The 102,134-nt window shown below is 43.3% G+C and overlaps 3 protein-coding genes and 1 long non-coding RNA gene across 14 annotated transcripts; 2 read left to right on the forward strand and 2 right to left on the reverse strand.

Moving 5' to 3' along the window:
• Positions 1-9,895: 9,895 nt before the first annotated feature.
• LOC110534893 (olfactory receptor 8G17-like) lies at positions 9,896-10,834 on the reverse strand. Its single transcript, XM_036989344.2, has one exon. It carries the CDS (start codon positions 10,832-10,834, stop codon positions 9,896-9,898), a length of 939 nt encoding a protein of 312 aa, XP_036845239.2.
• A 13,589-nt stretch (positions 10,835-24,423) lies between these two features.
• Positions 24,424-50,180, reverse strand: LOC110533693 (olfactory receptor-like protein COR4). 3 transcript variants are annotated; one of them, XM_090186415.1, is made up of 2 exons: positions 50,069-50,177; positions 24,424-25,430 (listed from the first exon to the last, which is right to left on the reverse strand). In XM_090186415.1, exons 1-2 carry the CDS (start codon positions 50,076-50,078, stop codon positions 24,469-24,471), a joined length of 972 nt encoding a protein of 323 aa, XP_090042541.1. In that variant the 5' UTR covers positions 50,079-50,177; the 3' UTR covers positions 24,424-24,468. The 3 variants fall into 3 exon arrangements, 2 of the variants coding, with proteins under 2 accessions (XP_090042541.1, XP_090042542.1); XM_090186416.1 differs by lacking the exon at positions 50,069-50,177 and adding an exon at positions 26,926-27,053; XR_016483666.1 differs by lacking the exon at positions 24,424-25,430 and adding an exon at positions 43,760-43,894 and having other exon boundaries at positions 50,069-50,180.
• Positions 50,069-73,270, forward strand: LOC110533694 (solute carrier organic anion transporter family member 2B1). 9 transcript variants are annotated; one of them, XM_036990099.2, is made up of 17 exons: positions 50,139-50,254; positions 51,769-51,857; positions 52,706-52,820; positions 53,773-53,861; positions 59,028-59,165; positions 59,408-59,570; positions 59,699-59,923; positions 60,422-60,520; positions 66,009-66,139; positions 66,734-66,830; positions 67,083-67,247; positions 68,473-68,662; positions 68,764-68,914; positions 69,379-69,536; positions 70,530-70,594; positions 71,008-71,128; positions 71,389-73,270. In XM_036990099.2, exons 4-17 carry the CDS (start codon positions 53,775-53,777, stop codon positions 71,573-71,575), a joined length of 1,977 nt encoding a protein of 658 aa, XP_036845994.2. In that variant the 5' UTR covers positions 50,139-50,254; positions 51,769-51,857; positions 52,706-52,820; positions 53,773-53,774; the 3' UTR covers positions 71,576-73,270. The 9 variants fall into 9 exon arrangements, with proteins under 9 accessions (XP_021473825.3, XP_021473824.3, XP_090042534.1 ...); XM_090186410.1 differs by having other exon boundaries at positions 50,160-50,254; positions 59,539-59,570; XM_021618150.3 differs by lacking the exon at positions 51,769-51,857 and having other exon boundaries at positions 50,069-50,254.
• A 392-nt stretch (positions 73,271-73,662) lies between these two features.
• LOC149980001 (uncharacterized) lies at positions 73,663-97,190 on the forward strand. The gene is made up of 3 exons (XR_016483667.1): positions 73,663-73,926; positions 80,827-81,014; positions 96,565-97,190. It is a non-coding gene; the product is annotated as an uncharacterized LOC149980001 (long non-coding RNA).
• Positions 97,191-102,134: the final 4,944 nt, after the last annotated feature.

The following is a 102,134-nucleotide window of genomic DNA, read 5'->3' on the forward strand; positions in this document are numbered from 1 at the left end:
TTTTGGTCTGTGTAAATAGAATAATATTTTCATATTAATTTCAGCATTTACTGTTTGCCTGTTATCTTCAATATGTTTCAGTACATTTAATTTTACAGGTATTATGGGCACCATTATTAACAGTTAATGCATTAATTTACATACATACCAGTCAAAAGTTTGGACAAAAGTTTGGCCTGATTCGCCAAGTCTCCTCTGAACAGTTAATGTTGTATGTTACTGGGACTGCAATCAGACGTGCAGTTAATTGCAGATTTCTGAGGCTGGTAACTCTAATGAACTTATCCTCTGCACCAGAGGTAATTCTGGGCCTTCTTTTCCTTTGGTGGTCCTCATGAGAGCCAGTTTCATCATAGTGCTTGGTAGTTTTTGCGACTGCACTTGAAGAAACTTTCAAAGTTCTTGACTGACCTTCATGTCTTAAAGTAATGATGGACTGTCATTTCTCTTAGCTTATTCTTGCCATATCTGTCACGACTTCCGCCGAAGTTGGCTCTCCTGCCTGTTCGGGCGGTGCTCGGCGGTCGTCGTCACCGTCCTACTAGCCACCATCGATCCCTTTTTCGTTTGTCTGTTGGTTTTGTCTTATTAGTTTCACCTGTGTGTATTTTAGTTTATTGACGTCCTTATATGTAGTAGGTTGTCCCGCCCTTGTTTCGTGCGGGATTGTTTTGGTTTCATGTGTTTTCGTGAATACGTATTGTGTTATTTGCTCCGATACATTTAATCCTGTGTTGGATTATTTCACCCTGTATTTTGGGTTGACCGTGTTTGGTTCCGGAGAATAAACATTCGACTCACTGCACCTGCTCTCTGCGCCTGATTCCACCCACCTTGTTAATACGTGACAATATCATTGACTTGGTCTTTCACCAAATAGAGCTATCACTGTATTCCACCCCTAACTTGTCACAACACAAATGATTGGCTCAAATGTATTAGGAAAGGAAAGAAATTCCACAATTAACTTTTACCAAGGCACACCTGTTAATTGAAATGCATTCCAGGTGACTACCTCATGATGCTGGTTGAGAGAATGCCAAGAGTGTGCAAAGCTGTCATCAAGGCAAAGGCTGGCTACTTTGAAGAATCTAAAATCTGAAATATATTTTGATTTCTTTAACACTTATTTGCTTGCTACATGATACCATATGTGTTATGTCATAGTTTGATGTATTCACTATTATTCTACAATGTAGAAAATAGTAAAAATAAAGAAAAACCCTTGAATGAATAGGTGTGTCCAAGCTTTTGACTGGTACTGTATATTTTAATTTTCATGCTTTGGCACACAAATGTATCTTCCATTATAAGTAACTGAAGCAGACATAATGTTAAGTCATTTTTTGATGATTTTAAAAGTCTATGCAAATCCTAATACTAATTCCTAATTGGGCAACTCAACCGTCTGGTTGAGGTGTTTGCAATGCTTTATAAATCACATTTTAAGTAGGCATTTCAGTATAAAAACAAATAGTTATAAAAAATATATATCCTTTTTATATTTGTTTCTTGGTGAGCCAGTTATTAAAGCGCAAATCCTTAGACGTTTTTTAAACCAGTTTTTTAGGGGATTGCAATTGCAAATTGAACCTTGTAGTTCTGTAATGTCAATCTGGGTTTAGTAAAAAGGTTCTGTCTGGTACAGAATGTTAAAATTATTTAAATAGAAAAGTAGACATTTAATGACTATTAAAAGAAAATACTCTTCATTCTTTCTAATCATATCATCAAATATATTCATTCATGTTCATCACACATTTTTAAAGCAATAGTTCACTAAAATGACAAGTACACTATATCCTTTTCTTCCCTGTATTGGACCTCCTATGTGGATTTATTTAATGAGCTGAATAGTAAAGACATGTAATTCAACTGTAACCAGGAATGTATGTTTTCATATGATGGTTAAACAAATCACTTCAAAAGGTAGGCTACCTGTGCACATTTGTACAATCCAAAATAATTCAAATCATGGCACCTACCATTTGATGAATGGAAAGAGACGTCAATTAAAACACCAAATAATGTAATGACATTTGTTTACTGGCATTAGGCACACTTTTAGCCTGAAATGTTTGATGCATGTCCATTGCTGTCCGCACGCGTCTCAACCCCAGCCAGTCATCTTTGCATTGGCAAGAATGTTGTGTTCATGTAGAACCACACCACTTATACCACCTGTTTTCAAGTGCTTTGCTACTTTTGCATGCTCTGACAGTCGTAAATGATAAATGATGGTGTAATAGCCTACAGTTTTCTATTCATCTTTGTTTTAATTATTGTGATAAGCTCATGTTTTACCGGTACGCTGTACGCTGATGCTGTTCCTGTCTCGTTCCATGTACGTTCTATATTAAATGTTTGACTCCCTGTTCCTGCTTCGTCTCTCCAGTGTCATTCCATGTGACATGTATTCCATACGAGAAAGTACTGGCTTGCATTCACCCCTGATCCCCTGAGAACAAGCAACAAAGCTTAGCTCTGGATGAGTAAACTGATATATTCTTCTGGTCTCTGATACCTAAAGTCAGTAAACTACTTCCTAATTTTGAATAACATAAAATAAAATGTTATTTGTCACATGCACAGATTACAGCGAAATGCTTACTTACAAGCCCTTAGCCAACAAGGCATTTTAAGAAAGTATTTACTGAATAAAATGAAGTAAACAATAAATAAATAAAAATGAAAAGAGAAGAAAATATAAAAATAACTAATAATTAAAGAGCAACAATAAAATAACAGTAACGAGGCTATATACAGGGGGTATCAGTACAGTGTCAGTGTGCGGGTGCACAGGTTAGTAGAGGTAATTGAAGTAATATGTAGATGTAGGTAGAGGGAAAGTGACTGTGCATAGACAATAAACAGACAGTAGCAGCAGCGTAAAAATGGGGGTGAGGGGTCAATGCAAATAGTCCGGGTAGCCATTTAGTTAGCTGTTCCGGAGTCTTATGGCGTGGGGGTTAAAGCTGTTAGGAAGCCTTTTGGACCTAGACTTGGCGGTCCGGAACCGCTTGCCGTACAGTAGCAGAGAGAACAGTCTATGACTAGGGTGGCTAGAGTCTTTGGCAATTTTTAGGGTTTTCCTCTGACACCGCCTGTTATAGAGGTCTTGGATGGCAGGAAGCTTGGCTCCTGTGATGTACTGGGACGTATGCAGTACCCTCTGTAGTGCCTTGCAGTTGGAGGCTGAGCAGTTGCCATACCAAGCAGTGATGCAACCAGTCAGGATGCTCTCGATGGTGCAGCTGTATAACTTTTTGAGGATCTGAGGACCCATGCCAAATCTTTTCAGTCTCCCGAAGGGGAATATGTTTTGTTGTGTTGTGCCCTCTTTACGACTGTCTTGGTGTGTTTGGACCATGACAGTTTGTTGGTGATGTGGACACCAAGGAACTTGAAGCTCTCAACCTGCTCCACTACAGCTCCGTCGATGAGAATGGGGGCGTACTCGACCCTCCTTTTCCTGTAGTCCACGATCATCTCCTTTTGTCTTGATCATGTTGAGGGAGAGGTTGTTATCCTGGCACCACACGGCCAGGTCTCTGACCTCCTCCCTATAGGCTGTCTCATCGTAGTCGAGGATCAGGCCTACCACTGTCTTGTCGTCGGTAAACTTAATGATGATGTTGGAGTTGTGCTTGCCCATGCAGTCATGAGTGAACAGGATGTACAGGAGGGGACTGAGCATGCACCCCTGAGGGGCCTCTGTGTTGAGGATCAACGTGGCAGATGTGTTGTTACCTACCCATACCACCTGGGGGCGGCCCATCAGGAAGTCCAGGATTCAGTTGCAGAGAGAGGTGTTCAGTCCCAGGGTCCTTAGCTTAGTGATGAGCTTGGAGGGCACTATGGTGTTGAACGCTGACCTGTAATCAATGAATAGCATTCTCACGTAGGTGTTCATTTTGTCCAGGTGGGAAAAGGCAGTGTGGAGTGCAATATAAATTACATCATCTATGGATCTGTTGGGGCGGAATGCAAATTGGAGTGGGTCTAGGGTTTCTAGGATAATGGTGTTGATGTATGCCATGACCAGCCTTTCAAAGCACTTCATGACTACAGACGTTAGTGCTACGGGTCGGTAGTCATTTAGGCAGGTTACCTTGGTGTTCTTGGGTCTGCTTGGAACATGTTGGTATTACAGACTCGGTCAGGGACAGGTTGAAAATGTCAGTGAAGACACTTGCCAGTTGGTCAGCGCATGCTCGGAGTACACATCCTGGTAACCTGAATGTTGACCTGTTTAAAAACTCACAGCGGCTACGGAGAGCATGATGACACAGTTGTCCGGAACAGCTGGTGCTCTCATGCATGCTTCAGTTTTGCTTGCCTCGAAGCGCGCAGAGAAGTCATTTAGTTTGTTTGGTAGGCTCGTGTCACCGGGCAGCTCACAGCTGTGCTTCCCTTTGTAGTCCATAATAGTTTGCAAGCCCTGCCATATCCGACGAGCATTGGAACCGGTATAATATGATTCCATCTTAGTCCTGTATTAACGCTTTTCCTGTTTGATGGTTTGTCGGAAGGCAAAGCGGGATTTCTTATAAGCGTCCGGGTTAGAGTCCTGCTCCTTGAAAGCGGCAACTCTACACTTTAGTTTAGTGTGGAAATTGCCTTTAATCCATGGCTTCTGGTTGGGGTATGTACGTGCGGTCACTGTGGGGACGACTTCATCGATGCACTTATTGATGAAGACCGTGACTGTACTCCTCAATGCCATCGGAAGAATCCCGGAACATACTCCAGTCTGTGCGAGCACAACAGTCCTGTAGCTTAGCATCTGCGTCATCTGACCACTTCCTTATTGAGTGATTCACTGGTACAATTTCTTGTTTGCTTATGGCCTTATACAGCTAGTTGTGTGCGGTCTTAGTGCAAGCATCGGTTTGTGGTAGTAAATAGACAGCTATGAAAAATATTGATGAAAACTCTCTTGGTAGATAGTGTGGTCTACAGCTTATCATGAGATACTCTATCTCAGGTGAGCAAAACCTTGAGTCTTCATTAATATTAGATTTTGTGCACAGTTATTAACAAATAGACACAGACCACCACCCCTTGTCTTACCGGAGGCAGCTGTTCTATGTCGATGTTGTCACGCCCTGGCCTTAGTTATCTTTGTTTTCTTTATTATTTTGGTTAGGCCAGGGTGTGACATGGGTGATTTATTGTGTTTCGTCTTGTCTAGGGGTTTATTAGATTAATGGGGTTGTGTTCAGTTTAGTTGTCTAGGAAAGTCTATGGTTGCCTAGAGTGGTTCTCAATCAGAGGCAGGTGTTTATCGTTGTCTCTGATTGTGAACCATATTTAGGCAGCCATATTCTTTGGGTATTTTGTGGGTGATTATTTCCGTGTCTGTGTTTGTTTCACCACACAGGACTGTTTCAGTTTTCACATTTATTGTTTTGTATATTTGTAGTGTTTCTCGGTATTCATCTTTATTAAAGATGTTTAACCCTAACCACACTGCGTTTTGTTCCGCCTGTCCTTCCCAGGAAGAAAGCCGTGACAGAATCACCCACCACAACAGGACCAAGCGGCATGGTGACAGGCAGCGGCAGCAGGAGCATCACAAGGAGGAATGGACATGGGATGATGTGTTGGACGGCAAGGGTTGCTACACATGGGAGGAGATCCTGGCGGGAAAGAATCGGCTCCCATGGGAACAGGTGGAGGCAGCTAGGAGAGCAGAGGCAGCCGGAGAGAGGAGGGAACACGGCTGGCAAGGAAGCCCGAGAGTCAGCCCCAAAAATGTATTGGGCAGAGGCACACAGGGAGTATGATGAAGCCAGGTAGGAGACCTGCGCCAACTTCCTGTGCTTACCGGAGGGCGAGAGAGACCGGGCAGGCACCGTGTTATGCTGTGGAGCGCACGGTGTCCCCAGTGCGGGTGCATAGCCCGGTGCGGTACATACCAGCTCCTCATATCGGCCGGGCTAGAGTGGGCATCAAGCTAGGTGTCATGAAGCCGGCTCTACGCATCTGGTCTCCAGTGCGTCTCCTTGGGCCGGCGTACATGGCACCAGCCTTACGCATGGTGTCCCCGGTTCGCCTGCACAGCCCAGTGCGGGCTATTCCACCTCGCCGCACTGGCAGGGCGACCGGGAGCATTCAACCGGGTAAGGTTGGGCAGGCTCAGTACTCAAGAGCTCCAGTGCGCCTGCACGGTCCGGTCTATCCAGTACCACCTCCATGCACCAGCCCTCCGGTGGCAGCTCCCCGCACTCACCCTGAGGTGCGTGTCCTCGGCCTAGTACCACCAGTGCCGGCACCACGCACCAGGCCTACAGTGCGCCTCGCCTGTCCAGCGCTGCCAGAGCCTTCCTCCTCTCCAGCGCAGCCGGAGTCTCCCACCTGTCCGGCGCTGCCTGAGCTGCCCGTCTGTCCAAAGCTGCTAGAGTCTCCCACCTGTCCAGAGCTGCTAGAGTCTCCCGCCTGTCCAGAGCTGCTAGATTCTCCCGCCTGTCATGAGCCGCCAGAGTCGCCAGTCAGCATGGAGCCGCCAGAGTCGCCAGTCAGCATGGAGCCGCCAGAGTCGCCAGTCAGCATGGAGCCGCCAGAGTCGCCAGTCAGCATGGAGCCGCCAGAGTCGCCAGTCAGCATGGAGCCGCCAGAGTCGCCAGTCAGCATGGAGCCGCCAGAGTCGCCAGTCAGCATGGAGCCGCCAGAGTCGCCAGTCAGCATGGAGCCGCCAGAGTCGCCAGTTAGCATGGAGCCGCCAGAGCCGCCAGTCAGCATGGAGCCGCCAGAGTCGCCAGTCAGCATGGAGCCGCCAGAGTCGCCAGTCAGCCAGGTTCTTCCAGAGTCGCCAGTCAGCCAGGATCTGCCAGAGTCGCCAGTCAGCCAGGATCTGCCAGAGCCGCCAGTCAGCCAGGATCTGCCAGAGCCGCCAGTCAGCCAGGATCTGCCAGAGCCGCCAGTCAGCCAGGATCTGCCAGAGCCGCCAGTCAGCCAGGATCTGCCAGAGCCGCCATTCAGTCAGGATTCGCCAGAGCCGTCAACCTGCCTGAGCTACCTCTTAGTCCTGGGGGGGGGGGGGGGGGGGGGGGGGTACTGTCACGCCCTGGCCTTAGTTATCTTTGTTTTCTTTATTATTTTGGTTAGGCCAGGGTGTGACATGGGTGATTTATTGTGTTTCGTCTTGTCTAGGGGTTTATTAGATTAATGGGGTTGTGTTCAGTTTAGTTGTCTAGGAAAGTCTATGGTTGCCTAGAGTGGTTCTCAATCAGAGGCAGGTGTTTATCGTTGTCTCTGATTGTGAACCATATTTAGGCAGCCATATTCTTTGGGTATTTTGTGGGTGATTATTTCCGTGTCTGTGTTTGTTTCACCACACAGGACTGTTTCAGTTTTCACATTTATTGTTTTGTATATTTGTAGTGTTTCTCGGTATTCATCTTTATTAAAGATGCTTAACCCTAACCACGCTGCATTTTGGTCCGCCTCTCCTTCCCAGGAAGAAAGCCGTGACAGATGTACGGAAAACCCAGCCAGCTGTATATTATCCATGTCGTTGTTCAGCTACGACTTGGTGAAACATAAGATATTACACTTTTTAATGTCCCGTTGGTATGATAGTCTTGATCGGAGCTCAGCCAGTTTATTATCCAATGATTGCACGTTGGCTAATAGGATTGATGGTAGAGGCGGGTTACCCACTCGCCGTCGGATTCTTACATGGCACCCTGACCTAAATCTCTGTCTCTTCTTCATGCGAATGGCGAGGATTTGGGCCTTGTCCGGTGTCTGAAGTAAATAATTTGCGTCCGACTCGTTAAAGAAAAAAACGAGGTGAGTAATAGCTGTTCTGATATCCAGAAGCCCTTTACGGTCATAAGAGACGGTGGCAGAACCATTATGTACAAAATAAGCTACAAATAACACGAAACAACTCCCACAATAGCACAATAGCACCCCCACAATAGCACAATAGCACAAGTAAAACAACAGTCACCTCCTCCAGCTCCGTTATAGGATGTAACATGTTGTAAGTTTGTAATTTTAGGAAAATAAACCTTCCATGGAGGTTTTCATATTGATATAATTGTTTTTATAGCAATGTCTCTCCAATGAGCCTTTAATTTAATATGTTCTAAGGCACCTGTATTTCTTTGTTTTTACCAGAAAAAGCTTAAGTTATGTTATTCTTCTGAAAAAGTGGTGAAAAAAATAGAAGTAACTGCAAATGAGGACCAGAACCAATGCGATGAATAATCAAGGACTTGGGACTATAAGGTTCTATCTGGAAAATGTATAGTTTTGAGATAATTAGCACTTTTCAAGTCCAAGATCTCTGAACTATTTTGTGATGTCTTCCTCTTTCATGACTCAATAAGTGCATCACCTTACATTAAAGTATTAGTACCTCAAAGTTCAAAGATGTTTGTGCAGATAGAAAAAAAAATCTGACATACAGTTTCTCACATGTGAAGGACCACCTAAAGAGCAATTCTACGTGAAAAACTCATTTTTTACCAAAAATGCCAGATAGAACCTTATAGTCCCATGGTCTCAATATTATAGATTCTGATTATTATTTACTTCTACCATCTTCCAAATCAAAAGTGGTAATTTCAGATTATGTAGATTAAGTTATAAATTCAATAATAATTCATAAACCTTATGGCACTTCATAAACCTTATGGCACTGACCACTGTCCACTCTGTCCACTCATGTTTTCTGGATTCAGTTGGGTCAAATACTTTCTCAATATTTTAATTGACAGTGTGGCACTAGGAAGGGCTGACCACTGTCCACTCCTCTCTTCAGCATAATCGTCGAGCCACTTGCCATAGCTTTACACAATGATCATGTGTGTGATGTGTCAACATTCATCGAGGAGCCAGCTAGCTATCCCATGCAAGATTCGGTCCGGAAATTACTACCAATGTGGCTTTCACATGTACACCCATATTTGACATGTGTTTATTTGAAAAGATTAGATGATGGGGGACTAAATGATTCACAGAACACCCCTGAATACTTCTGCATTGTTCAATAGTCAACGGCAGAGGGCAGCTCAACCTAAATACTGACAATGCTGGGATAGAATAAATAACTAATTCAGATTTTGGAAAAACCCTTTATTTGAATATAAAAAGATACATTATATGCTATAATTCATATATTACATTCAATTATTGCTATACTGACATCGAATATACATACACTGTATATATATTTCTGTAAAGATGTGGGGTTGAGGAGGGGGAGATTATGAGAGGATATATACTTTGTTGTGGACAATTAAAAAGTGCTGCTGCTTCTACATAGAATACATAATCATACTACATAGAATACATCATCATACACCCCCCTCCCCACACACACAAAAAATGTTATGCCATGGAAAGGTTGTCACTTGTTGGCAGTTCTACATTATTAAAGCCTGCTAGCCAGATATATGTCATGCCTATATGAGCTTCCCTGCTGTCTAGGTCAGTCTCAGGATTTGGGCTTTGAGCTGCACTTTCAGGAAGCCAAACCAAGTAAAAATGCTGTAGCGTAGGATCGACTCCAATGGTGGTTCTATAGAGGAGAAGCATTATGTTCTTGTTTACTCCATAAACCCTGAGTCGATAGAGGAAGTACAGGCACTGTTGGATGCGTCAGCACATGTCCTGCACATGGTGCACCAACACAGCCTGCTGTCAATATGAAACCCAAGACACCTGTATGAGCTCACCTACTTGGTGTCAAGGACACGAAGGGAACAGTTCCTCCTATTCACCCTTAGCCTCAGTAAACCACACTGGTGCTTGACAACCACCAAGGTTGAGGATGAAAATGACAAATTATGAGTAATAATGTAAATGTTTCTCTCCTCTTGGCATACAATTGAATGTATACATGTTTGTACATATGTGAACAATATAATGTGTGTTAAAGTCATGGTGAAACTTTCTTGCAATGGGAGATATTTACAGCTAGTTTGCGAATGTCTTTGGACTGCAGCCCATAGATAATGGGGTTCAGTGCAGGAGGAACCACATAAAACATAATTGATGCAAGTTTCCTGTGGTCTGACCACTCAGGGTAGCGATGAAGAAAGACAATGATGAAACCTGTCATCAGCATAATGAGGTATACAGCCAGGTGTGTGAAACAGGTGTGCAGAGCTTTGCTGTTTAGCGACTTGCTCTTACTCCTCACACACACCATGGTGATTCTAATGTATGTCAGAGCCACACTCCCCATGGAGGCGATGAAGAAGATAGTGGTGAAAAATAGTCCATAAATGTTATTTATAAGCACACTCTCACAGGAGAGCTTGAATAATGAGGCATTGTCACACCAAGGGTTGATGATTTCCGACCTGCAGCGTGACAAGCGGAGGGTGAGGCCCAGGAGGACAGCCACAAAGACAAGGGACACCACCCAGGCAAACACACACAGCTTCACCAGCATTTTGTTGTTCATGATGGTGGCGTATCGCAGAGGGTTGCAGATGGCCAAATACCTGTCAAAAGCCATGATCATCAGTATCGTATGAAAGTTTGAACCAAACCAGTGACCCAAAAATGCTTGGGTGAAACACTCATTGTAGGTAATATATCTCTCTGATCTAGGTGTTAAAATGTCGAACAGCACTCGAGGTATGATGGTGGTGATACTGAGAGCATCGTTGAAAGACATGTTGCAAAGGAGGATGTACATGGGGTGGTGCAGGCTCCTTTCCATGCAGATTAGCACTGTGAGGCCGATGTTGGCCACCATTGTGAAGATGTAGATGATAAGGAGGAGTATGAAGGCAGGGTAGGTGGACTGGTGGATGACTTTAACCCCCTCTAGCTTGAGAAGGTCCATGCTGAATGTGTGGTTCTCCATCTGTGGGGCGGAGAGCCGAGACTGAAATACCAACTGAAATGTGCTCCGTTACACTATTGTTTCACCTCAATGATTCCGTCCATGCATACCTTCACTGAAACAGGTAGTTCAGCATTTGGGGTTTTGTGCTTGTTTCTGAAGTAATGCTTGTTGGACCTGCAATTCTTAATGTTGATTCCAAGTCCTTCTCAATTGGAGCAGAAACAGTAGTGAACAGGCGTGTATTCCAGGCTATGGAGAGCCTAGAGAAAATACGACAATATGAATCAGTCAACCACACAGTCAACAACACACCAGATACAGCACCAATAAATCAAATATCCTTATTTGATCATACTGTAATACTATTTTAACATATCTTACCATTGACAAAGAAAGAGACAGTTGGACTGTCTGTGTGTCCTGTTCACCCGGTCTGACACACAACCCCACAACTGAGGCCAGTCAAATAACACCACCACCTTTTATTAGGTTAGGTGTTGAATCTCTAACATTGGGGCACATCCTGTGCACTCTGAGGCAAACCGTTTCCAAGCAACAAGCTCTCAGTTTGTCTCATCTCTCAGGTACTGTAACTCATCTGTTGTCTGTTTACAGTACCTCCCATTACAGTCAGTCCAATGTGGGTTTTATGGTGTTGACTGAATCTATAACCAACAGAAAGTCTATGACATTATTTAGGGCAGGTTGAAAGACAATCAATTTGTTGTTATCTTGCTAAGAAAAGGCCAGTTTGTTCCTTATATAATGACAAACCGGGGTGTAGGTTTAACTATTTGTAATGAACATATACAGTGGGGCAAAAAAGTATTTAGTCAGCTCCAATTGTGCAAGTTCTCCCACTTAAAAATATGAGAGAAGCCTGTGATCACTAAAGTGCTTCCTGAAATAGTTGGACAGCGTTCATTGTCAGTCAGGGTGTTCTGACTGAATTGTCCATTTCTGAAGGCATTTGACGCTTCAGCAGTATCCTCCTGATGATCTTCAGTCACTTGAGTGAATGGCTGAAGCCTTAGATCCACTCTGTTTTGTCTCAGTTGTGATCCATGCTCCGTTTGCATCTCATAGGATTGCGGTGCAACTTGTCTCTGCACACCCTTGCTGCCTCCAGGTTCCTGTAGTGATGTATCGGAGTCGTACACGATTTCCAGGTTTCAGTTCAGGTAAGTGTCTTGAACTTTTGTCGTGTCGCTGTTTTTGTTTGTCTTTCTGTTTTTCCTTCACGAGTTTGACTTTGTGAGCACCTCTGGGTGTTAGCAAGTCCTCATGGATGGTTAGGTTGGTTCTGATGCGACGTCCCATCAACATTTGTGCAGGTGAATGTCCGTTCTGCAGCGGTGCGCTGCGGTAGATCATCAGATTTCTTAGGAAATCCTCCTTTCCATCGTGTGCCTTTTTCATCAGACCTTTGACAATTTTGAGTGAACTCTCTGCTAAGCCATTGGACCTTGGGTAGTTGGGGCTGGAGGCGTCGGAATCGGAATTCGGAACTTGAGAACTGCGGCCATTGTCCGAGTACAGTTCAGACACAACCCCATGTCTTGCAAAGACTGATTTCAGGTAGGTGATTGCAGCTTTGCTGGAGGTAGTTGGCAGTGTTGCTACTTCAGGGTAGTTTGAGCAGTAGTCGGTAACAACAATGTGACTTTTGCCACTGCAGTCAAAAAGGTCAACTCCAACTTTGTAGTAGGGTCTGTTGGTTACTGGATGAGGCATTAGTGGCTGTGCTTGCTGCTTTGGCCTGTAGGTCAAACACAGTTCACATGAAGCAGTGGTCTGGCTGATTTCCTGGTTCATTCTTGGCCAGTACATTACTTCTCGTGCTCGTCGTTTGCATTTTTCCTCACCCAAGAGGCCCTCATGTATTTTCTGTAGCATTTCTGTGCATAGTGTCATGGGAATGACAATCTTGTTGCCTTTGAACACTATGTCATCCACAACGGTGAGCTCGGCTCTGCACATCCAGTAATCCTTGTATGGACAATTGTTTTTCTGTTGTTTCTTTCAACTCTGTCATTGTTTGGACAGCTGTGGTCTCTCTTTTGATCTGCTCCATTCTCTCAGAAGACACAGGAAGTGATGCTACGATCATGTCGATGTAGGTCTGAATTTCTGTGTTTTTCTGTGTGTCGAAGCTCTCCTTCTTGTCGACTGCTCGAGAAAGAGTGTCGGCGGCGAACATGAACTTTCCCGGGGTATAGATCATCTTCACATCATACTTTTGCAGTCTGATCAACATTCTCTGGATTCTCATTGGACAATCATTCAGTGGCTTAGACATGATTGACACCACAGGTTTGTGGTCGGTTTCTACTTCGAAGTTTCGTCCGTAGATGTATTGGTGAAAACTTTTGCAAATGTATGTGCTCGCCAGTAGTTCTTTCTCTATTTGTGCATACGTTGTCTCTGCGCCTGTCAAGGCTCTGGATGCATAAGCGACAGTGTGTCGTCATGCTGTTGCAGAAGAACTGCTCCCAGGCCAAACTGTGACACGTCTGCAGAAATCCTTGTGCTTTTCTCTGGATCATAGAACCTGAGCACTGGCCCTTCTGTGATTGTCTTCTTTAGGTTTTTGAAGCAGTTTTCCTGTTCATGTGACCATTCCCATTCCTTTTTCTGTTCCAGAAGACATCTGAGTGGAGCGGACTGTGCTGACAGTTGAGGTATGAACTTTGCATGGTAGATGATCATACCCATTAAGCGTCTCTCATCGTCCTTGTTCTTCGGGCGCTACATGTTGTTGATGGCTGATGTTTTCCTCGGGTCTGGTTTGACTCCGTCCTCTGAAAGTACGTCTCCTACGAAGGTAAGTGTTTTCACACCAAACTCGCATTTGTCCTTGTTTAGTTTTAGGTTTACTTTCCGTGTCAGGTCCAGCACTTGTCTCACTCTCACATCATGTTCTTCTTTTGTGGACCCCCAGACGATGATGTCATCCATCATTGTCTCCACTCCTGGAATGTGCTCGAAGATCATGTGGATTGTCTTATGGTAGACCTCTGGCGCTGAGAGAATCCCATATGGTAGACGAAGAAATATGTACCTGCCCTCAGGTGTGTTGAATGTGCATAGCCCTGAGCTTGCATCATCTAACTTCATTTGGCAGAATCATGATGAGGCATCAAGCTTACTGACCCACTTCACTCCAGCAAACTGCGACATTATCTCTGCTCTGGTTGGCAACTTGAAATGCTCTCTCTTGATTGCTTCGTTGAGATCTCTCGGGTCTAGACATTTCCTGAGACCGCTGTCCTTTTTCACCACGATAACCAGTGAACTTACCCAGTCTGTAGGTTCATCCATTATTGTGATGACGTCCATCTTTTCCATGGTTCCCAGTTCCTCTTTGAGCTTTTTCCTGCAATGCATGCACAACTGGAGTAATTTTGTCATCAGTACATATTTTGTGTTCTCCTGTTAAACATCCAAGACCCTCAAACACATCCTCATACTCAGCCAGTAGCGATTCTTGGTCATTTTCAGTCTGTGACGTCACTACATACACTCTTTTCAACAAATTGAGCTTTTCACATGCATTGATTCCTAGAATAGGCTGTAACCTCTTTTCCACAACCAACAGCTGTGCTCTGAACTGTTTTCCTTTGTGCTGTAAAGTTACTATGCAGCTCCCTTTGACTGGTACGTTCTCCCCAGTATAACCAGTAACCTTAATTTTCACCGGGTGTATTTTGCTCTTCGCTTTCAGTGTTTTGGAGTCATCCAGCGATAACAGGTTTACCTGTGCTCCAGTATCAAGCTTGAATAGTATTATAGTTTCATTCACCTTCAGTGTTTTGTAGTCATCCAGCGACAACAGGTTTACCTGTGCTCCAGTATCAAGCTTGAATGGTATTATAGTTTAATTCACAGTCAATGGCACAATCCATTCAGATTTTACTGCATTGCATATTTCCACAGAATCAACAAAGAATTCTTCAACATCCTCGACTGTGTGAACCTTTTTCTTTGTAGCCTCAGCTTTGCAGCATTTTGAGAAATTATTATTTTTCCCACAGTTGTTACATGATTTGCTATATGCCAGGCATGTTTTTGGCTTGTGTATAAATCCATATTTTCCACATGTAGTATTTTGATTTCTCTCTTTTGCTTGTTTTTGTTTTGTAAGGCGTTGTGTGTGGTGCTCCTCTCTTTTTATTGCATGCACTGATGTCTCATCCCTGCACAGCTCTTTAGTTTGTGCTCTGGTGGTTTCAGCTGCCCGACACATATTCACTGCTTTATCCAAAGTTAAATCTTGCTCACACAGCAATCTCTCCTTGAGTCCATTATCAAGTATGTCACAGACTATCCTGTCTTTCACTAGTGAGTCTTTCAGATTTTCAAATTCACACGTTTTGCTCAGTGTGTTCAGCTCAGCTCAAATACTGGTCAAAATGACTCCCTGATTCTGATCATGAGAGAAAAACTTGTATCTCTCAAACGTGACGTTCTGGCTTGGTACAAAGTACTCTTCAAATTTAGCCATTAGCACAGTGATAGATGAAAATTGTCTGTTAATTGAATGATTAGAATATTCCGCCCTGAAACATATAATTGTATGGAATTGATTAGAATGTATAAAATCATAATCAATAAATGTGTAGTCCTAGTCAGAATTAGGGTAAAACAATATGCCTTTATGGTATTCTAAACACAGACTGTCTGAGCTTGGTGCCGACCTGACTAGAGACTTGGGAGAGAACGGGAGTACGTCTCAAGGACAAAGTCACTATCTCTGTCGGCTGGGAAGTGAGACAGACAGTGTGTGCGTAGCAGGACATGTGTATGCGTATGTTTGTGTGTACGTGTGTGTGTGTATGTGTGTGCGTATGTTTGTGTGTATGTGTGGGCGTGAGAAGTCAGTATAAAATGAATTAATTTGTATTCTTGACTTCAGAACATTCCCGTGAATAAACATTTAACTTTGGTAGACTGGGCCTCTGTCTGTTTTCATTTCTATCAGTATCTTACAAATCCTGATATAACAGACTGAGGGTAACCTAATTGAATTGGTAAATGAACAGGAGTACAGATACAGGAGTACAGCCGGATCTCAAAATCTGCCTCTGTCGTCCCAAGGAACTGCTGAGAACCGTGCACGGACGGATCCAGGATCCGTAAGGTAAAGACCTGACACCTGAATTGAGGGTTTAATTCAGGCCAGTGGGTGAACTGGTGCACGACAGAGGTGGTGACGAGATCCAAACTACATTGCTTTTCCCAGTCTACGAGACGAGGTCAGTAAATCTTTATTCACGCATTTGGGGAATTGACGCTTGGGCTACATTCAGAAATATTTGATTGCTTTTGTGTAGTTTGGGTGTTGATTTTAAATTCCTTAGCAGGGCATTCTTACCCGGTGACCTGTCTTTAGAATTTTTTGTAGAGAAAAATGTTTTAAAGGTAACCAAGTATTCTATGCAAATGGAAGGTAGGAATTGGGTGTAGAGCCACCTAGGTAGCAGTAGTGGGTCTGTGACGACACCGGGTATCTGCAGTACCAAACTAAACTGAAGAATATTCGATTTTATTATATTAGAAGGTCCGTAAATGACGCGAGGTACTAGTGACACCAAGACTTTCTGTGGACACTACACTTCCTGTACAAACTAAAGAAGAGAGTTAGAAACCTAATATAGCGGAGTGAGATACGAGATATTAACGTCAAATGTATATACCCCCTCAAGCTGATACCACAACGGCCCTCAAGGAACTTCACTGGACTTTATGCAAACTGGAAAACATATATCCTAAGGCTGCATTTAACATATATCCTAAGGCTGCATTTATTGTAGCAGGGGATTTTAACAAAGCAGATTTGAGTAAAAGGCTTCCTAAATTCTATCAGCATATTGATTGTAGCACTCGCGCTGGAAAAACACTCGACCATTGCTACTCCATACAAGGCCCTCCCCCGCCCTCTTTTCGGCAAATCTGACCACGACTCCATTTTGCTCCTCCCTTCCTACAGGCAGAAACTTTAACAGGAAGTAACGATTATTCACCACTGGTCTGACCAATTGGAATCCATGCTTCAATGTTGTTTTGATCACTCGGACTGGGATATTTTCCGGGTAGCTTCGGAGAATAATATTGATGTATACACCGAGACGTTTACTGAGTTTATCAAGCAGTGCATAGGATATGTTCTACCTACTGTGACTATTAAAACCTATCTTAACCAGAAATTGATGGATAGATGGCAGCATTCGCGCTAAACTGAAAGCGTGAACCACCGCATTTAACCATGTCAAGGGGACTGGGAATATGGCAGAATACAAACAGAGTGGTCATTCCCTCCGCAAGGAAATCAAACAGGCGAAACGTCAGTAAAGAGACAAAGTGGAGTCGCAATTCAATGGCTCAGACATGAGACGTATGTGGCAGGGTCTACAAAAGGAAAACCAGCTACGTCGCTGGCACCGACGCCTTGCTCCCATACAGCTAAACGCGTTCTTTGCCTGCTTTGAGGATAACACAGTGCCACTGTGCTACAAAGGACTGTGGGCTCTCCTTCTCCGTGGCCGACGTGAGTAAGACATTTAAACGTGTTAACCCTCTCAAGGCTGCCGGCCCAGACGGCACCCCTAGCCGCATCCTCAGAGCATGCGCAGACCAGCTGTTTGGTGTGTTTACAGACATATTTAATCTCTCCCTATCCCAGTGTGCTGTCCCCACATGCTTCAAGATGGCCACCATTGTCCATGTTCCCAAGAATGCAAAGGTAACTGAACTAAATGACTATCGCCTTCTGTCATCATGAAGTGCTTTGAGAGACTAGTCAAGGATCAGATCACCTTCACCTTACCTGTCACCCTAGACCCACTCCAATTTTCTTACTGACCTAATAGGTCCACAGACAATGCAATCGCTGTCACACTGCACACTGCACTATCCGATCTGGACAAGAGGAATACCTGTGTAAGAATGCTGTTAATTTGACAACAGCTCAGCATTCAACACCATAGTACTCTCCAAGCTCATCATTAAGCTTGAGGCCTTGTGTCTGAACCCTGCCCTGTGCAATTAGGTCCTGGACTTCCTGATTGGCCGTCCCCAGGTGGTGAAGGTAGGAAACAACACCTCCACTTCGCTGATCCTCAACACTGAGGCCCCGCAAGGGTGCCTGCTCAGCCCCCTCCTGTAGACCGTGTTCACCCATGACTGCATGGACATGCATTCCTCCAACTAAATAGTTGAGTTTGCAGATGACACAACAGTAGTAGGCTTGATTACCAACAACGACGAGACAGCTTACGGGGAGGAGGTGATGGCCCTGGGAGTGTGGTGTCAGGAAAATAACCTCTCACTCAACGTCAACAAAACAAAAAAGATGATCGTGGACTTCAGGAAACACCCCCCGATCCACATCGACAGGACACCAGTGGAGAAGGTGGAAAGTTTTAAGTTCCTCGGCATACACATCACCAACAAACTTAAATGGTCCACCCACATAGAGGTTGAGTAAATTTTGCTTGTCACATAAAACCTTCACAAACTTTTACAGATGCACAATTGAGAGCATCCTGTCGGCTGTATAACCACCTTGTACGGCAACTGCACCGCCCACAACCGCAGGGCTCTCGCAGGGCTCTCCAGAGGGTAGCACAATGCATCACCGGGGGCAAACTTCCTGCTCTCCAGGACACCTACAGCACCCATGCAATAGGGAGACCAGAAAGATCATCAAGGACAACAACCACCCAAGCCACTGCCTGTTCACCTTGCCATCATTCCGACCTCGAGGTCAGTACAGGTGCATCAAAGCTGGGACCGAGAGACTGAAAAACAGCTTCTATCTCAAGGCCATCAGACTGTTAAATACTAGCATCATCACTAGCACAGAGAGGCACAGAGAGGCATACACACACTTGAAGTCATTGGCCACTTTAATAAATGGAACACTAGTCACTTTAAATAATGTCTCTTTAATAATATTTACATATCTTGCATTACTCATCTCAATCAGTATGTATATGCTGTATTCTATCTACTGTATCTCAGTCTATGGCGCTCTGACATTGCCCGTCCATATATTTATATATTCTTTTTTTTTTATTATTATTTTTTACCCCCTTTTCTCCCCAATTTCGTGGTATCCAATTGTTGTAGTTGCTACTATCTTGTCTCATTGCTACAACTCCCGTACGGGCTCGGGAGAGACGAAGGCTGAATGTCATGCGTCCTCCGATACACAACCCAACCAGCCGTACTGCTTCTTAACACAGCAGGCATCCAACCCGGAAGCCAGCCGCACCAATGTGTCGGAGGCTACACCGTGCACCTGGCAACCTTGGCTAGCGCGCACTGCGCCCGGCCCGCCACAGGAGTCGCTGGTGCGCGATGAGACAAGGAGATCCCTACCGACCAATCCCTCCCTAACCCGGACGACGCTAGGCCAATTGTGCGTCGCCCCACGGACCTCCCGGTCACGGCCGGTTACGACAGAGCCTGGGTGCGAACCCAGGGACTCTGATGGCACAGCTGGCGCTGCAGTACAGCGCCCTTAACCACTGCGCCACCCGGGAGGCCCTGGATATTTATATATTCTTAATACCATTCCCCTACTTAGATTTGTGTGTATTAGGTATTTGTTGTGACATTTTTAGGTATTACTTGTCAGATATTACTGCACTGTTGAAGCTAGAAACACAAGCATTTCGCTACACCTGCATTAACATCTGCGGCTGTCATGTGCCTTTAACTGAGGAGTGGCTTCCGTTTGGCCATGTTTCATTGATCCATTTGTTTTGTCTTGTTCCCTGCACACCTGGTTTACGTTCCACAATCACACTGCATGTATTTATTTCTCTGTTCCCCCTCATGTCTTTGTGTTTTTGTGTTTTTTTATTCATTTGCAAAAAATTCTAAAAACCTGTTTTCGCTTTGTCATTATGGGGTATTGTGTGTAGATTGATGAATAACATTTTGTATTAAATCCATTTTAGAATAAGGCTGTAACGTAACAAAATGTGGAAAAAGGGAGGGGTCTGAATACTTTCCAAATGCACTGTACCTCACCTCTTTACCTCACACATACAATTACCTGTAAGGTCCCTCAGTCAAGTAGTGGATTTCAAACACAGATTCAACCACAATGACCAGGGAGGTTTTCCAATGCCATGCAAAGAAGGGCACCTATTGCTAGATGACAAAAAAAATTAAAAGCAGACATTGAACATCACTTTGAGCATGGTGAAGTTATTAATTACACTTTGGTGTATTAATACACCCAGTCACTCCAAAGATATAGGTCTCCTTTATAACTCAGTTGCCGGAGAGGAAGGAAACCACTCAGGGATTTCAGCATGAGGCCAATGATGACTCAAAAACAGATATAGAGTACAATATCTGTGATAGGACAAAATTGAGGATGATCAACAATATTGTAGTTGCTCCACAATACTAACCTAATTGACAGAGTGAAAAGAATGAAGCCTGTACAGAATAGAAAAATTTAAAAATATGCATCCTGTTTTCAACAGGGCACTAAAGTAATACTGCAAAAAATGTGACAAAGCAATTAACTTTTTGTCCTAAATGCCAAGTGTTTTGTTTGGGGCAAATCCAATCAACACATTACTGAGTACCACTCTCCATATTTCCAAGCATAGTGGTGGCTGCATCATGTTATGGTTATATTTGTCATCGTTAAGGACTGAGGAGTTTTTCAGGATGAAAAAGAAATGGAATGGAGCTAAGCACAGGCAAATTCCTAGAGGAAAACCTGGTTCAGTCTTCTTTCCAACAGACACTGAGAGATGAATGCACCTTTCAGCAGGATCATAACCTAAAACACAAGGTCAAATCTACACTGGAGTTTCTTACCAAGAAGACAGTGAATGTTCCTGAGTGGCAGAGTTACCATTTTGACTTAAATCTACTTGAAAATCTATGGCAAGATTTGAAAAGGTTGTCTAGCAATAATCAACAACCAATTTGACAGAGCTTGAAGACTTTTGAAAAGAAGAATGTGCAAATATTGCACAATCCAGGTGTGGAAAGCTCTTAGAGACTTACCCGGATAGACTCACAGCTGTAATCAAATCAAATTATATTTGTCATGTGTGCCAAATACAACCTTACAGTGAAATGGTGATTTACAAGCCCTTAACCACCAATGCAGTTTTAAGAAAATACCCCCCAAAAAGTAAGAGATAAGAAGAACAAATAATTAAAGAGCAGCAGTAAATAACAATAGCAGGGCTATATACAGTGGGTAATGATACAGAGTCTATGTGCGGGGGCACCGGTGTCGTGGTAATCGAGGTAATCACTGCCTCTGGTGCTTCTGCAAAGTATTGGGTTTGAATGCTTATCTAAATGAGATATTTCTGTATTTCATTTTCAAATAATTTCCAGAAATTTCTAAAAACATGTTTTCACTTTGTCATTGTGTAGATTCAGGCTGTAACACAACCAAATGTGAAATAACTCAAGGGGTATGAATACTTTCTGAAGGCACTGTATAGAAGGCACTGTCTATGTTGGGGTCAAAGGTAAGCCGGATCGGACCTGAAGTCTGTGGATGTTGAAATCAAGGCCTGTCCAGACTTGACAAAATCTGAACCAAACATATACAGTATTCATACCCATTGACTTTTTCCACATTTTGTTGTGTTACAAATTGGTATTAAAATGTATTGAATTGTCTTTTTTTAATGAATGAAAATTAAACTGTAAGATATCTTCATTTGATTCCCATCTCCCATCTCCACAGAGGATTCAACCCCCTGAGTCATGTTAGAATCACCTTTGGTAGCGATTACAGCTGAGCCTTTTGGGGTAAATCTCCTAGAGCTTTGCACACTTTGATTGTATAATATTTGCAGATTATTCTTTTTTAAACTCCTCAAGCTCTGTCAAGTTGGTTGTTGATCACTGCTAGACAGCCATTTTCAAGCTGATTTAAATTAAGTAAAAACTCTAACTAATTAATTACAGCACCATGCTCAAAGGGATATTCAGTGTCTGCTTTTTTCAACCAATCTGCCAATAGGGGCCAGTCTTTGCAGAGCATTGGAAAACCTCCCTGGTCTTTGTGGTTGAATCTGTGTTTGAAATTCACTGCTCGACAGCGGGACCTTACAGATGATTATATGTGTGGGGTACAAAGATGAGGTTGTCATTAAAAAATCATGTTAAACAGTATTATTGCACACAGAGTGAGTCCCAATGTTTACTCCTGAACTTATTTAGGCTTGCAATAACAAAGGGATTGAATACTTATTGACTCAAGACATTTCACTTTTTCATTTGTAAAAAATATTGAAAAACATAACTCCGCTTTGACATTATGGGGTATTGTGTGTAGACCATTGACCCAAAAATCTTAATTTAATAAATTTTTAATTCAGGCTGTAACACAACAAAATTTGGAAAAAGTGATGTGAATACTTTCAGAAGGCATTGTACTAACCGCAGTTCTATGAACTAAGTAGCTCATACAGTGGATTGAAAATCTGTCTAGAATATCACTTATATGCCGATGCGCCTATGCTTTTCAACTGTCTTCCAATTATGATTCTACTCCGACTACTGATTGGATTTGTCAAAGTGTATATATCAATATACATGAGTGAGGTTGTGGACAGGCTGATTTGATAGATTAGTGTTAATGGCAAGGAGAAAACTTGGCCTCAGCAAATCCCACTGCTACTTTGACAGATTTAATTTGCTAACCCTTGTTAATAACCTCTACGAGATCGGTGTTCCTCCACCGGGATGGTTGAGCTAACGTGCGCTAATGTGATTAGCTTGATGGTGTAAGTAACAAGAACATTTCCCAGGACATAGACATGTCTTATATGGGCAGAAAGCTCAAATTCTTGTTAATCTAACTGCACTGTCCAATTTACAGTAGCTATTACCGTCACTGGTGTAGAGAGGAGTAGGCAGGAGGCAGTCGCAGGTTTAGAACTTCTGAATTTCTTAAGCACCAGAGATCAAAGAGGGACGTGACCCAAACGTTGTTGTGCTCAAAATGTATCTTCATGAACAAAAAGGCACAGGGCGAACACAAAGTGTAAAATATACAGTGCACAGGAAATAGTAGGAGAGATTCCTCTCAGGAATTCAAGTAACATTTAGAATGACCAACAAAGTAAAATGGCAGAGGGAGTATGTATACATATACAGTGATAGAGTGGGGGATGTAACCAGGTGTGTGTAATGATGATGAGAGTCCGGGGTTGATGAGTAAAGGGCGTTTGCCAGCAGTAGGTTCGGCAGCAGCTAGAAGGCCGACGACCCCGAACACCTGAGCTGGACAGGAGGGGAAGCCAAAGCGAAGGCTGGTGTGACAATTACAGTGAAAACATTCCATGCTTTTGTTTGAGGAGAGTGCACAACCACAAAAAAAAATTTGCACAGCAACTGGTTTGATACATTCACCTCTGAAGGTACTCACATTCAATAATCTTGCTCTGATTGGTCATTCTGAGTGTCCCAGAGATAAAATGTAGCATAGTTTTGTTTGATCAAATAAATGTTTATATCAAATGTAGGAACTGGGTTTTAAAGTTTGAACCCCTTGTTACACGGTGCGGAGCAGGTGATCCCAAATGCAGACTTAGACGAGGAGACAAGGATAGGTAACCAATGTATTTATTGAAAAGCGGGAGAGGAGATGGGGTGGAGAATCTCGGGCAGGTAGTAGGGAATCCAGACTGAGGCTGAGGGCAAGGAGATTAGGAATCGGGTAAACAGGTCTGGAGCGGAATCCAATGAAGCAGTAGAGAGACCCTAATCCCAGTAGCGGGGATCCAGGGCAGAAAAGCAGGACTGAGGAGATGAGGGACTGGAGACAGGTACCAGAGTCAGAGTAGACGGGACTGTACGTGAGTCTAGGGAAAACAGGCACAACAGGATAACAAAATCTATGCAGGAACAAACAGCTAGAAATGCTGAATGACTGAGTAGAGGCTACGATCTGGCAGCGTGGACGTGGCAGGGCTGAGTTTGTAGGGTTCTTGATTATGGAACAGGTTATAGCTGGTGGGAATCTGCTCTGCTTCCAGCACACCTGTCTCCACTCACACAATCACATAGAGAGACAGAGAGAGAGAGAGAGAGAGAGAGAGAGAGAGAAAGAGAGAGAGCGCACTGGGGGAGTGGTGGCAGGTTAGGGGGGTCCAGGATGAGAAGTAGAGGGCGTGGCAGGAGCAGATGTAACACCCCTGCTGTTTCTGGCGCTTCACTGGATCAGTCTGAAACTTTGCACATACACTGCTGACATCTAGTGGCCAAAATCTAAATTGCGTCTAAACATATTTTTTTTATTATGGCCTTTCTCTTGCATTTCAAAAATGATAACAAAAAAATGTATTAAACTAATTCATGTTTTTTTGTTTGTATTTTCTTTTACCAGATCTAATGTGATATATTCTCCTACATTAATTTCACATTTCCACAAACTTCAAAGTGTTTCCTTTCAAATGGTATCAGGAATATGCACATCCTTGCTTCAGGTCCTGAGCTACAGGCAGTTAGATTTGGGTATGTCATTTTAGGCAAAAATTGAAAAAAGGTGATCCTTATTAACATTGACCCTAGTTTACAAAGACAGCATTACTAGTGGGGCATTTCAATAGGGACAAACACTTTTTATTCACTTTTACACATTAAAAAGTATATTACAATCGAAGAGACTTAATCTTGGACTGGAACATATTCTTTAACACTTTGTAAATCTCTTTGGACTGAAGCCCATAGATAATCGGGTTAAGACAAGGAGCAACCAGAGGAAATATAATGGACGCCACTTTCCTGTGATTTGACCACTGTGGGTACCGATGAAGAAAGACAATGATGAAACCTGTCATCAGCATGATGACGTATACAGCCAGGTGTGTGAAACAAGTGTTCAGGGCTTTGCTGTTCAGCGACTTGCTCTTACTCCGCACACACACCATGGTGATCCTAATGTATGTCAGAGACACACTCAAAATGGAGGCGATAAAAAGGAGCGCAGTGAAAAAGAGTCCGTATATGTCATTTATAAACACACTCTCACAGGAGAGCTTGAATAACGAAGCGTTGTCACAGAAAGGATTGAAAACGTTTGACCTGCAGCGTGATAAGCGGACAGAGAGACCTATAAGGACCGCCACAAAGAGAAATGCCACACCCCAGGCAAACACACACAGTTTTACCAGCATTTTGTTGTTCATGATGGTGGCGTATCGCAAAGGGTTGCAGATGGCCATATACCTGTCAAAAGCCATGATCATTAGTATTGTATGTCCGGTCGTAGCAAACATGTGACCGCAGAACGCTTGTATGGCACACTCAACATAGGTAATATATCTTTCTGCACTTGCTTTGAAAATATCACTCAGCGCTCGAGGTATGAAGGTGGTGATGCTGAGAGCATCGTTGAAAGACATGTTGCAAAGGAGGATGTACATGGGCTGGTGCAGGCTCCTCTCCATGCAGATCACCACTGCGAGGCTGATGTTGGCCACCATTGTGAAGATGTAGATAACAAGGAGGATGATGAAGGCAGGGTAGGAGGACTGGTGGGTGACGTTTAACCCCTCTAGGAGGAGAACATGCGCATTGTATGTATGGTTCTCCATCTGAGGGGCGGAGAGACCTGAAAGAGAGAAGAGAATTAATAGAAAAACACATAAGATACAGTTCCAATCAATCCAAAAATGTATTATATTTCTAATCAAATCCCGACACTGCCACCAATTTCATGTGAAACTGGAATGACTTAGTCAAAGTTAAAGAAAATGTAAATGGCTAATGAAAAAGGTGTATACATAGACGCCACTCACTTAATTTAATAAACGGCCCCTGCTACATAAACATACAGGCTTTATTCTAACATCTCATACCATTGACAGAGAGAGAGAGTGAGAAGTTATTCAACTAGATTCCTCTGTGTCCAGTTCACCCTATCTGAAACACCAGCCAGAAAAAGCAACACCACCACCTTTTATTAGGTTAGGGGTGGTATCTCTAATGCTGGGGTATGTACCGTAGGTTCGGTCACAGTACTCTGTGGGGAAACCGCTGCCAAGCAACAGGCTCTAAATTTGTCTCATCTCTCAGGTTCAGTAACTCACCTACAGTCTATAAGCCTAACCCGCCAGGGTTCAACATTAACGTGCTGGCCTAGTGCCAGTATACATTATATTCGGAACTTATTCAGACCCTTTAGCTTTTTCCACATTTTGTTAGGTTACAGCCTTATTCTAAAATGTATTACATTGTTTTTTCCCTCATCAATCTGGACGCATTACCCCCTAATGACAAAGCAAAAACTGTTTTTTACAAATTTTTGCTAATTTATAAAAAATAACACAACTGAAATTTTACGTTTACAGTACTTTGTTGAAACACCTTTGGCAGCGATTACAGCCTCGAGTCTTCTTAGGTATGACGCTACAAGCTTCGCACGCCTGTATTTGGGGAGTTTCTCCCATTCTTCTCTGCAGATCCTCTCAAACTCTGTCAGGTTGGATGGGGAGAATTGCTGCACAGCTATTTTCTTAATTCTTTAATTTATTCTTTAATTCTATTTCATATATTTTCAGGTTTCTCCAGAGATGTTCGATCGGGTTCAAGTCCAGGCTCTGGCTGGGCCACTCAATGACATTCAGAGACTTGTCCCGAAGCCACTCCTGGGTTGTCTTGGCTGTCTGCTTAGTGTCGTTGTCCTGTTGGAAGGTGAACCTTCCCCCCAGTCTGAGGTCCTAAGCACTCTGGAGCAGGTGTTCATCAAGGATCTTTTTATACTTTGCTCCGTGCTTTTTGGCAAACTCCAAGCAGGCTGTCATATACCTTTTACTGAGGAGTGGCTTCCATTTGGCCACTCTACCATAAAGGCCTGAAAGGTGGAGTGCTGCGTTAACTATTCATGAAAATCGCAAATGAAATGAAATAAATATGCCATCTCTCAAGCTTAGCCTTTTGTAAACACTGTCATCTCAGATTTTCAAAATATGCTTCTCAACCATAGGAAAACAATCATTTGTGTAAAAGTGGCTAGCTAGCGTAGCATTTAGCGTTAGCATTAGCGTTAGCATCCAGCACGCAAGATTTCAACAAAAACATAAAAGCCTTCAAATAAAATAATTTACCTTTTAAGAACTTCGGATGTTTTCAATGAGGAGACTCTCAGTTAGATAGCAGATGCTCAGTTTTTCCAAAAAAGATTATTTGTGTATTAGAAATAGCTCCGTTTTGTACATCACATTTGGCTACCAAAAAAAAAAACGAAAATTCAGTCCTCAAAACGCAAACTTTTTTCCAAATTAACTCCATAATATCGACTGAAAACATGGCAAACGTTTAGAATCAATCCTCACAGTGTTTTTCACATATCTCTTCAATGATATATCGTTCGTGGAAGCATGGTTTCTCCCCTCAATCAAATGGAAAAGTACAAGCAGCTGGCGTTTGCGCACCGAATTCCACGCAGGACACCAGGCGGACACTTGGAAAATGTAGTCTCTTATGGTCAATCTTCCAATGATATGCCTACAAATACGTCACAATGCTACAAACACCTTGGGGAAACGACAGAAAGTGTAGGCTCATTCCTTGCGCAATCACAGCCATATAAGGAGACAATGGAAAACAGAGCTTCAGAGATTCTGCTCATTTCCTGCTTGACGCATCATCTTGGTTTCGCCTGTAGAATGAGTTCTGGGGCACTTACAGACAATATCTTGGCAGATTCTGAAACTTCAGAGTGTTTTCTTTCCAAAACGATCAATAATATGCATAGTCGAGCATCTTTTCGTGACAAAATATTGCGCTTAAAACGGGAACGTTTTTTATCCAAAAATGAAATAGCGCCCCTAGAGATCCAAGAGGTTAAGGAGAAGTGTGTCACGTTCTGACCTTAGTTCCTTTGTTTTGTCTTTGTTTTAGTATGGTCAGGGCATGAGTTGGGGTGGGCAGTCTATGTTCTTTTTTCTATGATTTGGGATTTCTGTGTTTGGCCTGGTATGGTTCTCAATCAGAGGCAGCTGTCAATCGTTGACCCTGATTGAGAACCATACTTAGGTAGCCTGTTTTCACCCTTGAGTTGTGGGTGATTGTTTCCTATTTTCTGTGTCTGTGTGTTCCACACGGAACTGTTCCGGTTTTTGTTATTTCACGTTGTTATTTTGTATTTTTCTGTGTTCTATTAAAAGTATCATGAACACTTACCACGTGTTCCTTACCACACCATTGGTCCTCCGATCCTTCCTACTACTCCTCGTCAGAGGAGGAAGAAGACTGCGACAGAATCACCCACCACAACCGGACCAAGCAGCGTGGTACCCAGGAGCAGGTTCAAGACTCCTGAACTTGGGAGGAGATCTTGGATGGCAAGGGACCCTGGGTACAGCCGGGAGAATATCGCCGCAGCATTATGAGGAGCTAATATGGCAGCGCGTCTGGGACAAGAGGCAGCCCCAAAAAAATGTATTGGGGGGGAGACACAGGGAGTGTGGCTAAGTCAGGTAGGAGACCTGAGCCATCTCCCCATGCTTACCGTGGAAAGAGGTGGACCGGGCAGGCACCGTGTTATGCCGTGAGACGCACAGGTCCCCGGTGCGCAGGCATAGCCCGGTGCGTTACATAGCAGCGCCTCGTATCGGCCGGGCTAGAGTGGGCATCGAGCCAGGTGCCTTGAAGCCGGCTCAGCGCATCTGGTCTCCAATGCGTCTCCTCGGGCCGGGGTACATAGCAGCAGCCCTACGCATGGTGTCCCCGGTTCGCCGGCACAGCATAGTGCGGTCTATTCCTCCTCGCCGCACTGGCCTGGCTACGGGGAGCATCCAGCCAGGTAGGGTTGTGCAAGCTCGGTGCTCGAGACCTCCAGTGCGCCTCCACGGTCCGGTCTATCCGATGCCTCCTACACACACCAGGCCTCTGGTGGCAGCCCCCCGCACCAGGCTTTCTCTCCTTCTCCTCCCTGCAGGTACTGTCCAGCGCTGCCAGAGTCTCCCATCTGTCCTGAGCTGCCAGAGTCTCCCGTCTGTCCTGAGCTGCCAGAGTCGCCCGTCTGTCCTGAGCTGCCAGAGTCTCTCATCTGTCCTGAGCTGCCAAAGTCTCCCGTCTGTCCTGAGCTGCCAGAGTCTCCCGTCTGTCCTGAGCTGCCAGAGTCGCCCATCTGTCCTGAGCTGCCAGAGTCGCCCGTCTGTCCTGAGCTGCCAGAGTCGCCCGTCTGTCCTGAGCTCCCAGAGTCGCCCGTCTGTCCTGAGCTGCCAGAGTCTCCCGTCTGTCCTGAGCTGCCAGAGTTGCCCGTCTGTCCTGAGCTGCCAGAGTCGCCCGTCTGTCCTGAGCAACCAGAGTCGCCCGTCTGTCAGGAGCTGCCAGAGTCGCCCGCCAGTCAGGAGTTTCCAGAGCCGCCCGCCAGTCAGGAGCTGCCAGAGCCGCCCGCCAGTCAGGAGCTGCCAGAGCCGCCGGTCAGTCAGGAGCTGCCAGAGCCGCCTGTCAGTCAGGAGCTGCCAGAGCCGTCCGTTACTCCGGTGCTGCCGAAATCGCCCTTCACTCTGGAGCTGCCGGAATCGCCCGTCACTCAGGCGCTGCCGGAATCGCCCTTCACTCCAGAGCTGCCGGAGTCTCCCGCCTGTCCGGTGCTGCCGGAATCTCCCATCCATTCGGGACCCGTTGCTAGGGTCCCCAGTCCGAGGTCGGCGGCGAGGGTCGCCGCTCTAAATAGGCCACGGAGGCGGGTTAACTTCTTATGGTATAGGGGGCAGCATTTTCACTTTTGGATAAATAGTGTGCCCAATTTCAACTTCCTGCTACTCATGCCAAGAATATAAGATATGCATATTATTAGTAGATTTGGATAGAAAACACTCAGAAATTTCTAAAACTGTTTGGATCATGTCTGTGAGTATAACATAACTTATGTAGCAGGCAAAACCCCGAGGACTAACCGTTCAGATTCTTTTTTTTTTTTAGGTCTCTGTCTGTTCACTGTGTTCTCATTGGGAAACGATATTTCTTAGGAACTTGTTTTCAGTTCCTACTGCTTCCACTGGATGTCACCAGTCTTTGGAATTTGGTTGAGGATATTCATTTGTGCAATGAAGAAGTATGGCCATCTAGGAACTGCGTAACACTGTTGAGAGTTGCGCAAGACTTGAAAAGTAGCTTGGTTTGTTGTATTCCTGTATTGAACACAGATAGACCCATCTTCAATTTGATCGATTATTAACGTTTAAAAATACCTAAAGTTGTATTACAAAAGTAGTTTGAAATGTTTTGGCAAAGTTTACAGGCAACTTTTGAAATATTTTGTAGTGACGTTGCGCAATTTGGAAGCTTTTTTTTTCTTGCCAGATAAATTGACATTTTGGATATATATGGACGGAATTAATCGAACAAAAGGACCAATTGTGATGTTTATGGGACATATTGGAGTGCCAACAAAAGAACCTCGTCAAAGGTAAGGCATGTTGTATATTTTATTTCTGCGTTTTGTGTAGCGCCTGCAAGGTTGAAATATGCTACCCTCTTTGTTTACTGTTGTGCTATCATCAGATAATAGCTTCTTATGATTTCGCCGAAAAGCCTTTTTAAAATCTGACATGTTGGCTGGATTCACAACGAGTGTAGCTTTAACTTAGTATCTTACATGTGTGCTTTAATGAAAGTTAGATTTTTATATAAATTTATTTGAATTTGCCGCGCTGCATTTTCCCTGGCTTTTGGCCAAGTGGGACGCAAGTGTACCCAATACCATACGAAGTTAAGAGGCGGACAAAGACTATGATAGAGTGGGGTCCACGTCCCGCGCCAGAGCCGCCACCGCGGACAGACGCCCACCCAGACCCTCCCCTATAGGTTCAGGTTTTGCGGCCGGAGTCCGCACCTTTGGGGCGGGGGGTACTGTCACGTTCTAACCTTAGTTCCTTTGTTTTGTCTTCGTTTTAGTATGGTCAGGGCGTGAGTTGGGGTCGGCAGTCTATGTTCTTTTTTCTATGATTTGGGATTTCTGTGTTTGGCCTGGTATGGTTCTCAGTCAGAGGCAGCTGTCAATCGTTGTCCCTGATTGAGAACCATACTTAGGTAGCCTGTTTTCACCCTTGAGTTGTGGGTGATTGTTTCCTATTTTCTGTGTCTGTGTGTTCCACACAGAACTGTTTTGGTTTTTGTTATTTCACGTTGTTATTTTATATTTTTCTGTGTTCTATTAAAAGTATCATGAACACTTACCACGCTGTGCATTGTTCCTCCGATCCTTCCTACTACTCCTCGTCAGAGAAGGAAGAAGACTGCTACAAAGTGTATCTATAATTCCGTGCATAGTAGATGTATCTTTAATCAATGTTTATTATAAGTATTTCTGTGAATTGATGTGGCTCTCTACAAAATCACTGGATGTTTTTGGAACTGCTGAACGTAACGCACCAATGTAAACTCAGATTTATGGATATAAATATGAACTTTACCGAACAAAATATACATATATTGTGTAACATGAAGTCCTATGAGTGTCATCTGATGAAGATCATCAAAGGTTAGTGATTCAGTTTATCTATATTTCTGCTTTTTGTGACTCCTCTCTTTGGTTGGAAAATGGCTGAATGCTTTCTGTGACTAGTTGCTGACCTAACATGTTGTGCTTTCGCGGAAAAGCGTTTTTGAAATCGAACACTGTGGTTGGATTAACGAGAAGTTTAAATGGTGTGAAATACTTCCATGTTTGAGGAATGTTAATTATGGGATTTCTGTTGTTTTGAATTTGGTGCCCTGCAGTTTCACTGGCTGTTGAGAGGTGGTATGCTCACGTCCCGAACGATCCCAGAGAGGTTAAATGTTTTGGTCACGCTGGCTGCAGTGAAGGAGAGCCTGCAGGTTTTGGTAGCAGACCGTGTCAGTGGCACTGTATTGTCCTCAAAGCGAGCAAAGAAGTAGTTTAGTTTGTCTGGGAGTAAGACATCGTGGTCCGCGACGGTGCTGGTTTTCTTTTTGTAGTCCATGATTGACTGTAGACTCTGCCACATACCTCTCGTGTCTGAGCCGTTGAATTGTGACTCTACTTTGTCTCTATACTGACGCTTAGCTTGTTTGATTGCCTTGTGGAGGGAATAGCTACACTGTTTGTATTCGTTTCCGGTCGCCTTGCCCTGATTAAAAGCAGTGGTACGCGCTTTCAGTTTTGTGTGAATGCTGCCATCAATCCATGGTTTCTGGTTGGGAAAGGTTTTAATAGTCGCTGTGGGTACAACATCACCGATGCACTTGCTAATAAACTCACTCACCGAATCAGCATATTCATCAATGTTATTGTCCAACGCTATGCGGAACATATCCCAGTCCACGTGATCGAAGCAATCTTGAAGTGTGGAATCCGATTGGTCGGACCAGCGTTGAACAGACCTGAGCATGGTCGTTTCCTGTTTTAGTTTCTGTCTACAGGCTGGGAGCAACAAAACGGAGTCGTGGTCAGATTTTCCAAAATGAGGGATGGGTAGGGCTTTTAATGCGACACGAAAGTTAGAGTAACACTGATCCAGGGGTTTGCCAGCCCGGGTCGCACATTCTTAAAGCTGATAAAAATTTAGCGGGCCTTGTTTTCAGATTAGCCTTATTAACCTCTTATGGCTGCAGGGGCAGTATTGAGTAGTAGCTTGGATGAAAGGATAATGGACATTATCGAACAAATCAAGCATTTATTGTGGAACTAGGATTCCTGGGAGTGCATTCTGATGAAGATCGTCAAAGGTAAGGGAATAGTTATAATGTTATTTCTGATTTCTGTTGACTCCAACATGGCGGATAATTTATTTTCTGAGCGCCATCTCAGATTATTGCATGGTATGCTTTTTCCGTAAAGTTTTTTTGAAATCTGACACAGTGGTTGCATTAAGGAGAGGTATATCTATATTTCCATGTCTAACAATGAATTTATCAACATTTATAATGAGTATTTCTGTAAAATGATGTGGCTCTCTGCAATATCACAGGATGTTTTTGGAACTAGTGAACGTAACACGCCAATGTATACTGAGATTTTTTTATATAAATATGAACTTTATCAAACAAAACATACATGTATTGTGTAACATGAAGTCATATGAGTGTCATCTGATGAAGATCATCAAAGGTTAGTGATTCATTTTATCTATATTTATGCTTTTTGTGACTCCTCTCTTTGGCTGGAAAAAAATGGCGCCACAGAAAAAGTATTCTGTGAGTTGGTGGTGACCTATCATAATCGTTTGTGGTGCTTTCGCTGTAAAGCCTATTTAAAATCGGACACCGTGTGGGATTAACAACAAGATTACCTTTAAAACGGTATAAGATACATGTATGTTTGAGGAATTTTAATTATGAGATTTCTGTTGTTAACGGGATTGCAGCCCTAAGTTAAAATCCCCAGCTACAATAAATGCAGCCTCAGGATATGTGGTTTCCAGTTTAGATAGAGTCCAATGAAGTTCTTTCAGGGCCGTCGATGTGACTGCTTGGGGGGGATATACACGACTGGGATTGTAATCGAAGAGAATTCTCTCTCTCATTTGATTGTAAGGAATTCTAGGTCAGGTGAACAAAAGGACTTGAGTTCCTGTATTTTGTTATGATCACACCACGTCTCGTTAATCATAAGGCATACACCCCCGCCCTTCTTCTTACCAAAGAGTTTTTTGTTTCTGTCTGCGAAATGCGTGAAGAAACCAGGTGGCTGTACCGACTCTGATAATGTATCCCGAGTGAACCATGTTTCCGGGAAACAAAGAACATTACAATCTCTGATGTCCCTCTGGAAGGCAACCCTTGCTCGGATTTTGTCTACCTTGTTGTCAAGAGACTGGACATTGGCGAGTAGTATACTCGGGAGCGGAGCGCGATGTGGTGTCTATGGAGCCTGACCAGAAGACCGCTCCGTCTGTCCCTTCTGCGGCGCCATTGTTTTGGGTCGCCAGCTGTGATCCGATCCATTGTCCTGGGAGGTGGACCAAACAGAGGATCCACTTCGGGAAAGTCGTATTTCTGGTCGTAATGTTGGTAAGTTTACGTTGCTCTTATATCCAATAGTTCCTCCCAGCTGTATGTAATAAAACTTACGATTTCCTGGGGTAACAATGTAAGAATGAATACATTTAAAAAAATACTGCATAGTTTCCTAGGAACGCGAAGCGAGGCACCCATCTCAGTCGGCGCCGGAAACTACAACGGATGGAATGTAATGGACATTTTTACGTTTGTGCTTTTGTAATAAAGCATTTCTGTGTTCTGTTTATGCTTTTATAATAACCCATTTCTGTGTTCATGCAAGTGACCGATTGAACACCTCACTATCAGTATCTGCAATTTGGCAGTATGCCCAGAACCTTGTTTTGAGAATGAAAGGGATATCTCAGTTTCAAGGTCTCAGCTTGGAGAGAAGAAGCCTTGTCAGGTATTGGTCTGCCACATGCATGAACCAGTATTGGTCAGTCACATGCATGAACCAAACATTAATGATTAATTAATTATGACTGATGAATACACTAAATCATGCAAATATTACTTTCTGTGTACGTATATAAGAACGGGACTGTCCCGTTGGAGCTCCTGATCGACATGTGTACTTGGTACATTGAGTTGGTTGGAACCCCTCCAGAGCTTTGACAATGAACAATGATTCATTTAAGATTGACTTTGTAAGAATTTCCACAGCAGATAATTTTCCTGTCAAAATGTAACAAGTACTTATGGGTGTCAGGGAACATTTTTGGAGTAAAAAGTACATTATTTTCTTTAGGAATATAGTGAAGTAAAAGTAAAAGATACCAAAGAAAACTACTTAAGTAGTACTTTAAAGTATTTTTACCTAAGTACTTTACACCACTGGTGCAGGGTGCATAGTCCGTTGATGAGAAGATCATTGTGGATCAGGTGGCCAGTTTGTGGGGGCCATGGTGAGGAGGAAGAGGTGGCAGGAGGTTTTGATCGTAATTGACCTAAACTGTTTGCCAGAGGCAAGTCTTTGGAAGAGGGGGTGTCCAGGATGGAAGAGGGAGGCGATGATCTTTCCCACACGCTTCCTTGCGCTGGAGCCGTGCAGGACCTCGATGGAGGGTAGGTGGCAGCCGATAACCCTCTCAGCAGACCGGACAATATGTTGCAGTTTTCCCATGGACCAGGCAGACGTATTCCTGAACCACACAGTGATCGAGGAGGTGAAGATGGACTTGATGATGGTAGTGTAGAATTAAATCAGTATTGTCAATGAGAATTTTAATTTCTTCAGCTGATGCAAGTACATCCACTGGTGTACCTTCTTGATGGCTGTGAAGTTATCCTCCCACTTGAGGTTGTGGGAGATGATGGTCCCCAGGAATTAAAATTAAAATGTCTCCCAATGCTTACAGCTGTGCCATTGATTTCAAGGGGGAGAGGTCATGAGGGACGCTTCCTGAAGTCAATCACCTTCACAGTTTTCAGAGTGTTCAGCTCCAGGTTATTTTGACTGCACCAGGCCACAGGAAACAAGATAATACATAATGGATAAAGCAGAAACAGATTGGTACCCAGGTATGGGGTAGTGTCATGATGTTGGCCTGGGGGGTAGGTTTATGACAGTCATAAATACCTCTTCCCCCCTGTTTCCTCTCTCTACCCTACTGATGTGACATTTGAAAACCCTTTAGTTAACATAGAGATTCTGGGAACATCAGAAGGTGGGGGGAAATGAACTATATTCTGGTAATCCGACCAATTGAACATATGCGGTGGTACTTAATGAATATGATGTCAGTTCGGTTATCATCTGAGACATTCTCATCAATGATAAGATGACATAAACTCTACAGTGGAAAGTCTGCACATTGTAGTTATTAGATTCACAGGGAACTGTTGTTCAATTTAAATGTTTGAATATAAAATTATTGTTGAAGAGATTAAATGTAATTTTAGCTTCCAAATGAGAGATTTGGGTTTTCATAAGGTTAGGGCTCAGCTCAATCAGTGGCCTGCCCCTGTGAAGGGACATGGGTTATAAAACTTTTCAAACACGCCCTCCTCTCCCTTCCTATATAAAGCCTTGACGACAATATAACCTCCTGTTCCAAGTACGTGAGGTCTGCAGCCTCTGCGTAAAAAGGACTAACATGTCAACTACAGAACTAAGCCAACCTCAGCGTGAGCTTTGGTTTCAAATGGTATGAACTTTGAACTCTTATTCACTACATAAGTGATACCTTCTAGCCGTTGAGTTAGCCACAGCAGCTGCAAACGCGGGCTAGGAAAGAACAGACAGAGTATCCCGTCTACCACACAACGACGTTAATACTACGTATCTAATTGACCACCAGAGACATTCTCCAAAGGACAAAGGACTCGGTTTGGCAACACGGCCTTACATCTATCACCAACCTACCGAAGTGCAGCTCAGAGTAAATATTTATTGCATTTTCCTTTTCCAAATGGGCGGTAATTTAGAATGCATAAGATACTATATTTACGATAGCACAGCTTCTCCCTTTGTCCCTCAGTCTTCCCGCTCTTTCACTCAAACCCAGCCCCTTATCTTTTGTGTAACCAGCTGACGTTTTCCTTTATGATGTCATTTGTAATCAAGGTATGATTAATTCTGTGTATATGTAATTCTGTGTGATTAGTTAGGTATTTAGTAAATAAATAATTAAACCCAATTTTGTATTGCTGATTCAACTTGTTAGCCAGGGTTCGTGAAGATAACCAAGAATTTACAACTTTCAGATGAGACTGAATTAAGGTGACGATTAATATTGACTGCTATTGATGTAAAATGTTACTAGGTCTTTAAGAGTTTATTCGGAAGATAACCACTCTATAAATATTATTTTGTGGTGCCCCGACTCTCTAGTTAATTACATTTACATGATTAGCTCAATCAGGTAATATTAGTTATGGAGAAAGGATTTTATAGAATAGCATGTCATATCACTTAATCCGGCTGTAACGGTCTTCTTCCTCCTCTGACGAGGAGTAGTAGGAAGGATCGGAGGATCAATGCGCAACGTGGAAGTGTCCATATTTTTACTAAAGAAATTGAACACTGAACAAAAACAACAAAGTGAACGAACAAAACCGAAACAGTTCTGTCTGGTGCAGAATACAAACACTCAGCAGAAAATAATCACATACAAATCAAGGGTGAAAACAGGGTACCTAAGTATGGTTCTCAATCAGGGACAACGATTGACAGCTGCCTCTGATTGAGAACCATACCAGGCCAAACACAGAAATACCAACTCATAGAAAAACAAACATAGACAACCCACCCAACTCACGCCCTGACCATACTAAAACAAAGACATAACAAAAGAACTAAGGTCAGAACGTGACACCGACATAGCCAAAGACACGACAGTAGGTAGTGGGGAGTGGAAGTTCACTGCATATCAATGACCACTATCTGAGCCATAATCATGACATCAAGGATATTTATGAGGACTTTTTTATGCAAAACATATATATTTCTTATGCACTGTGGCTGACGCAACAGATCAGAATGTTTAGCTTAAAATGTTGATAAACTATAAGGCTATTTCTTCACATTATAAGTGCAACAATTTGCACATGGTAGTAGGATATAAGTGCAAATGTTCCATTAGCAGAAAACACAATAATAAAAAGTGACCACAAATGCAATTACGCATGTAATGCTTTTATTATAAAGGTGCATTTTTATAGTGAAAGTTGTCTTACCCAAACTTGAAACTCACAGGCTGCTTATGTAGGCCACTAAGACTCTGCATCCCTTGTAAAGCAGGTTGTGTTTAATTTTTAAAAGTTATTTGGCCACTTTGAAAAAGGCTGTGATAGCATATAATTCACAAGTGATAGGCAAATATTGTCACACATCAGGCTATTCTTTATTTAATCTTGTGGAAGGTGGAAACAGCGGACCGAAACGCAGCATTGTGAGCATACATACTTCTTTATTATAAGATGTCACCAACAAAACAATAAACATCAAACCGAAACCGTGAAGCCAACGTAGTGCCTACAGGTGGACAACTACCCACAAGTACAGGTGGGAAAAGGGCTACCTAAGTATGGTTCTCAATCAGAGACAACGATAGACAGCTGCCTCTGATTGAGAACCACACCCGGCCAAACACACAGAAATACAAATCATAGAAAAAGGGACATGCCCACCCAGATCACACCCTGACCAAACCAAAATAGAGACATAAAACCTCTAAGGTCAGGGCGTGAAACTAAATTCTATATGTGTAAAATTTGTTTTGATTTAGAATGGACCAGTATCATGCACCTGTATCGAAACAGGGGCAGCTGGAAAAAATGTAATCTATGCACTTAAATAGCGATTGGAGGATCCTTTTCCAGTGGTTCATTTTCATGCCAGCCAGGTAGACTATACTCCTGTTGTAAAGATAAGCAATGCGCTTAACACTAGGAAAGTTGAGAAACAAATATAGTAGGCCTAACCTATAGATAGCTGAGGGGATAGGACGAGGAAAACACTATCCAGTCTCGCTTTTATTTCACATGTTCCAAGTCAGTCAGATGGGTCTCCTGTAGGAAAACAATCGGTACCTTTTCTCTTTTAAGCTGAGCCAATACTTTTGGTCTCATAATGTGATAATGTGAGTGTCCATAGGAATCCATTGAGCTGATGCTAAGATCCTAAGGAAATCGGAGGCTATAATCCAGTAACATGCAGGAGGCGGAAGATTATGATTATTCTCCTGACAGGGATTCCCAGGGTGTCTAAATATTGAGATTACATTGTTTTTGCCTGGCCTATCACAGAGAGCATTATCCATACTGGTCGTTAAAGACCCGCATTTATAATAAGCAAAGCTATTCCACTGCTTTGCACCACTTTGCCAGAAGGGTTTTCCAGACACCATAAAAGCAGACTTTGGCCTACAGTTGGCCATATAATTCACTGTGTACCTACGGACAGAGATCCATCAAGGAAATCAGACATATGTGTACTACTCCTAAGCAAATGGAGAGGGTAAGTGCTTGCAGGGAACCCTGGAGGAAGGAATATGGGCCTACCTGTCCTACCTACCACAAGACCTCAATTTACATGACCTCTTTTGTGGCTTAAATCCCAGAATAGTGAATATCTGGAATTATTTTAAAGTTTGCTCTACATAACTCTCAGAGTGACCTATGATACATAGAAGGATATAAGGATGGATTAACTCCAACTAAAGGGGGCAATAATTGTATAAAGGACAGTCGCGTCTTCCCCAACAAAGACATCTGCGAAGACAGGAAGAGATACACACCTCGACGGACAGATACACACCTCGATGGATCTGCAAGGCATTGGGCAAACTCAACTGAGATCACAGTAAAAGTGAAATAAAGTCAAAGGTGATAGATGATATCATGACGGACATTAAAGATCACATCTTATAGTTATTAGGTAACTAGTGGACAGTACACAGCTCTCTCTCTCAATCCCTGTCTCTAAAGCATGTGTGTTCTGAGTAGGCACCTCCTGTGCTGCACTTTTTACAGGGAACAATGAATGGAGCCAGGTCCTTGATGAGAACCTGCTTCAGAGTGCAAATGACCTTAGACTGGAGTGAAGAGTTACGTTCCAACAGGACATTGACTCCAAGCATATAGCCAAAGCAATGCTGGAATGGCTTCAGTACAATAATGTGTGTAAAACTCATTAAGTGGCCCAGCCAAAGCCCAGACTTGAAATCCATTGAAAATCTGTGTTAAAACTTGGAGATTGCTGTTCACCCCCGCTACCCATCTAAAAGAGCTTGAGAAAATCTGCAAGGAAGAATTAGAGAAAATCCCCAAATCCAGATGTGAGAAACTGATAGAGACATACCAAGACGATTCAGAGCTGCAATCTCCGCCAAAGGTGCTTCTACAAAGTATTGACTCAGGGGTGTGAATACACACGTAATGTAAATATTTCTGTATTTACTTTTCAATAAATATGCCAACATTTTGAAACACATGTTTTCACTTTGTGGTGGGATGGGGAGCATCGCTGAAAAGCTATTTTCAGGTGTCTCCAGAGATGTTAGATCGGGTTCAAGTCCGGCTATAGCTGGGCCACTCAAGGTCATTCAAAGATTTGTCCAGAAACCACTCCTGTGTTGTCTTGGCTGTGTGCTTAGGGTTGTTGTTCTGTTGGAAGGTAAACCTTCGCCCCAGAGTTCAATCTTGGTTTCATCAGACCAGATAATGTTGTTTCTCACGGTCTGATAGTCCTTTTGGCAAACTCATGTGCCTTTTACTAAAGAATGGCTCCCGTCTGGCCACTCTACCATAAAGGCTTGATTGGTGGAGTGCTTCTGGAAGGTTCTCCCATCTCCATAGAGGAACTGGAGCTCTGTCAGAGTGACCATTGGGTTCTTGGTCACCTCCCTGACCAAGGCCCTTCTCCCCCGATTGCTCAGTTTGGCCGGGTGGCCAGCTCTAGGAAGAGTCTTGATGGTTCCAAAATTCTTCCATTTAAGAATGATGGAAGCCACTGTATTCTTGGGGACCTTCAATGCTGAACCCAAAACATTGGTATCCTTCCCCAGATCTGTGCCTCTACACAATCCTGTCTCGGAGCTCTACAGACAATTCCTTTCGACCTCATGGCTTGGTTTTTGCTCTGACATGCACTGTCAACTGTGGTACCTTGTATAGACAGGTGTGTGTCTTTCCAAATCATGTCCAATGAATTTCAATAACCACAGGTGGACTCCAATCAAGTTGTAGAAAACATCTCAAGGATGATCAACGGAAACAGGATGCACCTGAGCTCAATTTCAAGTCTGAATACTTGTGTAAATAAGGTGATTTTGTTTTTTATTTTTAAAACATTTAAAACAAAGTCTGGTGCTCTCTAATGTGTGGATAGGCAACCGGACTGCACTCTGGTCAAGTGTCAATATCCCTGCAAATGAAAATGGTCAGATCTCCACGTAGAGCCAACCATCTGAGAAATAAGATTTGTTTAATATACTAACAAGTGGTTGCCATTGTGAATAATCCAATGATAATTGGTAGGACATATGAAAGGAAACATCGAAGAGCTTACCGGAATCTCTAAATGAAAATACTGGCAGATCAATAAAGTCAAGGGGTCTGAATACTTTCCGAATGCACTGTACTTATGTAAATAAGGTATTACATTTTTATTTAATTATACATTTGCCAAAATGTCAAAATGTCTAGAAACCTTTTTCGCTTTTGTAATGTCCGGGGTGTAGTGGAGGAAGGAGTCAGACGCAGGAGACAGAGAGTTCAGAGTAGGCACGTCTTTAATACACCGACCAGGTGAAAAAGCAGACGCCACTCAACACAAATACCCCAAACCACAGGGGAACTAAACTGTATCCAAAAGACAGCTCACCTACACGAAACAGCCGTGACATACATGCGTGCACGACAAGTACACATAGAACAATCCTGCACAAAGAGCAGGCGGGCCGGCTGGCTAATAAAGCCCAACTAATAACCAAATTAACAACAGGTGTAACCAATAAACAGACAAGGAGGGGGAGGGAAAAATCAGTGGCAGCTAGTAGGCCGGTGACGACGACCGCCGAGCGCCACCCGAACGGGAAGGGGAGCCACCTTCGGTAGGAGCCGTGACAGCTTTGTCATTATGGGCTATTGTGTGGAAATCGATGAGGAACATTTTTTATTTTATTCATTTTAGAATAAGGCTGTAACATAAAGGAATGTGGAAAAGGGAAGGTGTCTGAATACTTTCCAAATGCACTGTATGTTCAATGTCCACGGACGTCTGAGTGAGACAGGGCTCACTGGGACAGTGTTTGTTTACATTTACAGTGTTTACAGTGTTTAAACATTGGAGTAAAACAAGCTTATATTTTGGCTTCTGGTGGAGCTCATGGAGCTTGTATATTATTCATTTCTAAGTCCAAAAATGTATGTAGAAACTGCGGATCCCAGATTTAATAACTGAAACCCCATTATTGTGTCTCGATTTGCAAATACATATCAGAAATATCTGTGTGTGTACAGTATGTCAAATACATATCAGAAATGTCTGTGTGTGTACAGTATGTCAAATACATATCAGAAATGTCTGTGTGTGTACAGTATGCCAAATACATACCAGAAATGTCTGTGTGTGTACAGTATGTCAAATACATATCAGAAATGTCTGTGTTTTTACAGTATGTCAAATACATACCAGAAATGTCTGTGTTTGTACAGTATGTCAAATACATACCAGAAATGTCTGTGTTTGTACAGTATGTCAAATACATACCAGAAATGTGTGTGTGTGTACAGTATGTCAAATACATACCAGAAATGTCAGTGTTTGTACAGTATGTCAAATACATACCAGAAATGTCTGTGTGTGTGTACAGTATGTCAAATACATACCAGAAATGTCTGTGTGTGTACAGTACGTCAAATACATACCAGAAATGTCTGTGTGTGTGTACATTATGTCAAATACATACCAGAAATGTCTGTGTGTGTACAGTATGTCAAATACATACCAGAAATGTCAGTGTTTGTACAGTATGTCAAATACATACCAGAAATGTCTGTGTTTGTACAGTATGTCAAATACATACCAGAAATGTCTGTGTTTGTACAGTATGTCAAATACATACCAGAAATGTCTGTGTATGCAGCTCTGTGTGTTTCTTACTATGCTTGTTGTTTGAAGCAGGGTAGGGGTCATTTCAAATTAAGTTCACTCAATTCAGGAAGAGATTTTAATTTAAAAAAGGAAAAACTTAGATTCCCTTTTCAGTTTATTGATAAGTAGATTATGGAGTGATATTAGTGCCAACAGAAATTTGAATTTCAGTTTACTTGATTGGTTATATTGGAATTGACCCTAACCCTGTGTAGGCATATTGGTGTGTAAGAGTGACTCTGCTGTTTCATCACACATGTTTGTTTGTTTGTCATTGTTGCAACTTTTTTCTACAGTAGAGAGGCCATGTCTGACTAATGAATACCCCAATCACAGTCACAAAGCCACTAATCACGCCATGTAATACCAGGGGGTTAATGAGGCCTCTATAGGGACACAGCCTCAAGAAATTAATCTGAGTATGTAACATCTAACACTCTGAATCAGGTGATTCAATCTTTGGTTCTATGAGACCTAGAGTACTGTCCAGTCATATGGTCATCTGCAGCAAAACAATATACAAAAAGCTCTGACTCACTCAAAACAGTCCTGCCAGATTGGCTCTTCATTCTTCTATGAATGTCAACCAAATGCATCATAATCTCTCATGGCTTCCTGTTGAAAACATTTTACAATCCAGTCTTTGGGTTTTCTTTAGAAATGCTATATTTTTCAAGGAAACACAGTATTTTTCAGACCAATATGTGTATACGAGCAGAAAACATAACCATTAAACCAAACAGGCAAATTCTGGGCATTTGACATCCCTCAGGCCAAGGACAAATCTCCTCAAATCTACAGTTTTATACAGAGCAATCACTGAATGGAATTCTTTACCACCTCAAAAGTAAATCTACCTTCAAGAAAACAATAAGAGAACATCTAATGTGATCAATGGTATGACTGGACAGATTCTGTTCCCAGAGAGCATTCACTGAATGTTAAATCACCAGTCAGGTATTTTAATTGTTTGAAATGTTTTTTTTTAGTTCTGTGTTGGAACCCAGTAAAAATTCGAATTCATCCCCTCCATACAGTCAGTAGTGATGGCACTGTGCAGAGACTCACTCAATGTCCAGTCAATTAGACTAACAAACTAAAGTTTTACTTCACAAATTCGCTGCACTGTACCAATTTATGGACTATGGTTGATGTGGTCAATGTGAGTGTGTGTGTATGTGTGAAGGAGGTGGTGTGTGTGGTTTTGCAGGAAGTGAGCAGTCCCTTTGGCCTCAGAGGTGTTGCAGATGACCCAGAGATAATTGAATTAGAGGAGGTGAAGTGATGCACCCTGGGATGACCCTCCAGGGCTTGGTACAGGGAATAGATTGGCCCCTCTGGACGGACTGTTCAGTTTGGCCTGTCCCTCTCCCTCTCTCTCATTGTTCCCCTGCACATACCCCTTTCTCGCCCTCTGTCAGCCTGGATATCCACTGGACACTTCTGCGGGGTTATACAGCATACTAATGAGGACACAGACAATCGTGTCACACAGAAACCTACAGACAAAAAATTTAAACAGGAAATGCAAGTCAGTTTACATAATGCAACTTTATGTAGGCCTATTATTGTCGGAAATAGGAGTAGGATTCATTATGAAAACATATAATACTGACTGAGCAAAAATCTAAGTTTGAACTATTGTCTAAACTATGTCACCTTAGTAGATTATACAGAAAAACCTAATGCCCAAAAGCCAAACAGCAAGCAGTCTAGTGACTGTGAGGTAGAGGTGGAGATGTTTGGCCTCAAATACCAGGAGACATCATTATGGCCTCATCTCATTAGTGTGAACATAGCCATCGGATAAACACAAATTACCTGGTGAATCTCTGGCTCCCAAAGGACTAATTACAATCAGATACTGTTAATAGGTGTTTGCTGAATCCCACAGTGGAGCTCATTAATGACAGTGCAACAGTCTCCCCTCATTATGGATCCTCCAGTCGAGCCTAGGGCTATTAAAATGGGTGGTGTTGTGACTGGGTCAGGGGTGATGAAACCACATTAGGCATTAGGGAGCTGTTTCCGTGAGCCCATTGTGAATAACAAAGTGTTCGTGATACTTAGTTGTCATAGAAACTCAAACACATGAGAATAAGAATTTATTAAAGAATTTAACCATCTGAAAATAAGTCCATAAAGTAGCCAATTTTGCCACATCTGCTGGGAATCTGTAGGGGAGAGTGGGGAATGGTTGAGCCAAAGGGTTCGTTGAGCCACGACTTGTTTCTAGGAAATCATACACAAAATGAATCATGTGACCAAATACTTAGCAAGAGTAGTGAGTCCTGTGAAGGAAGAAACCACTTGGAAAAAGTGGCAAATTAAGTCCAAAAACAGTTAAATTAATGTATTGTGTTATAGGTTGCATGATGCTTGTATCTAAACCAAAGTAGATTGTGCTAAGATAGTTTTCCACATCAGTTGGGGTCTCTATAAGCTACAATATGAGGTCCTAAACCTAGCATGAAAGTGCATCCTTGTAGCTGTGTGGGCTAATATAGTCAAAATGTTTGCCTTGAGGTAAGTTGAGCCCATGGCCACCATACCCCATACAAATGATGATTACATTTAGTCAGTTTTATGCATAATATGCATAGTATTTGTGTACTATGTCATGCATAGGAACTCTAGATAGTGCATTTGAATTGTTACAGAGCAGACTATGTCCGTATTTACAAACGGAAAACAAGCAGGGGTCTAGCCCCCCTTGATGTTCTTGAGAGAGCAGCCAATTAAGTGATTCAAGGAAAGAACAGCAGCAAGGGATGAAAAATACACTGAATGACACTGAAGAGTTACTTTGACAAAAAACTAAATGAACATATGTGTGAAAGATAGACTGTGATAGAGTAGCAGAGGCACATAGGGTCTTATCTGATGACATGGAGTCTGAGCTTGCTAACCATATCAAGAATATCGTGGAGTCTCAAATGCAGAGAACTTGCCAACGAATTGGCACATCGAAACAACATCCCTGTCCCAGACAACTGGTCAAGAAATGGAAGGGTAAGTGATATTGTAGGCATGCATTTAAGATATACATTATACCACACCCTCAGTCCATGAATTAAACCCACTGTCACAGGACACTAACACCCACTTACCCCAAGGGGGCTCAACTTCCCTTGTCCCTATGCTCAACTGACCCCATACCCGGGATAAGTTGAGTCAAGAGATCACTTTTTTTAGACAAGCTATGTTTTCAAAACTGTTATGTTTACATGAATTCTGATTATTTCCAGAGATACACAACATCCTGAAATATATGTAGATATCTTTGTCAGAAAGAATACTATATTTCCCTTGACCTAGTGATGCTGAAAATGTCATACCCCACTATCTCTTACACAGGTATATGTACTGTGTGGTTATCTTATAACATTCTTGCTTTTTTCCCTCTTCTTCCACTGCTTCTCTCTCTCAATTGTCTATGCTGCTGTGGGCTGGAAACATCCACAAATGTGATGCTAATAGAATAAACAAGCTGATGAGTAGAGCTGGTTCCACTATAGGGTTAGATTGGAGGTCGTAGTGGTGAATAGGAAATGCAGTCAGTATCACATGCAATGTCTTTGTTTTGGTAGCAAATATGAAACTAGACATTTTTGTCAGCAGTGTGTGGCAGCCTCTTCTCTTTGCTAGGGAATCTGCAGACCATATTGGAATTAGAATGTCACCTTTTACCCAACACAATATTCTGCTGGATTTTGCAGAAGGAATTTTTGAAAGAAGTTATACTAAGGGGGCTCCAGTGGTGTATTTTTGGGGGGTATCTGTACTTTACTATTTATATTTTTGACAACTTTTACTCCACCACATTCCTAAAGAAAACATGAACTATTTACACCCAGTATTAACTTTTTTACATTTCCCCTGACACGCAAATGTAGTGGCTAAATGTTGAATGCTTAGCGGGACAGGAACATTTTCCAATTCAGGAGAACACTTGGTTGGAGGTGTGCCCCTGGCTATCTGTAAATTTGAAAAACAAGAAAATTGTACCATCTGGTTTTCTTAATATAAAGAATTTGAAAGTATTTCATAGCATTTATGTTTGATACTTCCGTATATTTAAAACCAAATATTTTATACTTTTAGTCGTGTATTATTTTACTGAGTGACTTTCACCTTTACTTGAGTTATACTGTATTAACGGTAGACTCAATGAAATGATGTTGCCACGATCAGCACTTGAGATATTGAGATAAGCGAGATGTATAACACTTCTCACACAATAAACTGCGTATGTGAACGGGTTCACTTCACACTCTGTACAGCTTGGTAGCCAGGGCACCAAAACAGCAGAGAAGTTGAGCCTTGCACTTCAGCACTTTAAATTGCAGAAATTGACCCATTATGCTGTTTACTTTCTGCATCTACATCATATTTATGAGTCTACCTAATGTATCTTTACTTTTACTCAAGTATGACAATATTGGGTACTTTTTCTATGACTGGAGGGATGGAAAGTAACTCAAGTGCTAAATAGATGACCATACAGTTTTGTTTGGGTATAATTAGAGCAGGAGGCATGTGATTCAGACCAAGAGTATCCTCTTCGTTTCTCAAAGCCTGGAATGTCATGTTTGAAGACTGCTGACAAAATAGTTTTGTCTTGCTGTTGGTTGTTTAGTACAGGTTCTCTCTGGGATTTTCTGTAGTGTGCTCCCCTTCAGAAAATATTTGTTGTCGGTCCTCAGATCCTCAAAAAGTTCTAGAGCTGCACCATCGAGAGCATTCTGACCGTTTGCATCACCGCCTTGTATGGAAACAGAGGGTAGTGCGTACGGCCCAGTACATCACTGGGGCCAAGCTTCCTGCCATCCAGGACCTCTATACCAGGCGGTGTCAGAGGAAGGCCCTAAAAATTGCCAAAGACTCTGGCCACCCTAGTCATAGATTGTTCTCTCTGCTACCACAAAGCACTGTGTCCCCACCTGCTGGAGATATGATGCCATTGTAGCCTAGAGTCCTGGGGATATTCAATGAAACCGCTAGAGGCCAATATCAGACCAGTGCTATTAATTACAAGGTCTATTATCTCTTATTAAGGGAACGCATATCACACCGAATTAACCATGTAATGGTTGTGCTCAGTCTTTACTGTAAGCCAGATAAACAATGTGCATAGCTGTCTAACAACCAGTACAGGATGCTATGTTTAGACACTCACATACCCACATCCCACACAAACAACACAGTACTCACTGTATTGCTTTGTAGACTTTATTGTGGTATTCACTGTAGTGTTTTTTCGGGACTACAGTATGTACTGTGGTATTGACTGTAGTATACTGTAGTATTTACACTTAACTATAGAATAAATACCATAGTAAAATTCAACTGTAGTATATACTATTAGATGGTACCCTCCAAGCTCATCATTAAGCTTGAGGCCCTGGGTCTCAACCCCGCCCTGTGCAACTGGGTCCTGGACTTTCTGATGGACCGCCCCCAGGTGGTCAAGGTAGGAAACAACATCTCCACTTCGTTGATCCTCAACACTGGGGCCCCACAAAGGTGCGTTTTCAGCCCCCTCCTGTACCCTGTTCACCCATGTGGCCATGCACGCCTTCTACTAAATCATCAAGTTTACAGACGACACAACAGTAGTGGGCTTGATTACCAACAATGACGAGACAGCCTACAGGGAGGAGGTGAAGGCACTTGGAGTGTGGTATTAGGAAAACAACCTCTTACTCAATGTCAACTAAACAAAAGAGATGATTGTGGACTTCAGGAAACAGCAGAGGTAGCAGTCCCCTATCCACGGACAAACTGAAATTGTCCACCCACACAGACAGTGTGGTGAAGAAGACGCAACAGCGCCTCTTCAACCTCAGGAGGCTGAAGAAATTTGGCTTGTCACCTAAAACCCTCACAAACTTTTACAAATGCACAATAGAGAGCATCCTGTCGGGCTGTATCACCACCTGGTATGGCTACTGCACTGGCCTCAACCGCAAGGCTCTCCAGAGGGTAGCGTGGTCTGCCCAACGCATCACCGGGGGCAAACTACCTGCCCTTCAGGACACTTACAGCACCCGATGTCACAGGAAGGCCAAAAAGATCATCAAGGACAACAACCACCCGAGCCACTACCTGTTCACCCCGCTACCATCCAGAAGGCGAGGTCAGTACAGGTGCATCAAAGCTGGGACCGAGAGACTGAAAAACAGCTTCTTATCTCAAGGACATCAGACTGTTAAACAGCCATCACTGACACAGAGGCTGCTGCCAACATACAGACTCAAATCATTGGCCACTTTAATAAATGGATCCCTAATCACTTTAAATAATGCCCCTTTAATAACATTTACATATCTTACATTACTCATATGTATATACTGTATGTTATATCATCTACTGCATCTTGCCTGTAACACTCAGTCATCACACATCCATTTGTACATATTGTTATTCCATTCCTTTATTTTATTTATTCATCCATTATTTTAGCAGGTAAGTTGACTGAGAACACATTCTCATTAACAGCAACAACCTGGGGAATAGTTACAGGGGAGAGGAGGGGGATGAATGAGCCAATTGTAAACTGGGGATTCTTAGGTAACCATGATGGTTTGAGGGGCAGATTGGGAATTTAGCCAGGACACCAGGGTTAACACCCCTACTCTTACAATAAGCGCCATGGGATCTTTAATGACCTCAGAGAGTCAGGACACCCATTTAACATCCCATCCAAAAGAAAGCACCCTACTCAGGGCAGTGTCCCCAATCACTGCCCTGGGGTATTGGGATAATATTTAGAACAGAGGAAAGAGGGCCTCCTACTGGTCCTCCAACACCACTTCCAGCATCATCTGGTGTCCCATCCAGGGACTGACCAGGACCAACCCTGGTTAGCTTCAGAAGCAAACCAGCAGTGGTATGCAGGGTGGTATCCTGCTGGTTTTTAGATTTGTGTATATTAGGTAGTTGTTGTGGAATTGTTAGATATTACTGCACTGTCAGAACTAGAAGCACAAGCATTTCGCTACACTCGCATTTACATCTGCTAACCATGTGCATGTGACCAATAAAATGTGATTTGATTTGATATAGTAATTAATGTAGTGTTTTTGCAGATTTTAGTGTACTGTAGTATTTACTGTAGTGTTTGTGCAAACGGTAGTATACTGTAGTATTTACTGTAGTGTTTTTGCTGACATTACTGTAGTATTTACTATAGTGTTTTGGTTTTATTATCTTTGACATAGAAGTGGAGGCTTTTTCCTTCAGGAAATCTACTGGGGTATACTAAAAGAGCAAATTTGCTTTAACCTGTAGGTAGGACTGAGGTCTGAAAGGATAGTTCAGAGCTTCTGCTCTTTTCTATAACCTTTAGGGAACACAATATACGACATATACTTGGCATGTAGGTTTCTCACTTATGGGTGGCATATATTGGGAAATGGAGAGGGGAATGGGCAGGGTACATGCAAATTAAATACTTTAGTTTTTACTATAGTTAAAAAAGTTGTGCTTTTGCGGACTGTAGTGTTTCTGCGAACATTACCGTAGTATTTACAACAGTGTTTTTTTGTGGATAATACTGTAGTATTTACTATAGTATTCTATAGTATATTACAACATTCAATAGTAAGTACTACACATGATCGAGGGATACTACAGTTTACTATAGAATTCCCACTCCCAGCCCCACTCACCTCTGGTCATGGAATTCCTTAACAGTGAGCACGCCTATTTCATCAAGTGAGAGCTACCTCCTGGGATTCCAAGCTCAGTAGTGTTCTGTGTGAATGAGGAGTGGAAACTGAACGCAACACTACACCATAGCTCTATGACAGGATTGGACACAGAGAACACCCCTACACCACAGCTCCATCTACAGAGTAAGTGAACAACTGTACTGTTCTGTACTACTGCTTTTAACTGTGATCCACTAACTCTAGTAGTGAGGAGACAGACACTGTTATCTCATTTAGTGTGCAGTGTGTAGAGCGTATGTGTGAAAGGAAAGGTTGCTGTTTGGAGCATGTGTTTGGTTGAACTGTCCTTCTGGCATTTAGGGCATGCGCCTAACAATTAACACCAGGGGCTTAGTAATACCTCATCTTAAAGGTATTGCTTTTGTGCGTATGTATTTGAGGAGTCTGAAATGAAGGTTGTTATTTCCATGACCCGTAATTCCAATCCCGCTGTTATGCTATGCTGCTATGCTGCTATCATGGTTCAGAATTTGTTTTTGATGACATTCCACATCTGATTGGTAGTTATCTCCCGCTCATCTTATCTCTGCTGACAGCAGATGCAACAACTCCTGTGTTGCACAAACATACACAACTCCCTACAAAACACTATATATGGCAGCATAAGTGCATTGGCCCTTTGTTACTGCTTTTACTGTCGGAACACAATGTCAGGGTTCCCCAACTGAGTCAAAAGTTTGGACACATCTATTCATTCAAGGGTTTTTCTTTATTTTACTATTTTCCCACATTGTAGAATAATAGTGAAGACATCAAAACTATGAAATAACACACATGTAGTAACCAAAAAAAGTGTTAAACAAATCTAAATATATTTTATATTTGAGATTCTTCAAAGTACCCACCCATTGCCTTGATGACAGCTTTGCACACTCTTGGCATTCTCTCAACCACTTTTTTGGTTACTAGATGATTCCATATGTGTTATTTCATCGTTTTGATGTCTTCACTATTATTCTACAATGTAGAAAATAGTAAAATAAAGAAAACCCCTTGATTGATTATGTGTGTACAAACTTCCGACTGGTACTGTATATGTTTTTTTTGTGTGTGTGAAATGTTCATTGGTGGACATTAAAAAAACACCAGGAAATCAGCTCCAAGTGATTTTAATTTACGAAATCTGTTCCCAAGTATTCCCACTCATAACACAATGTGATCGTATACAAATGTAAGCAAGGTTTGAAATGATCATGTTTTAGTCAAACATTATATATGTTTGGGCTTCTTGCAGCCAGTTTACAAATTATATGTAATTATTGACCCGTGGCTAAATCTAGTTGATGATACCATGCATCTGACTTGCCTAGTTAAATGAAAGTCACACATCTGGAAATGCTTCTCCATAGTGTTATTCAGTGGCCAGTGCTATGCAACCTCTGCTCTTTGTGGTCTGCAGGTCAGATCTTTCTTTTTTTGTACTGCCTTGTTTGGTCTGATCTTGTGTGTAATATGCACAGTAATTTACCCAACTGTTACAATTCAGAGGGAAGCATGGGCTTGGGAGTCTTGAGGGGAGGAGTCATTGACTTTCAAATTGACTATCTATCTACTACTGCATCTATCTATCTGTCTGTCTGTCCCCCTCCTCTCTCTTTTTATTTTTCTTTCTCTCTCACTCCCCCTCTCTTTCTCAGCATTGCGCAATTTGTGGGGGAGAATGGACAACCACACTACATCCCACATTCCAGGAATCTCCCCTGGACAGGAAAACTAAACTAGCAGAGTCAGTCCAAGGGGGATTTACCCCTTAATAGTATTCTGTACCATACACACACATACTGTATTTCAATATGATTCAATATGTTGGAGTGGGGATTTGCTTAGAGTCAAGGCTATCAAAATGGTGTGTTAATTTTATCTCACACATGTACAACCACACACACACAAACATACACATACACACATTGTAATATGAGTGAGTGAGAGTTACTTGGGAGTCAAGGTTATCTTAATATCTGTAATTCAGAGATATTTCTCTCCTACACAGACAACCACATGCAACTCATGCGCACATGATGTAGAAAACTGGTGCAAATTAAAATCCTGTATCTGTAGTCCTGGACGATCTCCAGCTGTTTCTGTTAAAGACCATGGAGCTGCAGACATATGCACTTTGACAGGGCATAAAACTCCCCATTTCAAGTCATATAACACGCCTGCCTGGGTATACAGGAAATCTGACCACGCAGAGGGAAACACAGCTCTTTTTCCCATTCTAATGTAAATGCAGATAATTTCTCTTCAATCTGAATACTAACACAAAGCATCGTGTCTCAATATGATTTAAATGAATAGCACATCTGCATTAAACAACAGCAGTAGATACATAACACCAGCAGAGATTAAAGTAAGCAGGAGTTCAAAGTATAGAGATACAAAGTGAGTATAAAGATTGAGGATACACAGTAACCAGAGTACAAGGAATATAGTCTGACTGGAATTCTTGTGTAATTTCTATAGTATTTTAACGAAGGCCACCGGAATTCGCACATTGTTTGTTGACTAGCGTAAACAGTGTAGTACGCTGATTTACCATGAAATAATCAAGTTGTATTTTATTTGGATGAACAGATTGTGCAGCTGGTCAGTGCTGGGGTGCACTAAATGGCTTCCCAAAAACTCTCTCTCAGCATGCCTCCCACATCCTCACATACAGCAACTCATTTGCATAACATTGTGTGATAAGGTGAGAGACTTTCAAAAATATTTTTTTCTAGTCCCTGGGTCGGATCAGTGAGTTGGGCAAGTGTGACAGACAGGTATCAACAACGGTGGATAAATTAAGATATCCTACTCAGGCCGTCAACCATTAGAAAGAATTGTCCGTTTCGGTCTGCTTAACGACCGTTCAACAGGTGCATGTTCATTAATTGTTTATGGTTCTGTGAACAAGCATGTGTTTAAACCCTTTACAATGAAGATCTGTGAAGTCATTTGGATTTTTATGAATGATCTTTGAAAGACGGGGTCCTGAAAAAGGGACGTTTCTTTTAATTGCTGAGTTTATTACATGTGAGGTTATAGTCCTGCCGTCCGTGTCCATATTTCTGTTACTATTCCATTTAACCCATACACTTAAATGAGGAATATTCGGATTATTCATGGATACAGGGATACTCATGAGCAGGATATTAAAAGTACATGTAAAGAGCTCATCCCGAATAAGACCTTATGTGGGATATGAGCTACAATCCAGACTGCTGTGCTCACGTTAACATGGTCAATGTCCAGTGGGGAAATGTCAGACCTTATTCATACAGTATGTTCATACTTTAGATGTAGTTATATGTAGGCACCGAATGCAACAGGTCCTTACAGTGAAATTCTTACTTACGAGCCCCTAAGCAATAATGCAGTTTAAAAACAAATATGACTGAGAACAAGAAATAAAAGTAACAAGTAATTAAAGAGCAGCAGTAAAATAACAATAGCGAGACTATATACAGGGGGGTACAGAGTCAATGTGCAGGTTTACAGTTTAGTTGAAGTAATATGTAGGTGGAGTTATTAAGGGGGTGACTCTTCCATAGGCACCAATGCATTAGCAGCTGGGTCTGGTCTGCTTAGTTTATTGGCAGTATATGAACCCGAAAAAAATAGTGTGATGTGATGTCTTGCTTCCTCTTCCGTCTCTGCAGATATGACAGCCAGCGACTTCCAGCTGAACTCTGATTCACAGAGGTCGACGCCTCCCTCAAGATGCAGGGGCCCCTTCAACAGCATCAAGGTAGGCTCAAAAGTTACATGTATCATTTTCACCTGCAACTAGCTCCAAATGTCAATTCAATACCAGAAGTAGCATCGGAATAGAAATCCATGAGAGTAACATACTTTTTAGAAAGCCACGTGATTCTGCTAATTAGCATTTTACCGTCTGGCTGTTGCTGTTGTGTACAACTTCCTAAATGATTGGTTCTCGTTTGCGAGGTTGACAATAGCAAAAACATTAACAAGACAAAACCTCTTCACATCCTTGCTGCAACTGATGGTATTTGGATTATGAAAAGGTAAAAAGCAGTACTAGGCAATTTTAGGTGTTTCTAAGCAGGGTCTTTCAAAAAAACACCAAGAAATCTAATATATGTCTTAAATATTACATACTGCTCCTGTCTATCACCTCATCTACCTGTCTCATCTCACATCATTACTCCCAACTCTCAGTGAGTGGCCATGTTAGAGAGCATCAAATCTGCAAAAATGTGTGGGTAAATTGTGACTGACTGACTGATTGATCTACAAACAATAATGAGTAGCTATTTAGGTTGCAAGCTGATTTGAGGATGGTCTGTAATGTCGAATAAGCCCAAGTAATGTATCGGTCTGAATTATGGGTTGTGTTGTCACAGAACTGAGACAATACTAGGAAGTGAGGTCAAATCTGTGTCTACAGATTGCGGTTCAGGAATCCAGACATGATGACCTCATGGGGTAAGAGGAGCATGCTAGCATGCTAACATTAAGGAAATGAACCTACCTTAATTGGCAGGATATGTTTTGGGACTGGAGAAGAAAAAAATATTCGGAGAGGAAAGGGAGTGAATCTTCCTTATTTTACGATCTGTAATTTAGTTTATTTCTTACTGTAGTGAAAACATTGATGTTTTGGCATCCTGTACTGTTATTTTCCTCTATAGTCCCAGGTGGGGTTGTGTTTCCTGGTGTTTTTAGCACATCCTTGTGTTGTTTCCAGATTTAGAAACACATAAACATGTCCTCGGAATGGGGTATGCATGGGAAAGCTTCTAGACACTTATGAAACCGATTATCTAGCCTGATAATATTGTTGCACTCGCTAAGTGTAGGGGTCGTAGGCCTAGTTAACTGGTCTGTAACCGGATTTAAGATGTGCATCTAAACTCAGCAAGAAAAGAAACATCCCTTTTTCAGGACCTTGTCTTTCAAAGATAATTAGTAAAAATCCAAATAACTTCACAGATCTTCATTGTAAAGGGTTTAAACACTGTTTCCCATGCTTGTTAAATGAATCATAAACAATTAATGAACATGCACCTGTGGAACATTTGTTAAAACACTAATAGCTTAGACGGTAGGCAATTACGGTCACAGTTATGAAAACTTAGGACACTAAAGAGGCCTTTCTACTGAAGCTGAAAAACACCAAAAGAAAGATGCCCAGGGTCCCTGCTCATCTGCGTGAACATGCCTTAGGCATGCTGCAAGGAGGCATGAGGACTGCAGATGTGGCCAGGGCAATACATTGCAATGTCCATACTGTGAGACGCCTAAGACAGCGCTACAGGGAGACAGGAAGGACAGCTGATCGACCTCGCAGTGGCAGACCTTGTGCACCAACACCTGCACAGAGTCGGTACATCCGAACATCACACCTTCGGGACAGGTACAGGATGGCACCTGGAACACACAATCCCTCCATCAGTGCTCCGACTGTCTGCAATAGACTGAGAGAGGCTGGACTGAGGGCTTGTAGGCCTGCTGTAAAACCGGTCCTCACCAGACATCACCGGCAACAACGTTGCCTATGGGCACAAACCCAGTGGGCACAAACCCACTGGACCAGACAGGACTGGCAAAAAGTGCTCTTCACTGACGAGTCACGGTTTTGTCTCATGAGGGGTGATGGTCGGATTCGCGTTAATCGTTGAAGGAATGAGCGTTACACTGAGGCCTGTACTCTGGAGCGGGATCGGTTTGGAGGTGGAGGGTCCATCATGGTCTGGGGCGGTGTGTCACAGCATCATCGGACTGAGCTTGTTGTCATTGGAGGCAATCTCAACGCTGTACGTTACAGGGAAGACATCCTCCTCCCTCATGTGGTACCCTTCCTGCGGGCTCATCCTGACATGACCCTCCAGCATGACAATGCCACCAGCCATACTGCTTGTTCTGTGTGTGATTTCCTGCAAGACAGGAATGTCAGTGTTCTGCCATGTCCAGCAAAGAACACGGATCTCAATTCCATTGAGCACGTCTGGGACCTGTTGGATCGGAGGGTGAGGGCTAGGGCCATTCGCCCCAGAAATGTCCGGGAACTTGCAGGTGCCTTGATGGAAGAGTGGGGTAACATATCACAGCAAGAACTGGCTAATCTGGTGCAGTCCATGAGGAGATGATGCAATTTAGTACTTAATGCAGCTGGTGGCCACACCAGATACTGACTGTTACTTTTGATTTTGAACCCCCCTTTGTTCAGGGACACATTATTCAATTTATGTTGGTCACATGTCTGTGGAACTTGTTCAGTTTATGTCTCAGTTGTTCAATCTTGTTATGTTCATACAAATATTTACGTATGTTAAGTTTGCTGAAAATAAACACAGTTGACAGTGAGAGGATGTTTCTTTTTGAGAAATCAGTTTATGTGCGTAGTTGTTGAATGTACATGTGCCCAGGGGGACAGCAACCTTACCTTGGTCCAGGGCCAGCTCTGCCTCTCTTGACCTCTTGGTTGGGCAGTCCAAACAGATTGTCGATTTGCGCAGATGTTGACAATAAATACAAAAAGAAAACAAACGGCATGCCCAAAGTAAAGAAACAAAACCAAACTAAAGGCCTCATGACCACCAAACCAACCAGCAGCCTCACGACTCCAAGCTGGTACTCTGACATTAACCTGTATTGGCAGCACATGTGCTTACAAATAGCCTAGTGGTTAGAGCACTGCGCCAGTAAACAAAAGGTTGCTGGATAGAATCCCCGACCCGACAAGGTAAAAATCTGTTATTCTGAGCAAGGCAGTTAACTCCCTGGGCGCTGAAGATTTGGATTTTGATTAAGGCAGACACCCGCACCTCTGATTCAGAAAAGTTCCGAAAGGTACAGAACAGCAGGCAGGCTCAGGGTAGGTAGAGTTCAGTAATCCAGGGTCAGGGTCAGGGCAGGCAGAATGGTCAAAGCCAGGAAACCAGGAACTAGAGCCAGCCAGGAGCATGGAAAAGACGTTGATAGGCTTGACTAAAGAAAACGAACTGGCAACAGGCTAACAGAGAACACAGGTATAAGTACACTGGGGATAATGAGGAAGATGGGCGACACCTGGAGGGGGGTGGAGACAAACACAAAGACAGGTGAATCAGATCAGGGTCTGACACCTACTCATTCAAGGGTTTTTATTTATTTGTACTATTTTCTACATTGTAGAATAATAGTGAAGACATCAAAACTATACAATAACACATGTGGAATCATGTAGTAACCAAAAAAGTGTTAAACAAATCAAAATATATTTTAGATTTTTTACAGTAGCCACCCTTTGCCTTGATGATAGCTTTGCACACTCTTTGTAAAAAATCTAAAATCTAAAATGTATTTTGATTTGTTTAACACTTTTTTGGTTACTACATGATCCCATGTGTTATTTCATAGTTGTGATGTCTTCACTATTATTCTACAATGTAGAAAATAGTAAAAAATAAAGAAAAACCCTTGAAAGAATAGCTGTGTCCAAACCTTTGACTGGTACTGTATGTAACAGATTTTGCTCTGGTTGTGAAAATCCTCATAAAGTTACTCATAGGCCTCCAGACCCTCTTGACTACTGCAGCAATATGTTTTGTTGCATTACATACTTTCTTTGCAAACTTCTTAGGGATAGGGGGCAGTATTTTCACGTCCGGATGAAAAGTGTGCCCAAAGTAAACTGCCTGCTACTCAGGCCCAGAAGCTAGGATATGCACATTATTAGTAGACTTGGATAGAAACCCCTCTGAAGTTTATAAAACTGTTTGAATAATGTCTGTGAGTATAACAGAACTGATTTGTCAGGCGAAACCCCGAGCACAATCCATCCAGGGAAGAAAATAAATTGAGGTCAATCTGTTTTCCATTATTTTTCTATGGTAAGCCCTTTTTAATAGGAATCTGGTTGCAGTTCCTATGGCTTCCACTAGATGGCAACAATCTCAGACATTGGTTGATGTTTTTCTTTTGAGAAATGAAGGAGTAGCCCTGTTCTTTCCATGTGTCACTCCAGGTGGACTCTAGTCGTTTGGTGCGCACAACGTGGAATGCGCTTCACTTTGTTTTCGTCCGGTATTGAACACAGTTTATCCCGTCTTAAATTTGATCGATTATTTACGTTTTACGATACCTAAGTTTGGATTAGGAACGTTGTTTGAAATGTTTGGACCAAGTTTACAGGTAACTTATTAGATAATTTATAGTCGTGTTGGGCGAGTTGGAACTGGTGTATTTTCTGAATCGAACGCGCCAAATAAATGGGCATTTTGGGGATATAAGAAGGAATTTATCAAACAAAAGGACCATTTGTGATGTTTCTGGGACATTTTGGAGAGCCAACAGAAGATGATCTTCAAAGATAAGGCATGAATTCTATCGTTATATCTGAGTTTTGTGTCGCACCTGGCTGGTTGAAATATGATTGTCATGTGTTTGTATGCGGGGTGCTGTCCTCAGATAATCGCATGGTCTGCTTTCGCTGTAAAGCCTTTTTGAAATCTGACACTGAGGCTCGGTTAACAAGAAGTTAAGCTTTATTTTGATGTATTATATATTAATGTTTTGTGAATTTCTATAATGAAAATTTCTGTTTTTGAATTTGGCGTGCTGCAATTTCACTGGATGTTGTCAAATCAATCCTGTTACCGGGATCTGAGCGGGAAGGGATCACTACAAAGTTTTAAAGGTGTCAAATGTGCAGCTAGACATAGTGACCCGTGTGGAACAAGAAGTTCTCCTGAATATTTAAATCAGACTTTTGAGCTCTCTGTAGTTAATTGATCAGATCATATTATTAATTAACTACTTAGAGTAAGCTGGGAACAATATGTTTTATACACTTCATGTATATACAGTCTGTCTGCATAATGATGAAACCATAAACAAAGGATCTACCATGGTTTTCAAACTCTCTCTCCCTTCCCTCTCTGTCCTCTCTCTCCTGTCTCTCCTCTAGTTATTTGTGCTGTGCCATGGCATGCTCCAGCTGGCCCAGCTGTTGGTGTCTGGATATCTGAAGAGCTCCATCTCCACCATAGAGAGACGCTATGGCTTCTCTAGCCAGAAGTCTGGCATCTTGGCATCCTTCAATGAGGTAAGCCTAAACCTAACCCTATCCCACCACTCTTTTGGGCTGATCAAGATAACAGGAAGATTGACTGATAATTTCCAGATCCATATAGGTTCAGATTATTATTTTTATTTATATATGAAAACAATTGTATACTTTAAATGTTTACATGTGAGAGTGGGCACGAGTGTGTTAATGGTTGTGTTTGTGTGAGTGTGTTGTGCTCATGATTCTCTGTGTGTGTGTGTGTTTATGTGTGTGTGTAGGTGGGGAACATAGTCCTGATAGTGTTTGTTAGTTTCTTTGGTAGCCGTGTCCACAGACCACGGTTCATTGGTGGAGGGGCACTGTTGGTCAGTCTGGCTGCTCTGATAATGGCCATGTCTCATTTCATCAGTGGCCCCTACCAGTACACAGACCACATCAGTGGTAAGTCACATACACACACACACACACACATTCAAACATACATACATATATTTCTTTGAATCTCAAAACAAAAATAGTAGTTATCACCTAACTCTTAACTCTTTCCTACCTCTACCTGTGTTCCTTAGAATCCAAGGATGACGACTCTGGCCTCTGCCAATTAGAGAGCTCTTTCCAATCACCCTTGTCCAATCATAGCTGCACTCAGCAGGAGAGTCACTCCCAGCAGGGAGTATTCCCACTCCTGCTCCTAGGACAGCTACTCCTGGGAATCGGCGGTGTTCCCATCCAACCCTTCGGAATCTCCTACATTGATGACTATGCCAGCAAGAGGAACTCTCCTCTCTACCTCGGTATGAGCACTGGGAGTGACTGGGAAACAGGGAATTCTTGGAATACAGGAAATACACATTCTGATGCAGGTCTTTTGGGTTTTTAACTAGGAATCAATAGTATCACTGTTGGTTTTTTTAAATGGAGAGTTGCACCATTCTTCTCTAATGTTCCCGCAATTTTGGGCTCCACTGAGAATACTTGCAGGGACATTAGAAGGAGTTAGATTCGGAATTTCACACATAACCTTGGTGCAGGATGTGGAAAAATAGTAATGAAACTAAAGTGAATGTTTTGTATCCACTCATTGTTTTGCTGGTCTCAAGGCTGTGTCATGTGTGTAATCTTTTTGATAAAATGATACTTGAGATCAGCAAACAATGGGCAGTTTTTAATTTTCCTTTCATCAACTTCGAAGTATGATCTGGGGGAGAAACCAAACGATAAGTATTATTTTCCATGCCACTGTATTGATCCCACAACTGGGGTGACATGTCTGACTGTGGTTCCCCCTGCAGGCATCCTCCTGGCTGTCACGTCTATTGGTCCTGCTTTTGGCTTTATGATGGGCTCCTTCATGTTGCGCTTTTATGTCGACATCGACAAGATGTCCAAAGGTGAGCACATACACAAAATGCATCACACTGTGACACTTTCTGTAAGTACTACAGTGCCTTCAGAAAGTACTCACACCCCTTGACTTTATCCCACGTGTTGTTGTGTTATTGCCTGAATTTAAAATGGATTCAATTGAGATTTGAGATATGATACCCCATAATGTCACAGTGGAACTCTGCTTGAAATTAATTCAAATTGAAAAGCTGAAATGTCTTGTCAATAGGTATTCAACCACTTTGATACAGTATGACTGAAACGAGCTGCAAAAAAACACTCAAACTGTACAGTTTTATCTCCGTCTCTTCATTCAAAGACTCAATCATGGACACTCTTACTGACAGTTGTGGCTGATTCACGTGATGTATTATTGTCTCTAACTTCTTACCCTTTGTGCTGTTGTCTGTGCCCAATAATGTTTGAACCATGTTTTGTGCTGCTATCATGTTGCGCTGCTGCCATGCTGTTTTGCTACCATGTTGTTGTCATGTTGTGTTGCTACCATGCTGTGTTGTCATGTGTTGCTGCCATCCTATGTTGTTGTCTAAGGTCTCTCTTTATGTAGTGTTGTGGTGTCTCTCTTGCCGAATAAGAATTTGTTCTTAACTGACTTGCTTCATTAAATAAAGGTTAAATAAAAATGTTAAATAAGGGATATAGCAAGCTTAAATAAGTTCAGGAGTAAAAATATGCTTTACAAGTCACAAAATAAATTGCATGGACTCACTCTATACATGTATATATGCAATAATATGCAATAATAGTGTTTTTTAGAATGATTTTTGAATGACTACCTCATCTCTGTACCCCAAACATACAATTATTTGTAAGTTCCCTTAGTTGAGCAGAGAATTTCAAACACAGATTCAACCACAAAGACCAGCGAGGTTTACCAATGCCTCGTGAAGAAGGGCACCTATTGGTAGAAGGGCCCCTATTGGTAAAAAAATCACACATTGAATATCCCTTAGAGCATAGTGAAGTTATTAATTACACTTTGGATGACGTATTGATACAGCCAGTCACTACAAAGATACAGACATCCTTCCTAACTCAGTTGCCGGAGAGGAAGGAAACCGCTCATGGATTTCACCATGAGGCCAATGGTGACTTTAAAACAGTTTAATGGCTCTGATAGGAAAAAACTGAGGATGGATCAACAACATTGTAGTTACTCCACAATACTAACCCAAATGACAGAGTGAAAAGAAGGAAGCCTGTACAGAATAAAAAATATTCCAATGCATGTTTTGGAATGCAAAATTTGGAATATTTTGTACGGGTTTCCTTCTTTTCAATCTGTGGTTTCGTTAGTATTGCAGAGTAACTGCAATGTATGAGGTATACAGAGGTGAGGTAGTCAGTCATTCAAAAATAATGTTAAACACTACAATTGCACACAGAGTGAGTCCAAGCTACTTATTAACTTGTTAAGTATATGTTTAACCCTCAACTTTTTTAGGCTTTCCATAACAAAGGGGTTGAAAACTTATTGACTCAAGACATGTAAGCTTTTCATTTTTAATGAATTTGTAAACATTTCTAAAAAAACATAATTCCACTTTGACATTATGGGGTATTGGGTGTCGGCTGTAACACAACAAAATTAGGAAAAAGCAGAGGTTTGTGAATATTTTCTAAAGGAACTGTATTTACCTTTAAATACGATAATTTCCGTTCTCAGAGCTTTTATACCTCCCAGGAAAACCTCACTACAACTTAAAAACAGCTTAAGTTCTCAGAATGTTTAAAAAACATTCCGTTTTACCGGTCAGGAGTCTTAGGGCTTCGTTCCCGGAACCAAAACACACGTTCCCACAACATCCAAGGAACCAAATGTGCCAGGTCTCTTACTTATTCACTCACTGACTGACTCTCTCTCTTTTTCTCTCTCTCTTTTTCTCTCTCTCTTTTTCTCTCTCTCTCTCTCTCTCTCTCTCTCTCTCTCTCTCTCTCTCTCTCTCTCTCTCTCTCACACTTTACTCAGTACTTTGTTGAAGCACCTTTGGCAGCGATTACAGCCTTTAGTCTTCTTGGCTATGATGCTACAAGCTTGGCACACCTGTATTTGGGGTATTGCTCCCATTCTTCTCTGCAGATCCTCTCAAGCTCTGCCAGGTTGGATGGGGAGCGTTGCTGCAGCTATTTTCAGGTCTGGCGGGGTCACTCAAGGACATTCAGAGACTTGTCCCGAAGTCACTCCTGTGTTGTCTTGGCTGTGTGCTTAGGGTCGTTGTCCTATTTGAAGGTGAACCTTCGCCCCAGTCATAAGGACCTGAGCAGTCTGGAGCAGGTTTTCATCAAGAACTTTTCCAATCCACCTCCTTCTGTGTGAACCACAGCTTTCCCTGCAATGCTTCAGACACCTCAGAAACTGGATTTACCCCAGTCATGGTCATGGACCATTGTCCTGTCTTTCCAGTTTCATGTAATTGATCTCGTCCTTCCAGTTTGATGCATCTCATTTATCAAGGTGTGAGAGCATCGTTAGTGATTGGGGACATGTTCAAACTGTTCAAACGCCTGCTGAAGTATGTAAGTGTGTGTGCGTGTGTGTGTGTGTGCCGTGTGTGGGGGTATGTTGGTGCATATCTATAGTTATTTACTTCTGTAGAAAAGTGCATGATATCAGATTAATTTCTGTGATAGAAATTAGCTTCTTCCCTTTTTGGAGGAAAATATGTTCTTAACTGGAATCTCGGTCTCTCTGAACAGCTGGTATGAGCTCATTTACTCAGTCTTTCACTTTAGTCATTCAGAATGAATGTGGAGCTTCTCACAGTGAAAAAGAAAATGACTTCTTCCTGGAAGCTGCTGTCAGTTAGAAAGAGATTCAATGTTCTGTTGAAAAATGCCAAGGGAAAAAAATCTACTTTCTTTCCTAATATCAACATTTTTTCAAAAGGTTATAACGTTTTAAACCAGGAAGTGTTCTCAAATCAAAGTCTATTTGACACGTACGCCGAATACAAAAGTGAAATGCTTACTTACAGGCTCTAACCAATAGTGCGGAGAAAAGAGAGGAAAAAAGTGTGTGTGTGTGTGTGTGTGTGTGTGTGTGCGTGTGTGTGTGTGTAGGTAAGTAAGTAAGTAAAGAAATAAAACAACAGTAAAAAGACATTTGAAAATAAGAGTAGCAAGGCTATACACAGACACCGGTTAATCAGGCTTATTGAGGTAGTATGTACATGTAGGTATCGTTATAGTGACTATGTAAATACAGTGGGGCAAAAAAGTATTTAGTCAGCCACCAATTGTGCAAGTTCTCCCACTTAAAAATATGAGAGAGGCCTGTAATTTTCATCATAGGTACACTTCAACTATGACAGACAAAATGAGAAAAAAAAAATCCAGAAAATCACATTGTAGGATTTTTTATTGATTTATTTGCAAATTATGGTGGAAAATAAGTATTTGGTCAATAACTTTGTTATATACCCTTTGTTGGCAATGACAGAGGTCAAACGTTTTCTGTAAGTCTTCACAAGGTTTTCACACACTGTTGCTGGTATTTTGGCCCATTCCTCCAAGCAGATCTCCTCTAGAGCAGTGATGTTTTGGGGACTTTCAACTGCTGGCTAACCGGGCTATCTGCATTGTGTCCCACCACCCACCACCCCCTCTTTTTATGCTACTGCTACTCTCTGTTCATCATACAGTGGGGCAAAAAAGTATTTAGTCAGCCACCAATTGTGCAAGTTCTCCCACTTAAAAAGATGAGAGAGGCCTGTAATTTTCATCTTAGGTACACTTCAACTATGACAGACCAGGACCTTGAAATGCTTCTTACGAAGCCACTCATTTGTTGCCAGGGTGGTGTGTTTGGGATCATTGTCATGCTAAAAGACCCAGCCACGTTTCATCTTCAATGCCCTTGCTGATGGAAGGAGGTTTTCACTCAAAATCTCACGATACATGGCCCCATTCATTCTTTCCTTTACACAAATCAGTCGTCCTGGTCCCTTTGCAGAAAAACAGCCCCAAAGCATGATGTTTCCACCCCCATGCTTCACAGTAGGTATGGTGTTCTTTGGATGCAACTCACCATTCTTTGTCCTCCAAACACAACGAGTTGAGTTTTTACCATAAAGTTATATTTTGGTTTCATCTGACCATATGACATTCTCCCAATCTTCTTCTGGATCATCCAAATGCTCTCTAGCAAACTTCAGACGGGCCTGGACATGTACTGGCTTAAGCAGGGGGACACGTCTGGCACTGCAGGATTTGAGTCCCTGGCGGCGTAGTGTGTTACTGATGGTAGGCTTTGTTACTTTGGTCCCAGCTCTCTGCAGGTCATTCAGTAGGTCCCCCCGTGTGGTTCTGGGATTTTTGCTCACCGTTCTTGTGATAATTTTGACCCCAAGGAGTGAGCTCTTGCGTGGAGCCCCAGATCGAGGGAGATTATTAGTGGTCTTGTATGTCTTCCATTTCCTAATAATTGCTCTCACAGTTGATTTCTTCAAACCAAGCTGCTTACCTATTGCAGATTCAGTCTTCCCAGCCTGGTGCAGGTCTACAATTTTGTTTCTGGTGTCCTTTGACAGCTCTTTGGTCTTGGCCATAGTGGAGTTTTGAGTGTGACTGTTTGAGGTTGTGGAGAGGTGTCTTTTATACTAATAACAAGTTCAAACAGGTGCCAGTAATACAGGTAACGAGTGGAGGACAGAGGAGCCTCTTAAAGAAGAAGTTACAGGTCTGTGAGAGCCAGAAATCTTGCTAGTTTGTAGGTGACCGAATACTTATTTTCCACCATAATTTGCAAATAAATTCATAAAAAATCCTACAATGTGATTTTCTGGATGTTTTTTCTCTCATTTTGTCTGTCATTGTTGAAGTGTACCTATGATGGAAATTACAGGCCTCTCTCATCTTTTTAAGTGGGAGAACTTGCACAATTGGTGGCTGACTAAATACTTTCTTGCCCCACTGTAGGTGTTCCTTTTGTCCAGGTGGGAAAGGGCAGTGTGGAGTGCAATAGAGATTGCATCATCTGTGGATCTGTTTGGGCGGTATGCAAATTGGAGTGGGTCTAAGGTTTCTGGGATAATGGTGTTGATGTGAGCCATTACCAGCCTTTCAAAGCACTTCATGGCTACGGACGTGAGTGCCATGGGTCTGTAGTTATTTAGGCAGGTTGCCTTTGTGTTCTTGGGCACAGGGACTATTGTGGTCTGCTTGAAGCATGTTGGTATTACAGACTCAATCAGGGACGTGTTGAAAATGTCAGTGAAGACACCTGCCAGTTGGTCAGCACATGCCCGGAGCACACGTCCTGGTAATCCATCTGGCTCCGCAGCCTTGTGAATGTCTTACTCACTTACTTACTTACTCACTTACTTACCTTTCTCAGGGTGCACTTCAATACATACAGTACCTTTGATTGCATTGGTTATTTAATTGAATAGTTGATTGAATATTGTTATTTTATTATTTTTGAATACTTTACTTTGCTACTAATACAGTAACATGTCTTTCTCCTAACTGCAGATCAGATAGGTCTGGAGCGAAAAGACCCTCGCTGGGTGGGAGCCTGGTGGCTAGGCTTCTTGGTGGCAGCCTCCTTCCTCTTCCTCACCTCCCTGCCCTACCTCTTCTTCCCCCGGCAGATGCCCAAAGAGGTGTAGTATGGGATACAAGCTGACACATTGTCACATGTCTTATTAAGCATGAACTAACATTTTTTAATGAAAGTTGAACAATCTTTTCATATAGAAAAACTTTGGTTCAGAGAAAGAGTGATGCGGTTTGACCTTGTTGAATAAGGTCCTGGCTGATATCTATCATTCTGTAAGGGAATATTACAAAAGAGGTTGAGTCTTTGTTTCATGTTTCTCTCATCAGTCATCTGGCACAAAGAAGAATCATTGTGCCAGGTCTTGCTCAATAGCATAGCATAGCCGCACACACACACAAACACACACACAGTCTTTTGAACGCTGGCCAAGGCTTTAAAAGCTCTGAAGCTTGGCGTATAACTTGAGTGCACTGCAGTGTTTCATACACTTTTAAATGTTACCATTTCGCAATCAGAGATCTTGTAGGCAAAACTCTCTCTTTCCCACATCATGTTCCCTAGACCTGACAAAGGCTATTAGAGAGTTAATGCAATATTGACAGGATTACGTGTTTGCTGTGCCGTGATCAAACTCTAATCTGTTGTAATACAGGTACAGAGCATAATTGCGGTGTGCTCCTTTCTCTCCCCTGGTTAGGAAACTGGAAGTGATGCCACAGAGCCCAGAGCAGAAGAGGAAAAGAAACCACTGCCAGACCCAGTCCAGGAACTCACCCTCACACAGTTTCTCAAAAGTGAGGCACTTTTATAAAAACCACATCCGTCTGTTTTCTTTCCATTTCTCTTCACTGTGTCTACGGGTGATTACAGGGCATTAAGGGTGACAGACACTGATATACATACTGATAGTATATAAAACGTAGAAGTGGTCACATTGTGTCCTCTCTCTTCCTCTATTGTTGCGACCCCCGTGGTAAATATTGTCTTAAGCAGTGAGGTCATTAGCCATTAGCCCCCCTCTCCCTCCCTCCCCCTTTTTCTCCCAGGTTTCCCCTGTATCGTCCTGCGGACGCTGCGGAACCCCATCTACCTGTTGGTGGTGCTGGCACAGGTCCACCTGGCAGCGATGGTAGCCGGCCTCGCCACCTTTATGGCCAAGTTCATAGAACGCCAATTCACCCAGACTGCCTCCTTCTCCAACATGATGATCGGTGAGAGACATTATTCGTTATCTCTGTGAAACATCTTGATTTAGATTAAGGTTAGGGTTTGTCTAATAAAGAAAAAATAGAACCAATGGACCAAGTTAAAATTCCACTCAATGGAGAGTTATTACTTTAAAATCAAATCTGCAAAACTCGAGCATTTGGCATGTGTATTTGACTCAGATCTGACAGGAATAAGAAAATGGGTAATATCACATCATATACATACTTAATACTAGCTGAGATGAATAATAGATAATGCTCCAACTCTCCAGGGGTCTATGAATAGCACAGAGAGCATGGAATTTTACCACAGAAACAGAAGCTATTGAGCAACTGGAGGTGATCATTCCAGAAGACAAAGACTCCCTTGTATGTGAGAGCACAGGCAATCAAAACCCTGCCGCCCACTACTGTTTATAGCAGGGTCACATATGGATGGGATTTACTTTATTTCCCTTTACCCCAGTGTTTTAGTTCTTTGGCAGGGTGCAGAATCTCCCGTGTCAGCACCTGAAGCTGCCAATATCAACATTTTACATGACTACAAAATAAGGCCAACTATTATTAGGAGGGGGTTAACAGAGCTAGGCTGAGGGGAACCACCCCGCCTATGTAAGGGGAAGCACAAGGTTCTTTTTCAAAGGCAGGCAGCCCAGAGCTCATGTCTCCGGAACCATGTTGTCTTCTGAGATCTATCTTCTGAGATGTGCAGGGTGACTGCAAAAAACACGACCTGGAACGTGTTCACAACTTAAATCGGAGTGACTGTTATGCTTTCTTAATAGACAAATTAGGCACATTTGGGCAGTCTTGATACGACATTTTGTTACAGAAATGCAATGGTTCATTGGATCAATCTAAAACGATCCTCGTACACTGATGCCATCTAGTGGCCAAAATCTATATTACACCTGAGCTGGACTAATACATTATGGCCTTTCTCTTGCACTTCAAAGATGATGGTTAAAAAAAAAGACAAAAGAATGGTTGGTTTTTTCTTTGTATTATCTTTTACCCGATCTGTTATGTTATATTATCCTACATTCCTTTCACATTTCCACAAACTACAAAGCGTTTCCTTTCAAATGGTACCAATAATATGCATATCCTTGCTTCAGGGCCTGAGCTACAGGCAGTTAGATTTGGGTGTGTCATTTTAGACAAAAATTGAAAAAAAGGATCCTCAAAATTTAAAAAAAAAGGATCCTTAACCTCTGTGTGCCTGTAGGTGGGGTGAGCATCCCTCTAGCGGTGCTGGGCATCGTGCTAGGTGGGGCTCTGATGAGGAGGCTGAGTATTTCTACTAGAGGCTCCGCCCTCATGTGCACGGCAGCCATCTTGATGTGTATGCTCACCGCTCTGCCTCTCCTCCTCCTCGGCTGCTCCACACAGAGTGTCACTGGCGTCTACCCCACCACGTAGGTTACCATCACCTATCCTTAAAACAGCACTGAAGCCTTAAGTTGCCATTGTGTACTCCACCAGGTACCATTCCTCTTTCTTCTTCCTCTGTTCTCAGACAGAATGGTTCCTTGGGGTGTAGCGCTGGGTGCTCCTGTCCGACCGAGACTTTTAACCCAGTGTGTGGCTCAGACGGGGTGGAGTTCATATCACCCTGTCATGCAGGTTGCATGACCAAAGTACAGGACAACAACACCATCAAAGTCCTGGTAAACCACTACACCTGCCTGTTCATGAATAGGCTGAATCCTAACTTTCCCAATCAGGCCAATCATATTGAGGTTAAAGAGAACACAGTGAGAAAACTAAATCACATAACATGCAGAAACCAAAGATTATGAGTTTCCAGGATATAGACATAGATATAGACAGCTCTAAAGGGGCCTCACTTCTGCTTTACTGTCAGATGTCTACTCAATGGAAAACAGGGTTTACAGCCAGACCCAGTATTATTTAGACTGAAAACTCACACACACACTGCACCCCCATACAAAGCTCAGGAGAAGACTATTCCCTTTCCTTGAAGCCAGAGACTATCAAGCCAGTTTCTTGATAATGTACTTTTATTTTGTGAGATGAGTGATTCTCATTCACACCTACTATGCCAACAGCTACTGCCAGATGCAATGGTGATTGGCTGGTGGTTAATGTCATGTGACTCTTTCTCTGACAGAACTACACAAACTGTGGCTGTATCAACGGGTCCCATGCGTTGCCGGGGACATGCGGTAGCAACTGTGAACACCTCCTCTTGCCCTTTATGGTTCTCTCTGCCCTCACCTGCTTCATTGCATCCTTCTCACAGACGCCATCATACATGATGATACTGAGGTACAGCACACACACACACACACACACACACACACACACATTTGAACACACACTAATCACCTACCTACAAAGTTAGAGAGAGAGTCATGTGCAGTCGTGTCCCCATGGTAAAGCCTGAGGTATCTGAGTTCTCTCACGCTCTCCCTTAGTTATTATTGCAGGGACACAGACACTAGTTCTATTGCTTAGCCCTGAGGCAGTAGTTGCCACTGTATCATAACATTATCATCCGTCATGATGGCTCAGTTGGTTCTAACACATTCCTCCTTCGTTACAGCATGTTTGAGCCTGCACACACACACACACACACACACACACACACACATACGCACATGCACACGCACACGCACACGCACACACACACACACAAACCATACACACGTCAGCACTGTGTGTGTCTGTTGGTTGGTCTATGATCAGCATGACTGGGCCTGTGGGGATGATAGCAAACATAATAAGAGAATAAAGAACAGAGCTTTCTGCTTCCTCACTGGGTAACACTTAGACAGTCCGCTAAAGATGACTCATTTATCAGTCAGCAACTGCACATGCAACAACAAAGGTTTAAAGATAAATTAGATGGGGGTAGTTTTTGCATGTTGATATTTAAGCAATGCAGTGTGTGTGTGTGTGTGTGTGTGTGTGTGTGTGTGTGTGTGTGTGTGTGTGTGTGTGTGTGTGTGTGTGTGTGTGTGTGTGTGTGTGTGTGTGTGTGTGTGTGTGTGTGTGTGTGTGTGTGTGTGTGTGTGTGTGTGTGTGTGTGTGTAGGATGTGTGTATGATACGTCTGACATAATTTACTGCATCCGTTCAGCTGTTCTGTTTCACGCTGAGCTAAACGCAAACTCCCTCCAGCTGGTCAGTAACTTCTTCACGCCAGAACTGGTTACTGTGACTGATGTTGACCCGCTCCCATCCTTTCCCTCTTCATCCCCTTTACCCTCTCCTTCACTTTTTCCATCTCTCTCGCTCTCTCCCTCTCTCTACCCTGCAGGTCAGTGAGAACAGAGGATAAGTCTTTTGCTGTGGGAGTTCAGTACATGCTCTTCAGAATGCTGGGTGAGTTATATCAACATTTCACAGACAGCCACACTATCACATCTTTGTCCGGGATTCAAAGAAATGTAGATAAACGACCAATGCACAGTGATTCACTTTCACCGTTATCAACCTTTCTGCTTGACATCCACGGTTTGAACAGCAAACGTCTTGGAAAAAATGCCTTTTCAAAAATCCATCCCCGAAATTCCTCTCTGGCTGTCCTGTTAGGTGACGTGAAGCAGGATCATGTAAACTCAGAAAACACATCTCTAGAGGGATAATGACACATATCAACACTGCCACTCAAGAAGAATCATCTCACAGCCTCTCAGCCAATTGTGTATGTGTGTGCACGTGCGTACGTGCATGCATGTCTGTGTGTGCGTGTTCACGTGGATGTGTATTTGTAATTGGTGTATGTGTGTCTCCAGCATTCCTGCCAGCCCCAGTCCTGTATGGCATTGCCATAGACACCACCTGTATCCTCTGGGGGAAGAAGTGTGGGAGGAACACATCATGTCACTACTACAACATGGACCTCTTCAGACAGAGGCAAGCAACAGCAGATATACCCTCCCCCTGCCCAATGACTCATGCCTCCATATCAGCCATTTAAGCCATACTTAGAGTTTGCACTTTTGGGACCATTCCATTGCACTTTTGGGACCATTTTACCAGGCAAACTAAATCAAGCGCAGCTCCATTTTTTTAAGTATTTGCCATACGGTATGTATTAAATGCAGGTCTGTTATAGAGAATACAGAATATCTTGGATGTATGATATTTACAGTTTCCATCTCTTTAATGGCCAGGTTCCTGGGACTGCAGGTGTTGTTTGTTTGCGGAGCGTTCATCTGCTTCCTGCTCTCTCTCCTCATCCTGAGACATAGGGCAGGACAACAAGGCCAGCAGGCGGAACAGAGATACACTGTGGTGAACGGAGTAAAGAGTCCCGACAACAACACCGCCTCCAAAGAACTGCAGAGGATGCCAGCATGAGAGAGGACTGAGAAAGATAATTGAACTGAATTACAAGCTGGGTAGACAGAGAAGAAAAATGTATCAATCTAATTCTCTAGAGAATCATGATGAAGACTACAGAGATGAGAAGTGCTCCGTGGGCATCTTTCTCAGGGAGAGTCCATCTCTTACTTTGTGTCCTCTATTTTGTCCATGGGAGGAACTGTTTCTCTCTCTCCTCCCGTTGGCCAATGAGGAGTGTTTAAATATCTCTACACTATTACTGCTCCCAAATTGCCAGTGCTGTATCTGAGCCATGGTAACATAGCGTGTCATTCTCTGGAACCAGTCTGAGGGCTCCCCTTTCCACTGATACAAGGTCAAATCTTTTTCCATCTCTCTTATGCTTAAGGTTAGGACACGGGGAGGGTAAGCTGTAAACTGATCCTAGATCTCTAGACATTTTTTATAGTAGAATTTTATTGTCACATCCACCGATTAGGTGCAGTGAAATGTGTTGTTTTACAGGGTCAGCCATATTAGTAAGCCGTCCCTGGAGCAGATTCAGGTGCCTTTCTAAAGGGCACATTGACAGAATTTTCACCTTGTCGACTCAAGCCACCAGACCAAAGACAGCATTAGAAAACCAAACTCCCACTAAGCCAATACTCTTCAGGTGTTGGTTGTTTTTAGAAAACATGTATATACCATATATTTTTCTTTGTTTTTTAAAATGTTCTTTGGGCCTTTGTAAACAATATAAAATAGTGAATTTATACTTTCAAAGAAAAGGATCATTATAGATTCAGTAAGCAAGCGCCTTACATTTATACAACTCGAATACGATATAATGGTTTGAATCTTATCATGTGAAACAATGTAAATATTTTTACGTACAGTTTACAGTATTCTTACAATTCTTGTCAGTGGGATTTTTATTTGATGGACATTTATGCACAATGCATCTTTTTCTCCATTGCTCTTGTCATGTAATGAGTTATGGTAGGCAAGCATAGATGTGGTAACGCAGATGTTCCATTAACCAGATTGATGCACATTCAACAAATCTGATCTAACAAAGTGGATATTTGTCAAATCTGTCATGATTTTTGTCTTGTAACAGACCCACAATGTGGTTACTTATGTCCGATTTTGATATATTTGGCTGTTTTCGTTGCAAATCTTTTCAGGTTTAGATGAAGTGACTGCTAAATGCTAACTGCTATTTGTATAAGCTGGTTAGCATACAGAAATCGTTGATGGTAGTCAAAGTCGTTTACAACTGTAATGCATTTGATTGGTGCCAATGAAGATATGAACATGTGTTGGGGTTGACATCCATACCAGCATTATACTCTGATTTTGACCTCAACAGTGTGTAATACACATATAAACAATAGCCTAAATGTAGGATCATTTTGCTGTGGGGCAATGAGGAGACTCGAGATCTTTCCCCCACGCGTTTCCATGGTAATTACATTGTTTTGGTTGAGGTCAATTGACCTCTTTATCGCGTCTATTGTGAGTTTAAAGTTCCTTTCCAAACAGGGAAGAAATCATGCATGTTATAAACTAATGTGAACCCTTGTGACATGGAAGAGGGTATTTTTTCTCTCAGAGAGGAGTTAGAGGGAGTTAAAGGTGGAGGGAGGATGTTGTGATAACTGAACCATGATTTTCTAACTGCCATCATGAGTGATGACACACCAGGTTAATAAACTCTATCAGCAGACAGACATGTTCAGGCCTCATACTTTGTGTAAATGAGTCATGCCAGGAGAGCAAACGTCTCTTGCTGATGTACTGTGTAGAGTTGCTCAACTGGGACCTGCCCAGACCTACCTAAGATTTTGTGATATGCACCTTAATCTCACAATATCTGACTTAACACCAGAGAATTCTGCCATGTCCTGCAGAGGCAAGGAGCAAAGAGGCCCAATTCATGTCATACCAGAGACAGACATCCTGCTTGAATTATCTGTGTGTGTTTGAGTGTGTGTGTATGCTGGCTGACCCCAACAACGCTGCTGCTTAGATAATGCAGAACCACGGTCTCAACATTCCAGGAACTTTAAAAAAATTCCCTGGTTTCCCGGAAGTACTGCTTGAAAGATTCTGAATTTCTTGCTTATTCCCTCCTGATTCTAAGAATCCTGCAACCGGCGTTTCGGGAAGAAGAATTTATTGAAAGTTCCCGGAACACTGCTGCGGTTTAGGGGAGTGAGTGAGGAGGGGAATTAGTAACACAAGCAAACACAGACTCAGTGAAGCCATCCGTAACTCTGGGACCTTTCCCCCAGTTTTAGACCCAGAAAGGGAGAACAGATATTTGTCACGATTCTTCAAAATCGAACCCAGAAGCAGACCAGGACAAGGAGAGTAGGAAGAAGGTGAGTATTTATTTACAAGTGAATGTGAATGGGTAGATATATCCAGGTGGTGTAGCGGGTAGCGGTGGTGAGTTGATGGGAGTAAATAGGTGGATCCAATGGGGAAGCGGAATCCTCTGACGACCAGGCGGGAATGGGGTAAATGATCCGGGTGAGTAACTGAAGACAGAACAAACAGAGGTAAGTTCAAGGCAAGCAATACGTAACAAACAACAAAACAAATTCTATCCAACTTGAGGCTGATACTCTGGCACAACATACTGTTCATGGCTAACGATCCGGCAGGGAATGGATGTCAGGTCAGAGCTTTTGAAGGGGAGAGGTGATGATCAGGACAGGTGTGCAGATTACTGATGGGATACAGGTGCGGGTGAACATCAATCTCCCAACAAGCTAATTCGCCCGGCAACCAGACAGGGTGCGTTCCAGGACACCGGAAACACACTCCAGGACAGAAACACAGGCAAACACAGCCTCAGGAAGCGGGATTCGTGACAGTACCCCCCCCTCCGACGAACGCCACCGGGCGGACTACCTGGAGCACCAGGGTGCAGGCGGTAGAAGTCACGAAGCAGGTCGTCATCAAGGATCTGACGCCGAGGAATCCAACTCCTCTCCTCTGGACCATATCCTTCCCAATCCACGAGATATTGGAACCCTCGACCCCGCCGTCTGGAGTCCATGATGCGGCGCACCGTGTAGACAGGACCACCTCCGATCATCCGAGGAGGAGGACGAGGAGGAGGGGGCAACAGAGGACTGAGGTGAACCGGCTTGAGGCAGGAGACATGAAAGGTGGGGTGTACTCGAAGCGTTGCCGGCAATTTGAGTCGGACCACAGCAGGGTTAATGATTCTCTCCACCACGAACGGACCAATGAACTTTGGTGACAGTTTCCTCGACTCAGTCCGTAGAGGAAGATCCCGTGTAGCCAACCACACCTTATCTCCGATGGTATAAGCGGGAGCAGGAATACGGCGACGATTCGCCTGGATCTGATACCGGTCAGAAACTCTAAGGAGAACCTTCCTGGCCCGATGCCAGGTCCGGTGGCAACGACGAATGTGGGCCTGGACAGAAGGGACCGAAAGATCCCTCTCCTGAGAAGGAAACAAGGGAGGTTGGTATCCATACAGGCATTGGAAGGGGGACATCCCAGTGGCAGATGAAGGAAGGGTATTATGGGCATACTCGACCCAGGGTAATTGAGATGACCAAGAGGTGGGATCAGAGGAGACAAGACAACGCAGCGTGGACTCCATCTTCTGGTTGGCTCTCTCCGCCTGACCATTAGATTGGGGGTGAAATCCAGATGTGAGACTGACTGTAGCTCCAATGGCCAAACAGAAGGATTTCCAGACAGCAGAGGAAAACTGAGGACCACGGTCAGAAACAATGTCACAGGGCAACCCGTGGACCCTGAACACCTCCCTAACCAGGATCTCGGACGTCTCAGTGGCAGAAGGCAGCTTGGAGAGGGGAACAAAGTGGGCAAACTTGCTGAATCTATCCACAATGGTCAGAATAACCGTGTTACCAACAGAAGAGGGCAACCCCGTGACAAAATCCAGGGCCAGATGCGACCAAGGTCGTCGGGGAATAGGTAGGGGGTGAAGAAGCCCAGAGCTGGCCCGATTGGTACTCTTATTCTGCGCACAAACAGGACAAGCGGCAACAAACCTCCGGGTATCTTCTCCCATGGCAAGCCACCAAAATTGTCTGCGCAGTAGCGCCATAGTCCGAGCAACACCAGGGTGACAAGCTATCTTGCTGGCGTGGGACCACTGAAGGACAGCAGAACGAACCGACTCAGGCACGAACAACCGACCGGGTGGACCGTTACCGGGCCCGGGCTGTGTCCGAAGAGCCGCCATCACCTCCTCCTCAATCCTCCATGTAACGGCTCCCACGACAACGTTCTGGGGAAGAATCGTCTCAGTCTTGGCCTCACTCTCCTCCGTCTTGGAGAACATCCGGGACAGGGCGTCCGCCTTCCCGTTCTTCGACCCAGGTCGGAACGTCAGGGAAAAATTGAAGCGTCCAAAAAAACAAAGCCCACCGGGCCTGACGAGAGTTGAGACGTTTAGCCGATTGCACGTAAGCCAGATTCTTGTGGTCAGTCCAGACCACAAACGGTTGCTCCGCTCCCTCCAACCAGTGACGCCACTCCTCCAAGGCAAGCTTCACAGCGAGAAGCTCCCGTTTACCCACATCGTAGTTTCTTTCAGCTGGAGAAAGACGACAAGAGTAGAAGGCGCAGGGATGGAGTTTACCGTCAGTGGAGCTACGCTGGGACAGGATGGCGCCCACCCCCACATCAGACGCATCCACCTCCACAACGAACTGACGGGAAGTGTCAGGTTGAGAGAGAATCGGGGCGTTGGTGAATCGGCTCTTCAAATCTAGAAATGCTCGGTTTGCCTCAGGAGACCAACAGAACTTTCTGGTGCAAGACGTCAGTACAGTTAAAGGGGCGGCCACCCGGCTGTAATCACGGATAAACCTCCGATAAAAATTTGCAAACCCCAGGAATCTCTGGAGCTGCAATCTCGAACCGGGCTGGACCCAATCCCGAACCGCCTGAACCTTCTCTTGGTCCATCTTGATCTCTCCCCTGGAGATGATGTAACCGAGGAAGGACGTCGTGTGGGCGTGAAAATCACACTTCTCAGCCTTCACGAACAGACGGTTCTCCAATAACCGCTGCAGGACCTGCTTGACATGTTGAACGTGGCTAGAAAGCTCCTTCAAGAAGATGAGGATATCATCCAGGTAAACGAACACAAAAATACCAATCGTATCTCTCAGAACGTCATTCACCATACTTTGGAACACAGCAGGAGCGTTGGTCAGTCCAAACGGCATCACCTGGTACTCGAAATGTCCCTTCGGAGTATTGAACCCAGTCAACCACTCATCCCCCTCTTTGATCCGAACCAAATGATAAGCATTACGTAAATCAAGCTTCGTAAAAACCATAGCACCCTGTAAAGAATCGAAAGCCGAGCTCATCAAGGGCAGGGGATACTTGTTCTTGACCGTAATATCATTCAAACCCCGATAATCAATACACGGTCGAAGAGTGCCATCCTTCTTGCTCACAAAAAAAAAATCCTGCTCCCAGAGGTGATGACGAGGGCCGAATGAGACTTGCAGCTAGAGACTCCTTGATGTAGGTCTCCAAGGCCTCACGTTCAGGTCGAGAGATACTGTATAACCGTCCTTTGGGAAAGGCGGCTCCAGGAAAGAGATTAATCGCACAGTCATAAGGTCGGTGGGGAGGAAGGGACTGAGCCTTCTGTTTACTGAATACTTCACCCAACTCGTGATATGTTTCTGGAACCAGGGACAAATCAGGAGGAGCAGAGTCACTGACCTGACTGGAAATGGCAGGAGAACAGGCAGTCCTAAGACAGTTAGCATGACAATCAATGCTCCAACTAGTTACCTTGCCCGTCACCCAATCAAACGAGGGATTGTGTTCCTTCAGCCAGGGGTAACCAAGAACCAGAGGAACATGGGGCGAGGACAGAATGAAGAAGGAGATAAACTCGACAACAACATCTTAACCAGTTCAGTCCTCATAGTGATCCGTGCCAGACTACTGCCGTTCAGAGTGGTTGCTTCAATGGCTTCCGGCAATTGCTCCTTGGAAAGCCCCAGCTGTTCCACCAAGTCAGCATCAATAAAGCTGCCATCGGCACCTGAATCGATAAAAGCGTTCATCTCTAAGCTCTGATCCTTATTCATAAGGGTCGCAGGAAAACGGGGTCTGACAGGATTCTTGAGAGGTTGAATCTGGCTCGCTAAAATTCCTCCCAAAACTAGCGAGCCGGGCAGTTTAACGAGCGCTGTGGACAAGCGGAGATGTAATGTCCTGAGCTACCACAGTAGAGACAGCTGTTGGTCTCACGTCTACGTTGGCGCTCCTCCTTAGTTAGCCCGTGTCGCCCCACTTGCATTGATTCAGGCTCTGGTGGCAAGACCCCTCCACTAATCCCATGTGGGGAATAACGATCAATACGTTCTGGTTCACTTCCTGAACCGAATGGTAACCGAGTTGCTGATTGATTGGATGGGCCCCACTGCTTCTCCCTCCTCTCTCGGACTCTATTATCTACCCGAATAGATAAAGTGACCAAGCTGTCTAGGTCACTAGGCTCTGGATAGGATATCAGCTCGTCCTTGAGTTGCTCCGACAACCCCTGGTAAAAAGCCGCTTGTAGTGACTCCTCATTCCAACCACTCTCCACAGACAATGTCCTGAACTCGATCATAAAGTCTGCCACACTGCGAGCTCCTTGGCGAAGAGTGAACAAACGTTTAGCTGCGTCCTTACCTCGGACTGGATGGTCAAAAAGCCTTCTCATCTCTCCCGTGAATTCCTGGTATGAAGCCATGCAGGTCCCCTGTCGTTCCCAAACGGCTGAAGCCCATTCCAGAGCTCTTCCACGCAGCAGTTCAATAACAAAGGCTATCCTAGCCTTGTCAGTGGCGTAAGAATGGGGCTGCAGATCAAACACTAACCCACACTGCATATGAAACGAACGGCATCTTCCCAAATCCCCTTCATATTTATCAGGCGTCGATACCTTGGGTTCACGGAAGGAAACCGCATCAGGCACGGCAGGTGAGATGGGTGAAACAGGTGGTGAATGAATCGCCAGCAAACTGAGCTGATCCTGGATCTGTGTCAAGCTAGCAGATAATTTCTGGATTGCAACCGCCATCTCCTGTAGCGCCGTCTTGTGTTGTCCCAATGTCTTCCCCTGCTGGGTAACGGCATGGCAAACGGAATCCAGGTCCGCTGGGTTCATTCTTGGCCGGATCGTTCTGTCACGATTTTTCAAAATCGAACCCAGAAGCAGACCAGGACAAGGAGAGTAGAAAGAAGGTGAGTATTTATTTACAAGTGAATGTGAATGGGTAGATATATCCAGGTGGTGTAGCGGGTAGCGGTGGTGAGTTGATGGGAGTAAATAGGTGGATCCAATGGGGAAGCGGAATCCTCTGACGACCAGGCGGGAATGGGGTAAATGATCCGGGTGAGTAACTGAAGACAGAACAAACAGAGGTAAGTTCAAGGCAAGCAATACGTAACAAACAACAAAACAAATTCTATCCAACTTGAGGCTGATACTCTGGCACAACATACTGTTCATGGCTAACGATCCGGCAGGGAATGGATGTCAGGTCAGAGCTTTTGAAGGGGAGAGGTGATGATCAGGACAGGTGTGCAGATTACTGATGGGATACAGGTGCGGGTGAACATCAATCTCCCAACAACCTAATTCGCCCGGCAACCAGACAGGGTGCATTCCAGGACACCGGAAACACACTCCAGGACAGAAACACAGGCAAACACAGACTCAGGAAGCGGGATTCGTGACAATATTAGCTTACATAGCAGCAGTCAGGATAGACTCACAATGGTGTTCTTTTCACACTGTAAAGTGTTTGCTGTGAATTTGATAGTAACTTACAGGCAGCTCAGTGGCAAGTAAAATTCTGCATTTCATATTATAGTACACCTACTGTAATCTAAATACAGTATCAAAGCAACTACTGTTCAATGACACACAGTACAATACCGTAAAATCGACTGTATTATACTGTAAACAAAAAAAAAGGTAAATGGTACCGTAACTGAAATGAAGGAATGAATGGATTACTTATTTCAATTCATTGAAGGAATGGGTTTGTACTTCACAGTATTTTATTGTAATTACAAGGCATTGTTGCAAGCAGGTTGGCTGCTAGGTATTGTGTTTACACATTACAGCATATTAATGAATATTTGGTGTTTTAAATGACTTGCATTTCTAGAGTTCTTAACAAAGCCTTCCAAACTGGCAGGGCAAAACAGACCAAAAGAGACTTGCTCCCACTCCAATCTGTCCCTTATACATTATACATTAATGGGGCACTACTACCACATACCAGTGAAACTGGTACAGAATTCTCACTCACTGGTGAAACAAATATAGCCTCTTACAAGGCACACATCAAAACACGTCAAAATATGTTAATGATCCAAAACAATACCATGCAACCACTAGTGGTCAAAAGGTCTTTGGCGTTCCAAAGACACGGTATGGTTCTGAATTCTGTGCGATGAAATTACATAGAACAAATAGAACAAATCTTTCCCTGCCCAGAATGCTGCAGTAAAACATTTCTGAATATTTTAGTGTTGACAATACTGAAAATTACCGCATAAATTACAGTTTTCCGTTACAGTGCACAGACACGGCTGGATTGACATGGCAGACCCCTGCAGAGCATCCAGCACCCTCCACACACTCACACACCCAACCACACTCACACACTCGCACTCAGTCACACAGAGATACTCACAAAACACTTACTAAACTAGAGACGGCCATTCTCTTTATATTACGTTTCAGCATGTCTTATTATGTGACATCATGTCTATTTATGAGTGGCTTTTATTCACGTGTGCTGTGTGTTGTTTACAACGAGTGCCTTTCACTTAATTCCTTACATTCTCACGTGTGAAATCAAATTGAAACGCATGGACTATTTTGCTTGCTTGTACTGTATGTTGTGATGTGATTCCAAAGATTGACATGGACTAAAGTGATATTGAGACAGCTGTTGACAATTCCTTATCACCTCTTCCCTCCCCAAACTAATTGCTAAACACAACCCAGAACTAGAGTCAAAAGGAACTCGAACTTTCCTTGAGTGTACCATTTGGACCGGGGACCTCTCGAGTGACTGACATCTACCTCGTTGCTGCTCCTCTTCGCTAATCACCTGTGTGGGAAAAAGACAACTCATACAATGTGATCAAAAGGAAGGTGCTTATTTCCAACATGTGATTGTGACTTCAACTGTTGGCCAGTACATGCTCTATTTGTATGTTTACTGATACAGGGGACACGCCCGACACAGCTACAAGAGGCTACAACCCAGCAGGCCCAGCGTTGAATGAGAGACCGCCCAGCAAGCAGCCACTGACAACTGAACCTGCCATTGATGACCAAACCAGCCATCAACTAACGACCCCTGCACGGGTACCCTGCACGGGTATTGCCGAACGAATGAACATTGGCCACCGTTCCGTGAGTGAATCAACTGCTGTTAGTTTGCCCGGGTGCTCAAAGTTAGCCTACAGCCCTAAATCCTAGCCCTATTATGCATTTCAAATCAAATCAAATTGTATTTGTCACAAAGGGCCAAATACAGTGAAATACTTACTTACAAGCCCTTAACCAACAATACTTTAAGAAGTGTTGAGTATCAGTGTGGCAGATGTGTTGTTACCTACCCTTACCACCTGGGGGAGGCCCGTCAGGAAGTCCAGGATCCAGTTACAGAGGGAGGTGTTTAGTCCCAGGGTCCTTAGCTTCGTGATGAGCTTTGAGGGCACTATGGTGTCCTAATTGGGCCGCAGTGATACTGTGTGTTGTCATAGTTGTAAAAGCTGAATTTATAATAAAGAACCTTTAATTGACAACACTACAAGGAGTGTTGTATGGCATTGAAGCTCATCTGGAGGTTTGTTAACACTGTCCAAAGAAGGGCCAGATGCATACAGAATGGTGTCGTCTGCGTAGAGGTGGATCAGAGAATCACCAGCAGCAAGAGCAAAATCATTGATCTATACAGAGAAAAGAGTCGGCCCGAAAATTGAACCCTGTGGCACCCCCATAGAGACTGCCAGAGGTCCGGACAACGGACCCTCTAATTTGACACACTGAACTCTATCTGAGAAGTAGTTGGTGAAACAGTCGAGGCAGTCATTTGAGAAACCAAGGCTATTGAATCTACCGGTAAGAATGAGGTGATTGATAGAGTCGAAAGCCTTCGCCGGGTCGATGAAGACGGCTGCACAGTACTATCTTTTATCGATGACGGTTATGATCTTGTTTAGGACCTTGAGCGTGGCTGAAGTGCACCCATGACCAGGTAGGAAACCAGATTGCATAGTGGAGAAGGTACGGTGGGATTCAAAATAGTCGGTGATCTGTTTGTTAACATGGCTTTCGAAGATTTTAAAAAGGCAGGGCAGGATGAATATACTGTAGGTCTATAACAGTTTGGGTCTAGAGCGTCACCCCCTTTAATGAGGGGGATGACCGCATCAGCTTTCCAATCTTTGGGAATCTCAGACAATACGAAAGAGAGGTTTAACAGGCTAGAAATAGGGGTTTCAACAATTTTGGCTGATCATTTTAGAACGAGGATCCAGATTGTGCAGCTCTTTCAGAACATCAGCTAGCTGTCTGGATTTGTGTGAAGGAGAAGCGAGAGTGGGCTTGGGCAAGTTGCTGCTGGGGGTGCTAAGCTGTTGGCCGGTGTAGGGGTAGCCAGGTGGAAAGCTTGGGCAGCCCTAGAAAAAATGCTTATTGAAATTATTGATTATCGATGGTGACAGTGTTTCCTAACCTAAGTGCAGTGAGCAACTGGGAGGAGGTGCTCTTATTCTCCATGGACTTTTGTGTCCCAAAACATTTGGGAATTGGTGCTACAGGATGCAAATTTCTGTTTGAAAAAGCTAGCCTTAGCTTTCCTAACTGACTGAGTATATTGGTTCCTGACTTCTCTGAAAAGTTGCATATCGCAGGGGCTATTAGATGCTAATGCAGAATGCCACAGGATGTTTTTGTGCTGGTCAAGGGCAGTCAAGTCTGGGGTGAACCAAGGACTATATCTGTTCTTAGTTATACATTTTTTGAATGGGGCATGCTTATTTAAGATGGCGAGGAAAGTACTTTTAAAGAATAACCAGACATCCTCTACTGACGGGATGAGGTCAATATCCTTCCAGGATACCCTGGCCAGGTCGATTAGAAAGGCCTGCTTGCTGAAGTGTTTTAGGGAGCGTTTGACAGTGATGAGGGGTGGTCATTTGACCGGGGACCGATCACGCACACAGGCAATGTGGTGTATTTAGAGGGCAAGTTGGTCAGGATGATATCTAAGAGGGTGCCCATGGTTACGGATTTAGGGTTGTAGCTGGTAGGTTCCTTAATAATTTGTGTGAGATTGAGGGGCATCTAGCTTAGATTGTAGGACGGCCGGGATGTTAAACATATCCCAGTTTAGGTCACCTAACGGTACGGACTCTGAAGATGGATGGGGGGGCAATCAACTCACATATGGTGTCCAGGGCATAGCTGGGGGCTGAAGGGGGTCTATAACAAGCAGAAACGGTGAGAGACTTGTTTCTGGAAAGGTGGATTTTTAAAAGTAGAAGCTTGAATTGTTTGGGCACAGCCCTGGATAGTAAGACAGAACTCTGCAGTAGACTGCAACGGCCCTTTTGGCAGTTCTATCTTGTTGGAAAATTTTATAGTTATAGGACATTTCTGGATTTTTGGTGGCCTTCCTAAGCCATGATTCAGACACGGCTAGGACATCAGAGTTGGCAGAGTGTGCTAAAGCAGTGAATAAAACTTAGGGAGGAGGCTTCTAATGTTAACATGCATGAATCCAAGGCTTTTACAGTTACAGAAGTCAACAAATGAGAGCGCCTGGGGAATGGGAGTGGCATGTGTAGCCAAGTGATCATAGGGTCCAAAGAGTAGCACTAGATGAGTCAGGGAGCCAATTCTGTAGTCGCTGCTACTCTAGGCGAGCTGGAGACAAGGCGATTCAGATAGCTAGCGGGCCGGTGCTAGCAGATGGGCATCCGGTGACGTCGCAATGAAAGAGCCTGTTGAAACCACCTCGGACGGTGACGTCGGCAGACAAGTCGTGATGGATCGGCAGGGCTCCATGTCAGCAATAAAGGGTCCAGGCCAATTAGCAAAAGAGGTATTGTAGCCCAAGAATTGGCTGGTGCACCTCTTTGGCTAGCCGGGAGATGGGCCTAGCTCGAGGCTAACTGGTGCTTGCTGTGGGAAAGAGACGTTAGCCAGGAGTAAGCCAGCATCCCGGAGTCGCCTCTTCACTGTTGACATTGAGACTGGTGTTTTGTGGGTAAAATTTAATGAAGCTGCCAGTTCAGGACTTTTGAGGCATCTGTCTCTCAAACTAAACACTCTAATGTACTTGTCCTCTTGCTCAGTTGTGCCGTGGGGCCTCCCACTCCTCTTTCTATTCTGGTTAGAGACAGTTTGCGCTGTTCTGTGAAGGGAGTAGTACACAGCTTTGTACGAGATCTTCAGTTTCTTGGCAATTTCTCGTATGGAATAGCCTTCCTTTCTCAGAACAAGAATAGACTGACGAGTTTCAGAAGAAAGTTATTTGTTTCTGGCCATTTTGAGCCTGTAATTGAACCCACAAATGCCGATGCTCCAGATACTCAACTAGTCTAAAGAAGGCTCTTTTTATTGCTTCTTTAATCAGGACAACAGTTTCCAGCTGTGCTAACATAATTGCAAAAGGCTTTTCTAATGATCAATTAGCCTTTTAAAATTATAAACTTGGATTAGCTAACACAATTTGCCATTGGAACACAGGAGTGATGCTTGCTGATAATGGGCCACTGTATGCCTATGTCGATATTCCATAAAACATCAGCCTTTTCCAGCTACAAAAGTCATTTACAACATTAACAATGTCTACACTGTATTTCTGATCAGTTTGATGTTAACGTAATGGACAGTTTTAAGGTACCCCAAACCTTTGAATGGTAGTGTATATCTGTTGCTTTTGTGTTGTTTTTGTAAACAGTTTATTTGTATGTGGGACCAATACATTGGATATGCTAAGGCTAAACATTCAGGCACTTTGGAGAGGTTGAAAAAACATGAGTATCCCCCAAATGTCCCCTGACACCTCCCAGATGTCTTCTTTCCAAACATACCATGTTTTTGCATGTCAGAATCATGTAATTGCACATGAATAGCAGTTACTTTTGGGTATGTCTATTTAGGCAGAAAGCTACATTTTAACATTACATTTCAGAGGTTAAAGTACTACTTAATTCGTTTTTTGGAGTATCTGTACTTTATTTTACCATTTATATTTCTGGTAACTTTGACTTTTACTTCACTACATCCCTAAAGAAAATAATGTACGTTTTACTCCATGCATTTTCCTTGTCACCCAATAGTACTCGTTACATTTTGAATACTTAGCAGGACAGGAAAATTGACAAATTCACACACTTACCAAGAGAAAATCCCTGGTCATCCGAACTGCCTCTGATCTGGCGGACTCACTAAACATACATGCTTAGTTTGTAAAGATTTCTGAGTGTTGGAGTGTGCCCCTGGCTAACCGTAAATAAAATAACAATAAAATGGCGCTGTCTGGTTTCCAAATATTAGGAATTTTAAATTGTTTATACTTTTACTCTTGATACTTAAGTATATTTTAGCAATTACATTGACTTTTGATACTAAAGTATATTTAAAACAAGATGAAAACTGGATAAGAAGGGACAGGGTCACAGCTGAGAGAGCCAGGGGCCGAACGGCTGCGGGGGCAGCGGGACCCGAGAGTGGGATAGCTGCGTGAGGCTATGACGATAGTGCAGTTTAGTTAGCCGGGAGGCCAGAGCGGCCGGCAGTGAAAACTGGAACAGAAAGGCAGTCGGTTCACTCAACTGGGTCAGGGTCGCAGCTGGGAGGGCCAGGGGCCAAACTGATGTGGGGGCGGCAGGCACGTAACTGACTGAGTAGGTGGATCAACAACATTGTAGTATCTCCACAATACTAACGAAATTGACAGAGTGAAAAGAAGGAAGCTGGTACATAATAACAATATTCCAAAACATGCAGCCTCTTTGTAACAAGGCACTAAAGTAATACTGCAAAAAATGTGGCAAAGCAATTAACCTTTTGTCCTGAATACAAAGTGTTATGTTTGGGACAAATCCAATAAAACACATTACTGAGTACCACTCTTCATGTTTTCAAGTATAGTGGTGGCTGCATCAAGTTATGGGTATGCTTGTTAAGAACTTGGGAGTTTTTCATGATACAAAAATAAATGGAATGGAGCTAAGCACAGGCAAATTCCTAGAGGAAAACCTGGTTCAGTCTGCTTTCCACCAGAGACTGGGAGATGAATGCACCTTTCAGTAGGACAATAACCTAAAACACAAGGCCAAATCTACACTGGAGTTGTTTACCAAGAAGACAGTGAATGTTCCTGAGTGGCCAGGTTACAATTTTTACTTAAATCTTGCAAATGTACGGCAACACCCGAGAATGGTTGTCTAGGAATGATCAACAACCAATTTGACAGAGCTTGAAGAATTTTTTAAAGAATAATGGGAAAATGTTGCACAATCCAGGTTTGGAAAGCTCTTACAGATGTACCCTACAAAGTATCGACACAAGGGTGTTAGTACTTATGTAAATGTGTTATTTCTCTATTTTGATTTTTAATACATTTTTTAAAAATAAACATGTTGTCACTTTGTCATTATGGGGTATTGAGTGTAGATGGGTGAGGGGAAAGTAGACTGAATCAATTTTGAATTCAGGCTATAACACAAAATGTGGAATAAATCAAGGGGCATGAAAACTTTCTGAAGGGGCTTTAGCTAGTAATGTAGTAGTATAAAGTTGTAATTTACAATAAACAATATAGTTATGTTTCATTTTCCTTATTCTTACCTCACAAATGTATCGATTTGACATACATTTATTTTGGAAGGTAAAATCTAATCATGGATGTGGCTGTAAATACTACATAATCATTCTCCATCAGCCAGTGTGCTTCAATAGGACAAAGTGGAAAGAGTCACTATGTGCTACCATTTGGAATTATAGTGCAGTGTACAATGCGCTGTTGAAATACCTGGATTACATATAACATTATATTCCACTCATCTGAATTTTATTGATACACTGTAAGCAGAGATATAGGCAATACCTTATCCGTTGACAAGACAAGCAAAAAAGTGATCTTGTACAATGTTGCATTGGGCAGAAATGGCATACAACACTGTGCCACGATTTTACAGTAGCTAACTGCTTTATAATACCTCTATTTCTGATGATTTGTCCAACATAAAGTATGTACTGTATAAGGATAATGAAACTGTAAGACAGACATGTTTCTCAACATGCTCACAACCTGCCATCGTATACAAAAATGTTTTATGTCAACTTATAGTGAAATACCATATGGAAAATTATATTTACCATCTACCATTCTTTCTATTTAGCACTTTAAAAAAAACAGTTTTGAAATGTGTATCTTGTATTTTTTGAGTGGTAGTTCAAATTACTAAATGGTGAACCTATCATTATCTGATGTATTGGTGACCAAAAAATCCACGCTGCCAAACAAGTTGAAATTTCAGGCGGTCTTTTCAAACAGTGCATTATCATAATTTTCACAATTTCACAGTATTTCTCCAACCTCACAGTATGGAAATATATATAAAACACAGAAAATTATGTTTTTGACTGCGCTGTCCCTTTAAAATGAAAAGTGTTATCCAGGATAAAGGTCGCCCTCTAGTGGCCACAATAGAAGAGGGATAAATAAATGTAATTGAAGAATCCATAGGCTCTAACCACTTCTGGGAAAATTGGAAAACACTGAACAAACACAAAGAGTTATCTATCCAAAACGGAGATGTATGGGTAAACCACTTCTCCAATCTTTTTGGCCCTGGAACAAAGAAAAAACAGCAAACACACATACATGATCAAACACAAATCTTAGAATCAACTATTCAAGACTACCAGAACCTACTGGATTCTCCAATTACATTGAATGAACTACAGGACAAAATACAAACCCTCCAAACCAAAAAGACCTGTGGGGTTGATAGTATCTTAAATGAAATGATAAAATATACAAACCACAAATTTGGCTATACTTAAACTCTTTAACATCATCCTCAGCTCAGGCATAGTCCCAATTTTGGAACCAAGGACTAATCACCCTAATCCACAAAAGTGGAGACAAATTTGACCCCAATAACTACCGTGGAATATGCGTCAACGGCAACCTTGGGAAAATCCTCTGCATTATCATTAACAGCAGACTTGAATATTTCCTCAGCGAAAACCATGTACTGAGCAAATGTCAAATTTGCATTTTACCAAATTACTGTTTGACTGACCACTTATTCTTCCTGCACACCCTAATTGGCAAACAAACATAAATAAAGGAAAAGTCTTCTCATGCTTTGTTGATTTCAAAAAAGCTTTTGACTCCATTTGGCATGAGGGTCTGCTATACAAATTGATGGAAAGTGGTGTTCGGGGAAAAACATAAGACATAATAAAAATCCATGTACACAAACAACATTGGGAAAAAACTTTTAAAATTGGGAAAAAACACACACATCTTTCCACAGGGCTGTGGGGTGAGACAGGGATGCAGCTTAAGCCCCACTCTCTTCAACATATATATATCAACGAGTTGGCGAGGGCACTAGAACAGTCTGCAGCAGCCGGCCTCACCCTACTAGAATCTGAAGTCAAATGTCGACTGTTTGCTGATGATCTGGTGCTTCTGTCCCCAACCAAGGAGGGCCTATAGCAGCATCTATATCTTCCACACAGATTCTGTCAGTCCTGAGCCCTGACAGTAAATCTCAGTAAGACAAAAATATTGGTGTTCCAAAAAAGGTCCAGTTGCCAGGACCACAAATACAAATTCCATCTAGACACCATTGCCCTAGAGCACAAAAATATATATACATACCTCGGCCTAAGCATCAGCACCACAAGTAACTTCTACAAAGCTGTGAACGAGTTGAGAGACAAGGCAAGAGGAACATAAAATTTCACATATCAGTCACGATCTGGCTAAAAATACTTGAATCAGTTGTAGAACCCATTGCCTTTTATGGTTGTGAGGTCTGGGATCTGCTCACTAACCATTAATTCATAAAATGGAACAAACACCAAATTGAGACTCTGCATGCAGAGTTATACAAAAAAATATCCTCAGTGTACAACGTAAAACACCAAATAATGCATACAGAGCAGAATTAGGCCGACACCCGCTAATTATCAAAATCCAGAAAAGAGACGTTAAATTCTACGACCACCTAAAAGGAAGCGATTACCAAACCTTCCATAACAAAGCCATCACCTACAGAGAGATGAACCTGGAGAAGAGTCCCCTAAGCAAGCTGGTTCTAGAGCTCTGTTCACAAACACACAAACAGACTCCACAGAGCGCCAGGACAGCAACAAAATTAGACCCAACCAAATCATGAGAAACAAAAATATAATTACATAACACATTGAAAAGAATTAACAAAAAAACAGAGCGAACTAGAATGCTATTTGGCCCTAAACAGAGAGCACACAGTGGCCAAATACCGGACCACTGTGACTGACCCAAACTTAAGGAAAGCTTCGACTATGTACATATTCAGTGAGCATAGCCTTGCTATTAAGGCCACCATAAGCTCTCACAAGAGAAGACAGGCTATGTGCACTCTGCCCACAAAATGAGGTGGAAACTGAGCTGCCCTTCCTAACCTCCTGCCAAATGTATGACTATATTAGAGACACATATGTCCCTCAGATTACACAGATGCACTAAGAATTCGAAAACAAACCCAATTTTGATGAACTCCCATATCTATTGTGTGAAATACAACAGCGTGCCATCACAGCAACAATATTTGTGACCTGTTGCTTCAAGAAAAGGGCAACCCATATTTATGTTCATTTATTTTCCCTTGTGTACCTTTTTTTTGGGGGGGGGGGGGGGGTAGATCAGCTTTAGTATTGTGGATAGATTGTAGATTCCATCAATATTGCATCATTTCCAATCCCTCATATATTTTGGGGGTAAATATATAGTACCAGTCAAAAGTTTGGACACACCTACAGTGGGGAGAACAGGTATTTGATACACTGCAATTTTGCAGGTTTTCCTACTTACAAAGCATGTAGAGGTCTGTAATTTTTATCATAGGTACACTTCAACTGTGAGAGATGGAATCTAAAACAAAAATCCAGAAAATCACATTGTATGATTTTTAAGTAATTCATTTGCATTTTATTGCATGACATAAGTATTTGATCACCTACCAACCAGTAAGAATTCTGGCTCTCACAGACCTGTTAGTTTTTCTTTAAGAAGCCCTCCTGTTCTCCACTCATTACCTGTATTAACTGCACTTGTTTGAACTCGTTACCTGTATAAGAGACACCTGTCCACACACTCAATCAAACAGACTCCAACCTCTCCACAATGGCCAAGACCAGAGAGCTGTGTAAGGACATCAGGGGTAAATTGTAGACCTGCACAAGGCTGGGATGGGCTACAGGACAATAGGCAAGCAGGTTGGTGAGAAGGCAACAACTGTTGGCGCAATTATTAGAAAATGGAAGAAGTTCAAGATGATGGTCAATCACCCTCGTTCTGGGGCTCCATGCAAGATCTCACCTCGTGGGGCATCAATGATCATGAGGAAGGTGAGGGATCAGCCCAGAAGTACATGGCAGGACCTGGTCGATGACCTGAAGAGGGCTGGGACCACAGTCTCAAAGAAAACCATTAGTAACACACTACGCCGTCATGGATTAAAATCCTGCAGCGCACGCAAGGTCCCCCTGCTCAAGCCAGCGCATGTCCAGGCCCGTCTGAAGTTTGCCGATGACCATCTGGATGATCCAGAGGAGGAATGGGAGAAGGTCATGTGGTCTGATGAGACAAAAATAGAGCTTTTTGGTCTAAACTCCACTCGCCGTGTTTGGAGGAAGAAGAAGGATGAGTACAACCCCAAGAACACCATCCCAACCGTGAAGTATGGAGGTGGAAACATAATTTTTTGGGGATGCTTTTCTGAAAAGGGGACAGGACGACTGCACCGTATTGAGGGGAGGATGGATGGGGCCATGTATCGCGAGATCTTGGCCAACAACCTCCTTCCCTCAGTAAGAGAACCTGAAGGATCTGGAGAAGGTCTGTGTGGAAGAGTTGGCCAAAATCCCTGCTACAGTGTGTGCAAACCTGGTCAAGAACTACAGGAAAAGTATGATCTCTATAATTGCAAACAAAGTTTTCTGTACCAAATATTAAGTTCTGCTTTTCTGATGAATCAAATACTTATGTCATGCAATAAAATGCAAAAACTTAAAAATCATACAATGTGATTTTCTGGATTTTTGTTTTAGATTCCGTCTCTCACAGTTGAAGTGTACCTATGATTAAAAATGACAGACCTCTACATGCTTTGTAAGTAGGAAAACCTGCAAAATCAGCAGTGTATTCAAATACTTGTTCTCCTCACTGTACTTATTCAAGAGTTTTTCTTTATTTTACTATTTTCAACATTGTAGAATAATAGTGAAGACATCAAAACTATGAAATAACACATACGGAATCATGTAGTAACCCAAAAAGTGTTAAATAAATCAAAATATATTTGAGATTTGAGATTCTTCAAAGTAGCCACCCTTTGCCTTGATGACAGCTTTGCACTCTCTTGGCATTACTCTCAAACAGCTTCACCTGGAATGCTTTTCCAACAGTCTTAAAGGAGTTCCAACATATGCTGAGCACTTGTTGGCTGCTTTTCTTTCACTCTGCGGTCCAACTCATCCCAAACCATCTCAATTGGGTTGAGGTTGGGTGATTGTGCAGGCCAGGTCATCTGATGCAGCACTTCATCACTCTCATTCTTGGTCAAATAGCCCTTACACCGCCTGGAGGTGTGTTGGGTCATTGTCCTGTGGAAAAACAAATGATCCACTAAAAGCAAAGCAGATGGGATGGCATATTGCTGCAGAATGCTGTGGTAGCCATGCTGGTTAAGAGTGCCTTGAATTCTAAATAAATCACAGACAGTGTCACCAGCAAAGCACCATCATACCTCCTCCATGCTTCCCGGTGGGAACCACACATTTGGAGATCATCTGTTCACCTCTCATAAAGGCAAGACGGTTGGAACCAAAAATCTCAAATTTGGACTCATCAGACCAAAGGACATATTTACACCGTTCTAATGTCCATTGCTCATGTTTCTTGGCCCAAGCAAGAAGTGGTTTCTTTGCAGCAATTCGACCATGAAGGCCTGATTCACTCAGTCTTCTCTGAACAGTTGATGTTGAGATGTGTCTGTTACTTGAACTCTATGTAGCATTTATTTGGGCTGCAATTTCTGAGGCTGGTAACTCTAATGAACTTATCCTCTGCAGGTAACTCTGGGTCATCCTTTCCTGTGGTGGTCTTCGTGAGAGCCAGTTTAATCATAGCGCTTGAGGGTTTTTGCGACTGCACTTTATGAACTTTCAAAGTTCTTGATATTTTCCAGCATTGACTGTCATTTCTCTTTGCTTATTTGAGCTGTTCTTTTTTCTTCTTTTTTTACCTTGGCAAATCAGTTAAGAAAAAAAATCTTATTTACAAAGACGGCCTAGGAACAGTGGGTTAACTGCCTTGTTCAGGGGCAGAACAACATATTTTTACCTTGTCAGCTCGGGGATTCGATCTAGCAACTTTTCGCTTACTTACTAGCCCAACGCTCTAACCACTAGGCTACCTGTATACCACCCCTACCTTGTCACAACACAACTGATTGGCTGAAACTCATTAAGAAGGAAAGAAATTCCACAAATGATCTTTTAACAAGAAACACCTGTTAACTGAAATGCATTCCAGGTGACTACCTCATGAAACTGGTTGATAGAACGCCAAGAGTGTGCAAAGCTGTCATCAAGGCAAAGGGTGGCTACTTTAAAGAATCTCAAACATAAAATATATTTTAATTTGTTTAACACTCTTTTGGTTACTGCATGATTCCATATGTGTTATTTAATAGTTTTGATGTCTTCACTATTATTTTACAATGTAGAAAATAGTAAAAATATAGAAATACTCTGGAATGAGAAGGTGTGTCCAAACATTTGACCGATACTGTACTGTATATATATATATAATATCCTATTGGTTGCAAAAATGTAGCATAATAATTTCCATTGAAAAATTCAAAGTCATTTTGCGTGTCAATTCATAACCCATGTGCCATGGAATCAGTACAACGAAAATCTCTTCCCAACTATTTTGCAATCTATATGGCACAGCTGTCAATTTTTTGGTTCTTAAATTAAATTAAAGTGATATACATTTTTATTTATCACAATTTTTTTAACCAATTTTGATCTTTAATGCAGAGCCGACAGACAAGTTCCTTACTTTTTCCCCCTTCCACTTGCCTCTTCCATTTTTGCGGTAATGCTGCAAGTAGTTGTTTGTAATTTTGCGTAGAGCAGACATTTCCATGAATTTGTGTTAGCTGCATGTGTAACAACTCCACCAGTCCTATTTATGATATCATTTTCAAAGATTATACACTTTTAAACATTTTATTGATTAGTATATTTGAGTTTAACCACAACATTTGTTGTATTATTTGTTCTGTCTTTTCTGGTGGATTAAATAAAAATTTCAGTCAACTTTCTATGGCTTGTTTAAAAAATAACGTTATTTTGGAGATTATTTCAAAAGTGAGCGGTTGTAATCTGAACAAAGTGAAAAAGACCATTCTTGAACATGAGGTGAGACATTCTTACTAATTTGCTATAGAATCAGTTCGGATTTAGGTACTACTTTTGTATGACTGACGCCTTTAGTGAGAGGTCTAATGCTATAACATTTAATAATTTCTGCCCTCCAAATTCATATTCATTATATAAATAGGCCATTTTAATTTGGCCTGATTTACCATTCTAAATGGAATATATTTTTTTATTGGTAAACTACACAGTAATGTAAAAGCTGTATTTCTTTGTGATGAAATACGTAATATAATACACATCATAATTTGGTTTTAATCCAGAGAGGTTGAAAAAGTATCTACATCCTCTATGAGTGTCATGACTTCCACCGAAGTCATTTCCTGTCCTTGTTCGGGCGGCGTTCGGCATTCGGCGTCACCGGTCTTCTAGCCATCGTCGATCCACTTTTCATTTTCCATTTGTTTTGTCTTGTTTTCCTACAGACCTGGTTTCCATTTCCCTCATTATTTGTTGTGTATTTAACCCTCTGTTCCCCCATGTCTTTGTGTGGAATTGTTTGTTGTAAGTGCTTGTGCACATGTTTACTGGTGTGCGTCGGGTTTTGTACCCATGTTGGTTTATTCTTTATGCCGTTGGTTTTGATATTAAACTGCTCCGGCTATTACCTAGTTCTGCTCTCCTGCTTCTGACTTCACTGCCACCAGTTACGCACCCCATTACAGAATTCCACACCACCATAAGGAGCAGGAGCAGGTGCCCCTGGAAAAGGGGTCGAGGAGCGCGTCCAGGAGCAAGCGGCGATGATCCACCATCTCGGCGCCGCCATGGACCGCCTTGTCCAAACCATGGACTGCTGGCAGAGACAGGGAGTTCCTCCAGCTCCTCCCCCAGCACAACCAGGGCCTCCACTACTCGCCTCCCCTTCACCCGGTCCCAGTGGGATTCGTCTCACCCTTCCCTGGGAATACAATGGGACGGCTGCACGCTGCCAGGGTTTCCTATTGCAGCTAGAGCTCTACATGGCAACCGTCCACCCGGCTCCTTTGGGCCGTGAGAGGGTGTCCGCCCTCGTCTCCTGCCTCTCAGGGAAAGCCCTGGAGTGGGCCAGCGCCGTGTGGGGAGAAGGAGACGCGGCCCATCTCAAGGATTTCACCCACCGTTTCTGGGCAGTCTTCGATCACCCGCCCGAGGGTAGAGCAGCAGGTGAACATCTCTACCACCTAAGGCAGGGGACGAGGAGTGTCCAGGAGTTCGCCATGGACTTTCGGACCCTGGCTGCCAGCGTGGGGTGGAGCAACAGGTCCCTGATCGACCACTACCGACCGCAGTTTGTGCGAGGACGTCCATCGGGAGTTGGCCTGCAGGGACACCACCCTCACCTTCGACCAGCTGGTGGACCTGTCTATTCGGTTGGATAACCTGCTGGCTACCCACGGACATCCAGAGTGGGGACTGTCGGTTCCATCCCCCAGCACCACCGCTCCAGTGCCCATGGAGCTAGGAGGTGCTGTGCGTAGGGAGACCGGAGGAGGTTCTGTCTCGTGCACCATCTGGTGTCACCCCAGGTGAGCCGGCACCAATCTCACCCAGAGCCCTCTGTTGCACACATGTTTTTGTATGTCACTTTTCCTGAATTTTCCACGCATTCCCAGCATAAGGCGCTCGTAGATTCAGGTGTGGCTGGGTATTTTATAGACAAATCGTTTGGCCATAGTTTAGGGGTCCCCATTGTTCCCGTGGCTGTGCCCTTCCCCGTTCACACCTTAGACAGTCGACCATTTGAGTACGGGTTGATTAGGGAGGCCTGGGCATGGTGACGCAGGGGGATCACAAGGAGAGAATCAGTCTCTTTCTTATTGACTCTCCTGCGTTTCCCGTGGTGCTAGGCCTACCCTGGTTAGCCTGTCACAACCCCACTGTTTCGTGGCAACAGAGGGCTCTCACGGGGTGGTCGCGAGAGTTCTCGGTAGATGTTTAGGGGTTTCAGTTGGTGCTACCCGGGTGGCGAGGAGACTGAACCCTCCCTAGGCAAGGTGGGCCATGTTTTTCACCCGTTTTGTTTTCACCCTCTCTTACAGACCAGGTTCCCAGAATGCCAAGGCCGACACTCTGTCCCGGCTGTATGACACAGAGGAGCGGCCCATGGATCCCACCCACATACTCCCGGCCTCCTGCCTGGTGGCGCCGGTAGTGTGGGAGCTGGACGCGGACATTGAGCAGGTGCTACGTGCAGAGCCTACTCCCATCCAGTGTCCCACTGGGCGTATGTACGTTTTGTTTGCTGTCCGTGACTGGCTGATCTATTGGGCCCACATGTCACCCTCCTCTGGTCATCCAGGCATCGGTTGGACGGTGCGCTGTCTGAGTGGGAAGTACTGGTGGCCCACTTTGGCTAAGGACGTGAGGGTTTATGTTTCCTCCTGCTCGGTGTGCGCCCAGTGTAAGGCTCCTAGGCACCTGCCCAGAGGTAAGCTACTCCCCTTACTCGTTCTACAACGGCCATGGTCGCACCTGTCGGTGGATCTTCCTCCCTCACAGGGTAACACCACGATTCTGGTCGTTGTGGTCCTGCCATCTCCTTCCTCTGCCTGGTCTCCCTACGGCCCTACAGACTGCGGAGGCCTTGTTTACACACGTCTTCCGGCACTACGGGGTGCCTGAGGCCATAGTGTCTAATCAGGGTCCCCAGTTCACTGAGGGTCTGGAGGGCGTTTATGGAACGTCTGGGGGTCTCAATCAGCCTTACCTCGGGTTTTCACCCCGAGAGTAACGTGCAGGTGGAGAGAGTTAACCAGAATGTGGGTAGGTTTCTTAGGTCTTATTCCCAGGACTGGCCAGGGGAGTGGGCGGAGATGGCCAAGAACTCGCTCTGCCACTCCTCCACTAACCTCTCCCCCTTCCAGTGCGTACTGGGGTATCAGCCGATTCTGGCTCCTTGGCATCAGACTCAGACTGAGGCTCTTGCGGTGGATGACTGGTTTCGGCACGAGGAGGAGACATGGGACGCCGCTCATGTTCACCTTCAGTGCACCGTGCTGCACCAGAAAGCCTGTGCAGACCATCACTGCAGTGAGGCCCCGGTGTTCGCACCGGGGGACTGGGTCTGGCTCTCGACCCGAAACATGCCCCTCCGCCTGCCCTGCCGGAAGCTGGGTCCGCGGTTTGTGGGGCCAATTAAAGTCCCGAGGAGACTGAATGAGGTGAGTTACAGGTTACAGCTTCCCCCCAACTACCGTATTAACCCCTCGTTCCATGTGTCTCTCCTCAGGCAGGTGGTGGCTGGCTCGCTCCAGGAGTCTGAGGTGTGGGAGGTTCCTCTGCCCCCTCTGGACATCGAGGTGGCCCCAGCGTACTCCGTTCGATCCATACTGGATTCGAGACGTCGGGCGAGGGGCCTTTAGTACCTCGTGGACTGGGAGGGGTACGGTCCGAAGGAGAAATGCTGGGTTCCGGTGGAGGATGTGTTGGATCCTTCAATGCTGTGGGAGTCTCCGTCCGGATCGCCCTGCACCTCACCCTCAGGGTCATCCCTGAGGCCGGTGTCGGCGCGCTACAGGAGCCACTCGTCAAGGGGGTACTGTCACAACTTCCACCGAAGTCGTTGCCTCTCCTTGTTCGGGCGGCTTTTGGCGGTCGGCGTCACCGGTCTTCTAGCCATCATCGATCCACTTTTTATTTTCCATTTGTTTTGTCTTGTTTTCCTACACACCTGGTTTCCATTTCCCTCATTATTTGTTGTGTATTTAACCCTCTGTTCCCCCCATGTCTTTGTGTGGAATTGTTTGTTGTAAGTGCTTGTGCACATGTTTACTGGTGGGCGTCGAGTTTTGTACCCATGTTGGATTATTCTTTATGCTGTTGGTTTTGATATTAAACTGCTCCTGCTATTACCTAGTTCTGCTCTCCTGCGTCTGACTTCACCGCCGCCAGTTACGCACCCCATAACAATGAGGCTGTGGAGGGCTTCTAATTATGGATTTAAAAGAAAACATGAATCATGAGCGTACAATGACACCTTTGTTTTTAAACCCTGGATTCCTAATCCCTTAATCCCTTATTGTTGGATCTGATTTTAACTGCTATCATTTCTATGGCAATAATAAATAGATATGCGATAGTGGACAGCCTTATTTTACTCCTCTTGACAGTTTAAAACTTTCTGAGATGTAGCCATTATTTATTATTTTACACATAGGGTTACTATACAGAATTTAAACCCATTTTATAAGAGTTTCTTCAAAATGTAAATATTCCAGGCATTTCTATATAAACTCCAGTCGTACTTTATCAAAAGCCTTTTCAAAGTCAGCTATGAATACCAGGCCTGGTTTCCCAGATATTTCATATTGTTCTGTTGTTTCCAGTACTTGTCTTATATTATTTCTAATGTATCGTCCATGTAAAAAACCTGTATGATTAGGAGGAATAATATCCGAACCACACCTTTTTAATTCTAAGGCACTAAGTATTTTGCTAGAATTTTTGCATCACAACACTGAAGTGTAAGAGGCCTCCAATTCTTTTAAATGGACTGGATCTTTATATTTACCACTTGGATCCTGTTTCAGTACTAATGAAATCATACCTTGTTGAGTGTCTGATAATCTACCATTTATATAGGAGTGGTTAAAACAGGCTAATAACGGTCCTCTGAGTATATCAAAAAAGGTTTAGTATACCTCCACTGATATGCCATCCAGCCCTGGAGTTTTTCCGAACTTAAAGGCTTTAATTGCATCAAGAAGTTCCTCCTATGTAATTTGGCCTTCACATGAGTCTTTTTGTACAGCTGTTAATTTTACATTATTAATAGGGAAAAAATCCACACAATTAGCTTTGGTTAGTGGAGATGGAGGAGACAAACGAAAATATATGCTTTCCTTCCTTTTTCGAAATACCGTTTGGTGAATCATGGGTGACTCCATTATTTTTTAACAAGTTTCAGTAAATTATTTTTGGTAGCATTTCTATGTTGAAAATTAAAAAACAATTTGGTGCATTTTTCCCAATATTCCATTCAGTTCGCTTTATTTTAAGAATATATTACTCTGGATCTTTCTGGAATAAGTTCCTCCATTTCTTTTAGTTTTTCCTCTAACTTATTCTGAGCCTCTATGGTACAGTCTTGCTATCTATCTGTACTGTTAGTCCTTTCATTTCCTTGTTTTAATATGGACTCTTTTGACCTCAATTACTTTTGTTTTAGAGATGAGTACTAAATTGCATGACCTCTAAAGGCACATTTAAGTGTCCCATTTGTATTATATATAGCTATTTAAATCATAATAACAATATATATATATATATATATACAGTGCCTTGCGAAAGTATTCGGCCCCCTTGAACTTTGCGACCTTTTGCCACATTTCAGGCTTCAAACATGAAGATATAAAACTGTATTTTTTTGTGAAGAATCAACAACAAGTGGGACACAATCATGAAGTGGAACGACATTTATTGGATATTTCAAACTTTTTTAACAAATCAAAAACTGAAAAATTGGGCGTGCAAAATTATTCAGCCCTTTACTTTCAGTGCAGCAAACTCTCTCCAGAAGTTCAGTGAGGATCTCTGAATGATCCAATGTTGACCTAAATGACTAATGATGATAAATACAATCCACCTGTGTGTAATCAAGTCTCCGTATAAATGCACCTGCACTGTGATAGTCTCAGAGGTCCGTTAAAAGCGCAGAGAGCATCATGAAGAACAAGGAACACATCAGGCAGGTCCGAGATACTGTTGTGAAGAGGTTTAAAGCCGGATTTGGATACAAAAAGATTTCCCAAGCTTTAAACATCCCAAGGAGCACTGTGCAAGCGATAATATTGAAATGGAAGGAGTATCAGACCACTGCAAATCTACCAAGACCTGGCCGTCCCTCTAAACTTTCAGCTCATACAAGGACAAGACTGATCAGAGATGCAGCCAAGAGGCCCATGATCACTCTGGATGAACTGCAGAGATCTACAGCTGAGGTGGGAGACTCTGTCCATAGGACAACAATCAGTCGTATATTGCACAAATCTGGCCTTTATGGAAGTGGCAAGAAGAAAGTAATTTCTTAAAGATATCCATAAAAAGTGTTGTTTAAAGTTTGCCACAAGCTACCTGGGAGACACACCAAACATGTGGAAGAAGGTGCTCTGGTCAGATGAAACCAAAATTGAACTTTTTGGCAACAATGTAAAACGTTATGTTTGGCGTAAAAGCAACACAGCTGAACACACACACACACACTGTCAAACATGGTGGTGGCAGCATCATGGTTTGGGCCTGCTTTTCTTCAGCAGGGACAGGGAAGATGGTTAAAATTGATGGGAAGATGGATGGAGCCAAATACAGGACCATTCTGGAAGAAAACCTGATGGAGTCTGCAAAAGACCTGAGGCTGGGACGGAGATTTGTTTTCCAACAAGACAATGATCCAAAACATAAAGCAAAATCTACAATGGAATGGTTCAAAAATAAACATATCCAGGTGTTAGAAAGTCAAAGTCCACCCCTGAATCCAATCGAGAATCTGTGGAAAGAACTGAAAACTGCTGTTCACAAATGCTCTCCATCCAACCTCACTGAGCTCGAGCTGTTTTGCAAGGAGGAATGGGAAAAAATTTCAGTCTCTCGATGTGCAAAACTGATAGAGACATACCCCAAGCGACTTACAGCTGTAATCGCAGCAAAAGGTGGCGCTACAAAGTATTAACTTAAGGGGGCTGAATAATTTTGCACGCCCAACTTTTCAGTTTTTGATTTGTGAAAAAAGTTTGAAATATCCAATAAATGTCATTCCACTTCATGATTGTGTCCCACTTGTTGTTGATTCTTTGTCATGTATTGTCATGTTGTGTCCTGTTCCTGTTCTTTCTCTTCACCCTGTCTCCCTCTGCTGGTCGTATTAGGTTACCTTTTCTTCCCCTCTTTCCCCCAGCTGTTCCTTGTCTTCTCTAACTACCTCGTTCACCCCTTTTCCCACCTGTTCCCTTTTTCCCTCTGATTAGGTCTCTATATCTCTCTCTGTTTCTGCTTCTGTCTTTGTCGGATTCTCGTTTGTGTTACTCATGCCTGAACCAGACTATCGTCGTGTTTGCTGCAACCTTGTCCTGTCCTGTCGGAATCTGCCTGTTCATCTAACCTTGTCCTGTCCTGTCGGAATCTGCCTGTCCATCTGAGCCTACGTGTGTTTCGTCATTAAAGAAACTCTGTTTTGTTAATTCGCTTTTGGGTCCTCATTCACGCACCTGACAGAAGAATCCGACCAAGAATGGACCCAGCGACTTCGGATCCTCTCCACCCAGCCGTCGAGATCCAGGGAGCGATGCTAGGCAGACACGAGCAGGAATTGTCTGCTGCTCGACATGCCGTTGAGACCCTGGCCACCCAAGTCTCCAACCTCACAGAACAGGTTCACCATCTCCGCCTCGATCCACCGGCCACTTCCAGGGCTTTCGAATCTCCGGAGCCCAGAATCAATAACCCGCCGTGTTACTCTGGGGAGCCCACTGAATGCCGCTCGTTCCTCACCCAGTGTGATATTGTGTTTTCTCTCCAGCCCAACACTTACTCCAGGAGCACTGCTCGTATCGCCTACGTCATATCTCTCCTTACTGGACGGGCTCGTGAGTGGGGCACGGCAATCTGGGAGGCAAGGGCTGAGTGTACTAACCAGTATCAGGACTTTAAGGAGGAGATGATACGGGTTTTTGATCGATCTGTTTTTGGGGAGGAGGCTTCCAGGGTCCTGTCTTCCCTATGTCAAGGTAATCGATCCATAACAGACTACTCTATTGAGTTTCGCACTCTTGCTGCCTCCAGTGGCTGGAACGAGCCGGCTTTGCTCGCTCGTTTTCTGGAGGGTCTCCGCGCAGAGGTAAAGGATGAGATTCTCTCCCGGGAGGTTCCTTCCAGCGTGGATTCCTTGATTGAACTCGCTATTCGCATTGAGCGACGGGTTGATCTTCGTCACCGAGCTCGTGGAAAGGAGCTCGCGTTCTCCGTTGCCCCCCTCTCCGCATCACTACCATCTTCCTCTGCCGGCTCGGGTGCTGAGCCTATGCAGCTGGGAGGTATCCGCATCTCGACTAAAGAGAGGGAACGGAGAATCACCAACCGCCTCTGTCTCTATTGCGGTTCCGCTGGTCATTTTGTCACTTCATGTCCAGTAAAAGCCAGAGCTCATCAGTAAGCGGAGGGCTACTGGTGAGCGCTACTACTCCTGTCTCTCCTTCAAGATCCTGCACTACCTTGTCGGTCCATCTACGCTGGACCGGTTCGTCAGCTTCCTGCAGTGCCTTGATAGACTCTGGGGCGGAGGGCTGTTTTATGGACGAGACCTGGGCTCGGGAACATGACATTCCTCTCAGACAGTTAAGGGAGTCCACGGCCTTGTTCGCCTTGGATGGTAGTCCTCTCCCCAGGATTCAGCGTGAGACGCTACCTTTAACCCTCACTGTCTCTGGTAATCATAGCGAAACCATTTCTTTTTTAATTTTTCGTTCACCTTTTACACCTGTTGTTTTGGGCCATCCCTGGCTAGTTTGTCATAATCCTTCTATTAATTGGTCTAGTAATTCTATCCTCTCCTGGAACGTCTCTTGTCATGTGAAATGTTTAATGTCTGCTATCCCTCCTGTTTCCTCTGTCTCTTCTTCACAGGAGGAGCCTGGTGATTTGACAGGGGTGCCGGAGGAATATCACGATCTGCGCACGGTGTTCAGTCGGTCCAGGGCCACCTCTCTTCCTCCACACCGGTCGTATGATTGTAGTATTGATCTCCTTCCGGGAACCACTCCCCCCCGGGGTAGACTATACTCTCTGTCGGCTCCCGAACGTAAGGCT

Source organism: Oncorhynchus mykiss, chromosome 10 (assembly GCF_057628025.1).
Source record: "Oncorhynchus mykiss isolate SJ-2025 chromosome 10, ASM5762802v1, whole genome shotgun sequence".
NCBI lineage: Eukaryota > Metazoa > Chordata > Actinopteri > Salmoniformes > Salmonidae > Oncorhynchus > Oncorhynchus mykiss.

Bases quoted from the DNA above. Each gene is read 5' to 3' on its own strand.
- LOC110534893 (XM_036989344.2), bottom strand. From the start codon at position 10,834: ATGGAGAACCACACATTCAGCATGGACCTTCTCAAGCTAGAGGGGGTT.
- LOC110533694 (XM_021618149.3), top strand. From the start codon at position 50,203: ATGACAGGATTGGACACAGAGAACACCCCTACACCACAGCTCCATCTA. The intron at 68,915-69,378 runs GTAAACCACTAC...TTTCTCTGACAG, and splicing joins ACAACACCATCAAAGTCCTG to AACTACACAAACTGTGGCTG. The intron at 70,595-71,007 runs GTGAGTTATATC...GTGTGTCTCCAG, and splicing joins CATGCTCTTCAGAATGCTGG to CATTCCTGCCAGCCCCAGTC.